The sequence below is a fragment of the Amphiura filiformis genome, chromosome 2, assembly GCF_039555335.1.
Source record: "Amphiura filiformis chromosome 2, Afil_fr2py, whole genome shotgun sequence".
Taxonomy (NCBI): Eukaryota; Metazoa; Echinodermata; class Ophiuroidea; order Amphilepidida; family Amphiuridae; genus Amphiura; species Amphiura filiformis.
Genome location: NC_092629.1, coordinates 80,833,678 through 80,977,856, shown reverse-complemented (window position 1 = coordinate 80,977,856; position 144,179 = coordinate 80,833,678). Strand labels below are relative to the sequence as shown.

General features: G+C 37.9%; 5 protein-coding genes across 6 annotated transcripts; 1 reads left to right on the top strand and 4 right to left on the bottom strand.

The window, feature by feature from the left end:
- Positions 1–19,707: 19,707 nt before the first annotated feature.
- LOC140146679 (uncharacterized) lies at positions 19,708–38,433 on the bottom strand. Its single transcript, XM_072168549.1, has 3 exons — positions 38,249–38,433; positions 30,162–30,792; positions 19,708–27,637 (listed from the first exon to the last, which is right to left on the bottom strand). The coding sequence occupies exons 2-3, from the start codon at positions 30,645–30,647 to the stop codon at positions 25,229–25,231; spliced, it is 2,895 nt and encodes a 964-aa protein (XP_072024650.1). The 5' UTR covers positions 30,648–30,792; positions 38,249–38,433; the 3' UTR covers positions 19,708–25,228.
- A 10,242-nt stretch (positions 38,434–48,675) lies between these two features.
- Positions 48,676–58,586, top strand: LOC140146678 (monocarboxylate transporter 13-like). Its single transcript, XM_072168548.1, has 5 exons — positions 48,676–49,126; positions 52,022–52,165; positions 53,027–53,175; positions 53,689–54,538; positions 56,867–58,586. Exons 1-5 carry the CDS (start codon positions 48,838–48,840, stop codon positions 56,995–56,997), a joined length of 1,563 nt encoding a protein of 520 aa, XP_072024649.1. The 5' UTR covers positions 48,676–48,837; the 3' UTR covers positions 56,998–58,586.
- Positions 58,587–63,608: 5,022 nt separating this feature from the next.
- LOC140143826 (monocarboxylate transporter 13-like) lies at positions 63,609–70,239 on the bottom strand. Its single transcript, XM_072165639.1, has 5 exons — positions 69,651–70,239; positions 68,455–68,598; positions 68,026–68,174; positions 64,642–65,470; positions 63,609–64,225 (listed from the first exon to the last, which is right to left on the bottom strand). The coding sequence occupies exons 1-5, from the start codon at positions 70,237–70,239 to the stop codon at positions 64,080–64,082; spliced, it is 1,857 nt and encodes a 618-aa protein (XP_072021740.1). The 3' UTR covers positions 63,609–64,079.
- Positions 70,240–77,417: 7,178 nt separating this feature from the next.
- LOC140143815 (monocarboxylate transporter 2-like) lies at positions 77,418–78,634 on the bottom strand. Its single transcript, XM_072165628.1, has 2 exons — positions 78,331–78,634; positions 77,418–77,599 (listed from the first exon to the last, which is right to left on the bottom strand). The coding sequence occupies exons 1-2, from the start codon at positions 78,632–78,634 to the stop codon at positions 77,418–77,420; spliced, it is 486 nt and encodes a 161-aa protein (XP_072021729.1).
- A 10,718-nt stretch (positions 78,635–89,352) lies between these two features.
- LOC140146677 (monocarboxylate transporter 13-like) lies at positions 89,353–135,483 on the bottom strand. 2 transcript variants are annotated; one of them, XM_072168547.1, is made up of 5 exons: positions 134,629–135,483; positions 128,857–129,000; positions 127,016–127,164; positions 125,183–126,014; positions 89,353–89,707 (listed from the first exon to the last, which is right to left on the bottom strand). In XM_072168547.1, exons 1-5 carry the CDS (start codon positions 135,329–135,331, stop codon positions 89,526–89,528), a joined length of 2,010 nt encoding a protein of 669 aa, XP_072024648.1. In that variant the 5' UTR covers positions 135,332–135,483; the 3' UTR covers positions 89,353–89,525. The 2 variants fall into 2 exon arrangements, with proteins under 2 accessions (XP_072024648.1, XP_072024647.1); XM_072168546.1 differs by lacking the exon at positions 89,353–89,707 and adding an exon at positions 122,261–123,432.
- Between the last annotated feature and the right edge of the window lie 8,696 nt (positions 135,484–144,179).

The window sequence follows — 144,179 nt, the reverse complement described above, 5'->3', positions numbered from 1 at the left end:
AAAAAAATATAAGAATTTAGTTGTTCAATTCAGTACTGGTCCAAGTACGCTGAATATTCAAAACTTTTAATAAAACATTATTCTCTTCAAGTTTGTTTACTATAAAGTTATGCCTGACCCCAACTTACACAAAGATACCCCCATAAACTGCCAAACTTTTCTTCAACCTTCAAACATGCTCTAAAATATTTAAAGCTACTATACCTTGTTTACCACATCATTATTTGACCTATCTGTTCTGGGCAGAATACAGGTATCATTGTGAGGTCAAGCATAACTTTATACATGTATACGGTGAACAAATTATAGAATTTTTGGAATTGAATCAATTCCTGTGTGCACAAATTAATATGTTACCATGGTTACTGTAAATTCAGTACAAAGGGGGTTGTTTTTAAAGGGTATTATTTTAACCTACATGTACAGTAGGTACAAATTGTATACAAATATAATTATTACAACTCCTTTTGCAACCAGCTGCTTTTTCATCACTCAATAAAATACTAAATATATATAAATATTCAAGTGGCCTTTCGGCCAGACCTCTCAACACCTCAAGTGGCCTTTTGGCCAGGCCCAACAACATGATCTTTCCATTAGGAACAAGTTTGAAAATAAACTAAACCAAAATCTTAACATATACTGTGTGTAATCATCAAAAATAAAGTTTTTACGATTGATTTCGGCTAGTAGTATAATCATGGACCTCAGTCTAAAAAATGATACCGCATTTGTAATTAATGCCACCTCTCTAAATTAATGCCACCCTTCCACACTACAACTGTTTTAAGTCCCTCTTTCAGACCACTTTAAAACATGATACTGAGTAGATAATTCACATATCACAGATAAAACACAAGATCACACTGTGAATTTTGTTTTTTAGTTTATCTTACTCAAAATATCAAAAAATAACATGGTTTTATATGGAACCACATAGGGCCTACATGTACCAACACAACAATTGTATTGATATAGAATTGGGCACAGCATTTACACTAGTTGCGCATTGGGTATAAATGCATGACTGACTGGCACAAGCTTATGTGAATTTACACGAGCGTGAGTAGGGACTTAATTAGCACACACAATAACAAAAATCAAATAATTTTCGCCTATTATATGCCAAACAAACTTTAGTTCAAGCCACTTTCATCCAGTTTGTGCTCACTTACACAAACTTTGGTGTTTGAACATATGAGCTAGTTCTAACAACAGCTTGGGCAATAAATTTAATATTGTTTTCTCATTTATATAGTAGTTTTAATATTATTTTTGCTTTTTACTTGTGAAAATAATTAACATTCATACAGAAAATTACACAAATAATGCGTTCAACACTGAAATAATTTACAACAAAAATCATCAAACATATAAAATCGTCAATTTAAAATAAAATACATTTTACATTTATTGCACAAATGCCACCACTATAAGAAAAAAATAATAGTATGTTTCTCCATAGACCAATTTGGAGAACAGGGTGTGCCAGTTGGTCAAAATTTTACCAGTCGGTCAAAATTTTAAGCACATTCTAAGCATGTACTTACAAGGGATTTAACCCTTTGAAATTAATGAGCGAAAAATTGAACTGGTCATGTGAACAAACAACCAATATTTTTTTAACAGCCTTGTAACTTTGATAATCAGCAACAGAAAATACAGCATACTCATAAATGAAACATACGGTACATTCAGTAAAGTTAACCTGTGCATGATCAGACTATAAATAACATTCAAAATAACATTGTTTGTGTTTTTTTAAGTATATGGACATGTTTTACAATAGTGTTGCCATTGTTTAAATCTTGATTTTCTGTCAATGGGCTGTTCCGTTTAAAATCTACACTACCCCTGTGGAAGATTTAACTAAAGTCTTCCACAGATCGAGTAAGAGTTTCGAATAGAATATTATTACTAAGGTAGCTCATTTGAAATACTCAATCCAGTTGTGGAAGATATAGGTAACGCCATAATACAGCGGAGTAAGGGTTTCAAAATGACCAATTACATTTGAAAAACATACTCCCCCTGTGGAAGATATTTCCAAAATCTTCCACAGGGGTAGTGTGGATTTCAACTGGAAAAGCCCAATATTCCCTTGGTTGGTAGCCTGTACAGGTTGTCACCCTTTCCCAATCTTGAGGGTACAAATCCATTTGTGTATGGATTGGACACTACACTGCAACTGTTATCAATTGCGGTGGTACGATCTGCTTGTATATGCATGAAGGATCAAATGTTGCAGGCACCCCTAAAAAACGCCTGTGCCCACAAGATGGCAGACATGTGACATCATATCATTTACCTCTATTCTTGCTTACAAAATTTGGAAGATGACAAACTGTAATTTTAAAGAGAATTACCTTTTCATATTAATTTTAGGCACTAAAAGTTTTTAAAACATTGTTTAGTGAATACAAATGGGCATAGATACTATGGTGAATGTACTATATGTGCATTTTATATTGTGAACAAATTTCCAGCAAGTTTAACATGGATGAGTTGGAGGGATGGGGGAGTTAAAAAGGGAGTCAACATATTAAATGAACCATCTACTTAAACCTCTGCCCGAACACCAGGGTCAGGTAACTTTGCTGTCGAACATGTGAACATTAAAATTTCTTGAACCAATGTAGGTATGTAGGTATTTCCATAGTCAGGATGTAGGTATCATTATGCCTCAAATCACTATTGTCAAATCAGTGCAGAGTAGGTTATGATATGAAAATTGAAAAGTTGAACAAATACACCTGATCCATGAACTTTGTCTTTTTAAAGACAATTCTTGTTTGTGTAAATTGTGCTTTTATAATAGTACTCCCGACTCTGGCAAATATCAGACTGGCAACATATTTGTCGGCCTGATAATTTTATGAGTTAACTGCCCGACTGGTTATTGGCCATAAAAGTTCGAGTATACACTCTTGGGTGGGGGGAGAGAGCCACAACTTACCCATGCCCCCCTTTGGTGCTAGGTACATTGCTTTTGTAATAAAAAGTTCAATATTGGAGGAATGGAGGCAAATTATGTATCAACCTCTTGATAAAGACTACACATGAACTCAGAACTGAGGTAAATCATATTTTCACCCTACAACCTTACAAGTGGTGTTTCAAGAAACTTTACTCCTTGGCTATAAAGAACAAAGAAAACAGTGAAATTTTCTCCCTGAATTGCATGCAAATGTTTACAAATTGTACAGCTTCAAGCTTCTGCCCTCACCAGTCCAATGCAGGAGTCCAATGCATCTGCTTTGTATTTGAAAGCAGGCTGATTTAGCAACTCACATTATACCTGATTCCCATGTAGTAAAACAGTATTGTTTTCCTAATAATTACTTCTTTTCCTAATAATTACTTCTGATTCAAAGATCTACCACCTAAGTTAAAAAGCAATATTTGCTTTATATTCTATATGGACACTGCATTTTTGCATGTGAGAGTAGAGCTTTTTAAGTACACAAATTCCTATAGTACAAGTGTACAATGTATTGTGGAAGTCAAAATTGAATAATTTAATAAGGCCAAAGAAAAGAAATTAATGATATTAACTTTGCTTCAGGTAAAAACGGATGCCAACTTGTACAGTTTTGAAGTTTTGGGGTATACGGGAAATGGAAATTCCTTGTTGACCTTTCACCTCAAAGTGAAGTGATGTTTACATGTAACAACTTTAAATCTGTCCTTTCATGTTGTGAACAATTCATGGTCTACCATCCCAGCCATTCCCAGGGAAAGGAAATATCAAATTATTTTCCTCCACCTACAAATGTAGATATATACCAAAGTTGTTACCAGAAACAAAATATTCTTTTGTTTGGCCAAAGATGTCTTATCAATTGAAAGAACGTCTTATAATATATTTCACATTGTAATCCTCTACACATATGTAAAATGATGTTACAAGAAACAAGTTATTATTTTGGCCAAAGATTCATACGTATTATCAATAGACAAGAATGTTATTTCAAATTCAAAGTAATCATACAATGAATAGTAAACATAATGTTCATGATTCTGAACTATATCTTGTACACAATTAAACCTCTTTACCAATGTCTTAAACGATGTTACAAGAAACTAAGTTACTATTGATTCATATGTATTATCATTTAGAAAGAACGTTATTTCAAAGTAATCATACAATGAATAGTAAATACATGTATAATGCTCATGATTCTGAACAATATCTTGTAAATTTCACAATCTTCTACCAATATGTCTTTTATGATGTTACAAGAAACACATTATTATTTTGGCCAAAGATGGAAATCAATAGACACAACATAATTTCAAAGTAATCATACTTAGTGAAAATTACATGATTCTGACAATCTTGTAAATTTTAAGGTACAATAATATAGAATGCTTTTTAAGACACAGGTAATTTCTTTAAAAAATTCTATAATTAAAACTAAAATCATTGAAAGTGAAAAGTGCTAAATCTATAATTTCAACAACAAAAGTTTGTTCCTGTATTTTTAACAAATAGTGGAAATCTGAATTTGAACCAGCTGCATCTTTAAGAGGTAAAATATAATATACACACTGACAAAAATCTTTTACATCCCCCACTTCGAATTTGGTTAAGTAATCATCGCAAAACAAAACAAAAATCTAAAAGTGTTTTATCGGTTAACTTCTGAAATAGCATATATTTTTAATCCACTTGTACATGTACAAGTTCAAATTTCCCCTTTCTTAGTTAGATATGAAAGGCAAGATGTAACATGGGCCTTTCTTACAGAGCCTCTGATTGGTTTTTATACATGATATACCATCTGAATAGTCCAATCACAATAGAGCTTTTAGAACTCTATCAACCTGGACTATTCATACCACATCACTGATTGGCTCAATACATAATTTAGCTCTCATTGTAACCAATCAAAATAGTTCTTAGTTAGAAAGGAAAGCTGTAACATATCCCAATAGGCCTTTCTTACAAAGCCTCTGATTGGTTAAAAATACATGATTGATATACCATCGGAGTAACCAATCAAAATAGAGCTTTAAGAATTCTCAGCAATATCAACACTGACTATTCCCTAGGAAAAGTGGAACGGCGTCATTTTCCTATTTTTGGCATCAAATTGCTTCAAATGGCATCAAATGGCTTCAAATGGCATCAAATGGAATCAGTGATGCCAATTTGGAATCAGTGATGCCAATTTGGAATCACTGATGCTAATTTGGAATCACTGATGCCAATTTGGAATCAGTGATGCTAATTTGGAATCACTGATGCTAAAATGGAATCAGTGATGCTAAAACGGAATCAGTGATTCCAAATTGGCATCAGTGATGCTATCTTATCATTAGTTTGGGTGTCAAGTACTTTTTAAGCTGTCAATCAATCTCATCTTTTGTTTAAGTATAATAATAATAATAATAATTTTATTTGAACAACGCTTGTGAAACAGCGGCACTCGTCTACATGACGGTGCGTTCATGTACAATTTTACAAAGGTATTACAAAATATAGAAAAACATAAAGATGTAAAAGGAACAAGAGAAAATTAAACAACTAAAACAGTATTTAAAACAGTGAAAGCCCAAAATCGAACTCTAGACACCCGGCCGGGCGGGATGCTGCGGATGCCCAGGCGCAACAGCGCTACGTTAAAGTCACTGGGTTGAGTGAGGGCGTATACGCATAGTGAACGATTTACGATCGAGTAGGTATCGCAGCGGGTGTCCGACAGCTCGAGTGGGACTGTACACAGAAAACAAACTATAATATACGTGAAATTACAGAATGAAGAGCCGAGTATTAAACATGTAAAGGATAAAATAAGAGATCGTAAAGTAAAGTGTCTATTTGTTAAGTGTGAGTGGACTATTCATACCACATCACTGATTGGCTCAATACATAATTTAGCTCTCATTGTAACCAATCAAAATAGTTCTTAGTTAGAAAGGAAAGCTGTAACATATCCCAATAGGCCTTTCTTACAAAGTGTCTATTTGTTAAGCATGAGTGTTGTGCTCTTAAAGGTCAGTAGCTTTGTGTGTAAGTTTTATAGCACAACAAATCATTGGTCAGGGCCCAGACTCAGGGTATTATATTCTTTAATATTTGTTTGTGCTTTTTTTATTCAGGATTTAAAATACTTCAGTGACAAAAATTACATAGCAGTAGAACTGATTTCCAAAGAGGTCATCATACAAAAATATTAACATTAGCAATTTTGAAGCTATTTTTTTTTGTCTTAATTTAAATGAAATTATATGGCAAAAGGCTGGTGTGAACAAAATTAGATGGTCATATAGTTCGAAATAAGAGCTACAATGTGGGGTGGTGTTTTGTTAGTTTCAAAAGGTATTCAGTGGCGGCGCTTTTATTGGGGGGTATTGGGGAAAAGTGAATTTCAGGGGGCAAATCAACAAATTTTATGTAAAATTACCGCACAAAAGCCCCCCCCATTGAAGGTATTATATCTTTACTTAAAAGGGCATTTCTTGATCCACAGCCTCATTCCCCACTTTTCTCAAAAACAATTTAGATTTTTATACCACTGGGAACCTCTGGCTACATAATGTTTATGTACCAACAATTTCTTGCAGATTAATTCGTTGAGCGAAAATATCGTCAAATTTGAATTTCGTTCTGGTATAACAGAACGAAATTACAACAGTGTCCTATGGAGCAGTGTAATACACATAATCATGCATAACTCCCAAATGCAAAATCGGAATCAACTGAAATTTTGGGAATAAGCTTTTTTCGTGGATATCTACTGAAAATTTTTACAAAAAGAGGATGCTAGGATCACAAAATCCTCCTTTAATACATTAAGTATAAAATGATTCTCAAGTTAAGTCGATTAAGCTTATAGTGTTGTTGTTTCAGCTTTCTTTACAACATAACTCAAGAACCACAGAACCTACAAAAGTATAGCTGTGATATTTGAATTCTTCTACACGCTCACTATGAAATGATCAAAGCAATTTTGTCAAAGCTCACTACCATTCGCAAGATGTAAGTTAAGGCCCCTAATGAAAACTGAATTATATTATATATGTACAATAAATCACTTCCAGTAGGATTTAATGGTAAGTGAAAAAAATAATTGAGTGCACTTGAATTAAACAAGTATTATAATAAAAAATTAAAAGGAAAAAAAATGCTGTTTAAAATTTTTTTATTAAGGGCCTATTTATCATTCACATTGACAGAGATGATCAATTGATAACTATTGATTAACGACAAGTCAAGTGGTGACAATCTACATTATGATGCCATCCAGGAATTATAATCCCACTTGAAATTACCATCATCCAGCATTGAGTCTGGTTTGATTTATTTTGAACATTACATTAGGTTTAGTCTTCCATATGATTTACCATGATCAACATCAAGACTGCTAGTGCTCCAACTTCAGAGATTTAGTGAGACCTGGTTCAGTTATGGTTAATTCGTTTAGAATAAATATTGTGTAGTTTGAATTTCATTCTGGTACACTAGAACAAAATTACAACACATTGTCTATGGAGCAGTGTAATACACATAATCATGCATAACTTCTAAATGCAAAATCGGAATCTCTACTGAAATTTTTGGGAAAAGGTTTTTTTGTGGATATCTACTGAAAACGTCATAAAAAGAGGATTCTAGGATCACAAAATACTTTTACTTGATTACTATACAAGCCATGAGAAATAGACAAACTAAGAAAATAAATATAACAATTGGCTAAATTTGTAAGTCTCATTGTAAAAAAACAAATATACTTTTATTTTGCTGGAATGGGTCATAAATTTTAATATTATTTTGTTCATGTCATTTTATTCTGAGGGTCATTTGGTGTGTGAAAATGAAATTGAAGCCAATTGCACCCACCCATCACACCCATCCACAATGCTTTATAACAGTGCTCCCTAAAAAACAGGAAACTCCTAGCAAATTCCTAATCTTTATGGTGGATGATTGTGGGATTATGTAAAGGATGACAGCTCTACCATCACTTTACATTTTAGGTTTATCAACTTTATCAGTACTTCTACTCAGAATTAATATAAAAAACTTGTAAGAATTTGTCAGAAAACAGACAAAAGGATGATGAAAACTCATGAAGCTCTAGGTGAAATTTCCTCTTTTAAACTTGACTCAAGCTAGATATTTAGCATATTTGACTATTGGCTGATAACAATGTTTTTAAATCATTTTAATTTGATCACCCATATATAAAAGATTATGATAAATAGACAAACTAAGATAGCAAATAGGAAAGAAACCATTTTTTAAGGGCATTGAAGGTTTATTTTGCTGGAATGGGTCACAAAGTTTAATATTTGTTCATGTCATTTTATTCTAAGGGTCATTTGGTGTGAGGAAACAAAATTGAAACACCCATAACACCTGAGACGAATACCTATAGGTATATTCGTCTCAGCATGACACACATGGACAATGCTTTATAACAGTGCTCCCTAAAAAAGAGGAAACTCAGATCAAATTCCTAATCTTTATGGTGGATGATTAAGGGATTATGGGTACAGACCGCAAAATAGCTTTCCATAGACTTTACGTGCCAAAAAAGGGTTGTGTTTCAGGCCATAAGTCGAGTTACCTCCAACTTTGAAACATATATTTGATATCATCTTAATCAAAACAAAATTCTGCTTAATATCTGAAAATTATACAACATTTTAGGTCTACTCTTTGAGAAAATTAGCGCCATATAAAAAGGCCAGATGCCAGATTTTCCTGTGTATTCATCAGACTGCTAACCGCGTTTTGACCTTGTGTGTTCATGCGCACATAATCATATACATCACTCAAATTTTTTGCATTTTCTTTTCAAATTTGTAGAGATCACATTCACAAGTTCTAGTAAAACACAATTTTCAACACTAAAATTGTTAATATTGTACCGATTTTCTACAATTTTTATGCAAAGTTGAGACTATAGTCATGATAAACTTTTGCAGGAAACCGCTTCACAGGCCGATTTAGTGGTATGAACCCTTATGTAAAGGATGCCATCTCTACCATCACTATTATTTGGATTTTCTGCAAGCTCGGGAGTGAAAAACACGGGAAAACAACCAGACTTTCGGGCCTTAATGCTACCCCTGTTTATCAGTATACTTCTACTCAGAATTTATAAAGAACTTGTAAGAATTTGTCAGAAATGATACAAAAAGGATGTCATACACATAACATAAGCCCCATGGTTGTACACATAACATAAGCCCCATTTGTGATACCATGGATTCCTGGAGTCAAAAGTGAGAATTTGTCAGAAAACACAAAAGAATGATGAAAACTCCCAGGATGTACAGCTGAAATTTCCTCTTTTAATCTTGACTCATCAGATCAAGTTAGTGTGTTTGGCTGATAACAATGTTTAAATTTGATACTTATATATGAGAAATAGACAAACTATAAGCTAGAAAAAGGAGGGAAAATGTTTCTTTAATGCACTGAAGGTTTATTTTGCAGGAATGGGTCATAAATTCTAATATTTGTTCATGTCATTTTATTTTAAGGGTCATTTGGTGTGAGGAAACAAAAGTGAAACCAATTGCACACACCCATGACACACATGGACAGTGCTTTATAACAGTGCTCCCTAAAAAAGAGGAAACTCCTAGCAAATTCATAATCTTTATGGTGGATGATTGTGGGATTATGTAAAGGATGACAGCTCTACCGTCACTTAACATTTTAGGTTCATCAACTTTATCAGTACTTCTACTTAGAATTTATAAAGAACTTGTAAGAATTTGTCAGAAATTATACAAAAAGGATGTCATACACATAACATAAGCCCCATGGTGGCAATACAATGTACCCATGTTTGTGAGTCAAAAGTGAGTAATGTAATGTTTCGAATGTTTAAGGACACGGATAGCAACGTTTGCACAGTATTTGTTGTGGGACCTGAGAGGACATCAGACATATAGAATTGCATTCTCCTCCCGATATCAAATAATTCTGTTTTTTTTTTTAATTTGCGATATAATACAAATTTAAATTAATGACAAATTATTAACATTTGATATATTTTTTAATTTCTGATATTTAAAGCCTATATACGATCTTTTTTCAGAATATACCTTTTATTTTTTTCAAAACCGATTTTTTGTAATATTTGTAATACTTACACATGATCCAACTTAAATCAACAATCAAATTGGCACTATTTGTAGTAAAACGGAATGATTTTCTGTTGGTCCGACGTCTTATCATGATTTTTCAGAGTATGATGATATGTATGAACGATCGGAAATCATCGGCTCCTACGACTCCAATTTGGTTAGGCTCCTCCACAATGCACCCAAAATGTGAAATGATTCGCCTTGGCGGAAATTTTAAACTGCATTCCATCACCCGTTTTACACCTTCCGCGAAAACACAGGTAGACAATGAATGATTAAAAACACAATACAGTTCCCTTCGACAAAACACACAGCTTCTATGTGGTCTATTCGCTGTTGAAGTGACATAATAATCGGGATTAAACTACACACGGTATCTATGCATTGATGTACTTGCGAACAAAAGGACTGTATGTATGAATAGATGCGACGGGATTAGTCTCCTCCGCAGCCAGTTTGGTTACGCTCCCTCCACACAAACAGTCTGCCAATGGCCACTTATAACGCCGTTTCTGATTGGCTACACATTTGTAGCCGTAGAGCTGTACATACGGGAACTTGATTGACCTCAGTCTAGCTGGCGAGATGGCGGGTCAAACTTGCTCATGAATAATAAAGTAGCCGCCTAGCCGATCGACCAATTGAAAGCTTTGTTTGACGTCAAGCTGGATGACGTCGGCAGAAAACCGTTAGCGAATCAAAGAGGACCAGTTCGTGACCATTGGCAGACTGTTTGTGTGGAGGGAGCGGAAACCAAACTGGCTGCTGTGGAGACTACGACGGGATTACCTGCGGAATTATCTCCATTTTATATATTATTAGCTATTATTCTATTAACCCTCCTCGTCCTTGCATCTTCTCTTGGTGTTAGGCGGCTTTTATTTGCACAATTGGACGCCAAAACACCAGGTTGGTGCTAGCGGCTACCCAAAGATGTCCGACCAGATCCTGACCGTTGGATTCGTCTATACTTAACCAATACCATTTTGAATTAACATATAATTTAAATAAATATTGTTGATACTACACATGCTAATAGTATAACTATTTTAAGTTACACCCGGCGTAAACTTGCGCTAACATTGATAAAAATTCACAAATATTTTCCCTACTCCTACCACGTGTCTACACCTAACCTACTCCTAGTACTACACCCGACCAGTTCCACCAAGCATTAACTTCTGGTTGGCGATATCGGCTACCACTTCCGGTGTTTCTGTGACCTTTTGCAACCATGTGAAATGTCATTCCAATCAAAAAAGGTCAAACTTACACGGGTGCCAGGCATATAGCAGCGTTCACATTGCAACATATGCCTTGCGGATATTACAGCTAGCTCGCTACATACGCCCAGACGTACGCCTGGCAGAACTTACGCTGACCATCTTTCACACTGCCACTACTCCTGGCAGCGCCTACCACTACATGATGTACATGTAGGGCCTATATCTCATTCAGCTCCATACCAATGAAAGCTTCCACTTAGTTGCTTTGTCATCAATGCAAATCAATAAGTTAATACAGAAGTTCATTGGATGTGAATTTTAACTGTTAAAATATAAATACTTTAAAGTGCAATCAAGTATATATTTTTGCTTTGAACCAAATTTAAGACTGGTGTGGACCAATAATGGAACAAAATCAGATAGATTTAAAAATTGGTTGTATTATTGTAAAGCTTAAAAATAACTGAACAAGAATTTAAAAAATAAATAAATTAAGAAAAAATAACGAAACCTTAAAATAAACATGAGTCTGTTGTGCTACATGTATTATTTTCTTTAAAACAATATATATGCTATTTGGAAATCATATTAAAACTAATGAAGTTGAAGACAAATTTAAACCTTCACTTGATAACACAGAAATAAATCATGTGATAAATTTAAATTCTTGGGTGTTACTGTTGATCAAAATCTGACTAGGAAAATCATATTGATGAACTTGCGAATAAAATATTCAAATAGCATTAGAATTTTGTATATTAAAGGTCAAAATATATCTTCCTATAACAGCACTTTTATAATAAAAACATATTATTACTGTAATTATGGCATACTACCTGGAGTAGTGCAGCACATATGATTGACTGAGTGCAGGCATTAAAAATAAGCTTCACATGTTACAAAAACTTGCTTTCCGGGCAATCAGTAAATAGTGAGTGCAGAAGTCATTCAAATCCACTGTTTATCAAATATAATGTAAACTGAATATTGGCACATTCATGTAAAAATACTGCAAGAATGTGTTACCCCCCAGCATTTAACGATATGTTTTCAACTAATGCAGCAAATCATAATTATAACACTAAATTTGCTTCTGACTTTGAATAATTTGGCAATACAAGGGTGTAAAGATTAGGAACAATATCCCAAATCTTGTTAAAAACTCCAGAAATATGAACTTTTAAAAGCTCCTTAGTCTTATAAATATATGCAGACTCTCTCATTTTAGATACAAAAAGTTCAGAGTAACAATAATGGAGTCTGTGACATACTTGACAAGTCTCTGGCTTATTTCTCAGTTCTACTCCACTTTATTTTTCAGTAATACTATTAATAGATTTCCTGTGGTTTTTAAAAAATGTACTTGTCTTTACATTATGTGGAAAAAATCAATATACCAGACCTCTACATGTAGGATAAATAGGCTTGCATGACCCTGAGCCATAAAAAACTCAAACATGAAGCTGCTGCTTGTTTATATTCACAGCCCATTGGTTTCAGCACAACACTGGTGCTAAACAAACAGACATAAACTAACAAGAAAAGATGAGATTGATTGACAGCTTAAAAAGTACTTGACACCCAAACTGATGATAAGATAGCATCACTGATGCCAATTTGGAATCACTGATTCCATTTTGGCATCACTGATTCCATTTTGGCATCAGTGATTCCAAATTAGCATCACTGATTCCAAATTGGCATCAGTGATTCCAAATTAGCATCAGTGATTCCAAATTGGCATCACTGATTCCAAATTGGCATCACTGATTCCGTCTTGATGCCATTTGAAGCCATTTGATGCCATTTGAAGCTATTTGATGCCATTTGAAGCCATTTGATGCCAAAAATAGGAAAATGACGCCGTTCCACTTTTCCTAGTGATCTCTGATTGGCTCAATACACATTTAGCTCTCTTTGTAACCAATCAAATTAGTTCTTAGAGGCCAATAATCTGGCCGGTAGTGCTAATGGGAATATAATAGCAGTTACTTGCCTGAATGTTATTGTTGAAAACTGTAGATGACAAATTAATTATCAAAATAAAACAAAGACTGAGAAATATGGTTAATTACATGTATACCGGTACTTACATTATCAATCAATTATTTTATTTTATTATACTGTTAATGTCTTATTGTCACCAAAACAGTCCAATGGTGACAAAGGTTTTTGCATATTTTCTGTTTTTCAAAATGTGCTATCATGACCAATGATAGCCCCATTTTTGTTTCTTGAATCCAAATCGCTGGAACAATTTAACTCAGAACTTGGAATAAGTAGGTTTGGGTGATGGGTCTCAATGTGACATAGAAACACAATGAGTTACAATCGGACCACTATGATATGGTTATATAAAATGGCATATTCCAGTTCAAGTTCATACGCCACCTATGAAAGACACAACCATAATCTTACATACAGGGAGCGAGATTTTCAAATGGGTTACCAAAAAGGTTGACTCCATTTAAAATATACATTCTCTGTGTGGGAGATTAAGGTCATGTCTTCTGCGGCTGCAACAAAATGTGATGTATATTTATCAATATCAAAAAGTACACACAATGGCTAGGGCTACTTCATTTGTATAACGTGTTCAAAGTAGCCCTCGTAATTAAAAAAATGTGTTTCAAACCCTACGTGTAGCCCTACATCACCCCCCCCCCCTTAAACAGGGGTGTGAGAGGCCACAGACCAAAAAAAGAGGGAAATTACTAAAAATGCTGAAAAACAGCGTAAAATCAGGGTAAAATTGCCAAATATGGGCTGAAAATAAAAGAAAATGCATAAATTTTGGCAACAAAAAAAGAGGAAATCAGCTGAAAAGAGGAACTCTCACATCCCTGCTTAAATCACTCCACCAGAAATATTGTTAAGGAGTTTTCTGGTGATTATACACACAATCATCTGGACAACTGTAAGACCAATCCTAAATATTCCAGACACACCAAGTGACAAAAAACAAGAACCTGTAACCTGTTTCATAAGCCTGCTCTGCATTTTGGCATCTTTTGAAATATTTTTTCGCTGTATGCAATTAAAAACAGCAGTTCTCCAGTCAATGTGGATAGATTTTGACAGAAATTTCCTGAAAAATATTCAGATGTTCCAATGTTTCAACATTTTTTTCCCAGATTTTTCACGCTTTCAGTTACTTTTTAACGGTCATTTAGGAATTTATTTAATTCTTTAAAAATCCTGACTGACCTAACTTCAAGTTCATCCACCCCTAAAACAGGTTTGTTTGTGTTTCATCACCTAATTTACATTTTACACATTTTGTTTTCAATCTTGTTTACATGTTCTCTCTCAGCAGCAACTTTGAGTCATTGTTACTTTGCAAACTTGTTCCATCTTTTACCCTTCTGACACCAACCAATTTTTCATAGCCGGTCTCAAATTTCAAAAGCAGTTCTCAAATTCCAAAATTAAAAACAACCCTCTTAAATTTAGTATCTTTTCTTCAATTACAAGTAACATCACAAGTATTTTCTTTGCATGTATATCATACTTAGCAATTGCTGCATGCGATCAAGTTGCCTTTAAGAGAACTGGCTTGCAACTTGATGCTTATCGATTAGATATCTGCAGTCGATTTTGGCGATCACTACCGATCAGCAATGCTTGCGACTTGACACTCGGGCATGATAGCGACTTATTGATTAGATATATGCAGTCGCTCTGTCGATCAGTGATGGAAGTGACGTCAAAAAACCGTATGCTCCTAGCAATTGCTTACCATGATTTATAATGCCCTTCATATTTCATTCAACGGGCACACAGTAACGTTACAATCTTTCAAATTCCATCTAAAATTTCCTTTTTTTCTAAAAATTGTAACAATTCAAAAGTTTTATTATATTTTTTTCACAAAGAAAAACATTTTCTTGCAAAAATTGCAATGAAGTATGTCTACTTCAAGTACTAAATCACAAAAATAACTTCTGTGTGGATTTGAGTCAAGGACCAGCCTCGTACCACGTAATAACTGTACAAAACAATTCTCAAATGTTTCAATAGTTCAAAACAAGATTTCAAACAAACAACAATATAAATATATACACTTTATATATATTATGTATACCAGTATAAATATATAGACCTCTGGAATTTTAGCTTCCAAGAAGTTGTACAAAATCAAATTTTTTTATGTGAGTGGAAAAAGATGAATATTTTGGAAGCTTCAATATGAATAATGTGATCAGTTTGGTCAGTTTTAAAACAAAGACCACTTGCAAAAACAATAAAAAGTAAGGAAGATTATGCAATACTGGCAATAAAATTGAAAATTTATGACGCTGAGATTTTGACACCTTGAAAAATTATTTCTGTTTCAATGCGAAATTATATGCGAGAAGCTGATTTTAACACTAAATATAGAAACCTTTACAACTGCAATTTGCTGAATTATCCCAAGGATGTGTGTTAAATGATACACAGCATCTCTCTTGTATGCCATATTGAAGAAAAAAAAAATCATGTCTGGTCATTGTAAACAGATAATCTCACAGTAGTTTTTATACATGTTATAAGCAGGCCATGCTTGTAACAAATTAGGCCTATGTTACAGCATGGATCTAGTGGTCAGAAAATAAATCGGCAAACAAATTATAATTATCAATATTTAAAACCGTTAATTTGATATAAAAGTTCTTACTGCCAAATATTAGCTTAATCTTCCTTTATTTTACATTCCAATACTCCACCAGTTACTTTACTCCTCTACTCCACCAGTTACTTTACTCCTCTACTCCACCAGTTACATGTACTTTACTCCTCTGGACTGTGTATAAAAAGTACACACTATACTACTTGATCATAGACATTAACTAGTCTGATCAAAAAACATCACCCCCACTGACTGACACCCCCTGAGCTGCACTATAACCAGCTATAGAGTCAACATGGTCAATGATGGTGAGCTTTTTCAATTCTGCCGATTTATCAACACAATTTTGGGCAAAATTTCAGAAAGATTTTTTTTAAATGTTCAAATGAGTACTTATCTCATACCTTCAACTTCAGGGATAGTAGGCCCAGCCTATGCCACGCCTGTTGCCCGCCAATCAAGAAATATTTATTGCAAGCGATTTATTGAACGCTTTGTACTAATAATCAGACATGGATAAATTTTGTTATACACAATTTTGCTGAACAATACTTTTACTTGTCACTGAAAGAGGCTCAAAATTTGTTAGAACTGTGGTTTTTGATGGAAAAGTTAAGTGGTTTACCTAAACATGACAAATTTTAGACAATTTTTTAAATATTTTTTTTTAAGTTTATGAACATCAAAGATGACTTCTGCTGTTAACTTGTATTTCCATATACATATTTGCTAAATTTAGTTTTTTTATAACACAAATATTCTAAAGCAATTGTCTTAAAATAAGACAGCTAGTAACTCTTCACTTCAGTTCCTGGAACTGTCATGAAACTCTTAATTTTTCTCCTTGTCCTTTTAATTTTGTGTATCTGATCAATATGGCCACTTCAGGACAAATTTTTGAATAAATGCTAAATTTTGATGCTGTCCTTTATTCTTCTATAATGTTATCTTATTTGTCTCCCTTACTTTAGTATCAAAATTATGCATTCTTAAATATTATTAGGAATAATTAAGAATAACGAAACAACAAGAATAATCACACACACATGGTTCAGATTTAAGAAAGTGAAATTATTCTAATCTTATGAAGCCATTGTGTGCAGGTCCTTGTATCTCTTTATAATCTTAAAACAAAGTAATTTTAAAATCAGGAAAACCATTAAAAATACCTATATTTGAACATTTATAATGAGCATACATCATCAGGTTTCTCCAGTTGTATCTTTTTTATAATGAGCACATGCAAGATTTCTGAAGTTGGAGCAATTCTGAAGAAAATAATCATGAAAAGGAAAGCCTACTATCTCTTATTACTGATAGGCATGTCTGAAATTTCATGCTAGTCATGACAAATGGCAATTTTTTAGAAATAATTCACAACAATTTATTGCAAATAAGTTATAACATGGTTTTGCTCCTGATCATGAATTTTACATAAAAATATTATGGTTATTTTATAAGGGTGTACATTTTGAAATTTGTCATAAAAAAAAAGCTAATTCCAATATAAAAACACACAGTTTTGCTCTATTCCTATAGACAAAAGTTTGTTTACCCTTTTAATTATTAATACCTTAGAACCATATTCAAAATAAGTATCCCTCTATGGCCATCCCACATGGCCCAGCCATAACTTGAAACATATTTGTTAAAACATATTTATATTATTTATTCATTATTAAGGATGATGTTAAGGATCCTGACGAGTGAAAAGTTTATTTGTTTTGTACCCTGGACCATATTTTGAGGGAAATTTGATATAGCCCAGCCATCACTAAAACATTACATAAACTTCCATTTCATAGATTTATTTTAAATATTTTTGTAAACTTTATGATTTTAATTTATACAATATCAAGGATGACGTTAACGGTCCTGGCCAGTGACGATTACTTTATCTTTGCTTCGTCATCATGATCATTGTGCTTATTACACCACCCACATTATTAATAATGCATTTTAAGGATTCCTTCCGGATACTATAACTAACGCGTGGTACACAATTATGTATTTTGTCATGTTTTTTCACAAAGTTCGGAAGTACTTGACGTCAAGTCCACAAATATGTCCTCCCACATCAATACTGTATCCACTTTGTTAATTACTATCAATTATACACTTTAACTCTGGGGAGTAAGTAAACTCATTCAAAAGCAGTCAAATGGGCTGATCCATTTAGAGTCCACACTCCCTGTGCAGGGATGAAAGTCCATTTTTGACAAAAAGACTGAAAAACAGCGTGAAAATGACTAGAATGGTCCTAAAATGTGAAAATAAAAGAAATTGCGTAAATCTGGACTACAATAAAGCCTGAATTCAGGCAAAAGCCTGAAAACTTACATCCCTGTCTGTGGAAGATTTGTTGAAAATAGAGGGAGTATGAATTACAAATGTAATTAGCACATTAACCAAATCTATTTGAAACTCACACTCCCTCTGAGTAAGATTCAGGTTGAATCTTTTACTTTCAGATGCATGACATTCAAATGGAGCTGGCTTATGTGTTCATTCCACTCATGTGGGATATATCCAAAATCTTCCACAGGGGTAGTGTGGATTTTAAACAGAATAGCCACATATACCCGCCACCCAGTATTAAGATTCACTATCTGCAATGTCATTATATACAAATACTGATTTTTTTTAGGTACCATAGGATAAATCAATACACCCACACGGTGTGTGTGGTTGTATTTAAAGAAGACACAATACTCAACCTACCCACACACCTTGCATATTAAATACAAGGTAATGGTAAGAAGGTATCATACTGTAAATCTTACAGTTGTAAGATTACAAAATATTCTCTTAGATAATATTTTACATCACCAGAAAAAATATTAGGGATGGGGGTATTGAGTTGAACTTTTTTTCAATGGTATAAAAAACGTTTAATGCTTCTAGCAACATTTTAAGCATATTTAAATCCATGTAAAAATACACTTATTTCCACAATGACCTTTAGAGATTTTTCATGATATACTTGTGTATAATGTATTTGTTTACATTAAATGTGCTGTAAAGTCATTAGTTACTATTTCTAGTAAATACTCTCTGCGTGCTAGCCATAGGCTTCAGCATAAAAAGTCTGAAGTTAAGAGATATGTTCTCAAATATCAAGAGATATTTTAAGTACCACTGAAGCAATACTAGGCTTGTTTGTACTCATTTTAATGCATTTCACATGCCGATTCCAAATATGGTCATGAAAATGTACAATTCTGACATTTTTTTTTGAAAAAAAAATTGCAAACTTGTCGTCTGCAGTTGACACCCGGGTGGACAGCGTTAAGTTATTGTATTCTAAGAATTTGTAAAGCGCCCCTTGTTCAAATCATTGGTAAATCGCTATGATGTAAGTACCAGTACCTGTTATGTTTGTAAGTTTATAATGTTGTTATGAAAATGTACCTAAAATTTAGCCCCAAATAGTAGAATTTTAACAATTTTTCAGTGATATTCGTCTAAGGGGGAGCCCATTTTTTTGGAGAGAGGAGGTGATATAGTTCACTCATGCTGCTGCCATTAAGATGTTGCTATACATTTAGGAAAAGAGGCGATTCTAATGAGACGTTCACTCAGCGGTGGCATAGCCAAGGGGGAAAGGGGGCAGCTGTCCCCTGTGAGAAGTCTTGCCCCCTCCCCACCCTCTGTGGGATGCAGTGGCCGCCCTGATATTTAGGATATTTAGACCTTTCTTGTATTTTTTATCCCATTTTTGACCATTTGCCTCAAAGTTTCTCCCCTTAAAAGTTGTCTTCCCCCGTTTGCCCCCCCCCCCCCCTCTGAAAAAGTGCTGGCTACACCACTATCACTCAGTTGTATTTTTCTTTATAAATAAACATTCTTGTTTTGATATATATTTGTCTCATTTTACTGTTTGCCACTGTTCCGCTTTGTATGTAAACTGCCCTCACAATTATGGATCCTATTGCCTGCTTACAAACTACAAGATTATTGTTTGTTTGAATGGCAAAATTTACATAGCAGATGGGTTATTCCAGTTGAAATTCCTACACCCCTATGGAAGACATGACCTTAATCTCCCACACAAGGGTGTAGATTTCAAATGGAGTCACCCATTTAGGTAACCCTATTTGAAATTCACACTCCCGGTGTGGAAGATTAAGGTCATGTCTTCCATAGGGGGTGTATGGGTTTCAACTGGAATCGCCCAGTGATGGCTAAAATAAAGATCTCAATCCTGAGAAGTCCATGAACTTGCCAACGGTGGTATCACTATCAGATTTTTTGTGGGCGAGGGTAGCATGGGAGGGTCAAAGTGAATTTTTTGGGGGGAGACGGTAGAAGTCATCATTCAAGCTTAATCTGTCCCCCTGTACATATTAAAATACTTTTTGTACCAAATTGTGGTGTTTTGCTTTTGTGTTTTTTAAATTTTGGATTTTTAGAAAATCAGAGTTGCCAAGTCAGCCATTCTTTAAACCTACTGTAAAAGTTTGAAACAGTTTGTCGAAAAAATAAAAAATATAAATTCTTCCTTCCCTTTTTGACAAATTACAAATCGGTGGAGTAAAAATACCCCCCCCCCCCAAAAAAAGAAAAGTGTGTTGACATGTATTTTGTATCAGTTGTGGAATTACAGCAAACCCCAACAAAAAACACTTTTGAATGAAAATTTTAGCGCTATATTTATTTTCGCTGTTCACATTCCAAGTAACAGGTGTGAAAATAACAATGCGCAAAAATATTCCTTTCGTGTAAGAATGTAAGAAAGCTCAGAATTGCAAATTTAATTTAAAAAAAGGGAAGAAATTTAGAATCGGCAACACATGAAAAATTAATCGTGTGAAAAATATTCACTTTTACAGTTCTAGATTTTGGGAACAGGAATATATAAAACTAAGTTAGTACCAAGTTCATTTTTAGCATTTGAGCATGTATTAGACACAAACCTGAGTATTTGGGGATGAGATAATAACCAACACATTTGCAAAGTTCACTGGCTTGTGCACTGTTGCATGGTGCAACCACATCTTCAGGGATGAGAAGCTATTCCAGTTGAAATCCATACACCACCTACAGTAGACACAACCTTAATCTCCCAACACAGGGAGTGTAGATTTCAAATGTAGTCACCCATTCAGGTAATCCAATTTGAAATTCACACTCCCTGTGTGGAACATTAACACCATGTCTTCCACAGGGGGTATATGGGTTTCAACTGGAATCTATAGTCCAATGCTGGGTGTCTGTCTGAGTGGAAGGCAAGGCAAACGTAGCATGGCAAATCTTGGCACAAATTCTACTGATGTCTGTCAATTGGGCTATTCCAGTTAAAATCCATACACCCCCTGTGGAAGACATGACCTTAATCTTCCACACAGGGAGTGTGAATTTCAAATGGGGTTACCTGAATGGTTGACTCCATTTGAAATCTACACCCCCTGTGTGGGAGATTAAGGTTCATGTCTTCCATAGGGGGTATAATGTATGTAATTTAACTGGAATGGCCCATTTCTCTCAACTAATTGTGGCATCCAGGAAGTTCAAACTTCTATTTCTAGGTTTCTCCTTCACCCTCAACTGACCTTTTATACTCCGTTCAACATAATCTGAAACCAAACTTGACTCTTTGACTGGTGTTCTTACTCATAGGAGCAGCTCCAAGGGGTTTACAGTCATCCAATGTTGAACACAGTACAATCATTCTTATTACATTATGAATCAGTCTTAAACACAACAAAACCCATTTTGACTTTTCCAATTTCCTTGTTTTAAGGTACACTTTCTTAAATACAAATCTATCATGCTAGCGTCCCTAAAATGTGTTGGGTACAGGCGTTTAATAAATTCAAGGCAACCGCACCTTGACTCCAATATCGAGGAGATTAGAGCTCAGAGTTTTATGGGGAAGGGGAAGGGAGGAAGTGTGACTTCCCTCTGGACTGGCACTCATCCATGATGTTTATAACTGATTGTACGTCCATCTGCGATTGTGTTTGCCAAAACTCATACAATAATTTATATTTTTGAATTTTTGAAGCAAATTTATAAATATGAAAGCAAACCAAAAAGTTAATTGGTTAAATTTGAAAATCACAATTACAATGTTTTTTCTAGTCACTTTTATTCCCCCTCTGCCACAAGAAAACCAAAATGCTATCTTCCCTGTCCTCTACATATATGTAAATCAAATTTAACTCAGTGCTCAGTATCAATTAAATTGAATGCTTCACCCAGGTACACATTAAATAATTTCCATCAAGCTGTAACCTCCTCTTCCAAAATGACCTATTCCAGTTGAAATCCATCACCCCCTATGGAAGACATGACCTTTAAACCTCCCACATAGGGGGAGTAGATTTCAAATGGAATCCCCCATTCAGGTAACTCCATTTGAAATTCACACTCCCTGTGTGGGAGATTATGGTAATGACTTCCATAGTGGGTGTATGGATTTCGCACATGAATAACCAATGTGACTTCTTTGGAGTGGACAGATGCCTTACAATAAAAATACCTACAGATCTTATGTACTTTCCTGATAAAAATGCATGTATGTGCAAAGCTTAAATCTATAAAATATGATTTGTTTTTTTCAAAATTTGGAAGAATTACAAACAATTTCAATTACAAAATCTAGTGAAGTTGTTCCTCTGTACACAATAGTACATAAAAGTATGGGCAACTTTCACACACACAATTACGGCATCAATATGGCATGATGTTTTAATGCTTTGTTGAGCGGCATACCTCGGGGATCAGGGATGCACCCACAATACACCATTAAAGGTGACAACCTCATCATCAGTGTCTAAGCTTGAAATCAAGAAGTCCATTACAGGGATCGAGTTTTAAAGGGTGTGAGGGGCCGAGTGCGATCGCACACCATCGAACACCTAAATTCCCTGTCTGAGTGCGATTTATAGCATACTTCAATTCTTAAACTTCCTACTGGGTGCAATTTAATATAGCACACCGGACAGCTGGTATTTTCAAAACTCAACCCCTTGCCATCATTTAAATAAAATTGCCTGTCCTTTCATCTGTCCAAATGTAAAATCGGACTTCAGCAGTTTAGTGCAATTTCGTGTTTACACACATTGCTATGTACCATCTTGATTTATGAATTTGAATATTTGATCAAAAACTTCTTGGTTTAAAATCCTTTTCAACAGCTGTAATTATGATTTTATTAATCTGTCCATTTTGCACATCCGAGGAGAAAGAACAACAGTGGCTAGCTTCAACACCACATGTATGCACACAAACACGATTTCTACACTTGTGGCATTCAGTCCTGTCAAGGAAAGGAGTCTAAATGCAGCCCAGAATACCCCCTGAGGTATGCCCATTGCAGTCAATCACAAAGCATGGAAGAAAGATATATGAATGAAGTTTTGGCCTATCAAAATTGTTTGAATGTGATCGGACCTGTATGAGATGAGATCCCAGGATGAGATCCCTTTCCCATGCCATTGGACAAATCAATTTTTACATGATTTTCACTCAACAATAGTTTAAATAGTATTATTACATAATTAAAACTTTTTTTCAACAGGAAACACCGAAATTTTGGATACACCCCCCGGATAAAAAATGTCACAAGCTAAATGATCAATCAATTATCACGTATTGAAAGCCTCTGACTATGACCTTTGTGTCTCTTAAACAAATTACTGGCCTAATTTTGACTAAAACGTAGCACACAATGTTGAGGCCCTGAATTTGTCCAAATCGAAAATTGCTACCTGACAATGTCATTTGCCTAGGTTTTAAATATTCATGTAGTTTTTAAATATTCACATAGTTTCAAATATTCACATAGTTTGTACATACATACCAAATTGTACATGAATTAATTATACATGTCACATTGTACAACATGTACCTTCAAATTCAAATTGATATACAATAACAAATATCATTTTTTTGTTTTGTTTACGATGTCCCGCATCTTCACGTACAAAGTCTTTACAAACAACAATAATAAAACTTGTAATCAAGCTTAAAAAAAAAAATGTCCAAAATCGACATGTTCTTCACTCTATCCAAACAGTATTACAATGGTACAAAATTTAAGCAACTTTTTTTTGTTTGCTTGTAACGTACAAGAAAAATATGACGATTACAGCAAGGCCAAAAAATGCCCGCTAGCACAATTTTTGTTAGTTTTTTTTACACAAATACAAATCCATTCAAAGTTTTTGTTGTTTTTCTTAAACAAAATAAGGTTCAACTTTCAATCAAATATGTATAAACATTGACAACTAAAATGTGTCGTAATAAGAATTCAATACAGAATGTACAGCGATATTGCACCAAAAACATGTATACCTGTACCATATCAACTTGTAGAAAACTGAGATCACAAGTGAATCATGTCACTGATTGCACTTGTTTCTCAAACCAAGGCACCTGTACAGCACACAGATCACTGCATAATAGTGAGCTTCTGACAATTTTACACAAATACCCCTTTCTTGTTTTTCGCTGTGTTCTTTTACTGGTTGATATATAAAATGAAAATTACAACTTGCTTGCTGATACAATACTTATATAACAGCAATTCTGTGTTTTTGTTGATCATGGGAGTACTACAATGTATCATTTATACTAAATTGTATTTAAAAAAAACCTCAAGTACACACTTATGCTTACTTTTTTGTTTTCGTCTTTTCTACAAGTTGTACAAAATGTTGTTTACAGAAACCTACAAAACTACACAAATTACACTACCGTAAATTCCTGATTTTAAGCCACGACTCAAACATGTACTTTGTTTTCCAACTCGCCACAGGACAGTGTGGTAATTTGTACAGGTTTTGTGTGTAGGTCATCACTAGAATAAGATTTTACATCAAAATGTTACTATTTTAGTACCCACGTCACAATTGTCACAATTCTGTAAGCATGTATAACAAATTGTCAATTCAATTACAATAAGTGTACCATATTAATTACTTTTAAAAAGTTACACAATATACATCACAGGTTTTCATGGTGTGACCAATTAGAAAATCACTTCATTCATACATGATATTTTGTGCTCAATTAAGGTACAGGTATCAAAAAAAATAAAAGCCACGTCTGTGTAGAGAAAAATACAAATAAACATGGCCTCACACAAACAATGGTTTCCTGACTAGTGACCACCAATGTCCACCATTGATGTGGATCACAAGATGCATATCTTCAATCGAACACTTGACCACCTTATCTTACCCCCTCTGACAGACGTCGCTATGGCCACCGACTCCTCCTAGCCCCATCATGCCATCTTTATTTTAAACCTCAAAATCATAATTTATCAGTCTCTTCAACCTGAACCGGTGGACTCCTCTTGCGATTTGTTAAAACTGCATGACTCCAATGCGGTGAGGACAGATACTGCGGTTGGTGCCGCCGTTGTTAAGCTTGTTGTGGATGTGGTTGGAGTTACGGTGGCGACAGACAAACCTGGAGACGGTGATGATGCGGCAGTGCTGGTGTTGCCAACAGGTGTCTGGGCTGTCGTGCTGGATGAATTGTTTGAAGGAGCTGATGGTGGTAGCGGAGAGCCAGCTGAAGAGGAGCTGGCATCAATACTCCCATGCTTGCGTCGTTTGTGATCGTCCAGTTCCGACGCCGTCTTGAATCGTCGTTTCTTGCACAGATCGCACTTGTACGCCTTCCAACCTGTCAACGTGAAGTAATCAAAGCTCCCATCAGGATTGTAGCTGTGCTTGATTTTTTCCTCTTCATCCCGATCAAGTTTACGTTTGCGTTCTGGGATTTCACGATATATATTGAAAGTAGATTTGCGACTTCTCCTGCGCAGTTCTGCGTCTTTCTCGTTTGGATCCACCTGTCCACCTTGCGGGCTATGCTGTTCTTCTGTCCACATCTGTGCGGATTTATCACGAGAGGAATACAGGGTGTTTGTGCCTTCCATGACCTGCTGTACTTGTCGTGTGATATCGTCGGCTTGAGCCAAATCTTGACTGGATTCGGAACTGATACCTTGGCCACCGCCTTTACGGTGAGGGTTGGCGGTAGAGTTGTTACCTTCCGAGGCCGACCGCTCCATACTTCGGAATCGCTTATGATGGAATACTTCTTGCGAATCTGTTGACCTCTGACTTGATGGTGGCAAACTTTCAACGCTATTTTCTCTTTGACTTTGACCTAACATTGGAAATGGAGAAGAACCGTGAGACCAGGGCATCCTTTGGGATATATCTGGCATTCCCCTACGTGGTGCCCAGCTGTGTTGCCATGGTGGACTCGGTCTAGCGCCCTCCACTCCTTGAGCATTTCGGACATTCACAGAGTTCCGTCTGCGCTGCCCCTTTGAGCTACCGTTCCCTTCATTATTTTGTAAAGCCTGGTATAACACAGAGCCTTCCATGGGACCACCTTCAGACCTGTCTTCTTGAGACGGCGGTTGACTAGGAGGCTCATCTTGTGGAATCAATGATCTTTGCCCTCCACTTGGATATCGCCAATACTTTGACGCACCAGCATCCACAGATAGCGACTGATAGACAAGCCCAGGGTAGGGATGCCATCCAGGCTGAATGTGTGATCCGTATGGAGGGCGCTCTCTCTCCGAAGCAGCACCCGGAACTCTGACAGCAGGTATTGTGGGGTACTCTGAATTCAAGCCACTGTATAGTGCCCTGGTGTCCCCTTCACTGATGCTAAAGCTCCGTGGTCTACCAGCTCTCTGCAATGCGGTCACCCCTGGGAAAGCTCCATGGCCACTTCCAAGATCAAGTGAAAGAGGTGTTGATGGATCCAAGTTTCGTTTCTCGGTACTCTCCAACATCTGATTCGCCATCTCCTTAAAAGTGAGTCTGTGTGAGCGGTTCCTCGTCACTTCAACTTGAGTAACAGGTGGCACCTCAGCTGTGGGCCGACTTGTAGCTATGGTTGTTGCTGGTTCTTCTACTGAGGACTCCCTTCCATCGAGTTGTCCGTAACGGCCTTCTTCGATACTTTCTTGTCTGTGTATCGTCATCAGCCTACCACTCAATCCTTGTCTTGGTTTATAAACAGGGGAGTTTTGACCTACCATTCTAGGATCAATCGGTGCAGCAGCTGCAGTGGATTCCTGCTGTTGTTGTTGTTGTTGTTGCTGCTGCTGCTGCTGCTGCTGTCTTGCCCGGTCGCTGTGATCAGGCGGAGTCCCAGCTGACATGCTAGAGTCTTCACCTGTGTCAAAACTACTCTGCCTAATAATATAAGAAGTAAAACTAGGCTGCACTGGCCTGGCTAATGTCAACTCATTTTCACTGTCACCTTTTCCTGTGGGACTAAGGGCAATAGTAGTGGACCTATTTAACATTCTAGCGGCTCTACTTACGACCGGCTCGTTACTACCCGGCGACACCTGCGCCTGTGCATCAACATTTCCGGCTTGTCTCTGCGCCGCTTCGATCTGTGGTTGGTCGGGTGATTCAATGCTGATTCTTGGTGGGAAGTAGCGTCGTACTGGACTTACTGGTTCAGCCTTGATGTAATCTTCATTCTCCTGCCGCTGGATAGGTGTTTCGCCTGGTGCGAGGTCTTTAGCTGGCTGGGTGCCCACAATCTCACAGTCTTCTTGTGAACTGCTACTGGGATGACAGGAACCATTACCTAGGTACTTGTTGTAGGGGCTCCCTCCTTCCGCTATCTGCTGTTGTTGCTCTTGCTGTTCTCCAGGTGCAGGAGCATTTACTGATGAATTGCTCCCACTGTGTTCCTACAGAAGAGAGAACAAAAGCAATCCAAAAACACTACATTATCTAGAGGTATGAAGCTGTAAATGATTATGATATTCACCCTTATCAAAAGTGTTCCAACTAATTAAGCGGGCGACAGGCATTGTTCCGACCCCTTTGCTTTCACTAATGCAGCCCGTTGTGGATAATCATGAAGCCAGGCAGTTTGTCCCTGACTCCCAAACCATTACTCGCCATGTTGTACGAAAGATACACAGAAAATACTGGTAGCTATGAAAATCAAGCTAATTTTCACTCAAAATATTGGCTATATTTTCAATAATATAATGTTCTTTTGACCAAAATACAGCACCAACTCTGATCTTTTAGTAATATTTTGCCAGCTATTCTTGTTATTTATTTGCCATCAAGGGTCATATTTACCAGTATTTTGCCTTAAAACTGAAATCCCAAAAACTTTTTGCTGAAAAATGAAACTTACCATTGAGGTCTTTAATTTCAAACTTGTTCCGACTTGGGATCTTGATGGCGCAGCCCGTTATGATGCTTTGAAGTTTGCACGAGGGCGCTTTTCATCCAATCATTGGATTTGCTGATTTTGTGCACCATCAAGATCCCAATTTTCTTTCTTGGTTTTTGTAATGTAACCATTTGGTACGGTAGGCCTACTTTAAAAAAATGCAAAATGCAGGTTGGGATGATGATGGCGCAAGATGTTATGCACCTCCAAAGTTTACCATTTGCAAGTAAGGCTCAGAGATGCTGAAATTTCAAGAATTTTTTAAGCTGAACGAGGGCGCTGTGCACGCTCATATTTTACATGGGAGTTGTTGGTGCTAATATGTACCAAAATTATTTTTAGAGACAATTCTATTTTTTTTGTATCACAACCCCCCTTATTCATGTACATAATTAGGGAGACTGGCTCTTAAAATAGTTTGCATTGGTCTGGGAACACTTTTTATAAAAAAAACCTTGACTTGCCGTTTATTGTGTTTTCTGTCACATGTCAGTAATGAAATTAATTTGAAAGGAGTGAACCAAATCTATTAAGTTGGTTTTTATCTTATGTGTTGCACATCTAGAGACAATACTGTAAACGTTCGCCTAATGGCGCACCTGGGCTCCTTTGCCTTAGGGTTAATTTTATGTTCAAATAGAGAGCTCCCTCCTCTAAAAATCCAAAACAAGAATTAAGGGTATGTGCTCTTATTTGCTGGTGGGATTTTTATGAGAGGGCACTTTTAGATTGTGTCTAAAATTCCAGCTATGTCAAGGGAGCCAATGGCGCCATTAGGCAAACGTTACGGTAGATATTGTAGAGCTAACAACTTGTAATTTTGTCCACTAGCAAGGTTTACAAAATGGAGTCAGCAATATAGAAAATGAGAATGCACACCATATTTACCAGAAATTCACATTCATTTAAAAGCGTATATTCTAAAATGTTCTTACAATGTCCTGTTATTGGCCTCACTTTCCGTTAACATTTTGACTTGTAACATCTGGAACAAACTTGACATGTTAACGGTTTGCACACTCAAAGAACAAACCCAGGTATGGTAAAAAATATTTCTACTATGGCCTTCCTATGATTTCCAATCCATTTGACCCTTTCATTTCTCCTCTAATTAAATTTCTTCAATAAAATGTCACTCATTGTGTCTCGGATGTTACATTTGATTCGGATGTTACCATTGTTAACGGAAATGTTGTGTGGCCAACATTTTACATAAAGTCAAGAGGAAGTAAAATCATTTTTCATTTAGATACTTGTTGTCATGTCTACTTCAACTTAATAATGAAAATTCAAAGCTGGTATTGTTCTTCACATAATTATAAGACAATTTGTATTCTTTCGGATGTTACAAAACTGTTTTAAAACGGAAAATGAGATCCATTTAAGTATTAATGCTTCACCATAATTTAAAAACATTCAACCAATACAAAATGTGCACTTGCAATTATTTAGATTGCCCTGAGGCATACATTAAAAGTATTTGTGCATGTTTTACTTGATAAAAAATCACTTAGATCATGTTGAAAACAGAGCAAGATTGTTATCAGAAAATGTAACGTCCGAAACATAATTTTCAAGTGCTCAAATTTTTTTCATGTTAGAAATTATTTAGGTAAATCTTGGATTTCTTGGATCTTGTACTAACATGTGTTCATAAAATATTGAACAGAATACTCAGAGCTGATCTGGTTTTATTTTGCAAACAAAATAAATTAGTTACTTTTGTTAGGTTGACAAATTTCCGTTAACAATTGGACATTTGGTCTTGTCTCAAGTAAAGAAAGAAAACTGGGACAAATTAAGCTATGGGAGATTAGCCTAGGTCTACACTACATAAAAATATAAAAAGTTATCCTGAAATATGCCATGTATGTTAAAAAAAACCAGAGCCACATGGAATTGCCCGCATGTTTTGAGACTAGGAACAAGAAATTTGCTTTTAATAACAGGAGGGGTGAATGATGCACCCTAGCCGGCACCAACTCATCATCTGGCTGATATCGATAAAGAAGAAGTGTACTTACCATTCTCTCAGTTTGGTTTGGGCTGTCCTGAACATCGTCCCTCAAGTTTGCCAAGTTCCCAGTGCTAGATGTAACCCGTCCATTTCTTCCCTCATCCAAGCTTCGTTCATCACCAACAGCCAATCTGGACATCCCATCATCCTCAGATCTTGAGGTGCTGCGCCACGATGGCGGCGGAGACGCATAATTGGGCGTGTCTCCAAAACAGACGTTGATACTTTTAGTACCATGCGCTGACTCGAGGTGATTCGTCAACTGGTCGCGATCTTCAAACACAAACAAGCACTGTTTGCAAAGGTAGTTCCGTCGAGGAAAATGAACCTCTGACATGTGGCTTGCGATGACATGTTCTAGCGGGCTGCAGAACGTGCACAATCGACATTTGAAGACACGGATGATATCGATGTAGCTGCTGAAATGCTGGAACTGCGAGTCGATGACCGTCACTTCGGCAATGCTTTCTTGTTCACAGTTAGGGTTTGCCATAATTGTGTTGTAAGGAGAATTGGAGAGAATTGTTTATCGTCAACTCTGCTGGCAGTTTATGATCTGAACAGTGTCTAAGTTGAGCACTAATTACACTGTTGTTGCAAAAGGCGAAACACGTTTGAGACGCAGGTAGAGGCCTCACCTGTAGAAAGCAAGAGAAGTTGAAATACAATGATTAAATATTTTGTTCATTCATTTGTACAAGATTTGTAAAAACTGTCTTTTGAAATTGTACAAAAACTTCAAACAAACTTCAAATCACAATATGTAAGCGGTTACACGGATCAGCACTATCTGTTTAGGAAAATCACTAGCCGTTTAAATGAAAAAAAATGATTGACGTTAAAAAAAATCAGGCATGAGACTGCACTTTCCTAAAAAAAACTGAAAAAACTGAAAATGCGCGTGAAATTGGGCAAAAAGTACCAAAAACAGGCTGAAATTAAATAAAGTTGCGGAAATTTTAACTGTAAAAAAAACTGAATTCAGTTTTTAAACTGAAAATTCTCATGCCTGAAAAAATAGAAAAGGAAAAGAAAAATAGGCCCAAGTGTTTTTAATATGGTCATTTTCACAGTAAAGGTGTAACTTTTGATTTTTAGGGTCAAAATTTCAAACCACTTAAATATGTTTCTGTTTACTGAAATCATGCATAGAAGCAACTTAAATTCCAGTAAAATAATGTTTCAAGGCTTAAACCTTTTGATTTCTAATAAAAAATTTGACATTTCCATAACATTTTGGTTAAAATCTAAGAAAAAATGTATTTTACATACCGTCAGAAAACTATGACATGAAAGCTGTAATACATGTGAAATCCCATTCCAAAGTAAGTCAACAGATATAAGTTAAATTTTATACCATGTTTTGCTATGTTTGTAATTGCAGTTTTGAAAATTTTTAACATCAAGTGTCATTTACAATGGAAATTTCCAAACCTGAAACACATTTTTAAGTTTTAATTGGGTTCCTAAAATAATTTGAATGTCTAACTTCATGTACAAATACTACTTGATGAAAGGAACCTCCCAGCCAAGTTTCACAGAAATTGGAGTTATTTTTAGAATTGGCAATTCAAGCGATTTGTGTTTCGGAGGCTTCAGTTAACAACACAGGTGATCATAAAAGTAAAATATTTGGCTAACTACTACAAGTTGACATAAAAAATAGGTAAAAAATATCACAATTACCCATTTTCATGCTTTGCTTCTAAGTATTGAATTTCAGTTGTGACAAAAATTAAATTATCACAGCAAGTCATTTTTTTTTTTTGTTTCGGAGGCTTCATGTTAACAATTGTTAAACATTGCAGAAGTAGTTTTTTTGAAAACAGCAGTGTTGGGATCATCTAAGCTGTTATTTTCTTGTGTGTATTGATTCAATGATTCTATGCGGCAGATATTGTAGATTTATCACATGTTAATTTTTTCACCCATTTGTTAAGTGTGGTGTTTTTTGCATGTGAAGCCTCCGAAACAGGCTTTTTGGGTATCAGTATATTTTTCAAACATTAACCATAATGTCAATTTTTTTTAAATTTATGACATTCTGCACATATCAAGTAATAATTACAATGCAGATATCAGTATGAAACACACCAATTTAGATATGCATAGATGATAATTAATCTTATTGTTGTTTCGGAGGCTTCATTTGTTTCGGAGGCTTCAATTGTTAACGGAAAGTTTGTATTGAGTCCCATTTTCAAACGGTGATATATATCTCCACGATTTAAAAACATGTGACTTGAGGATCTACTTTGCTACATTTTGATAAATAGATTGGATGAGCTCTTTTATTTATATTTGCACAAGCTTGCTGAACAGTTTGTTTCGGAGGCTTCAAAAAGTTAACGGAAAACGGCTCTTTGAAGTCAAGATTTTATAAAAATTTTAAAAGCTTGCAAATCGACTAATTTTTGTTACCCATTTCAAGTTAAGATAACAACTATTATGAATCAAGAAGAAGTGAAGAAATAACCAAGAATTATGAACCAAAGCTACACCCACAAAGTTTGTTAACAATTGTTAACGGAAAATGAAGCCTCCGAAACGACAAATATCGAAGTCCGGTTCTCAAAAATACAGGGCTGTTCACAATTAAATCTAATGTGGCAGTGTTTACTGAACATATGACTGTACTTTCAGGATAAGATAAATTATCCATGAACTATTTGAAGAAAACACAGGGTTTTACAAAAATGTTACTGTTTTTTATAGTTTTTCAAAATGGCAATATTAGGTACATTTAAGCCTGCTAAAACTGAACGCAGTAACTCCCAAAGCTGATTATGCTACCCAAGGTAGCTGCTAACTAGATGACTTATGTGGCCAAAAATCATGGAATTCTGTGGCTTTATTAGAATACTACGGATTAAAATGTTAAAAATCCAAAGTTACACCCTTTACCGTGAAAATGACCATATGCAAAGTTATAATTTGTTTTCATGTCATACTCTTTTAATGATTTCAAAATGGATACAAATTCAATGCATTTAGAAATCAGTTATAGAGTATGACATGAACACAAATTATAACTTTGCATAAAAACACCAGGGTCTACTTTTCTTTCTTTTTTTTAAATGGCAACCATGAATGATCCCAGCATTTTAAATCAGCTCTAGGTCCAAAGATGCTCAATACGTAAGTTTACACAGTTAACCGCCTGGATTGTAATACGGTTACACGTTCAGCAAAATTTTTGTGAGGTCATACCCTTCATTACAAATTTTATCACCATTTTTACTGCAGTTGTTTTATTTTTTGAATTGTAATCATTGGAATTTAACAAGTTAGGAAAATAAATATGGTATCAAAAAGCTTTTAAATGATTACCGTACCATATTGTTTGTATTATATTGCCTGGGGGTGTTGCATTTTTCCAAACGGTAAGCATTCATTACTTGAACAAGTGAATTATCAGTGAAAAAACTTGTGTTTACCTCTTCATCTATCACATATTATAAATGCATGGAAAACCACTGCATCTAAAATGCACAGTCACTTGTATGACGCACTATACATTGTACAACCCCTGGGAAAGGTGCGTCATGGGTGGGTCATTTACCATCAAATTGTACGTATACAGTCAAGGAAGCCACCGGTCAGTCACAACATAAAGAAAATTAGTTGAATCATGCCAAGCAAGCACTTTACCTGAGTGCATCATCAAATGTCCATCATCAGGGGTTTCACTAGCTTTCAAAAGCAACATTTCAAAACTCGAAAGTACGACTTGAAGCCATACATAAATAATTATGTTTATCAATCACTAGTCAAAATAAAGTTTCAACTTTACAATTGAGTACTATCAATGCGCCAAATCTGAGGTTTGTATTGAAAATTTTGCTATTTTAAATGTCAGCAAAAAAGTCATTTTTCAAGCAATCCATATATACATGTACCACTGATCATTGTGGGATAAAAAATAAAATGGCACCCTGGTTCGTAAACCTGGTTGTATTGATGGTAAATAATGCACTTAGTTAGTAAGTGGCAATTTTCATTCAGAGATGCATGCACCATTTAAGGAGAAGAAGGGCAAAGGACACCTCCCCAATTAGATTAATGGGGATTTTCTGCATAAAATGTATTTAGACAGAGACTATAAATTTAAAAGCACATCTAAAACAAATGATCAAGCTGATTTCATAACCACATCATTTTATCAAATATTTAAAGCCCTGAAAGCCAAAACTGAAAACCGTTATGTCATAGCAGTTTAGCACTTAGCTTTCAATAACAAAGTTACATCTTGTCAAAGATTGACTTTCATCCAAAACATTCAGCCAACATTTGATGATTCAATTAAAAACCAAACAGCATACATTTGTAGTCTCATGATAGAGCAGATTTTCTATGGAACTGAATTTAAAATCCCACTAAAATTCCATGTGCGATTATCTCATCACAAAAATAAATATATTTGGGTCCATGGGTCAAGTGAAGTATAGGGTGCTTGCACGGTCGGAATATCATAAGTTCAAATCATCCTCCAGACACGGCTGACATGCTCCAGAAGACATGGAAATGCATGGAGTACAATAATTACCAATTACCTGTTTAACTGGTATTGATCAAAGTAATTCTTTGATTGTAGGCCCCTACTCCATGTATTAGCATATCTTATGGAGCGTGTCTGGAGGATGATTTGAACTAAATGACCTTTTGTGCAAGCAACATAAATGCATTATGCAGGTTTCCTTGAAAAATCTTTCCTTTTAATTTTCTATGTAAAATTTGTATTGTATTTTTGGACCAATTTCTTTACTTCAGGGGTTTTTATTCTTACATGTTATAGCTGCCTTGTGGAAGTACAGTGTTATAACCCTAACCCTAACCTGCCCAGAAGGCAGCTATTATGTAAAAATAAAAACCCAGTTGTGCGTTTATATTCTCGACCAAATGAGAGCTGCACAGTATTGGAAGGAAAGAAGGAAGTAAAGGAATGCCGCTGACTGTGTTTAGGTTTGCCTGTTATCAAGGATTCTCGAGTACTGGTATACTATAGGATAAGCCACACGTTTGCGCAAATGAAATCAGTCACACGCTTGAATGCGCGTTCATGCATGTGATAGCTTGCGCTGTGTTAGAGGTTGACCTGTGGAAGAGGTGATGCATGTTTACGTCATCGTTTCAACAAAAAAAAATTGCGAAAAACAATAAACATTTGGTCGTTTCTTTCAATTACTATCATATTGTGAAAAACCAAGTAGCTGAGTAGTCCGAATAATCAGACCCAGAACAAATTATTAATTTCTGAAATGATCGTGTTCTGGGTCTGAACTGTTTCCATTCGAAATCTTGATGCCAAATTGGACAAAAGAAGCACATGGTCCTACTTGACAGTTTTTTAATCCCCTATTCATGTTGCGTGAATCACTCTATTGTGAACCATCCTTTTGATACTTGAGTATTTGGACAAGCGGAACAGTTTTGACAGGCCCTTTTGTCTACCTCTCTGTTTGTAAACAAACGAGGTGGTCGAAATTGTCCTCCTCGGCGAAATACGAAAGGCAGCGTAATAGTACGGCACTAGTAGCTGAGTAGTTAGCTCAATATGCTAGGGAAACATTATCTGCGATGACCCTATGTCGACTTTGGCTAAATAAGCTGTATTTTTGCCGGAAAGGGTCCGAATATTTGGCAGTCGATGTTCGCCATCGGTTGGTTGGTTGACGTAGATCCCTCCTTTGAATTAGGAGCACCAGATTTCTTAGAAATCTGTAAAAGTCACAGTTTAGTGAATTTTTCAAATTGTCTTGCTGACACGTCGCAGCTAATTTGAACTCTCCAACTCCTCTTCTTATCTCACAGCATATAAAACAATAAATACATAAAAGTTCAGTACATGAATACTCCCGTACAGTTATTTCACAGAAACGAAAATTTAATACTCGGTGCAGTCCATCAAAACATCAAATACTCGGTGCAGAAAAAAGTAAAAAAAGTCCACTATTCTCGCTATGCTGAAATCTTGCCTGCTGCAGTGGAATTGGGCAGGCAAAATATTCTATGCAGTTTCCAATGCTTAGCTTGACATTCTCTACCACAGTACAATGCAAATGAACATCGAGTACACTTTTTCAGGCCTCCAGGAGCAAGATATGCGGAACCTTACAGTCGGGATTAAAGCACTGGTTTAAATCCAGTTCATCATCAGACTCTGAGTCCTCTTCCAAAACCACTTTCGGTTGGGGGGCCGGGTGTGGATATCCACTACGGCTGGGATTAGACTGGGGCACAGAAATATAAGAATTCACAGGAACAGGAGTATCCAATCCTTCAGCCTGATTACCAAGTTCAACAGCAGGTTGTGAATTCACGGGCTCTGCTGGTGTAAAAGATTGGCGAGGCGATGAATGTGATACTGTAGAGCCGATTGCCGAGCTCTTTTTAGCATTTATCCAATTCAACAGTCTCTGCTTGTCCCGTCTCTGGGTAGATGGTGATTTCTTCTTTCTCTTAATAGTTTTACTTTCTTTTGGTGATGGTTTGTTCTTGACCGGATAAACCGGTGTATTTGATTTAGGCTGCTGCACAGGAGCTGGAAACTCAACATCCAAACCTCGCTGCTGCTGTCTGAAGCCGTCGTCGCTACACTCGGGTGGTTTTCGCTCATTGGCTGTAGATGTAATGGCCGCCGTGGCGGGAAATTTGAACCAACAAATGTCCAGGTAGATTTTCTCCCTATTTTGCTTCAACGTCCACACTGGGGGCTCGAGACTGTTGACATCAAGTGCCTGGAGTACCCTTTGTAGTTGTAGTCCCAATCCGGAGAAATTTGGAAAGTCCATTTTCTCGGAAGAAGAAGAAAAATAATACCACGGTCAGAGCAAAACTATCACACGTCCGCCATCACCAAATCATCATGGCATGGAAAAATTTAGGGTACCAAACTCCCCAGTGTGCACTGTCCATCAAAATTACAGAATAAGTCTGCTTCACTATTTAAGTAGTACGCACGTTGTTGTCCTGCACACGTACGTAAATTTTAGGCTAAAACGTTACTACGGTACCAAACTCCCTAACTACGATCACTCAAACTGCCGATGTGTCAATCAAACTGCCGTAAAGTGACTTCACTTTTTATACAGGGTTTGAATATGAGATTCACGGCCCAGCTGTTATCTACAAAAGTGCAATCAATTGTCAATTGACAGTCAATGAATGTCATGACTATAACTGAGATAGATTTCTTGTAGGTATGCTAGGTGAATTCAAATTTGCCATCAAACTGCATCATTTTCATGATTTTATATCAAATTAAAGCCCCTTGAGTAAAGAAAGCCAAAACTGAAAACCTTTCTTTCATAGCACTTTCCGTAGCAAAGTTACATCTTGTCAATGATTGACTTTCATCAAAAAGATTCAGCTACAATGTAGCAAAATTCCCCAAAACAGCATTTTGGTGGTGTTTCTAGATCCAAGACTTAGTCTCATGATGAACTGCTATCAAAATCCCTCTAAAATTCCATGTGCGATTGTCTTATCACCATAAAAAATCATATATTTGGGTCAAGTGAAGTATAGAAAACATATTTATGTAGGTTTCCTTGACCGGCCAGTTCTTTTTAAATTGCTATGTAAATATGCATTGACATTTTGTCGGCGAATTTGGCTGACTAGCAAATGTGTTAACCGAGGTTTGCCTGGCATACCTATTTCTTGATCAAGTATGTTCAATTATTCCATTATTGCAACTTGCAAGGCCAGTTTGGCAAGGCTGTACTGTTGGTCATCATCATGGTGGTCTAAATAAGCATAACACAACTTCTTTGCAAGTTGTTGATGAACTTGCAACACATACATGACATACTGCATTGACTGGTCTCAGTCTCAGTAAAATGAAAATTATAAAATTTACAACTCTGTTACAAATTAATGGTTGAAATTACCAACTAAAAAGAAAAGCTTATTCTTTTAAAAAAAGCTTATTTTAAGTACCATACCTTTCTTTCCCCACTCCTGTTCATAAAAGAGCGAAAGAGCTTAAAATGTGTAGGATGAGAATCACATTTTGACGCCCACTCTTGTACTCAATTCTCTTGATCTTGTACTAAACACTGAATACAACAACAAATGTGAATGAATTATTACCGGTATGTCGTCGGAAAAAGCCTCGATGCGTCATCTTTAACGAGCTGTTTTTCCATGCAAATAGTTTCACACTTTAGCCGATATTGTCAAAATACAAACTGCGAAGAAACAAAGTGCAAAGTGTTGATTTTACCGTGGAAATCGTGCTGCAAACCCGTAATTTATATTCTCCTTCGCAGCATTTTCTCTCCATTTTGCGTGCATAATAAATTTACTAATTTACATTATATACCGTGCAGTTTTTGTATAGAGTATTTTGGAAATGTTAAATAGTTTATACTCAATAATACAGCATTTTTTCGTATTTTCTCTGTGATACTTTTTTAAATTTATTTTTAAAAAGAGATGGTAATATTTTAAACTATAGATTATTGCAAATTGAATAAAAAAAGGAACTGTCACCTTGCTTTATTGAACGACTGTACATCAACTATACGATATAAATGAAAATTGCTGTGAATCTATTTTTAAACATTACATCATTTGACGGCTCGATAGTTGTTGCGTATCAGAGGGATCCTGTCAGCGTTCATTTGAGAGGAACATTGTTTTCTTTTCTTTAAGTTAGGCGGGCAGCCTAACTTATTTCTTTCTTGCCATTTCTTTCTTCTTTAAGTTAGGCGGGCAGCCTAACTTATTTCTTTCTTGCCATTTCTTCTTTCTCACAATTTGCTACTACTACCACATCCTTGATCGGATTTCGACCAAATTCAGTCACAAGCAGTATTGGGTAGCTGGCAACAAAAGTTATGGGTTGTTTAACGTCAGAGGTCATCCAAGGGGTCACAGGGGTCAAAAAAAAGGTCATTTTAACCGAAAATACTCCAATTGAGCTGAAATTTATATGCAATAATCCTTATGACATTCTAAACATGCTTAAAATATTTTAAAATTCATTTAAGGTCATTAAGGGGTCAAAGGTCAAGATTTTCAAAATGCTCCAATTGAGCTGAAATTTAAACGCAATGATCCTTATGACATTCTAAACATTTTAAAATATTAATTCATTTAAGGTCATAAAGGGGTCAAAGGTCAAGTTTTTCAAAATGCTCCAATTGAGGTGAAATTAAAATGCTATGATCCTTATGGCATTCTAAACATGTTAAAAATATTTTTAAATTCATTTAAGGTCATTAAGGGGCCATAAAGGGGTCAAAGGTCAAGTTTTCAAAATGCTTCAATTGAGCTGAAATTTAAATGCAATGATCCTTATGACATTCTTAACATGTTTTAAATATTTTAAAATTCATTTAAGGTCATTAGGGGCCATACAAAGGTCAAAGGTCAAGTTTTCAAAATGCCAGCTTTTCACGATCAATATAGGCCTATATTAAAATTTAAACGCAATGATCCTTATGACATTCTAAACATTTTAAAATATTAATTCATTTAAGGTCATAAAGGGGTCAAAGGTCAAGTTTTTCAATGCTATCAATATAGGTCTATATTAAAATTTAAACGCAATGATCCTTATGACATTCTAAACATTTTAAAATTTTAATTCATTTAAGGTCATAAAGGGGTCAAAGGTCAAGTTTTTCAAAATGCTCCAATTGAGGTGAAATTAAAATGCTATGATCCTTATGGCATTCTAAACATGTTAAAAATATTTTTAAATTCATTTAAGGTCATTAAGGGGCCATAAAGGGGTCAAAGGTCAAGTTTTCAAAATGCTTCAATTGAGCTGAACTTTAAATGCAATGATCCTTATGACATTCTTAACATGTTTTAAATATTTTAAAATTCATTTAAGGTCATTAGGGTAAAGTTTTCAAAATGCCAGCTTTTCACGATCAATAGGCCTATAGGCCTATATTAAAATGGCAATTAATGAAAGTCTTATTAAAATTAATCTTATCCAGCACAGTATTGCTGCTTGATCAGATCGTCACAATCATCCGTCTAACTGACCTCGTGCCCTTGTAAAGGGCACAGTTGCTCTAGTTCTTCTTTCTTTCTTTCTTTCTTCTCACAATTTGCTACTACTTCCACATCCTTGATCGGATTTCGACTAAACTCAGTCACAAGCAGTATTGGGTAGCTGGCTACAAAAGTTATGGGTTGTTTAATGTCGGAGGTCATCCAAGGGGTCACAGGGGTCAAAAAGGTCATGTTAACCGAAAATACTCCAATTGAGCTGAAATTTATATGCAATGATCCTTATGACATTCTAAACATGCTTAAAATATTTTAATATTCATTTAATGTCATTAAGGGTCATAAAGGTGTCAAAGGTCAAGTTTTTGAAAATGCTCCAATTGAGCTGGAATTTAAATGCTATGATCCTTATGACATTCTAAACAATTTAAACATATTTTTAATTCATTTAAGGTCATTAAGGGGACAAAGGGGTCAAAGGTCAAGATTTTCAAAATGCTCCAATTGAGCTGAAATTTAAATGCAATGATCCTTATGACATTCTAAACATGTTTAAAATATTTTAAGATTCATTTAAGGTCATTAGGGGGCAATAAAGGGGTCAAAGGTCAAGTTTTCAAAATGCTTCAATTGAGCTGAAATTTAAATGCAATGATCCTTATCTTATCCAGCACAGTATTGCTGCTTCATCAGATCATCACAATCATCCGCCTAACTTACCTCGTGCCCTTGCAAAGGGCACAGTTGCTCTAGTTATTTGTTTGTTTGTTTGTTTGTTTAAACGGAGGCTCCATGTGGAGACAACCTTGGGTCATGATGGGACCAGGCTAAAAAAAAAGTCAAGCCAACCAGGCTAAAAAGCCTAATACTAAAATCATGGTGGAAAGAGGGGGGGGTTCCCGGGGGCGCCGGGTAGGGCCTACTGTGCGCAGCTGTATTTATAAACTGGTGTAGCAGCCCCCAGATTTGTGGGGCCCAAAAAATTGCCCTGTGCATCTTCCATTAGCCGAAAAACACCATGTTTTGGGCCCCAAAATAGGGCTACAAAATTGCAAAATTTTGCGCGCTTCGCGCGCACTGGCCTCATGAGTGTTAGGCCTAGGATACGTAGCAAAATTCAGCTTTAATTTTGGCTAAAATAGTCTAAAATTGAAAAATAGTCTAAAATTGAAATTCGCGCACAAAAAAGTCCACTAAAATGCTTGTCTCAATGACCGCCGTCGATTTAGGGAGTGTTCATAAATACTTTGGTAGGGGGTTGGAAAATATGGGGTGGGGGGATCAAACAAATTTTGGGTCCTAAAAAGGGGATCAAAAAAAGTCAGTCCTTAATAGGGGGGGGCAAAAAAATTTGAGGGTAAAGTTCCGGGGTAAAATGTACGGGCATGTACATTCCAAAATTTTAGCGCTCCGCGCGCATGAATGTTAAGTATTCAATTTTGTAATCTCAAGCAATAAATCAACCAAATGTGCGCACTTAACAATTTGGGTGTAACACTATGACTCCGACTCCAATGAGTAATATAATAACTCCAAACGGTAATTTTTAGCTAATGAGTTAATGACCATAGGGGTAGATCCCGGGGGGATGGGGGATAAATCCCCCCCAATATATTGTTAGGGGATGGTCCATACAATCATCCAATGTTGACGCCTGTGTATGGGTTTCCAACCAAAAATTAACCCCATATTTGGTGATTTTAAAATAAAAAGTGCCAATTTTTTTTTGCGATTCGCGCAAATTAATTCCAGTTTTGTACTATATTTCACCAGTTTAGCTTCAATATGGCAAAAAAAATTTGCGCGCGAAGCGTGGATTTGTACCATAAACTTATCAGTAAAAGGTGCTGGATTCACTGGACTTCAAGTAATTTTCTCCAACCCCTATGCCAAAAAGAAATCTAGGCCCTATGCCACTGTTAATGATGTATATTTTTGGCTTCTTTTTTTAGGACATGAAGGGGATCAAAAATTGTAGACCATAAAAAGGGGGGAATAAAAAAATCCACCCTTTTTAGGGGGATCAAAAAAAATTTTGACGTCCGAGGTTGAACTTTTCCACCCCCCCACCCCCACCCCCCACCCCCCCACCCCTCACCAAAGTATTTATGAACACTCCTTTATATCTTATATCTGAATCAACTTGGCCGCGCCGTGCATTCCTCACGGTAGGTTTGGGGGCCTTCAAATTTTGGCCTGGTCGACCCAGGGCCCCTAAATCCGGCCCTCTTCTGCCCTTTCCTGTCAACATTGCTCCGCTCAGCCATCATGCTTTGACCGAATTTGACTAAACTTTTATTGACCATGGCAGTGCACATGATGTCCCCGAGGGGGGTGCGGGTCACAAGGTCGAAGACCCGGGGTCGAAGATGTGTCTTTTGCGGAAAATGATAGGATGTTGGCACTTGTATATATATGCATCGGCCATACCATTGAAGTACCTCACAGAATTAGGGTCGAAGTTCATTAAGGGGGTATTTCCGGTAAATAACCAAATAGGCCTAGGCCTACCTTCAAAATCATGCTTCTTCTGCTACATAATCATGATAATGACATAGCACAATATTAGCTAATATTCATTATGACTGTACCCATAGCCTGTTCACATAATTGGGGTCAAAGTTCATTGAGGGGGTAAAATCTTGCAATTGCATTATTTGGACATGTGCTCTATTTTGTGAAAATGTATTTCTGAAATCAGATACATCACCGTTTTGGTTTAACATGTTTAAAGGAATACTGGCTTAAGGTCTTGACCGTAGGCTTGACTATACCACATTAACTGTGTTTCTGTACCTACTCACACTCCATGCACACACACCCTACTCCCCATTCCAGAAAAATACAGCCCTAATTTTTGGGGATTAATTTTTTTTAAAAATATTATCAGTTAAGTTCTGCCAAATAAAACATAGCTCAATCCTAACCATTTATTGTAGTCCTAACTGAGTTAACTGTGATGGAGATAAAAGAAAAAGTTCACTATTTTGCTAATTTCTTGAGGAGAGCCAAAAATATGCATTTTCGGCATGTTTTCTGACAATCGAGTCACACAATCACAGACTTGGAATAAGTCTAAGCATTCAAAATTTTGAGTATATGCCGAAATTGTGGTCTTACTTTCAAATTAAATGGTTGGTTAAGAATGAAACATGTCTTTAACAAAAATTAGAATGCATAAACTACAATTAGTCTTATAGTACAAGCCTTTGGGCTTGATTGTCACAGCATACGAAAAATTTTGGGCCCTTATTTCCAAAAGTTTGCCAAATATTAAAATTTGACTTTTATTGCTAGTTAGGATTAACTAAGGATTAGGATTTAGCTATGTTTCATTTGGCAAAACATGATAATATTTTTTAATCCCATGCAGGAGTCTTATTACACAAGAAGCACTGACCCAAGCTTACAAACCGTAAAGGTCATCTGAGGTCAAAGATCAGGTCACATTTAAAGATGCGCCGATTGAGCTGCAATTCGGCGCAAACTCAGTGACAACAAACTTCGTGATCAGTGACAACAAACCTCATGACCAGGGGAACATTTTGCATGGTCTGGTTAAAGGTCATGCAGAGGTCAAATCTTAGAAATGCATTTTATGGACATCTGTAAGGGGTATAGGCCTAGGCCTATGGGGCTCAAACTCGGTGACAACAAACCTCATGACCAGGGGAACATTTTTAGAACATTTTGCAGGGGTCAGCTTCCACAACACCAACACGCCCCAGCCCAGCTAGGTTTGTGGTCCGATGACCACCATTTGCCACTATTTTTTTTTTTTTTTTTGGCGTCGATGGGACACCGTACAATATACATCATGGCATCTTCCTTGGCTTTCGTGTTTGCCGGTTTTTGTTTGTTTTTGTTTATTTCTCCAGTGGCCCACGCCCAGCCTCTACAACTACATTGTACAAACTGTGAAGGAAATGTTATACTTTAATTGCCTCAGGGTTGTCAGCATTTCGTCACCACCCCTATTAACAGCTTTTAACATTTTTGACCCTCCTTGCATCGGTGCGTCATGTAATCAAACCATGTTTGAATACCTTTGATTTTTAACTATTTTTGCCCTGACACAATATTGTAAAATATCTGGCAGTTAAAAATTAAAAATTATTCAGATATTTAGAAAATGGTCAATGGTGTTAATTATTATAAAGAAACAAACGAAACACTTTAGGATCTATAATCAAGTAGGCCTATGCATATTGCTCATCTCATCTCAGTGTCTATACGATTAGGCCCCTATTACAAAGTTCTATGAATATAATTTAATAAAAGTTGGTTTTTCAGAAACCCTTTTACCAAAATTTACCAAAATGATGTACGAACAAAAGTATCTCGCCCGGTGGTATCTTCAAGTCGCAGATGCAGATTTGGAGTGGATTTTCAGCCATTTATTTTAATCTCCAGTTCATTTTCAGCCATTTTGGTTTATTGATGGCTCTCAATTCCATGCCAATTTGTGGAGCTTTGTGGGAGTCTTTTATTTTTCGGGTAGTCGGGTAGTTTTTCGGAGTCCTAAACCAAAGTTGAGACCCCCGAGAAGATGCCTCAATTTAAATGGTTTCTGACTTATTCAACATATTTATAGGCCTACACTATAGGCCTAGTTTATTAAACTAGGAGTATTTTCTATCACATCCTCTTTTATGGTATATAAATATAATAGGGTGGTGCAATAATTATGTGCATACCCCGGGGTGGTGAATTATAGGGGGGCAAAGATTTTTAGCAGGCCAAAAAAAAGGGGGGGCAAGCATTTTTGGCAGGTCGAAAGGGGGAGGGTCAAGCGATTTTTGGCAGGTCGAAGGGGGGGGCAAGCGATTTTTGGCACAGATATTTTGGGCACCGTTTCTATATTACGCCCTAAAAGTGTAGAAAAACGTTAGGAACACGTTCAAATATGCAAAATTTCTTGCTCCTGCGCTCGCAAATATAATGATAGTTTCTAACGATAAAACAATTTAAGCTAGGTTTAAATCCAGGTTCTCAAAAATCTTGCATGTGTAAGGGGGGGGTCCAAAGATTTTTTGGGACATCGAAAGGGGGGGCAAAGGTTTTTGGCACGTCGAAATGGGGGGCAAAGATTGTTTGGCACGGCCAAAGGGAGGGGGGGGGCAAGTGATTTTTGGCAGACCATTTTGAGAATTCACCACCCCGAGGTGCACATAATTATTGCACCACCCCTAAGGCGCCCCATAAATGTGTGCCAAAAATCGCTTGCCCTCCACCCTCTTTATTGGTCAAAAATTGTTCCTCCTCCTCTTTCGGCTCACCAAAATTTCTTGCCCCCCCCGCCCAATTTTACCCTCCCCCGGGCTCATAATTATTGCACAGCCCCTAGTAAGCAAAATAGGCCTACCGTAAGCCTTAATACAAATTTGCCAAGCGAATGAATCTCCAAGAATAACACACATTTATGTCAAGATGAGCTTCCCGATGGTGTAAACATCTCAACCTTTTTATTTTATTTTATATATTTTTTGGGTTGAAGTGATTTAATAATGCCCCCATAATGCCCCTTTAAGCACACATGTACATGTACGTCTTCGCAACGATTGGCACCCTTAATACCATAGGCCTACAGCCCTTTATGATCAAATCTCAAGAAATTACTTTATAGTATACGCCTACCTGCGCTGCAAGGGATTCGTGGTAGCCTGCTATATATGGCTGCTTTGTGGCAAACGGTCTATGGCAAGCCAAGTGTCCGGTAATTCGATAAAGTTAGTTTTTCAAACACAAACTTTACTTCCTATCACAACTGAGAAGTAATAATGACACGGGGCTTAGGCTATGTTTGAAAAACTCATCTCGTGTAAACTAAATAAAGTTTATCAAGTGATAAACTTCTTCAAGAAACTATTTACCAAGTTGAAAAACTGGCAGTTTGAGATCGGTGCACTGACCATGCAGTTAAGGCTTTTGATAAAATAAGTTTTTCACTTAGAAAAACTTAGAAAAACTATATCACAGAAAATCTAAATATTTATCACTGACAAACCAAGTTAATCTGAGATTTTCATTTTGAAACTCCTAAAGTTAATATCAGGGGCGTAGCCAACCCTCTCAGGGTGCAGTGGGCAAGGCTCCAAAAATTTTCCCTGAAGTTGACTAAGCAATAGATCGTGGGGTCCAGGGGCCAGCAGTAGGGCCCGGATGGGGTCCAGAGGGCGAAGACCCCGGAAGCTCATGGGTTTTGGTCATTTTTATACCATGAGGAGAAGCCTCCTTGCATACATAAAAAAACCCGTTTTATAGGAAAATTGTATCATGTAAAAAAAATGTAAGGTTTTTTCCCCCTTTCTCTCATTCCTTCCCCTTCAAGTTCCATTAAATTACTTCCCCCTAAATTACTTCCCCTTCTTTTCCTTAAGTTTCCCTTCCTTCTCTTCTCCGTCTTTTTCTTATTCTTATAATACGTTCTTCCCCTTTCTCTAATTCCTTCCACCTTCCATTACACTCACTTAAATTACTTCCCCCTCAAACCACTTTCAGTTTCCTTCCTTAAAATTCATTTCCTTCTTCATACTCTTCAATTTCTTTCTCTTTCTCACACTCCTTCCCCTTGTGCATGATTGCTTCCCCACAAATAAACATGCAAATTGTTTTCTTAACCCCTTTTTCCCTCTTTCATTTCCCTCTCCCTATCCCTCCCCCCATTCCTCTTAGGCTTCCCTTTTGTTTTTTCATTTCCCTCTTTTATATTTATTCTCGTTTCCTGTTGTTGCTTGACCCTTTCTTATCCCCATTCCCTCTTCCTTTGCTTGAACAACTAGGTTGATCGAACTCGAACTGAAAACGCGCCTCAAAGTTCCTTATCATCATAGAGGCATGGTTAACATGTTTTAGGCCGAAAAAAAAAAAATGTTGATTCTCTCTCCCGTCCCCTCCCGCCTCGATTGGTCATATAAAATGTTATAGATTTTGACTTTCAGTTTAGAATGCTTTTTTATAGAAAACTTTATACAAATAAATACGTTTATAAAAGAACTAGGGTCACTATCAAGTCTATTCTGTAAATCTAAGGGGTTTATCTTCGTTGAAAAATACAGAAAACTACTAACAGTACTAAACTTCCTTCACCCAATGGAATTTGGGGAGCTGTACAGATAATTGGTGGATGTTACAATCTAAATGCGGATAGGTGTGCGCCGTTCGGCAGCAACCTAGTTGATGCGATCTGATTGTGATGATTCACAGCGCTTTGAGTCCTCTAAGATCTGGAGAAAGGCGCTGTATAAATCCAAAATTTATTTATTTATTATTAATTTTACATTGGAAAAGAAGAAGAAAACCTCCCTCCCTCAGCCTTATTAATGTGCATTATGTGTACCCAGGAGAGCTGTAGGCCCAAAATAGCTCCAAATGTGGTGGTATGCCAAATCATCGTTTACTCCCCCACGTCCTTTTCCGTGCCAATACTAACTTCTTCCCATGCATTTTTCCTGATTTAAATGTGACAGTGCCCCCCCCCCCAGCATCATTATTGCCCCCCCCCCTTTCCCTCTCCCCGCCCATGATGCTGGCCACCGAAATGTTTTAGATTTTCAGAGCTTATTTGACAATTATAGCAATTTCGTCACATTTTGTTCCTCTGAAAGTCACCTTGCGCCTCCCCCTCCCTCCACACCCCCTCCTTGCCGGCCTCTCGGTAAAAAAATCCTTGTTGCGCCACTGTCGTAATATCAACAATATTTAGTGTTTCCGCTTGGGGGTGGTGCAATAATTATTGGTACCCCCGGGGTGGTGAATTCTCAAAATGGTCTGCCAAAATCGCTTGCCCCCCCCCTTTGGCCGTGCCAAAAACCTTTGCCCCCCCTTTTGGCGTGCCAAAAAATCGTTGCCCCCCCCTTTACACATGCAAGATTTTTGGGAACCTGAATTTAAAACCTTAAATTGTCTTATCATATATAAATGCGAGCGCAGCGAGCAGGAAATTTTGCATATTTGAACGTGCTCTTAATGTTTTCCTACGCCTTTTTAGGGCGTAATATAGAAACGGTGCCCAAAATATCTGTGCCAAAAATTGCTTGCCCCTCCCTTTCGACCTGCCAAAAATCGCTTGACCCCCCCTTTCGACCTGCCAAAAAATGCTTGCCCCCCCTTTTGGCCTGCCAAAAATCTTTGCCCCACCCCCCTATAATTCACCACCCCGGGGGTACACATAATTATTGCACCACCCCTTTACTTGTATACAAACATTTCATTCGAACAAATTTGTTTGTACGGTGTTCCATGAGGACAATTATTTTTCCCAGAAAAAATTATCGAAGAAAAAATAACTTAAGAAAAACTAGTTATCCCAGAGTGTAGCATGTTTATCAGTTATCACACACATTCTAGTTGCAAAAATCTGCATTTTGATGATATTTTTTTTTTAATTTTACGATTTGCAAATCAACTTAGGCCTTAAACACAAGGCAGCAATAATGGGTTTTGTCACATCTTGCGCGGAAACGAAAATAATAGAAACCCCATGTGAATTTGGCGGGTCAGAAGTCAAGCTGGGCATAACCAGCTTTGAACCCAGCCATTTACAATGTTTTCAGAGATTTTCTGGCTAGACACAGAGCTTTGACTCTGTCCCAGATTTGTCAGCTCAATTATTACTTTATACTCTTTCAATGTGCTTTCCTTGGTGCTTTTCTTTGCTTCAACTTGATTATATCTTCTCGCTTTAATTAAAAGCGGTTTTAAATTATAAAATGACTTCAAAAATGAACATCACCAATGACAAAAGATCATCCACGACAAGGCGCGGAAAGACAAACTGCAGCAAAACTAATCAGGCGATTGGTGGTTCGGAGCCTTCGGAGCAACAGGTACCAGAAGGAGGATGGGGTTGGGTGGTTGTCGGTAGTGTCTTCTTCATTGCTGTAATAATTGCAAGAGGTTTACCTGTGTTCTTTGTGGAATGGATGCAATATTTCGATGCTAGTGCAACAGAAGTTAGTTGGGCTGTGTCTTTACCTGCTGCCATAACGGGGATTTTTAGTAAGTATCTGAAGAAGGTCTATCCGGCGCGGCACGAGAGGAAACACGACAAAGATCTGCGTAGGCCCCTATCTGTGGTCGAGTCAACATGGTCAAGGGAAGCCAAATTTGTTGAAAATGGGCAAAAAGGCAAGGCAAAAAAATCTTGTAAACGGGGAAGGGGCGGGCGAGATGCCCCACATGCAGTGCCGCCGAGACTGAGCCATTACCATGATTACGGGTCTGGGGTTAAAGTAACTATGTTTTCTTTATTTTGTACGGGCAACTATAGGACCCCCGGGCCATAGGCGGCGGAACCGGGGGGGCAGGGGACCAGTGGCCCCTTTTTTGACCCATAATGTGCTGTGTGTAACATGTCTGGGTGAACATAAATAATCAAATCTCTATTCTAGAAGACCATTAACATGCTTAATAAGTGTAAAAATGAGCACGACATGGCTTCAATTGGACCTTCATTTTGCAAAATTGTCCAACTCCCCTGTGTTAATACACAGAGTGTAGGCCTATGGATAAACAAATTCCCCTTTTCGCTTCTGCTTTGGACACCCAACACTAAAAGCAATAAATTATACAATAATATATAGTGAAAACTTATCCACGAATGGCTTCAATTTGGGCCTTCATTTGATCCATTTTCGGATTTTTTCAAACTAAAATTGTTCACAATATTTTTAGTGCCAGAATAGTCCACCAAATGGCTTCAATTGGGCCTTCAGTTGCAAACGTTTCTCACTTCGAGACACCCCCTTGCTTTCGCCCTTTTTTCTGCTTTGGACACCCGACACTTAGGCCTAATATTTACAGTAATAATTTATAGGCCTACAGTTAATAATAGTGAGAACTTGTCCACGAATGGCTTTAATAGCTTCATTTCACCAATTTTCGGCTTTTCAAACTCAAATTGTACACAATAATAGTACCAAAATAGTTCATAAAATGGTTTCAATTGGGCCTTCAGTTTGCAAAAGTTTCTCACTTCTGAGAGGGGGCATATCCCCCTCAGACACCCCCCTGCTGCGTCGCGCAAGCGCGACATGATGGCCGGTTCGCGGCCATTATTTCGATTTTTTACATCACCCTCACTGCCCCCCCACTTTCAAAAACGTTCCGCCGCCCCTGCCCCTGGCCCGGGGGTAACACCCCCCTTAACCCCCCCTTGTCGGCGGTACTGACCACATGGTGAGCCTAAATCATAGGCCATAGGCATGTTATTTCGTGTGTTGTTTATTTGGCCGTATATATATATATAAATGCATGTAGGCCTAAATAGTATAGGCATATGGCCTGTCATAGGCATGAACGTTTCCAGGCAGTGGGGTTTTATTAGAAAAACCCGAAAACAAATTAATGCAAATGTCGATTGAACTGGGGCAAATAAGAACCCACGGATGGCTATATCATAAACATGCTATATTGAAAATGATTAATTTAATAGTAACCATGACAATGACCGTCTCAATGAACCTTTCACCTTCAGTGTAGCGAGTCCTTTAAGGGACCAACCAAACAATAGGACTTATTTTTATACGCCGTGGGAGGGACGGAAAGTTCTGGGGAAATTCAAAACATTTTGACTTTTTAGGCCCTGACAGCTTTATCAGTGGTCCCTGAGCGAAAAATAAAAAGATGCACGGATCCAGGATTTGAACATAGACTCTGATTTGAAGCAACTTATTTTAAAATTATTTAACATTTTAAACATCATATTTTGGGTTTGGGGAAACCGTTTTATATATGGATCGGGGAGCAATGTGTAGGCCTACAGTATTTTTTGTGGGACATGAGAGCACATCAGACATATAATTACATTCTGAATAGGGTCTACGAAGAATATCCTATATAGGATATCAAATAATTTTGATTTTTTTAAATTCGAGATATAAGGCCTATAGGCCTATAATATAGGCTAATACTAATTATGGCAAATTATTAAAATCGAAATTTTAGACATTTAAACCGTCCTCGAACTTCGAAGTAGACTTTTTAAATCTAATGATATGTCTGTGATGAAAAGCCGTCCATCATTTGAAAAAATTGACCTTTCGTATTGAAGATTTAGGGTGGCCTACATTTTTCCCCAAATGCCTAACATTTCGAGGTCTTTTTAGGGCTGGTATTAAATGTAGCCACCTTTTAACTGCATCCCTGGAGCACTAATCCTAATCCTATAAACCTCGGCCCTAAACCTAACCCAAGAACTCAAACCCAACTCAATTTTGCTAAAAGTAATTTAGTATGTTTATTTTTTTTGTGGTGTGGTGTGGCGGGTAACAAGTTACGTACGCTTTGTAGGGCCCTACGTAAGTGAAAATGGCGAAAGTTATGGACGACCCCTTAGTACACTGGGAAAATATATGTTGGGTTAGTATTAAGCCGGTCCCGACGATGTAAAGCATATTGAGAGTCATACCTATCTATCGTAGTCAGTTTCTAAAAGCGTAGAGTTCCCCACTTCCCACAATGCATTTCTTCCATATCGATTTTCTGTACTGATTTGCCGATCTACTAATTAATGGTCGATAGTGACGACAAAATGTAGGCCTACCTCACTGAACAGAGCACATCTAGATCTTGCAAAATAGGCCCCTATATTTATTTCTGACTATCGACCCATGTTTAGGCAGTCTATTAACATGAAAACAAAGGAAACCTCCGGGAGAAACCTGTACAAGCAATAGGAGTGTCATTTGGTGTAATGAGGTGATGCATCATGTTGCAAAGGATTCTGGGAAGGGTAAGATATCAGTCTTCTCTGAGAGCCCCCTGAGTGTCAGGGATATTACAGCCTTCTATACACCCAAATGGGCACACGGAAAGAAATGTACTTGTAAATGGTGATGTCATGTAAGGACATAACATTTTTATATATTAGTACTTTTTCATCATTCTATGTAGGTCCAGTGGGAGGAGCCCTCTGCCAGAAATTTGGTTCAAGGAAAATTGTCCTCCTCGGTTCGGTTCTCAATACGACGGGATACCTGCTTGCCTGCTTTTCCCAGAGAGTGGTGCATCTTTACCTAACTATTGGATTATTAGCCCGTAAGTTGTCACCTGAAATGTTGCTATGGATCTCCGTGAGGGGGGGGGGGGCTCGACATTGGAAGTGTCAGGGATGTGCGGATAGGAGTTCGAAACTAGGGGTCTTTCGGTGAGAGCATAGACACCAAAAAGGGGGTCTTTTGTTGAGACGGTGGGGAAAATCTTACCAAAAAGGGGGTCTTTCCGTGACTCTGGGAGAAATTTTGTCTCAAAATATAAAAGTGAGGGAGTTCAGTAAAATAAAAAAGGGGGTCATTGGGTGAGAGGGAGTTTAAAAAAATGGGGGTTAATGTGGTCGCACCGTCACCCATTTCTAGTGAGTGCCCCCCCCCCCGGATAAACCCGAGTTTCAACTGAATGAAACTATCTAAATTCTAAAACGATACACAGAATTAATATCAATGGATAAAAGGCTATTGTTTTTTGCAGGATGGCCACATAATTTGACAATAAACGTTTTTATCTACTGATTGTTATGAAAATCAAACGGTATGTTTTATTTTGTCAACATTAGTAATTTTTGATTAGTCACGCGTATTATATTATGCCTATTTACCGAGAAGTTACCGTAAAGCTCCGAATGTAAGCCGCAACTGATAAGCGTGATAGTTGTACAAACTTGAGGCTGGGAGCAAAACGAGGGATAAAAATATCTTGTTTTGCATTGACCATATCATTTCGGTAATTCCCAACACCTTTGCTAAAGAAACCCAAACTACGTCGTCACATAGTCAATATGCCCGCCCGAACGTGCGCAATGATGATGTGCGCATCGACTATGACGTAGACTCGGTGTCTTTGTAAAGTTTTCGGGAAATAGTCTAATCATTTGTTTAACTTTTTTCTCGCGCATCTTTTCAGCATTTGGTACGGCACTACAATTCGCTCCAGCTTTAGTAATGCTTGGACACTACTTCAAGAAACGTTATGTACTTGCAAACAGCATCGCACTCAGTGGATTTAGCGTCAATCAAATGCTCGTTCCACGACTGGCTCAATATCTGATAGAGGTAACACAATGTTATGATCACACAAAATATTAATATTCTTACACTCGAGTTTTGTAAATACCTGCGGGTTCCCCGTGCAAGCGTCATTTAAAATGGACCAGAAAACTTATGTTAGGCCTAAATTTAGATCCAAATCAAGATTCGCAAATATTTAACCACTTCTTCACCAAATAACAGTTTAATATTATAAGGCAAAAATGTGGGGTGTCCCAGAAGACCCGCGCTCGTAATTTAAATGCCAGCACATGAGGGGTTGTTCGCATGTTTCGAGATGGGCCAAAAAAAAAGAAAAAAAGAAACAACAATCAGCGATTTTTTTTTTTCATTTTCTTCAGGGGCAAACATGATTTTTATTTACTGATTTGGCCCTAAACCTCAGTCGAGAACAAATTAGGTCAAAATGTAGGCCTATATAACATAATTATAGACGTTTAGGATGTCAAATTGTTATCAAGACGTTTCCAACAGATGGCACTTAGAATATTCCGTATTTGTTTAAAATTCTATATTCAGGTGTATGGATGGCGTGGGGCCATGCTCATCCTCACAGCTCTTGGAGCTCATGCATTTCCTTGTGCTGTGTTACTTCGACCCAGAAGTAAACCACGAACAAGCAACAGGAAGAACGTGATCAAAGTTGTCTCAGGAGAGACAAAGATACGACATGAAGACACCTATGATAACGTTGAAGTCTGTGTAGATGACGTCATTTTACAAACTCGTGACATAACGACAAGCACGACGAGTTTGAACCAGTTTGATCCGCCCGCCAAAAGAAACAAAAGTGGAGCAGACTATTCGTATGCAACGAAAGGTACAAATGGTTCTGCAACGAAATACACCGATGGTTCTGTTTGTAATAACAATGTGACGTTTGGAAGGAAGTTATCCAACTCCCCTTTCTTTTCGCTTTTTAAATCACTCTCTTTTATAACACTTCTCTGTGGATGTATGTGCGGAGGTGTCGCCTTTTTCGTTACGGTTGCTCATCTTGTAGCTCGCGCTTGGCATGCTGGGATTGCGAAAAATGACGCCGCAGTTTTAATGACTGGACTTGGAGTAGGTAGCCTCGCAGGGCGCACAGGACACGGCATTCTCATCGATAAGAATCTAATTCAACGTGACATCATGTTCATCGGAGCCTTCGTAATCAGCGCTGTTATTAATTTTCTGAATCCATTATTAGATACCTTTTCAACTTTGTGTGTTTTTGCTGTTATTTTTGGAGTGAGCAATGGCACCGTTTCGTCATTGATGTTCGCCATGATTCGACTGCAGGTTACAGATGAACAAGCGCCTTTGGCCCTTGCATTCGGAACATTGGTTTTTGCTGTATCTGGAATGGCAGGCGGTGTCTTGGCAGGTATGAAGAATAGCAAATCATTATACAGGGTGTCTCTGAAAGAACTGTATCGTCGAGAACTGAATTTTTTGAGCATTTTAACGAACAAACCAAACATAATTGAATATCGATGTTGTTGAGGAATATAATCAGCTATCACATACTTTTTGAATTTTGACAACTGACCGCTCCGGTTTTTTTTAAATAAAGAATTTTACGAAACTACCTTATTTTCAATCTGTTCCACGGAGTCCAAATATCTATCAATGACAATAGACGCCTAGAGCTGATGCACTCATGATGATGCGCACGACTCATTAGCACTCCGAATTCGCTGTCGTAGTGCACGTTACAATATGACCGTTGCTAGGCCAACTGGATCACGCTTTCTTTGTTATGAACCACTGATCGAAATGATCACAACACAAAGCCTATGGCATATCAAAATTCGGAACAGGTGTATGAGCCCAGGCTTGGAGCAGTAACCAATGGTTACTAACGTGCACTACGACAGCGAATACAGATCATCGATTGATATTTGAATCCGTGGAAAGGTTTGTAAATGAGAGAGTTTCGCAAAATTCTTATATTTCAAGAACGGTGTGTTCAATTGTCAAAATTCAGTATGTGGTAGCTGATTAATTCCTCAACCACAACCATTTATTTAGTTGTATGTTTAGTTGTGGCGTTAAATACCCAAACAATTAAGTTTCCGTCGATACAGTTCTTTCAGGGACACCCTGTATGTTAATTTTGATGGATGTGGGACACACAGTTAGTAGTTCATAAAGGGTTCTCAAGCTCTAAGTTTCCACTAAAGACTTTATAAAATAACTCAAAAAGTTTGTTAAAAAAATTAAAAATGGTTGGTAGCCTATTTTGTTTTACAGTCTTGGTCCAATTTACTATATATGTCATAGAGTTGCATTCGGGGACAAATTATTGCTCATTATGTAAGGGCCTTCGGGTTCGGGGTAGGCCTGTAGCCAGTACCACGGAAAAATAGTATCACCTATTTCCCGTTAAACCATGTAATATTTTGTATACTGCATACTTTGGGTGAGGGTTGAATGCAACTTTCTCCCAAAACTGCATTGTTTTCTTACATAATGAACATTATTGTTGTGATCGAAAGCAGCAATTATATCTAATAAATAGTTATTCTAAAAAAGTCTTTTGAGGGGAATTTAGAACTTGTTTTACCCAGCGACTTTTTTACACACAATAGTATAATCATGTTTTTTACTTATACAAATTGTTAAATTTGTAAAAAAACTTTGCGAGTTATTCTAAAAAAATCTTTGAAGCGAATTTAGAACTTGTTTTACCCAGCGATTTTTACACAGTGTTTCAATACTAGTATAATCATGTTTTTTACTTATTTTGTAAATACTTTGCGAGTTATTCTAAAAAAAGTCTTTGAGGGGAATTTAGAACTTGTTTTACCCAGCGATTTTTACACAGTGTTTCAATACTAGTATAATCATGTTTTTTACTTATTTTGTAAATACTTTTGCGAGTTATTCTAAAAAAAGTCTTTGAAGCGAATTTAGACACGAATTTTAGAAGCGAATTTTACACAGTGTTTCAATAGCTTATTGTCATGTTTTTGACTCCCACTCCTCTTTATAGCTTCATCTCAGATGAAAAAAAAAGACTGGGGAGTCACCGGGGGGAGTCAATACTCATCTACATTCTCTCCAGCCGCCTCTTCCTTCATTCTCCTTCTCTTCTTCTCTTTCCTCTCCTCCTCCTTCCTCCTCTTTCTTCATATTATTATTAATTCCCCTTATCATCTTATACTCCTCCATTTCTTCTCATTCTCCTTCCTTTCCTTTAATCTTCTTAGTCAACACCCGGGATCAACAACACACAAAAACACGATGGTCCACAATGGTCTCAATCCAATGTCATAATTCTATAATCTCAATTAAGGTCATGTTATTTAATGAATGTACAAATGTTTTGGGGTTAAAGAACTGTGCCCCTGATATAGATGAGCATGTTGTGGATCCTAGTGAAACAAATAAAACTTGAACTTTGAAATAGATTAGCCTATCAATACTCACAACAATACACTAGGATCCACAACATGCTCATCTATTCGGGCACAATTCTTTAACCCCAATACATCTGTACATTCATTGAACGACCGGCGACCTGTGAAAAAATGGGTACAAAAACTCATACTCCGTAACTTGAGGTCATTTTTTTCACTGTGATTATTTAATTGAGTTTATTGAACTATGCCATTGGAATGAAGCCATTGTGGTCCATAGTGATATCTGACTTTCCACTCCTAAAAGGTTAAAAGTTCATTTTCTTTTTATGTTTTTTTTATTTTTTCAGGTTTATTGTTTGACAAAACTGGCAACTATGATATATCTTTCTGTTTTGCTGGTGCCATGTTAACAGCTGGTTCCGTTCTGATTCTGGTCCACATACTACTCACTCGTCGAAGAACAGAGGACAGAATATAAAACTGCTGTAAAATTGCGATGTCCAGTGTCTTGAAATCAAGTAGATGAATAAACTATCGTTTTAGGGTATCTTCAAACTGTCTGTTTTTAGTTGGGTCTATAGTTATACTGTCCTGTCTTGTACTGTACTGTATTTCCATACCCATAGGCCCTATACTGTATTTATTTGACACAATATATTTGAATTATATCATACCGTAAAACCTCGTCTACAAGCATATATAGCTTTTTTGATGAAAGCTCAATACAAGCGTGAATATGCCAATACAATAGATTGGTCTTACAATAATACTTGTTTGTATATGCTTGGATCTGTAATTTATTTGCTCAAACACCATAATATGGCGCCTGGATTAATTTAGCTTTCATCAGAAGCACTCTATATGCTTGTAGACGAGGTTTTACGGTAATGGACTTCAGCGAGGGATTTGATGTAGTAGTACCACATCAGAGGCTTTTGCTGAAATTGCCCATAATGGTGTGGAAGGACCGACGCTAACATGTATTTCTAACTTCCTGATGCAAAGAAAGCAAAAGGTTGTTATAGGAGGTGATGCATCGACTGGGTATACGTGTCCAATCAGGCGTTCCGCAGGGCACTGTACTCGGTCGTTTGGTTTTCTTATTATACATCAATGACCTCCCCGACCAGATCACCTCCACTGTCCGACTTTTTGCTGATGATTGTGTTCTTTACAGAACAATCAGCAATGACGCAGACGCCGACAAACTCCAAAAGGACCTTGACAGACTCTGTAACTGGGAGCAAACATGGTGCATGAAATTTAACAAAGACAAAATTAATGTTTCGCCTTGAAAGTCACCCACCCCAAAGAATCTAAACAACATACATACTCACTAAATGGTTCCGTTCTTAGTCAAACAAATTCACACACATATCTTGGTGTAGATAACTGAAACCACATGAAATGGAAAAATCACATCAGTCACGTAGCTGTGCAAAAGCTAACAGATCACTGGGTTTTATTAGAAGGAACTTACGGGGATGACCTGAAGATATCAAGAACATAGCCTATAGATCACTGGTTCGATCTTCAATGGAGTACTGCGCTGCAGTCTGGGACCTTACACCAAATAGGTATCTTTACTTGAAGCTGTTCATCTCTATCATGGAAAGTTTGCTATATCTTTCTAAATATATGATTGTTTGTTCTAGATTTGGGTTTTAGCGTTTCATATTTGAAAGAACTAATGTTTAATTGCAACATTGCGAAACCACAAACCAAAACTGGGTGCTATGATGTACAAGATTGGGCTACGAGTATGCATTTTACCAAGTTAGCAATAGGTAATTGCTTCATTTTGCATATGCATGACTTTCTTTATTATACTCAAAATCGGATTTTATACATGTTATAAGTAGGGTTGTAAAGGGGTGGAAAGTTTCCGGGAATTTTGGAAAGTTTCCCGGAAAGTTTCTGGGAATTTTGAAGGGCCGGGAATATTGGGAATTTTCAATTATTGACTTTTATTATGTTTTTAACTTGTATTTTAATATTTAATCATTCAGAAAGCAAATTGAAAGCAAATTTAATCTTTTCACAACATATATATGATGTTTACAATCAGATAAGATGAAGAATAGGCCTTGTTTATATGTTCTTTTACCACAGATTTTCAGTATTAAAAAAAATGACAAAGATTTATTCATGTGGGATTTTCCAAGTCCAGCATCTTGCATATTTTCATCCTAAAATGTTGCATATTTTGGGAATTCTAAATTACCATTATAATAGCTAATTGCTATTTCTTAACCAAAAATGTGTGCAGTTGGGATTTTTCAATAGCTTTGAGTCAGTGTCAGTGAGACAAACATTCCTCTTTATTTTGCCTTTAGAATATGGGAGTCATTTGGATTGACGATGTAACTTGCCATGTCATATAATTGACGTCCTCAATCTAGCTATGAAAATGGATTTTTTTAAAATCATTTTCAGCAATCATTTGTTAAATACTTTAAGGGGGTACTACACCCCTGCACAATTTTGTGCTTATTTTTGCATTTTTCTCAAAAAATATAGCGCATTGGGGACAAGTAAGATATGTATATTATAGGGGCAAGGACTACAACTACTGCACTGAACATTTTATTTCAGAACAGACAATAGTTACAGTCAAAAATTAGGGAAAACCAGTTTTTGATCAATAAATCAATAACTACTTGCTTTGAGTTGCTGAATTTTCAGTACAGTAGTTGTAGTCCTTGCCCCTATAATATACATATCTTACTTGTCACCACTGTGCTATCATTTTTGAGAAAAATGCAAAAATAAGCGCAAGTGATACTATACTTCTTGAATAATCAGGGTTGGCGATTTAAAAAAGAAATCGATTTATTTGATCTTTTTAAATTCCAAGAACTGCTACAATGTATACCCCATGATAAAGCCAAAAGAGTTCAGTGGAATGCTAGACATATGTACAATCCTATCAGGTATTTACAAAAAATCAAAACATGTTTTAACATTTGAAAAAATTTGGTAAAATCATGGGAAAAAACCTATCATGGGAATTCTGCACCTTGAAGATGAATTTTTTAGCAATAGATAAGCTGACATCATAGAGGTATTTAATTGCATCCAAAAGTTGACAAAGCATTAGGAATGAAGTAAAACAGTCAATTTAACTTACATTTATCAAAAATGGTAAAATACAAAATACTTGATTTAAGCAATTTTGTGCCTATTTTTGCATTTTTCTCAAAAATCATAGCGCATTGGTGACAAGTAAGATATGTATATTATAGGGGCAAGGACTACAACTACGGCAATGGAAATTTTTATTTCAGCACAGACAACAGTTGTGGAGTTACAGTCAAAAATGAGGGAAAACCAGTTTTTGATCAATAAATCAATAACTACTTGCTTTGAGTTGCTGAATTTTCAGTGCAGTGGTTGTAGTCCTTGCCCCTATAATATACATATCTTACTTCTCATCAATGCGCTATAATTTTTGAGAAAAATGCAAAAATAGGCACAAAATTGGCCAGGGGTGTAGTACCCCCTTAAATCAGTGATTAAAAAAAAATCATTTGATTTAAATCGCAATTTAAGATTTAAATCGCGCCAACCCTGTTAAATATGAATGCTGTAAAATTTATGTTTTGGCATCATCGAAACCAAGCGCAAAAAAGTGCATATGTAGGCCTACATCATGGTAGGCCTACATGTGTATTTTGGTACTGAACAGACGACATTAACCCCTGTGCATTAACTCATGCAAGATCTTTGTATAGTTCACATCTTATGAGCAACATCCTACATGTAGCACAGAATGAGAGTTTAAATTTATTATTCAAGATCACTTTAACAAAATGTTGATAGTGCTAAAGTATTATATTACTAAAATAATAGAAGTCTTTATGTAATAAGATTTAAGATAATGATTATCCCTTCAGAGTTTGTGGTTATTGTTTCAAAACTCATTGTACTACATGTAGCTAGTGTAAGATGTTTTACAGAACAAAACAACACAGTAAGATCTGGTCATGCCTGTTGTTTTCTTTGATAAAAATGGTTATTGATCATTCTTGAAGTTCTTTGTTATGATTGTATGCTCTTATAAATTACCCCAATACCCTAATCTACACAGTGATTCCCCTGTTTAAACTTTGATTTATATATTTGAATGAAAATTCCCGAAAATTCCTGAAAATTCCCAAAATTCCCGTTAATTCCCAAAATTGCCGGTGGAAACTTTCCACTCCGAAAATTCCCGGGAATTTTACAACCCTAGTTATAAGGAAGTTGTTTACGTGCATTAGGCTCCTTCACAGCCGGTTTCTGTCGTGTATGTTTGCGAGTTAGCCACAAGCAGACTGGGTTGCCAGGGACTACAGGACAAAATACCTGTTTCTGACTAGCAAGGCCCTACCAGCTATACTGATAATGGTTAATTGGAAATCTGAAAATAAACACTTATTTTGTAAACAGATGATACTCTGTGATTATTTATGGATGGAAACTTAGGAAATTGCTGTTAATGGAATAATTGATATATTAAACATACATTTTGTTTTGTCAACAATAAAAATCCATTCACAAATAAGGTTTTTAGGAACCATTTGACATTAAATATTTTGAACAATTGCTCTATGAAAAATGATATAAATGCACCCCTGCTGATCCAGGCTACTGATAAGCTGTCAATAAGTGACCACTAATTCAACAATTATCTGACGAGACAGGAACCAAGCTGGGTATAAGGTGCCCAGGCACCTGCACTGTTAACTAGGGTTAGTTTATACCATCACTAATTGATGTTGGGAGTGACACTAGTGGGGGGGTTAAATACCAGTAATTGGGGTAGATAGTTGCTTTGGTTTTATACATTTTGGTAGAGCAACTGGGCAGTTAGTAGTAACAATTATAATCAACACATTCAGAAAATAAAGATTGAATTGAGCCAGGGAACCCCTGGGATCGAGTAGTCAGTCTTTTGATTATAAATGTTAAAGGTCATCTGAGCCTGAGGTGGAATAAGTATATATTGTTGGATTGTCAGAATGTTCAAAGTCATGTCATAAAACGTAATCACAAAGTCGTCTGAATATAGATTGTTGGATTGATGCGAAACTCGGTGGATGTGATTTCCATTGATCCCTTTGTTTGTACAAGTATAAATTAAGTATAAATTAAATGTAGACCTATTTAACACACATTTTTCAATTTAGCTTAAATATTATGTCATTGGTGGTATTCGTGGTAACAACATTTCCAACCCGGTTAGTTGTGCATGTGCTACACACAAAAATTACTAGCATTCCAAGTACTTGTCAATGTAAAATTATGAAACATGAATTTCATCCATGGTGTTGTCTTTTTAAAGACATTTCTTGTTATTTCTACCAAGGCCCTTGGCAAGGGCTGTCACCGAGTGGAATGCACTGCCAGGATCAACAATAGCAATAACTGACCATACAGCCTTCTAAGAACACCTGCAAGAAACCTACAATAAGTGAAAAAAAGCACACGCACCAAATCCGGTTTATTTTCCCCCACCTGGGGTGTTTAACCGTAACGAACTTGAAACCGAACTTGTCAAAATTATCTGTTATTAGTAATGGAATTATACGCTACTCATTTCAGTCCACCTTTGTATCAAAACATGCCATTTATTTCATATTTGAAGAGCTTGTTTCCAAACCATGTTAAGTCCACACACACACGTGTTTCTGATTTACATGTGCGATATTAAAATGGTATTTATGAATATTATCAATCATCCAGGTAGATCAAATAGTTGACTAAATTATAATTCTATTCAACTGGACTTACTATTTATGATGGCTACGGTATCACGTCATATCCATGACGCATCATCAGGCCGAGTGATCTTGAATTGGCTCTGTATTCTTGACCTGTGACGTCACGATGGTAGAAGTGACGTCACACGAGAGTCGTCGAGGGATCTTCCTGATGGTCGGTTCGTAACTCTTGGACAAGTTGTGGCGTAGTCCCCCTCCGCGATTCAAGGTGATTCAAGACCATCCCGTCAACGGACGAAGCTAAAGCTGGTGAATGCGAACATCTGAGGTCGGCCTTAGGTACCTGTGGGTACAAGGACTGGACGTTCCAAAAAGCTTTGAAACCGCAAAAGGACCAAACATCGTCCAAACAATCTTCCACCACCGCTTCGAGCACCCGCAAGTTCGGGATTACTATCCCTTATGTCTCAGATGTTTCTGAGAAGTTAAAGAGGATCTTCGGACAGCACCAGATCCCGGTCTCATTAAAACCCTGTAACACTCTGAGACAAAAGTTAGTCCATCCGAAGGAAAAGATCCCGCAACGCAAACAAAGCAATATTGTTTATGCGATTAACTGCCAGGATTCGGACTGTGAGAACTACTACATAGGGGAGACAAAACAACCTCTCCACAAGCGCATGTATCAACATCGTCGCCCTAGTTCAACAGGACTTAACGACTCTGCGGTATACACGCACCTCAAAGCAGCCAAACACAACTTTGAGGACAAGGACGTTATTGTGCTTGATAAAGAACACAGGTGGTATGAAAGAGGGGTGAAAGAAGCGATATATGTTCGCAGGGAGGAGCCAACCTTGAATCGCGGAGGGGGACTACGCCACAACTTGTCCAAGAGTTACGAACCGACCATCATGAAGATCCCTCGACGACTCTCGTGTGACGTCACTTCTACCATCGTGACGTCACAGGTCAAGAATACAGAGCCAATTCAAGATCACTCGGCCTGATGATGCGTCATGGATATGACGTGATACCGTAGCCATCATAAATAGTAAGTCCAGTTGAATAGAATTATAATTTAGTCAACGATATTAAAATGGGTTGAGATGCAATAGGTAAGTTCAGTTGGATCACTGTGGTTGGATACACCATTGCAAAGCAAACAGTGGATGGATGCACAGTATAAACAATACTAGGCAGCAAACTTGTCAAAGTAATTGTGATTGTATCACACGAGTAAATGAGAAAAATAACAAACTTTTGCACTTTTTTTTTTTATTACTGTTATTTCGTGAAAAACCATTATAGCTGTGGTGTTAGTCCAATTATGTTATAGGAAAATATTCAAACCCATGACATCATTAAAGACACTGCATGGCTAAATAAGCTGTATTATCCCACGCAAGGGTGACAGTCACTGACAGTTCTTGTCGCAATTTCGCCATTGTAATTTTTACAGACGACTTGACCTTTTGAGGTTACTTAGTAGATTTTGTACCAGTCATTTTGTTTTCGTAACAACAGTTCGCCCTATGAAAAGTGAACTTCGACGTACGTGGTGCGAAGCTTTTTGCCACCAGCCGCCAAGTTGTTTTAATATTTTTTACGGCGCTTCCCGTTTCTTCTAATCGTGTACGTGGTTCGGCGGTGCCTGAATACCGGAGGGATCAGGACATGCAGCACTAGCTTATCTGCCTTGCTAAAACGCTGGTAAAATGTAACAAACTGTTTAAGGGGTGTGTAATGTATTGGCGATATTTAAGAACATTAAAACACGTACTCAGAAATTCCATTCTTGTTTTCTCGAGTCTTATTGCGCGTATAATTGTGACAGTAGAACCAAGCCGCTCCTTCACCTGGTCTGTACCTTCTTGAGTTTATCTTTCCTCCAGTGGTTTATGGTAAACACGATAGATAATAGCAAAGTTCCGCTTAAGATAACAACACCAGCAAAATAGAACGGAATATCATAACCTCCGGTGGTGTCAAACAAAACTCCTGAGAGGAAAACAAAGAAAGTCGGTATTAAGAATTAAAAGTTGTTATGATAGTCCTGACATTGACAATTCCTACCCTAAACGGCTCTTAAAAATGGGTATTTTACACTATTTTGGCCCATGATCGGAGGAGCTTTATTGGGAAAATATTACACTTTTCACTATTTTGGCCATGATGGGGTGGATTTTGGCGGAAAACGTGCTTCTTTCCCCTTTTTTCCTTTCCCGATTTTCTCTTTCATTTTTTGTCAGGCGAGCACTGCCCCCTGCCCCCCCCCCCCCCCCACACACACACACACACATACGGCCCTTGGCTACACTACTGGTGACAGCAGAGACAGAGCGAAGTGCATTAGAAGTTTTGTGTCACTTCCAGGTTTGATATTCTTTGATCATAATGGGTCATAATTATCTTACCTGCTAAAACACCTCCAATCGTGTTTGATAGAGTAAATACCAATGTCCCGAATGACAATGCCGCAGCTGCTTCGTTGTTGGACACCTGTAACTTCATCAAAGCAAACACAAGCGAATTTGCTATGCCATTATTGAAGCCATACAACACCGAGTACATGCACAATAGCCGGAATGTATCCATAAGTGGATTCATGAGGGTCAGAACTCCAGTGACTCCGATACTAACTGTAAGCATTGTCTGTCGGCCCACCCATTTCCTATCTATCACAAAGCCATGTCCTGCACGTCCAACAAAACTCCCTGTACCAACGAGTGTGATCAAAAAAGCCGCGTCATTTTGTGAGATACCGGCGTTCACTGCTCTAGGCACCAGATGGATCGTGGTAACGAACCATCCAATACCACCAGCAAATGTAGCGGCTACTGTGGCCAGGTACAAAGGGGTTTTGAATAGAGCAGCTAGACCATAAGTTACCTTCACGAATGAAACAAATCTACTGATATAAGATCTGATAATCGACAAAAGGTTCCATTTTGTGTTCACAGGTTTATCGGTGGATTCCTCATGGAATAAAACCGTTGTGCTCTTAGATGAAGCCAAATTGTTGTCAAACATATGAAGGCTTGCGGAACTAGTCCATATTTCTTTAGTATCTGGGTTTAGTTCGTTTACGTTGGTTTTAGGTTCTACGTGATAGTGTGCGACAGTTGGCTTCTGCAAAGTTTCTGCTCTTTTAGGGGATATTCGTGGTTTTAGAAGCGCTGCGGTGACGAACAAGTGTGAAATCATTGCAGATTGGATTAGCAAGGCTCCACGCCAGCCATATTCCTAGTGTGGAAAGAAAAATGTTGATGAGATTCATCAGGATCGTTGAAAATTAAATGAGATTCTGGTAACAGATCCAAAAGGAATCAAGTACTCATTCGAAATATTTCAGTTCCTATCAGGAACGTTGTTCACTCTGCAATGACTGTATTGATGTTTCTAGATGTCGGCAGACCTAGGTGTATGTGATGACGTCGCCAATTTCGTAGGTTGCCGTCGTAGATTCTCAGGATTCTGTTCAATTTGTATGCCCCCTCGTCCTATGGGACGATTGATCCTACTGGCAACATCAAGTTTACGTATGAGGAGGAGAGCGATGGTAGTATTCCGTTTCTAGACACTCAAATCACCAGAAAACCAGGTGACACTAGAAAGGTGTCTATCTACAGTACAGGAAGCCCACACATACAAATCAATACTTGCAATTCCAGTTCCACCACCCTTTACACTAGCAATTAGGAGTGGTAAGGACTCTCCTCGACAGAAAGGATGCTATCGTCACAGAGGAGACTGATAAAGTAGATGAAGAAAGTAAGATCAAGGAAGCTCTCACACAATGTGGTTACCCCAGTTGGGCCATCGACAAGGTTAAGGAACAAAAACAACATCCCGAAACCAAGAACATGGTGAAAAAAGGACGACAAGAACAAAACAAAGGGTTCTTCAAGAAACATGGCTTTTCAACCGCATTGAAGCCGCATTGCACCTTACGCAACATCCTCGTACATACCAAAGATAAACGGGACCCTCTCCAAACGGCAGAATCCATCTATGAAATTTCATGCAATAGCTGCCCTAAGACTTACAAAGGAGAAACGGGCCGTTTGTTCAAAACAAGACTATCAGAACACAAAACTGAAGCAGAAATTTTAAGTTTCATTTCATTAGATCTCAAAGAAAATCCTTCACATCTCAAATCCATAATTCGGCAATAACTGAGCATGTCGCAGCTAGCAACCACGTAATCAACTGGGACGAGAACAAAATCACAGATCAAGAGGCAGACAAGACCACGCGCTGGTTAAAAGAGGCAATTTGGATCAGGAACAGGGGAAAAACACTATGAACAAGGACGGGGGGTATAGAAATTGGACAGAATCTACGACCAGATCATCTCAAAACGGCAACCTACAAAAGTGGCGACGTCATCACAGCCACCTAGGACTGCCGACATTTAGAAACATCACTTACAGTCATTGCAGAGTGAACAAGGTTCCTGATTGGAACTGAAAGTACTTCATTTCTTTTGGATCTGTTACCAGAATCTCATTTAATTAATTGGAAAGAAAAGTTACAAACAAAATAAATGGATTGCACTTTAGCCAAAGTTGGTCTGCTCATGAAGGTAGTAGAAGTGAAATCCTCCTCCTCCTGCTCATCCTCCTCCTCATCTTCTTCTTCCTCTTCGTCGTCGTCGTCGTCGACGTCATCATTATCATCATCATCATCATCATCATCATCATCATCATCATCATCATCATCATCATCATCATCATCATCATTATCATGATTTTTATTTGCAAGGGGTAGGTGATTAATACTGCCATTAAAACAGCTGGAATAGGTGATACAAGCAACAAGGAAATTTTATAAACATATTTTATCAAACATTAAAAGGAGTTGTTTGTATTAAAAGCTTGAAAGAGTAATTTCCAGTAACTAAATAGCGCCACCAATTTTGTCATTAATAGATACATTTTATATCCGAAAAGCTATAAAAAAAAAGGAAAATTAAACATGTTAAAGTTGATAATGACTCAAAAGCGTCTGTATACATAAGCATGATATCACATTTAGGTGTTCAGGCCTAAGATTTGGTTTTACATGATGTTTTGTTTGAAAAACTAATAAATGATCCCATCAAACAACCGTGCATCATCATCATCCTACATGAAGTGTCAACAACAACGACAATTAACATGATTAACCAAACAGCAACAGCAGTAAAAAATTGAGCTACAGCAACAGTAATAACGTAATTATAAATAATTATATTATTGGTGATCATCCACCACAAATTATGGGCTGTAATGTCGGCACAGCATTATGAAATATGGTCCGATGAACCTGTCAGAAAACAATAAAAAACAAAGGATTTCACAACTTTTTTACTGAATTTTACTACCTTGCTAACAAGCAACAGGGACATTATATTTCACTGTAAAGCTTATTTTTATGAAAACTAGCCTGTCCAATCTCAAAAAGTCAAAATGACGACATTACAGCCCATTTGTGCAGGCCCGTAGCCATCATTGTCTGTCCATAGGGGGGGGGGGCAAACGTCAGTATCGTCCCTATTTATCTCCTCCGTTTCCCTTTTCCCTCCCCTTCTCCCCTTTCCCTTCTATTTCATTGTATTTCCCCACTCCTTCGCCATTTTCCCTCTCCTCCCCCTTTCTCTTCTCTTTCTCCCTCTCCTTCCCCTTCTTTCTCTCTTTTCTCCCCTTGTTTTCGTCCCCATTTTCCCGCTTCTCCATCACCATTTTAGGTGTCGGGGGGGGTGGCTACGCTACTGCATTGACGGTCGCATTATATTCTCGACATTTCATACATTGTACCTCTATCAGCAGTTGGGTTAATCGTGGGACGACTATTTTAGCACAACTATACCCACAGAATGCAATGCTGTTTGCCAACACATATCGCCTTTGGAAATACTGCCCCAACATCACCAGGCTTGGACTCCATACAAGTGAACTTCCAATGCCTGTAACAAAGAGAGTGAATAATGATGACGTTTATCCATGAAGTTGACATAATTTTTATTCACTCTTAAGAAAAATAATAATGGTTCAACCCAGAACTTTTGTCCTCTTGGCCTATAGAACCCTTGGCCTAATTGAGTATATTATAATAATGAAACCATGTAAAGAACCAAAAAATATGTAAGCTTTAACCCTTCTTGTCAAAAGTTGTTTCTGTGAAGAACCATTTCGAACTATAGTTAAGTTTAAATAGTTAAGAACTTTTTCGTTAAGTCTTCTTACCTAACATGACACCAAGTGTAATGTAGAGATGAGTAATGGTTTGTGAGAACGCTGCCAATATTACCCCAGTAAATGTTATAGCACTCCCAAGCAGGGCGACTTTTCGGGATCCGAACCGCATACACAACGCTCCGGCAACAGGACCTTGAATAAAAAAGTTTTCATTATAAAGTACAGAAAAGAATCCAATGAGTCATCAAAATGGGGAGTACACGCTAGTCCGAAGCATGGGCGTCAATCCGGGGAGGGGGGGACATGGGGACATGTCCCTTCCACATTTTGGATGGGGACACATATCACCCCCCCCACACACACACACACACACACACACCCCCACACACTCGGCAAATACTTCCCTCATCCAAGTAGGCTTAAGCCTATATATACAGTCAATATTAATTCGGTATTAAACCTATTGATTTTTGGCTAAAATATGGGGGACCATTTGGGGGTACTCAAGTTTGGTTTTGGTAGGGTGTGTCGCTGCGAATATACCTTAATTCGCTACTTGACAGTTCCGCCATTATGCACTATGTGCGGGGAGAGCCTCGAACTGGCAGCATACATGAATGGGAATTGAACTAGTCATAACGTTCTGTGTAAGGTTACATAATTCTTCCTTTCATGTATGCTGCCAGTTCGAGGCTCTCCCGCACATAGTGCATAATGGCGGAACCGTGCAAGTAGCGAATACGACTTGAATCACCCGATCGAAGGCAACAACCTATGGAAAAGGGTAAATATGAAGGCTATATCGGTTTTGTGCAAAAGACACGATACCGTACCCAGTAAAACTGTACTATCTGCAAGCATTTAGATGTTGATTAAATTATTAATTGAACAAAAATAAATCTGTGATGATGCATGGGTAACCTTTTGATCAAAATTAGCCCTCTTTTCTTTTCATGTATCAGCATGATCGGAGAAGACCGAAATATCTTCTCTCCTTTCAAGCTTGTCACTATTAATTCCTTTCCTAGAATTTCTTTTATTGAAAAGTAAAATTATTCAAGAACTTATCTATTTAACATCTTAACATTCAAAACAGATGAAGCGGATCGGCTCAAACTAATTCTTTTATGTATTAAATTACTGATTTTCATCAAACATGACATTCCAAGGTCAGAGTATTCAAAGATGTTTGAATTTTCTCTAATACCGTTATCTAAATCTATGGCTGTATGAGGACTACTTACTTGCCAATCCATTCAGCGCAGGAGTCAACGATATCGCCCAACTTACTTCTGTAGCAGTGGCGTCAAAGTACGTGATCCATTCCACAAAAAACACAGACAATGAAAATATACAGCCAAATAAAAAAAACATCATAATGAATAAGCCGACCACTATCATCCAGCCCCATCCCCCCTCAGGGAAATCGGATTCCTCCTCATCTTTATCCGTTACGGTTGCTGCAAAAGTTGTTGCTTCTGCCGCAACTTTTATCGCTAATGCTGTATCTTTTGGTGATAGCGATGGGTCCCTATCATCATTGTCGTCAAGGGTTTCAGGTCTTAAATCCCCGCTACTTTCAACGTTTTTGTCTTCATTTTTCACCGTCGGTGAAAATTTTAGATCTTTTGTTGGAGATTCTACCTGTTGATGACAGTCCATTGAATCATCTGATACAGGTGAAGTAGCTTTATCATCACCACTACCACCACCATCATCAGCATCATCATCTTCATCTTTCAGTGTTGCTCCATCTCCTGCCGCTACCATAGTAGCATCCATTTTTGGAAGTGATGAACAGCCTTCTTCAGGTTCTGTAACTTGACTTGCCATTATTATCTGCTTTTGGTCTTATATTAAACACCTCAAAGGTGTAGGTGTACGAGTAGGCACACAGACCAATCCTATAATGTAGGCCCAGATTCAACTCACGGTAATCATAAAACAAAACTCCCCGTTCGAGTCTGATGACCTAAAATAATTGTACTCCTTGTTTTATTTCCAAAATTATTTCCAGACATGTGACAGGTTGAACAAACTTAACAATATTAGTCGAACAACAAAACAATTATTGCATCACCAGCTACTATTATCAGGAGGGTGAAAGTGCATAGGAACAATGCCGGAAACTACGTCACGCTATTGTTCGACCTAGGCTACATCATTTTTAACGCATGCGTGTTCGTCAATACAGCTTTAGTCTCCTCCACCTTCGCAACACGGTACGTGGAGTGACTGGAATCACACTGACGGCGGAGGAGAATACTAGCTGGTCAGAGAGTTTAATTCTATCAAGCATATAATACCTGAACAATCACCGTCATTTCATCGATTTACTACAAAATATATTGTATACTCAAAATATATTTTTAAATTGTAAACCTGTTAACTTATATATTTGTGTACTAAAGTATATTGACACGTAAATAAAATCATGTTGAAGACAAAATGGCCGCTAATCCGCCTATTGTCTAGACCTAGGCTACATCTTCCGGTTTGGTTATGTAACCTAGGATGCTTATCCCTTCGTATCACTGCTATTATCAGTTCCAAATCCAGTGACCTCATGCATCATTTTCCGGGTCGAATTAGGCCTCTGTCCACTCATAGATTATCTAAATGTTATTGATAATCTCATTCACTGGAGGCATGAAAAATACAGCCTTGTATTGATTTTTCTAAGAAAATGTTAATTCCTATAAACAGTCTCTACGCAGGACAACCAATTCTTTTGTTATGCAAGGCTCACTCAGTCATTTAATGAGGCAATACAAACGATCGAATTTGGTACGTGTTGAAATGAGCAAAATTTTGAGTTACACCTTTTCAATGTAAAATTAATTTTCTCGGCCAAATGAAAAGCAATAATTTTCATTTTTTCAGTAAATGTCAGGAAAAACTGTAATGCTTGCTTGATACTGTATTTTTTTCAAATCCTAGTGTTAAACTTAGGCGTGAAATTCAGTCATTTAGTGTAAGATTTTCGATTTTGATAGGCTTCAACTCTGCCCGCGAGCCTTTTTTTGATCAACCTTTTAGCTTTTCAAAGTAATATAGTTCGCTAAATAAAGGATTTTTCCCAACTTTCTAACGCACATCACCGTGAGCGATATATCATAGTTTTGTCAGAATTTCCGTTTTGATTCCATAATTTTTACTACCAGCTGAAATTTTTCAAATCCACGCGTGAAATCTTAGGCTAATACTAGCATTGTGGATCGATATCTCTGGGTGCCCGGCCTGGCTACAGTATTGCCAGAACTTCAATATAGCAAAGAAATTACCTAGTGTTTCAATTGTCATGAAGGTGACTGGGTATAGTACCTTTTGTTTGTGTTTGTTTGAAATTGCTTAAACCCACCGAAAGTCATAATGAAGCAGCCAAAACAATACAAGGTTAAATATGGAAGTTTATAACAACCTATTATAATGACCTAAAGGAAAAATCATTTATGGCAACAATGAGCCTTGCATTGTAAGTCATGGTTAAAATGTGTTGAGTACCACCCCTACCATCCCTACATACACCCCACTACCCACCTCACACACCTCTGCACCCACCCCACCCCCATAGGCCTACATAATATTACATACCGCGTACCTAATAATATTGATATAGCACGGCTATAGCTATACATTTAGAAAGTAGGTCCTATAACGCTAAATTATGACAAATAGGCCTACACAAACCCGAACGTAAGTCTGAAGGGTGTAATGAGAATGCCAACCCGCGATGGGGGGGGGGGGCGGGACATTCAAAATTCACCTGGAGATAGGAGGGACAGAAAATTAAAATCCCCTATAATAACACGCGAATTTTAATAGGTTTGGACAGTGGATTTTCCCATGGACCTCATCCTAGGTAAATAAACAAACAAACAAACAGACAAAATGGTTTTCATACTCATGGAATCCATAGCCCCTTTAAATTGAAATTGCAGGCTATCACGGGAGCAAATTTCCAAAATTCACCTCATTTACCAGAACATCCAATTGGGGATTTGGGCTACCAAATCGCTGGTCAGGCAATCCTGGTTTTCAATGGAAAAGGGACCTGGTTGACAACAATTGAAATATCGATTATTTCTGCTGGGTGCTCTCGAGATAAAGTACTGAGTTTGACATTTTCGGAGCATGAAGGGAAAAAGGGTAAAATAAAAACGGAAATTCTGACAAAACTATAATATATAGACCCACACGATGTGCCTTACAGAGGTGGGAAATATCTTTCTTAGCAAACTATATTAGTTTGAGACGCTAAAAAATGAATTCCGTAAAAAGCTCGCGGGCGAACTAAAGGAATCTATCACACTAAAAGACAAAATATGATGCTTGAATTTTAACACCAGGATTTAAAAAAAAATGTATATCCAAGCACCAAGTTTTTTAACTGACATTACTGAAGAAAAAAAAAATATTGCTTTATATTTGACCGAGAAAATAAATTTTATAGCAAAAGGTGTATCTCTGAATTGTGCTGATTTTAACATGTATCGATCGACTTTTAGCGCGACTATGCATTTCTAAAGAATTGGTTGTCCAGCGTATAGACTGTAAAGACAATGCATCCAGGGAAAAGATGAGGTGTCCTTGGAGCTGGAATAGATAATAGTAAGCCTACTGACCTTGTAGGCCACTTACACTATCTCATTTGCATGGCAGAATGACCCGTCCATTTATCCTCCTCCGCAGCCAATTTTGTTCTGCTCATATGTACTGAAGAGCCCAATTTGGAGTCCGAAAAACTTAGGCTGCGCTCTCAGCTAGAGTTCGACGTCGCATTGTGCTAGAAATAATTTTAAAAGCATTACATTTATAGTGCACTGGAAAACCAGAATTTGTTTCATAAATGATAGCAAAGTACAAAAAACAAACAAACAAACAAACAAAAAACACACCAAAAAACAGATCCACATGTGTACATATAAATGGAAAGAGAAATTGGTTTCAAATGTTAGCTTTTACTGTCAGATATGTTCCCCTTTTAATTTTGAGCCGAACAAGTGAGGTAAAGCATAGAAAATTGGAATTTACTACTAGCGCCCATGCATGTTACTCCCGCACACCGACATCGCCTGGCTAATAATTATTTGGTGCAGCAGAGACACTAAAATGAACGGGATCGATACACGTGAATTGCTATGCACGATTTTGATCAGACGAAAATCTTCGGATACCGGGTTAGAAAATGATGAATATCTCCCGTAAATGATTTTGTCTCAAGAAACCAGATCTGGTCTCATGCACTTGAAAATACGTGTTGAACAGATATGATAGTCGTTAGTTTGCGCTTTGAGAAAAGGCCGTGAGTCTTGAACTCAAAATCTGACCAAAATTGTAATTCCCGGGTTGTAATTTTATATTGCGTTGGTCCTGTAGGCCTATGGACTACAGCACGCAGGCTATAATCTGCACTCACTACTCCAGTGACCATTGACCGCAATGTCGTATACAAGCTTACTCACACAGCGAGAAATCAATTACCCCGGCTATTGTCAGTAGCCTTAGTCAGGTCACTTGGCTAATTATATGCGTCTCATAAGGTCGGAATAAAATGACCTTTCGTGGCTGTGGATTCAACCTACCATGGCGATTCCTACCATGGAGATATCGGGGCGATGACACTGTGTCCCGCGGTTGTAATACGGTACGATCCCCGGGGTGTGTGTGTGTATGTGTATCCCGCACGACGGTACGTACTGTGCATATACGTGTTCGACTAATATTTCCATCGATCGTAATAATAAACGCCGGTTCCATCGTTTTATTCAAAATCTCAGATTTTGACAAATCTACAGCACCTAAAGTCTTGATTTTTGCAGAGTGTCTTTATTGACTAAAGTACATTGCAATCGTGCAAAAACCAGAATTAAAATTTTTTGAGGGCTTTAATAGATTTAAAGAAACATACGGATCTAATGAACCATTGGTGCCATAATAGCAGGCTTTATTAGTTGTATATACTGTATTGTCATAATACCAATATTTGTGATAATATATAGGCCTAATGAGTAATATTTAGCACATCTTTTAAACTGTACAGTCCATATGCACAAACGAATACTGATCTTTATGATATTCAGGTTTTTGTATTACTCATATCGACCAGCAGGCCTGCTACGTTGCCAAGTCATTTTTTTGTAATTTTGAGAACAAAGAACAAAATGTGGTTCAATCATGCATCAGTCACGTAATCACTCTGCTGATTATTTCTGATTATTCCCTTGTATCATTATCATTTGTTCTTGTGCAAAGATTGGTGAATAATGTGTTTAAATGCATGCTTGAACCACATTTTGTATTTTGTTCTCAAAATAAAAAATGACTTAGGCAAAAAGCGTAGCAGGCTGACCGTCGGCGATATGTCACCGAGCAGGTCATATGTCTTGACCTTCTCCTACTGTATTTGTTCATCTGTGTATGGAGAACAGAACATTGTAACTCAGAATACAATACGGAATAAATGCTATTCCTCATCGTGACATCATCCAAGCAGCAAAGTTCATTTCCCATTGAAAAAGCGTTATCCGACGGATATGCAGTCGATCATTCTGCTTCATTAATTGTATTTTATTTAAGCGGGTACAATTCACTTTTTCGGTAAATCCAATAACGTCACTGGGCGGGAAAAAACCTCATGTACTTTTTGCCCTTGAACATGGATTATTAAGCAAACCATTCAATATAAAGTCTACACCTACAATGCTTTTAATGGCTAAAAGTCAATATGAGGTGTTACTTGCATGTACTTTTGGCCCTTAGGTCTATGGATGAAGCAACCTCTTCAATATAAAGTCTACACCTACAATGCTTTATCCATGTTCAAGAGCCAAAAGTATATATATAATGGGGTTTTCCGCCCAGCGACGATAAGCCTTTATGTTTTGACACCTGATCACGGCCTTGCATGATGGCATTGAAATGCGATGTAACGATGTGCACATCGGTGTGACGTCAAATGATGACATCACGCAAAGGCTTATGGGATTTACCGAAACGGTGAAGCCGAGGTGTTAGTTCAATATTAAAAAAATATACGATTTCTTCTAACAAAACCAAAATTTACTCACTAGTTTGACGGTTTCGCTTTTCATGGTCGAAAAGCATCATCAGAATAATGATTGATGATCACTTCTTCCGGTTGGACGATTCCTGACCACAGAGGGTGTAGAACTGTCACTCAGTAGAGGATCATATACGTGACTTAGATAGTGTGCCCCCTCGTCCCTGTTCATGACGTTGGGTCCTCTTCTACGAATCCATATTGATTCCTTGATGCGTCTTATATTTGCATTACACTCCTTGCTAAGGATTTTTGAATTGTCCCAATCTATTACGTGGTTCTGTTGCACTGCATGGTCTGCAATAGCCGATTTTGATTGTTCAGTTTCTGACTGTTTGCGTGCTTGACGCGTGTAGTTTTGATTTGTCTTTTCCACCCTCATAGTTTCTTTTTGATGTTCTTTGAGTCGCGTTGCAAACTTCCTTCCGGTCTCACCCACATAGGTGTGGTTACAATTGGTACAAGGTATCTCGTAGACGCAATCCGTGCTGTTATTGGGGTCAACCTTGTCCTTGGGGTGGACTAAAAGTTTGCGGAGGTTAGTGTTTGGCTTCATGGCTGTGGCTGCCATGCTTTCTGAATATCCTATTGGCTTTTTCCGCAAGCCCTTCCACGTAAGGAATGACAACTAGTCCTTTAGTTTGGATGTCAGTGTCCACACTATCTAAGTCACGTATATGATCCTCTACTGAGTGACAGTTCTACACCCTCTGTGGTCGAGAATCGTCCAACCGGAAGAAGTGATCATCAATCATCAATATTCTGATGATGCTTTTTGACCATGAAAAGCGAAACCGTCAAACTAGTGAGTAAATTTTGGTTTTGTTTAGAAGAAATCGTATATTTATTTATCTTCAAACCTGATGAATCTATTCAGTTAGTTCAATATTGTTATAAAAATATTTCTACTGATGATCCATGTTAACATTGGCTATAATAAGCTATATTTATTTAAGCGGATACAAATTAGTAAAATTTCTTTTTTTATACGTATGACGAATTTCGAGATAAAATCAAGATGCATTATGGGCATTGTATAAATAAATATTGTTAATATTGTCAAAATATCGGAAGTCTTCCCGAGAAAAAACACCGTGTTAAAAAATATTATTCCAAACTTTGTCCTTGACTGTAGGCCTAATCATGCAGGTGCGTAGCAAGAGCCTCGGGGCACATGGACAAGAGCTGTTTGGGGCCCTTTTAACATGTATCCTTTCAGCCCTATCCCTAAACCACGGTTTTGCTCGGGGCCCCTGGACCCATTGGGCCCCTAGACCTCATCTACCCTGTCCACCCGTTTGCTACGCCTCTGCATGACCCAAAAGGCTATTTACACAACTTTGTTCTGCCCAGCTTTCCAGAAAATGACCTTCGCCTGAGGTAATTAGTTGTCAAATAATGACATTTGGTAATGGGTGCCATGCGGAGTGCATGGAAGCATTTTATGGACACAATTATAATGGTTGGATGATGCCCCTGTCATACTTCCATGCCTTGCCGCTGCGGCAAGCGGAATGACGTATTAGCCAATTGACCTTTTTGGGAAATCCCATAATTCATTTAGACCCGAAATGTCCTCATTTCACATCACGCCGACTTGCAATGCGCAGTAACCATGGTAACGATGTTTGATAAACGATGTGCGCATCGGCGTGACGTCAAATGACGACATCTCTGGTCTATCCGCAAATGCTTATGGGATTTACCGAAAAGGTCAATGACAAGCCTTGATAGTGCCCGTTTGTCTGCAATGCGTGGCCGGCGCCACTCAACGGCAAGCGGCATGGCAGTATGCAACAAGCATTATCCTCCTTTCTTTTGTAGCTGAACGTTGGTAAAATGTCACAAACTGTTTAAGGGGTGTAGCGTATTGTCAATATTTAAGAACACTAAACACATAACGAGAATTTTCCCATCATTTCCGTTTTCGTTCTTGTTTTCTCGAGTCTTACTGCGCGAATAACCGAGACCGTAGAAATAAGCTCCTTCTCCTGGTTTGCACATAGAGTCTATCTTTCCTCCAGTGATTTATGGTAAACACGACAGATAATATTAAAGTTCCGCTTAAGATAGCAGCACCAGCAAAATTGAATGGAATATCATAACCTCCTGTGGCGTCAAACAAAACTCCTGAGAGGAAAACAAAGAAAGTTTGTATTAAGAATCAAAAGTTGTCACGATAGTCCTGTCATTGAAACTCCTACCTTAAACAGAGACTCGCAGGTCGATTGTGACATTCCTATTCTTTTTAAGAAAAGGAGTCTAGCTTAATTATTGTGCATAAATTGAAGCGCCCCAAACGAGCTCAACACACTAACAATTATTACTGGTACGTTAAAGTATGCCCGCTTGGGCTTTGGTAAAAAGAATCCTCAATATTATAAGGGGAACATGTCAAAAATTCAAGAGGGTCTTCAGGATTCAAACAGTATCGCTGTTAAGCTGCTGGTTCTCTCACAGCTACGGTGCTCCCGGGGTGGAGGCACTTAACACAAATGACCATATGGGTATGCTCCTCCAGAAAGACATCTCTTTTTGGATTTTCGATAGCCCCCTAAATTTGACCAAAATATAGCTCCGAGAGACCTTTAATTTTCAAAGTTCCAGCTCTAACCCCTAAATCACTCATTTCCTTTTTCAGGTGATTTTGTTCAAAAAGCCATGAAAGACCCTTGATTTTGACTGTTCGCAGCTCCAAAAGATCCCCCTTTACCGGTACAACGACAGCTCCAAAAGACAAAACTTCATGATGTGCCCTCTGGGCGGGTGTCCTAGTTAGAATAACAACAGGGCAGTGTCGCTTCCAAGCTCTTTCAGATTTTATATTCCTTTCACTCGTATTCATTTCAAGTTGATCTTACCTGCTGATACACCTCCAATCGTGTTGGCTACATAAAATACCAATGTCCCGAATGACAATGCCGCAGCAGCTTCATTGTTGGACACCTGTAACTTCATCATAGCAAACATAAGCGAATTTGCGATGCCATGGTTGAAGCCAAATAACACCGAGTACGCGCACAACAGCCGGAATGTATCCATAGGTGGATTCATGAAGCTTAGAACTCCTGTGACTCCGAAACTAATTGTAAACATTGTCTGCCGACCGACCCATTTCCTGTCTATCACAAACCCATGTCCTGCACGTCCCACGAAACTCGCCATACCGACGAGTGTGAGCAATAAAGCCGCGTCATTTTGTGAAACTCCGGCGTTCACTGCTCTAGCCACCAGATGGATAGAGGTAACGAACCACCCAAACCCCCCAGCAAATGTAGCGGCTACTGTGCATAGGTATAAAGAGTTTGTGAATAGAGTAGACAAACCATAAGTAACCTTCACGAATGAAGCAAATCTAATGATATAAGATCTGATATTCGACAAAAGGTTCCATTTTGAGGTTACAGGTTTATCGGTAGATTCGTCACGGAATAAAACTGTCGTGATCTTAGATGAAACCAAAATGCTGTCAAACATGTGAAGACTTGTGGTACTAGTCCATATTTCTTTAGTATCTGGGTTTAGTTCTTTAAAAATGGTTTTAGGTTCTTCGTGATAGTGAGTGAAACTCGGTCTTGCGAAACTTGGTCTTGTCTGTAAAGTTTCTGCTCTTTTAGGAGATATTCGTGGTTTTAGAAGAGCTGCGGTGACGAACATGTGAGAAATCATTGCAGATTGGATTAGCATGGCACCACGCCAGCCATATTCCTATGGAAAGAAAATATATAATAAACAAGATAATTATGAAGAGTTTGTTTCCAAAAGGAATTAACTGCAATAGCTGCCTTGTGTCACATTTTCTGGTATATTTTAACATTTTAAAGTTTAAATGACATAACGATTGGAATGGATATGTTTGTAACTCTAACTTATTTTCTAACTATTTGCAATATCATTTTGTCGGACACTCCCCGGTCTCACCTATAATATCATTAACATGGTGAATGGTTCAATGCACATTATTTTGACTCGTGATTGTGGAATTGATTGATCATCATCATTATCATCATCATCATCATCATCATCATCATCATCATCGTCATCATCATCATCATCATCATCATCATCATCATCATCATCATCGTCATCATCATCATCATCATCGTCGTCGTCGTCGTCGTCGGTGTCACCAACATTCATCATCGTTGTCATCATCAATAACCGTCGTTGTCATCGTCGGTGTCACCAACTTTCATCATCGTTGTCATCATCATTATCATCATCATCATCATCATCATCATCATCATCATCATCATCATCATCAATATTATCATCATCATCATCATCATCATCATCATCATCATCAATGACCACAACAGCAACCAAATAACGACAGTCACAAGAACAGCAACAACAGCTACAGTTACAGCAATAGCAAAAACGTTAATTCTTATTCAACATTCTTAATTTCATCATACCTCTATAAGCATTTGTGTTAATCGTGGGACGACTATTTGCGCACAACTAAACCCACAGAATGCAATGCTGTTTGCCAACACATATCTCCTGTGGAAATACTGTCCCAACATCACCAGGCTTGGACTCCATACAAGTGAACTTCCCATACCTGTAAAAAAAGGGCTAAAGTCACTATGGAACACAATGGCCTCATCCAAATGGCATAGTTCAATAACCTCAATTAAACAATCATAGTGCAAAATTTGACGTCAATTTGAAGAGTAATGAGTTTTGTACCCAAATTTTCAAAGGTCATTCAATGAATATGCAAATGTATTGGGGTTAACGAACTGTGCCTTGATATTTGAGCATGTTGTGGATTCTAGTGAGTGACTGGGTATATCTTGTTGGTGACCGTAACTACCCTTACCCAACTTTTGCCTACGTTTTTAGCGGGTTCGCCGAACAAGCTTGGAACTGTCAAGCTTGAATCGTCAGGAGAAGCTCTGACCTCTTCAAGACAATGTGACTAAGAATGAGACATGTAGGCCGCCCCTTGCCTATCATGGCTCTGAAAAGAGCCGTTCACTATATACTGCCCCTTGTCAACAGAGAAAAAGTAGACCTCGCCTCTCTCACCTACCCTTACCCAGTTGACATTTACTCTAAGACAAATAATAAAGGTCCATAGAATTTTTTTGTCCTCTTATCCTATAACACCTTTCTAAAATGATTCTATATACCTAATTGATTATAATGAAACCAAATAAAGAACCAAGAAAGTTATGTAAGCTTTAACCCCTCTTGTCCTCGTTTCTTTAAAGAACCATTTTTGAACTCTAGTTAAGTCAACAGTTTAGAACTATTTCGTTGAGGGATCAAAAATGAGAAAAAAAAATGGTTCGTTTGGAACCAATACCCTACTGGATGTGGCACTGCATGAATTCGAACCCTTAACTTATGCTGTGTTAGATTGGGCATTACAAAGCCCTTTGATCTGTCATACGACTACTAGAGATACATTATGTTCACAAGGTACAAACGAACGATAAATTTTAAACAAACAAATAAACAAACAAACAATGTTTATCAAGCACACAAACAAATCTTCTTACCTAGCATGACACCGAGTGTAATGTAGAGATGGGTAACAGTTTGTGAGAACGCTGCCAATATTACCCCAGTAAATGTTATAGCACTCCCAAGCAGGGCAACTCTTCGGGATCCGAACCGCGTACACAACGCTCCGGCAACAGGACCTTGAAAAGAAAAAGATTTCAATAAAGTTATTTACCGAAAGGAATCCAACCGAGTCATCAGAATTTCGGGAAAATGCCCGATTTTGAGTGAATCACCCAAAAAATTGGATTTAACACCAAAAGGTTTTGAACCACGCTGATCTTTTGAACAATGTCCAAACACATTAGTAGAGTTCCAAAATGGATTTTTTTTGCCTAAGTTTGTCAATTTTGGGGTGCTGATTTCAAAAAAGTAAGGTACCATTTTTTTCAATGGCGTCTTTGGTCGCCATTTTGATTTTCAAAATGGCCGCTATTTTTTTATTATATTTTGTCCTATAGGTGCTTTGCCGAAATCACGGGATGCCGAACAGACGGTTCTGCCGAAATCCCGGGATTTAGGCAAGCGAGATGAGGAGAGAAAAATAACGTGCATGTGCTGACACTGCCAGAGAACATATCGTGTGATGGCGTGATTGCGTGCTCTGTATCTACAGGATGTACTGTACAACTTTAGGAAAAGGAATGAGTATAATAGGGGCCTATTTGAGACGATTGATTCTTTGAGCCAAATTTGGGAAAAAATAGCCTATTAGTTTTGGTGAAAAAAATAAAATAACGTGTTTTCCCCAATTTTTTTGGGGTGGGAACAGAATAAATATTCAGTATTTTTTTACTAATTTTTGAAAACTAGACATAAATATCTATGACTATCACACGTGTTGTTGAAAAATTTTCACCAAAAACTGGTTGAAAAATGCACAATTTAACCAAAAAATATCATTAAAAAGCATGATTTTCACCCAAAGTTCAACCATTTTTGTTGGAAGTTGATCGAAATTCAAGAAAATAATTATAAAAAAGTCCTAGATATTTATATTTCGTTTAATAAATAAATAAAATTACCCCAATTCAGAAGTTACATTGTAAATCTTGGAAATCCCATTTGACGAACCCCAACAACGTATAGGCCTACCTTGACACCCCAACATTTATAAATGCAACATGTATCCTTAAACCCCAACAATACCCTTAAACGTACTCCAACAGATACACTCTTAATGTAGTTTATCGCAACACCCCACCTGCACCCGAATGCACCATTTAATAAATTCCAATAGGCCTACAGCAACAGTACGGCAGATATTATGGCAAACCTGCCGAAATCCCGGGCACTCCCGTGATTTCGGCAGCTGCCGAAATCCCGGGGTTTCGGCAACAAATTTCAAATCCGTGATTTCGGCAGGTTTTTGCTGGAATCCGGGATTTCGGCAATCCCGTGATTTCGGCGCAACTTATCTCAGCTTCTGAGCAACATAGAAGAATAAAATGGTGGCAATACCCATGTTTGTGATACCAGAGATTCCATTAAAACCATTGTCTTACTTGTAGCTAAATTTGGTTAGGCCGCCATCTTGGATTTCAAAATGACCGCCATTTTTCATTATAGTTTGTCCTATATCTCAGCTTCTGAGCAACATAGAAAAATACAAATGGTTGCAAGTCTTGGTTTATCCTATATTTCCTGAATTGGTAATATCTATTCCCTATATTCATGACAATATGCTTATTATCAAAATAATTACTAACAATTAAAACATGATTTGACTCAAAAGTTTATAATGCTTTGAACAAGATAATTTCATTCATAAAAAGTTCCCCAGTTCATACTTGGTATTTAACTAAAGCCTGCTACAGTAAAACTTAACGATACACAAAATAATGGCATTTGGAATAAATCTCAACTCAGCTATAAACAGGAAATCCCCTGATGCTATTCCCATTTCCACCACCTATGCTCAGTTTAAAGGGTGTAGTATGACCGAGATGTGGACATGAGATTCTCAAGCTATAAAGTTCAAGATCAAGGCATAACTGAAGATTGATGTCCAATTTAATATCTCTCCTACTTCTGCCAGGCCTAATGTCAAAAGGTCGGTCCGGTATGCCCATAGACCCCTATACTGAACCGAGAGCAGTATATTTATAACATTGTACATTCCTGAAATTGCACAGAAGTGGGGGGGGTACTTACTCGAAAGAAAATATAATCATCAACAGTCAATTATGCTACAAATTAGCCCCATTACCACTCTCAAATTAGGTAAGATTATGGAGGGTGGGTTAGCTATACTACCCTATTCAAAAGACAGTTAAGATGTTGTCTGCACAGGTATTAAACTTGAGTCTTCGTAAAACTAATTTTGGTAAAAGAAAAGCATGTTACATTAGCTCGATACTTTATGTTATTTTTGATAATTGTTATGAAAAAGATTAGCAAATATATTTTTCAAAAATTAGAATGCTTGACTTTTAATTAGTATTTGTACAAGGCTTGAGCTTGAATGTTACAGCACATTTTTTTGGCCCTTTATTTCCACTTGACCAACTATTAAAAGTTGACTTTCATTGCCAGTTATAACTAACTGAAGGATTAGGATTGAGTTATGTTTCATTTAGCAAAACCAAGATAATATATATTTTCAGCGCTGTATTTTCTGAACTCGGGACTACTTACTTGCCAATCCAGCCAACGCAGGAGTCAATGATATCGCCCAGCTTACTTCTGTAGCAGTGGCGTCAAAATACGTCATCCATTCCACAAAAACACAGACAATGAAAATATACATCCAAATAAAACAAACATCAAAATGAATAAGCCGACCACTATCATCCAGCCCCATCCACCCTCTGGGAAATCGGATATCCCCTCCTTCTTATCCGTTAAGGTTGCCGCAAAAGTTGTTGCTTCTGCCGCAAATTTTATCGCTAATGCTGTATCTTTTGGTGATAGCGATGGTTCCCTATCATCATCGTCGTCAAGCGTTTCAGAATCCCAACTGCTTTCTGCGTTTTCCTCTTTATCTTTCACCGTCGGAGCAAATTTTAAATCTTTTGTTGGAGATTCTATCTGTTGATGACAGTTCATTGTATCATCTGATGCAGGTGAAGTAGTTTTATCACCACCATCACCACTACCACCACCACCATCATCTTCATCTTTCAGACTGAGTGTGGTTCCATCTTCTGCCGCTACCGTAAGATCAGTCATTGGTAGTGATGCACAGCCTTCTTCAGGTTCTATCAAATCTAACTTGCCTTGATTCTGGACTTCCATTATTATCTGTTTTACAAGGTCTTATTTTTCTAAAAGTTGCAGGTGTAACGTGTAAGCCCACCTAGATTTCAGAGGCAAATCCTATGATGTAGGTGATTCACTACATGTACTCCCCGCGTAAATTGTACTCCAGTCCTTTCCAAAATATTTTGTTTTATGAAACACGTGAAAGATGCCTCACGTCGTCGGAAGCGATAAAGCAATTCAATAACCTCGCTGATTGCAGTATTTGATACTACAAATGTTTATACTTCATTGGATGATATGATATGTCTTGCCGAAATAAAGTTACAAGCTTTTAAAAAATGATAAATTGTCGGATTCCAAAAGTTCCAGTACCATGGTACCCTTATAAAAGAATGCAAAGTCATGCCTAAAGCTGAATTTATACTCCATCGTTGAGCGACGAGCGATTGGTATTTGACCAAAGGTCGAGCGCTTTTCGCCAGGCAACAAAAATCACTATAATTGGTTAAAAACGAATCGCCAATGCTCAGCGATATAGTATAACTTTAGCTTTACTGGGGAATATCGCTTCTCGGTTTATAGAAAGCGGTTCTCGAAAGAAATGGCGCAGCGCTAATTAGGGAGTATAATAGCGCTAATTAGCGTAGTATTTATCGTCCGATAATACCGGGTCCAAATTTTGCAACCGGGAAAATTTGTTCGCTTCATATGAATAACTTTGCCTAATTACTAGTTTACACACATATGGCAATTCAGCTGTTGATTTCCCACCTGTTAGTCTTGTTTCCCCACATGAAGTTGGTGTACCTTGCTCTTTTTCTTTCCTTCGGTTGAGCGTTATTCAAAAATGAGTTAAGGGACGCACCATTAGATTAGATATGATCGGGGGAGGGGCTATAGGGAGTTAGGGCCAGGCAGAATCTTTTTTCGTCTGACTAGTGGGTGAATTTTTTTTTTTTTTAAACCCCATAGCCCCTCCTACTGATAATATCTAATGGTACGTCCCTAAGTTACTATCGAGCAGGACTAAACCACCAGTGCCCAATTGAGTACCTGCTGTGCCTGCAAGCGTGAGGGGTCAATTATTATTAGGGGCTGTGCAATAATTATGTGTACCCCCGGGGTGGTGAATTCTCAAACACGGATGGGATCATTTATTAGTTTTTCAAACAAAACATCATGTACAACCAAATTTTAGGCTTAAACAGCTAAATGTGATATCATCCTAATGTATGCAGATGCTTTTGAGTCATTCTCAACTTTAATTTCCCCCTTTTACAAAATTATTCACTTTCGACGTGCCAAAAAACCTTTTCCCCCTCTTTCGACGTGCCAAAATATCTTTGCCCCCCCTTTGCACACTAAGATTTTGGGGAACCCTAATTTATAACCTTAAATTGTCTTATCATTATAATGCGAGCGTAGCGATAAGGTAATTTTGCATATTTGAACGTGTTCCTAATGTTTTTTTCTATACCTTTTTAGGGCATAATATAGAAACGATGCCCAAAATATCTGTGCCAAAAATTGCTTCCCCCCTTCGACCTGCCATAAATTGCTTGACACCCCCCCCCCCTTTTGACCATTTTTGCACCACCCCTTACGCAGCACGTGGAGCGTACGTTTTAATGTACGTTTTCGTGTCTGGCCTCAAGGGACCAGAGGCATATAGTGTTGGAATTAAATCCCCAGGGAGTTCCAGTGCAGCATTTCTAGAAGTTATCAGTTATAACACAGCTGAAGATAATACATACAGCTTCAAAATTATATGAATATAGTCATGTGTTGCCATAATATTAATGTACTACATTATATTGCTGTATTTCTTTTAATAATGTTCCTCAGAACTTGACGCGATGATGATATGAAATAATTTGAAACTATTGTTTTCTCTCTAAAACTCAACGCTAATTGTATTGCACGAATTGTGAAGCACGCTGGTAAAATAATGCACTTCATTTCACAAAGTGATCATTGACATACTGAGACAGAGACGGCAGAGGTGGGATTTGACCAGCCTGGATTTAGTATATAAGACATGACTCTTTAGGGTAAGGCGGTTATGGTGTCATAAATTTAGTAGGAAGAATTGTGGCCATAATAGGTTCATAGGTCAAAGCTAGAAAGTACAATATAATAAATCAGAATTTATTACATATTATTAACCGCATGTGCACGGGGGACACACTGAATTTTGGTCAAGTGGGTGTAAGGGGTTTTGCTTTGCAACAAAGCTCATAATTATTATGTAGATTTTAGTTCTCCCCGTTTATACAATATGCATTTATGGCCATGTGTTTTGAACTCGCCACCCTTAGCGTTACATCACAAATATTATGAATTTTTACACCAATCAAGTTTCAAATTAGAATATCTCCACAACTATCAACCCTAAACTAGCAAAAGTATACATTTTTTGGAAAGCTGAAGGCAAAAGCAATTTAAATATACACATTTCAACTCATTGTACAGGGTGACCTTGAAGTTATACAGGGTGGAATAAAAAAAATCCAAATAAAAAATGGGTCACTTAATGCATTGCTTATTACTAACTTGCAGTTCTAAACTGAAAGTAAAGAACATTGATTTGGTTAGAGGTTAGGGGGAGCCTACTGACTTTGGAAGAAAAAAAATCACAGCTGTTTGGTAATCTCGGAATACAGGGTGTCCCAAAATATGTTCAAATTTTTTACAATTCAACATATTTTGAACTGAAACATTTTACCCTAACCCATACAAAAAAGTAAGTCCATATTTAGATTCCTCATCAAATTTCCTCTCAGAAAATGTAAACTTTGATTATGATAGGATAAGTAATTAAAAAATTAGGGCAACTTTTAGATTTTGAAGACATCCGCATTGCTTACTACAGTGTTTATATGAAAACAGGTAGTTTTGCACATAAAAGTTTGCATTTCATAGACTAAACCAATCATAAAGAATTCAAAATGATTAAAAACAATTAGCAGAATAAATAATCTTTCAAAAGAGCTCTTAACCATGTCTGTAGCCCATATGGATGCAAAGATATGATCAGTTGATTCAACGCGCACACGCAAAATCTTCATTTCCCATAGACTTTGCACATACCGCCACCGCCTCATCCGCCACCGCCTCATCCCCCACCTCGGCCATTCTGAACTCAAACAACTCTAACTCCACTATCTTAGCTGATAAACAATTCTCCTTTGAGGTCTGTTAGGGCACACATTTAGCTACAACATGACACCAAACACACTTCAATACCTTTTGTTTAAGCAGAGATATAACAATTTGAACGAGTCTCGATTTGGAAAAGCGTAACAAAACCACCATTTTTGTGTGGCGAGTTCAAAACGCGTGGCCTTATATGTTCTGTCGCTGCTACACCATCAGGTTACATACCACTAATAGGCCTGGGCGATACATGGAAATACGTCGAGTAACTATTTGTTTGCATGGCATCTGAAAAGACTGCATTAAAATCGCTGAAATTGATCAAGTTATATAGCCAAAAAGGTACTTTTTAGGGTTTGATGCTTCAAAATGGTATATTTTCTCTCATTATATGACATTTTTGTTGGATAGTACCAAAATTCATACGCATGGCTTCGGTTTTTAGTAAATATTCGCCCTACCATATTGTAACTTTCAGCTTCGAGGGCGCACTGCCATTTTAAGGTGTTTACGGTTCAGTGCGTTAAAACAAGAAAAGTCTCAGGTCAACCTATGTTGAATTTTTGATCATTTGGCATCTAAATCATATAGTTTCACCTGATATTAGTGGCATTTAACTGTGAGAGTTCTGAATATGAGAAAATTCCACCCGAAATTAGTCATTTTCATTCCCATTGAAACCCGTGTAATACATAATTAGTGGTATTTAACCTATAGGAACACTGAATTCTATGGATCTGATCGTCATGAAGGCTTTTCTAGCTATTTTTGCTTACATTTCTCAATATTTAACTGTATTTGCCCTGGCAAAAAAACGTACATCTTCTTCGGCTACTAAGGTATGTTTTTAGAACCCGTTGAGGTAGTAACGGGTTTGGCATTAGTATTGAGTTTACGGCTGGTTTCTGTGATTTCAGGGCTTCTAAATTCAACAACCTTCCCTTGCCTGCGTTGCCTGCGTATACATATAGAAAGCTTAATGATGATGAAAAATCAATGTTGATCTCAAAAAAAATTGTGCAAGTAAAAAGCACCCTCTTTGGCAATTAGAAAATACCGTTGTGACATGATGCTTACATCAACGTCAAGGGCGCTGTCTTAGCTCTCAAATGTCGTTTGTTCTGTTCAATTTGCTTATCTTAATCTCGAGATATGTTTAGTTAACAATGACAGGGTAAAATCACAATTGTGCCACTTATAGCGAATTAGAGATAACGGGCCCTATTTTAAATTAGATAGGCCTTATAGCGGGCCTTATTTTTAATTAGAGATAGCGGGCTTTATTTAAATTTAGAGATAGCGAACCTTATTTGAAATTAGAGATAGCGAACCTTATTTGAAATTAGAGATAGCGAACCTTATTTGAAATTAGAGATAGCGGGCCTTATTTGAAATTAGAGATAGCGGGCCTATTTTGAAATTAGAGATACCGAACCTTATTTGAAATTAGAGATAGCGGGCCTTATTTGAAATTAGAGATAGCGGGCCTTATTTGAAATTATTGCCCCATCTTTTCTGATGTCATTCTTTAGTTCTCATACTGCAGTTACTGTCCGTTTTCCTATATACACAATACACAGTGCTCTTACCATTGACGCGTGACCTCTACAAATAGCGTGTGTTAGAAGTATGGGGATATAGTTAACGTCGCTGTGTGAAAAATAACCGGCCAATATTAAAAGTATTCTTCTAAAATTCTAGAAAATATAGTTTTGTAACATGTCCTAAATTATTAGCTAATTTAGATGTTTGAAAATATTCGTACTTTGGTGTTTTAGGAAGGATATGTAAACGACAGATAACACTAAAAATATGAAGAAATTATTTCCAAACCGTGTTAAGTCTGCAAACCACCATGCTTCTCATTTTCAAGAACACTGGTTAACAATAAGCATGCAGAGTTTTGTCTCATTTCGTAAACAAAAGCTCACACAGAATTGTTCTCTAGCGTTCGCTTTATAATCGTTCACCCAACTGAAACTATAATACCAGCTTATTGCTCCATTGTACATGTAAATCAGAAACATATGTTGTGTGTATTTAACCAGAGAAGATATGATTTAATCAGTTGAGCTGTTTTCAATGAGTGTTATCTTGGTTTAATAGCTTTTAATGGGGTTTAAGTCCTGCAAAGGTCGTGGTGAATTCTACTGTAGACATGACTGCATCATGTCGAGTCTTATTGCGCGTATAATTGAGAGCGTAGAAACAAGCTCCTTCTTCTAGTTTGCACGTTGAGTTTATCTTTCCTCCAGTGGTTTATGGTAAACACAATAGATAATATCAAAGTTCCGATTGAGATAGCAGCACCAGCAAAATAGAAAGGAATATCATAACCTCCGGTAGCGTCAAACAAAACTCCTGAGAGGAAAAAAAAGTTTGTACTAAGGTTAGCAACTAAATGTATTTTAAACTGTAGCGATTAGGTAGTTCACAGCATCTTGCAAATGGTAGTGAGCTTTGGCAAAAATTGCATTGAACATTTCATAGCGAACGAACGTGTAGAAGAATCAAATATCAGATATATTTAAGTAGTTCCTGTGGTTCTTAATTGAGTTATGTTCATAGGCCTGAAACAATAACACTTTTGTAAAACGTACATAACTTATTAACAACAATAAACCAAGCAAGTTTTCAAAGTATATGATTTGTAGAATGAACTTTGCAAAACATCAACGTGTTATTTTTAAATAATATATTGATTTAGATAATGAAAATCGAATTTGCTTCAACCAACAATACTTAGTCTACCTAAAGAATCAAAAGTTGTCACAGTCCTGTCATTGATATTCCTACCCAAAACGGTGACTCGCAGGTCGCTTGTGGCATTCCTACCCTTTTTCAAAGGAGCCTAGCTTAACATGTGCATCAAACGCCTCAAACGAGCTCAGCACAACAGCTGAATAATAATACGTCATTTTGATAACAATAAACTGGCCTCAAAAAGAAACTTATAATTTTTCACAAGGTCATATCTTAAAATCCTCTCCATAAAAATGACCAAACATTGCACACAGGATTACTTCAATACTCTACTCTAAACACTGGTCAGTAACCAAACAGTTGTCCAACTGACACAACAGCAAAATACACTGACATGGAACACCTTCCTGGACCACATTCACAGCCCAACAGATTTCTTTTGCTTGGTTCCAATTATTCGCCTTTACATGAACAAATAATAAACACAGGATTACTTCAATACTCTACTCTAAACACATGTCAGTAACCAAGCAGTTGTCCAACTGACACAACAGTAAAATGCACTGACACGGAACAGCTTCCGGGACCACATTCACAGGCGCGTAATTAGAACCCAGCAAAAGAAATCTGTTGGGATGTGAATGTGGTCCAGGAAGGTGTTCCATGTCAGTGCATTTTGCTGTTGTGTCAGTTGGATATATGCTTGGTTACTGACATGTGTTTAGAGTAGAGTATTGAAGTAATCATGTGTGTAATTTTTGTTCATTTTTATAGACATGATTTTAAGATATGACCTTGTGGAAAATTATACGTTTCTTTTTGAGGCCAGTTTAGGATATGTTAATTTAAGTTAGTGCCGCTTCCAGTTTTGATCCTTGATCAGGATCTTACCTGCTAATACACCTCCAATCGTGTTCGCTACAGCTAGTACCAATGTCCCAAATGACAATGCCGCAGCTGCTTTGTTGTTCGACACCTGTAACTTCATCATAGCAAACACAAGCGAATTTGCTATGCCATGATTAAGGTTATACTAAACTTTGCAATGATCGATCCAGAATGAGACTGCATGTAGCCCCCTTTAAAATTATCTATTTCTGGAAATAAATATCGTAGAGAGAAAACGCAAACTACGTCTAAAAGCTGAAAGTGTAAGGGTTATTATTATGCTTGAATTTTCCACTTGGCTCAAAAAGAAATGTACTTTTCAAACATTTCAATTTTTTTTCAATATCCGGAGCATCAAGATTTTTGGGAACACGGCCATAATTTCTCAGTGGAAGTGGCGATTTTGTTGGGAACTACGACGCACATTACAAACAAGTCAATAAAAGAATGTGCATATTCATTCTTGATATTGCTTGTCTCGATTTGTTTTAGTAAGCTTACATGTTTGCCGAATTTGAAGTAAAATGGCCTCCACTTGTATGTCGTTTTGTAACCAGTAATAACAATTCCGTGCACGATTTCATAGACAAAATTCTGACCTACATTATTTCTATAAACCCTCTTCTATATGCAGGTGCTATTTAAATTTTTATTTCGACAGCAGAAAATTGAGATATTTGCTATTTTTCCGACTCGCTGCTGTCAAATTGTCTAGTTTCGCGATAAAAAGATACAGCGAAATCAATTTTTTTTTAGAACCATTTCACCTCGTTTCGGCTTGTGCTTTGAAGTACAAACTTCAAAATTGATATAGTGATTCTATATTTCAAGCTGCGTCATACTGTGTTTTTCTTACCTCTGATTGTCGCTGCTCAAGGCCAAAATTCGAAATTTTTGGACAAAAGTGACACTCTCATTTTTTTTAAGCACGCTGTTTACGTATACGACGGGCTCTATTTGCCCGATAAAGTGGTGTTGCCGAGTTTGGATTTTAAAATATTTAGGTATTTTCTAGCTTAAAATCTAGCGCCAATGAACCTGGTGCATGGGAGGGAAAATGTTGGGGGGGGTAGTTAGGGCGCGAAAAAAATGTGCACATTTTCATGCTTGCTGCGCTTGCAACAGGTAGATATTTAGAAATCCATTTAAGGTATGGGTATGAAAATTGGGGATCCCAAAAAATTGGCATATAGGCCTAGGCCTAGGCCTATGCAAAGGGGTGGGGCATTTTGGCAGTCCAGGGGGTGCGGACAAGTGATTTTTGGCTGGCCGAGACGGGAGGCAAGCGATTTTTAGCGAGTCGCTTGGAAATTTTGGCTTATAATTAGTAGGCTAATACCGGTACTGATTGCACAGCCTTTCGATTTCGAGAACGCAATTTTTGGCAAGCCGGGGCCGGGGAGGGAATAAATTTTGGCATGTCGAAAGGGAGGAAGAATGACTTTACCTAGCACACATTAAAGGGCATTTCGTGATCCACAACCTCATACAACCCCATAGGCCTACGTCCTTTCTCACAAGTTAAGATTTTTATACCACTCATCCCGCTCTGGCCACATGTTTAGGAATTTTCACGCAGATCAATTCGTTAAGCAATGGAAAATATTGCCAAATTTGAATTTCGTTTTAAAAGCCTACTCCCCATTAAAAAAAACCCACTAATTTTGGGGGATTAAAAAAAAGTTCTGTAAAATGAAACAAAAGGCTGCCTCAATCTTAATTATTCATTTAAGGCCAGGCCTTCATTTCTGAAAATAGCGGGAGCTCAGTTAGTCCCTGTACTCAGGAGCTTGACAAGGAGCTCAATCATATAATATCAATATTAAACCATAGGAGCAGCTCAATAAATGCCATTGGTAAAATTATTAGGCCTACGATATTTTATTTGACTGTGATCCGTTTTAATAGGCTATATATACACTGTATATACCTTTAAAATTTCTAAAAATTGAACAAGCTCTAAATTTCTCATACGTCCAGCATAACCAAGGGCAACTGGGGGTGGGTGGGAAAGCCCCCTAGCTATGGCCATACCCGTAGTGGCGGAACCAGAATTTTTTTTCGCGGGGCATGGTGGGGGAAGTGAATTTGAGACGGGGGCACTTGGAAATCATTGCACTAAATTGCCGCAAAAAGTGGAAAATTACATAATTGTGGGGATCATTACCTAAAAACTGGGTGGGAAAGAAAAAATATTGGGGGAAATCCTGCCCCCCCCCCCCTAGCGGCGCCACTGCATATCCATCCATGATGCTAGAATGACGGAAGTTCTGGCGCTGAAATTCAATTTCAATATCACGAGTTTTTATCAGGGATTTTACCAAGGGAAGGCGATAGGTGTAGGATTTTGCTGATATACCAGGCAACCGAGAAAGGAACTGAGGTGTGGCTAAATAAGGGAGTGTTCATTATAAATATTTGCCATTATCATACTTTCGACGCCGAGAGCATAATTATTTGAAGCGTACATCGTGTCAGTCACATGGTCACATATTTTCTGTTGAAAGAGAAATGCACATGTCTCTGATTAGTTCGGGGATTTAGCTACTGCGCGCTGCGTGCTGGCCTGTTGTTGTCCCGGGTTGTTGTCGAGTGGAAATGGAAAATTTATGAATGAACTTCCGCAACTTTGCAACATCATCACGCAGCGGCGTAGCTGGGATTTTTTCCAGGAGGGGCAAGATTGTAGGCCCTATGGGGCGGGGCCCAAATCCACCAAATTTCCCACTGGGGGCGGGGGCCAAAATAGACAATTTTTGCCAGGCTTATTGATAATAATCGTATATGGTAGGCCTATTGAGCTGTATTGCATATCGTTTGGATTCCCCATCTCTCTGCCCCTCCTCTCACCCTCTCTTTTTTTCCTCTTCCCCCCCTCTTTCCCTCTTTTTTTCCTTGCATTAGGGGGCGGGGGCCCAAATAGGCAATTTTTGCAATTGCCCCCCCCGGCAGCTACGCTACTGTCATCACGGTAGACATACGCGGTAGCCTACAACTACAAGAAAGGTTTACAGACAAATATAGGTCTAGTAGGCCTATCAAAATGTTATATTTTTATATTTTCTGGTGGACTCGCGGAGAATATCATGTCATGGAGGTCCCGGCGCGGGGGTTGGGGGTCTCAAGGCATTTTGGTATGCCTACCCATGCTTGATTCCGGAAGGTTTTAGCAGGCCCGACCATAAAAACACCTCGGGCGGGTCTCTTCAAAACATTTGTACCGCGGGGATCAAAGTCACCCACATTTGGCCTAATTTGACGCTTTTTTATTGGGCACTTTTGCCAAAATGCGCCCAAAAGTTGGTCTTCGCTGTAAACCCACCCATCATAGTCGTTGAAAAGGTAGGCCTACCCCAAAACTGTGGCACATCCACGAACCCGAGGAGAGACCTCCGCGGGTAAAAACACACCTCTAGCGGGACCAGATTTATAATTTAAAATAGGCCTACATTTTGGAAGCCAGTCATCACGACAAAACGGGCCATGGTAGTGTTAATGGTATTAACACTTTGATTTTAGGCTTAAATGATGAGTGTAGGCCTATAAATTGCAAATTTGCACACACCCCGGGGGAACCTTCTCAAGTTGGTTTGGGTAAGGATGTGAGGCTGTGACTCCGAAAAACTACGGTACGATTTTAAACCAAATTTGAATAAAACAGACCCAAAATTGTATCAACTTTTGGACTGAAAGTTTTCGCAAATTTTACTTTTCGAGAAAATCATTGAAAAATACCCTTCTTAAACCTAATTTTCAAGACACTGAGGGTCAATAAAATCATGGCTAAAAATACAACAGAGTCTAAACTAAATGGCTGAAAATGCACCCCAAATCTGCCGCACATCCCCACGACACCGTATTTCACCTTATAGATTTTGAAAATTGTCGCAATAAAATAGGCCCGAACTTATCCCAAATTATCCCCCGAAAAAATATTTTTTTGCAGGTGAGGTTGGAGTCTTATTATTTTTATTCTCAGAGAGGATAGGGGTTGATATTTTTAGCAGGGTACAGTTTGTCTTGTTTTTGTTTTGTTTTTTGACGTTGAAGTTCCAGATTCTTTTTTTCATATATTATTATTCATTTATTAGGCCGTATAAAATTAATGTTTTGGTTCTCGTCCAGAGGATTTTCATGAATTGATGAGGGAGGGAGGTGTTTTTTTTTTTTTTTTTTTTTTTTCAATGTAAAATTAGCATTGTCAGTAGTTTTCGGTCTTCTCCAACGGTGCTCGAGGAAACGATTTTTTTTTTTTTTTTTTTTTTTTTCAAATGTGAGATTCTGAGGATAAACCCCTAGAGTACCACAAAAAGACTTGGAAGTGATGCTTGTTCTCTAATAAACTTATTTATATGTATGAAGATTTCATAAATCATTCCAAAGTCTAAAAAATTGAAAAATCTAAAAATAAAAAAAATCTGACAAATCCCAGCAATCGAGGAGGGAGGCGACGAGAACCAAAATATTAATTTTACACGGCCTTATTTATACCCTGTACGTGGGGAAAAAGACACACGACAGCTATAGAGAAGCCACGAAAAAACTCCTGTGAAGTGCATGAAAATGACCCGAAAATGTGCCAACCGAAACACCCGAACAGGAAGATAAAATAAAAAAACAAAACCAAAAACCCAGGAAATTTCCCGAAATAAGTTTCAAATTCTTTGTCCCCCACTAAAATATATTATGAACACTCCCTTATGAAGTCTGCCCTCTTCCGGCTATTCTGGTAGTAGGCGTTGACAATTACCTTACGCGATTACCATATTTTTGAAGCATGTTTGAACCCGATTTGTTCTCTATTCACATTTTTAACGTTGCAAGTAACATTTCAAGACCTCTGTTTGTGACAGGTATTTAATTATCTTGCTAGAGATGTGCCTAAAGTTGAAATTCAATATTTCGGATCGCAAAGATCGAGAGATATAAAGTTGCTGAATATCAGTTTAACACCATGGATCATATGGGCGTATATGAACGATTATGATAGCTAAGCAAAATGGCTGGGATACAGGTTGTATAAATACTACATGAATATTCATGAACTATACAGATTCCATTCTTCTCTAATAATAAAGATGTCAATCACTCTCCTAGACGACAGTTGCTTGGCGCTTGTAAACAAATCGAATAATAGTGCTTGACAAGAGCTAAAAAATAGGCTAAAAACACATTTTCACACATTTTTTCCGGATTTTTTTATTTCACATGATAAGTAGACATATTTTCTTACGTATAAGGTAATAATATATTTTTTCTGGAGGTAAAGCCCTTCAACACTTTGTTTAACCTTAAAGCCATACAACACCGAGTACACGCACAACAACCGGAATGTATCCATAAGTGGATTCATGAGGCTCAGGACTCCAGTGACTCCGAAACTAACTGTAAACATTGTCTGTCGTTCCATCCATTTCCTGTCTATCACAAAGCCATGTCCTGCACGTCCAATAAAACTCCCTATACCAACGAGTGCTATTAATAAAGCGGCGTCAGTTTGTGAGATACCGGTATTCACTGCTCTAGCCACCAGATGGATAGAGGTAACAAACCATCCAAGTCCACCAGCAAATGTAGCGGCTACTGTACCCAGATACAAAGGGGATTTGAATAGAGCAGACAAACCATAAGTAACTTTCAGGAAAGAAACAAATCTATCGATATAAGATCTGATAATCGACAAAATGCTCCATTTTGTGTTTACAGGTTTATCGTTGGATTCCTCACGGAATAAAACTGTCGTGCTCTTAGATGAAGTCAGAATGTTGTCAAACATATGAAGGCTTGCGGAACTAGTCCATATTTCTTTAGTATCTGGGTTTAGTTCGTTAATGTTGGTTTTAGTTTCTTCGTGATAGTGAGTGAAACTCGGTCTTGTCTGTAAAGTTTCTGCTCTTTTAGGAGATATACGTGGTTTTAGAAGAGCTGCGGTGACGAACAAGTGTGAAATCATTGCAGATTGGATAAGCATGGCACCACGCCAGCCATATTCCTATGCAAAGAAAATATATATAAACAAAATAGATTTTAAACACTGAGCATTATGTTAAACAGATTTATTATATAGGCAACATCTCAAAGTTGAATTTGTTAGCGTTATGCCGTTATCGCCATTGGCCAGGAAAAAGATCATAAAAGCCGCAGATGGTCTGCAAATGTGACATCCACCTCTACCTGCTCCTCCTCATCTTCGTCGTTATTGATATTCTCCTACTCCTCCTCCTCTTCCCCCGGCCTCTTCCTCCTCCTCTTCCTCCTCCTCCTCCTCCTCCTCCTCCTCCTCCTCATCATCATCATCATCATCATCATCATCATCATCATCATCATCATCATCATTTTTATACTTGTGTTTTAAAAAACACTCGATTTCTTCATAATTATACCTCTTTCAGCATGTGGGTTAATCGCGGGACGACTATTTGAGCACAGCTATAACCACAGAATGCAATGCTGTTTGCCAACACATATCGCCTGTGGAAATACTGCCCCAACATCACCAGACTTGGACTCCATACAAGTGAACTGCCCATACCTGTAAAAAAACTAAAGTGAGTGTTTTCTTGTTTGGATAAGCTGCAGTAACTGAACACTTTTGCCTTTGTCAACTCTTGATGAGGAATGACTGCATCTACTGACAACCGACGCTAGAGGGATTTCCAGCGTGATTTTTTTGGGTTGCCAGTTGGTTTTCCTTCTATGGAATTTTTGGGCTCGCTGCAGAAACTGTGAGAGCTGGTACTTCCCCTACGCCAGTACCAGCTTTCTAGTGGATAGGCATTTAAGCAAGCAAGTGAGCAAGAAAGCAAGCAAACAAACAAACAAATACTCTTACCTAACATGACACCGAGTGTAATATAGAGATGGGTAACGGTTTGTGAGAACGTTGCCAATATTACCCCAGTAAATGTTATAACACTCCCAAGAAGGGCGACTTTTCGTGATCCGAACCGCGTACACAACGCTCCGGCAACAGGACCTTGAAAAGAAAAGTTTTCATACGAAGTTTTTTCACCGAGGAACCCTACAGTGGCGTAGCAGGGATTTTTCCAGGGGAGAGGTCAAGCCTGTATGGGGCTGGGGCCCAAATCCACCAAACAAAAATTTTGCAGCCCCTTCCTCAAAAGGTTGACCCAATTTTTTTTCGGAAGTGAAGAGCAAAAAAAAAAAAAAAAGAAGGAATACATAAAGGGATAGCGACTTCATTTTGATATATTAATATAGTTCCATTTTTAACAAAATTTTCAAATTGTTCAAATTCTATCCGCACCTTATATCGTTGGCCTATGGATTCTCTCTTTCTCTGTCTTTTCCCCTTTTTTCCATCTCTCTCACTCCTTTATTATTTAGGGGGGACGGGGCCCAAATAGGCATTGCCGGGGGGAAATTGCCCCCCCCTCCTGTCCCCCGGCATCTACGCCACTGTCTACTGATTTATTAGAATTTGGGAACAGGCGCCCGATTTTGAGAGAATCCCAAAATTTGGATTTTAACACCGAAAGGTTTTGAACCACACTAATCATTTTAAAAAATGATGTTACTCATTGCAAAGAACCTTTGCAGGTCCAGCACCTGCACATCCCCTTTTAAAGGGATTTTTATTCACCGAATACCAACTATATTCACTTTGGGTAGTAAGGCCTTGATTCAAGGCTTTTCTGCCTTTTTTCTTCTTCTTAATCTTCCTGTTTAAAAATCACTTTCACCCAGGGAAGTGAGAGTAGACTTTTGCTTGTTGATGTTGAACTTAAAAACTCACTTAACTATAAATGCTGTGCATGGTGTAAAAGCCTATATTGCTTGATATCAATGTTTTGTCTGAAGTATATAAAACCATTAACAGTATTTCTCTTTTCCATGTCATTCCTGAATGTCATTTTATCTATATGCATTAAGCATGCTGGGTTTGCATCAGAGGGTATCCGAAGGTGGTCTGACCCGGGACCGGGCCTGGGACACCGCTGCTGCATGGCTGCTTACAATATAGTATGAACTTGCCATGAAGCACATTGTATACAAGAGGGTATTTTGGAGCTGCGAACAGTCATATTCAAGGGTCTTTCTTTGCTTTCTGCACTGTAAAAATGGTGTCTTGGCAAAAGACACTTTATATGTCATCAATTGGGAGACATGTATGGCAAGTATATTGCACAATAGAACAGAAAAACCTGGTTTTTCGTCGATAAACCTGGTTTTTCAATCGAAAAACCTGGTTTTCGATCGAAAAACCAGGTTTTTCAAATCGAAAACCAGGTTTATCAATTCGATTGTCAGAGTTTTTGATAAACTTGGTTTTCGGCTGATAAACCAGGTTTATCAAAACTATGACAATCCAATCGATAAACTTGGTTTTTCGATTTGATAAACCTGGTTTTTCATTCGAAAAACCAGGTTTTTCGAATTTGATTGTCATAGTTTTTGAGAAACCAGGTTTATCGGCCGAGAAACCTGGTTTTCACTGATAAACTTGGTTTTTCAATTCGATTGTCATAGTTTTGATTGACAAACCTGGTTTTTCAATCAAAAAACCAGGTTTTTCGAATTCGATTGTCATAGTTTTTGAAAAACCAGGTTTATCGACCGAGAAACCTGGTTTTCGCCGATAAACTTGGTTTTTCAATTCGATTGTCATAGTTTTTTTGATAAACCTGGTTTTTCAATCGAAAACCAGGTTTTCGAATTTGATTGTCATAGTTTTTGATAAACCAAGTTTATCGACCGAGAAACCTGGTTTTTCCCTGATAAACTTGGTTTTTCAATTCGATTGTCATAGTTTTTTTTTTATAAACCTTTTTTTTCAATCGAAAAACCAGGTTTTTCAAATTCGATTGTCATAGTTTTTGAAAAACCAGGTTTATCGACCGAGAAACCTGGTTTTTCGCCGATAAACTTGGTTTTTCAATTCGATTGTCATAGTTTTTTGATAAACCTTTTTTCAATCGAAAAACCAGGTTTTTCGAATTCGATTGTCATAGTTTTTGATTAACCTGGTTTATCAAAAAAAACTATGACAATCGAATACTATACGCTTGCACTCCCCGATTGCACTTAGGATAGACGCACGGCCGCTTCACTGTGTTGTATTGAGGACTGGAGCAGGGCCTGGACTGGAGCAAACAACGTTCGAAAATATGAATATTGAGTAGATTTTGATTACGTCATTGATTTCAGAGACGGGGAATATAAAAACAACAGACGCTTATGAAGCCGAATGGATTTGCTGATTTATTGTGGTTTGTACGCTACATAGGCCTACAAGGAGCTTGAAAACAAACTGTCGAGTACCACAACTTCGTACACGCATCGATTCCCCCTGGTACTGTACACTCCATGCCAGCAAATTTTCAGCAATTTTCCGTCCGCCATTTAGTGATAAATCATGATGTGCTTACAGGTTTTAACATGATATTGGTAGGATGGATGTGGAATCTTCAAGGGGTATATGTAAGAGCACCTTTACCAAATCGGCAGGAGCGATGAAATACCAGATTCAGGCGTGCTTGCCTTTATAAAATGGGGACGGAAAAAGAAGAGAAAAGAGAAAAGAAGGGAAGGAGAAGGAGAAAGAGAAGGGAAGGAGAAGGAGAGGGAAGAAAAGGGAAGGAAAAAGGAAAGAGAAGGGAAAGGAGAGGAAGAGGAGGAAAGGGAAAGAAAGAAAGAGGGAGGAGAAGAAAGGGGGGGAGAAGGAGATTTAACCCAAAAATTTCGGGTCACGCGCTACGCGCGCTCGTTATTTACCAAAACAAATAGACTCGCGTGCTACGCACACGCGATATTGCCATAAAAAAGAATAGGGACGATAACGACGTTTTAGGGACGATAAAGACGTTTGCCCCCTCGGACTGACAATGATGGCTACGCGCCTGTTTGTGTAACTATACAGCACCGGCTTCACAGATTCGGCGAGCAGGGCGCTCTATCCTTTCTACCTCGTTGATCACACCATGCCCGCGCGCCATGAAGTGTGTCGCCATTACTAATGGTTTGGAAATTCCGGTTTTTCGAGGAGCATTCGATTGTCATACAATGTAATTTTTTGATAAACCTGGTTTTCGAATTCGATTGTCATAGTTTTGAAAAACCAGGTTTATCGACCGAGAAACCTGGTTTTCGAATTCAATTGTCGTAGTTTTTGAAAACCAGGTTTATCGACCGAGAAACCTGGTTTTCGTCGATAAACTTGGTTTTTCAAATCGATTGTCATAGTTTTTTGATAAACCTGGTTTTTCAATCGAAAACCAGGTTTTCGAATTCGATTGTCATAGTTTTTGAAAAACCAGGTTTATCGACCGAGAAACCTGGTTTTCGCCGATAAACTTGGTTTTCAAATCGATTGTCATAGTTTTTTTGATAAACCTGGTTTTTCAATCTAAAAACCAGGTTTATCGAATTCGATTGTCATAGTTTTTGAAAAACCAGGTTTATCGACCGAGAAACCTGGTTTTTCGCCGATAAACTTGGTTTTTCAAATCGATTGTCATAGTTTTTTTGATAAACCTGGTTTTTCAATCGAAAAACCAGGTTTTTCAAATTCGATTGTCATAGTTTTTGATAAACCAGGTTTATCGACCGAGAAACCAGGTTTTCGAAAAACTATGACAATCGAATTCAAAAACCTGGTTTTCGTTTGAAAAACCAGGTTTATCAGTGAAAAACCAAGTTTATCGGCGAAAAACCAGGTTTCTCGGCCGAAAAACCCTAAACCAGGTTTCTCGAAAAACCATCGATCGAAAAACCTGGTTTCTCTACGAAAAACCAGGTTTTTCTGTTCTATTGTGCAATATACTTGCCATAGACATGTATCTATTTAAACATGTATCTGTACAAGATAGGTCCTACGAGGGCCGGTCAAAAAGTTCGTAGAACTCGGTATGCTACTTTGTCGCACGGTATTGAATTTGGTCTCATTTGAAAGCTTGTTCCTTCAAAACATTACTGCAAAGATATTATATTTTTGCATCACTGTATATGGGCAGGACACTCTTCAGAGGAAGCCTACCTCCACGAATTCACAGGTACTACCAAAAGTGAATACAGGGTCATCATGGAAATTTCTCCCGACGGTGGTGAAAACTCAAATAAACTTTAATAATGTACAGTTGTTGTAAATGGTAATGAAGTCCTTGGTATTCAACAGCAACGAAATGGTTCTTAGAGTTCAAGAATGGAATGAGCGTCCTTGAAGATCATCCAAGGTCCAAAAGACTTGCTGACATCACCACTAATGATTTACGCACTGGTACAGTGGCATCGATAATGAATAATGAGCCAAATAAGAAAGATGAGATAGTTTTCAATATTAATCCATTAACATTTGGGTATTCCAGGGTGTCTTCTAGATAGGGTCCCGGAATCTTCATGTTCAAAATTGATACCAGTTGACATATTCAGGTCCACACCTTCTATACACTTAGAATGAGGACCAAGGCAAGTTTAATCTATATGTGGCTAAAGGTGATAAGGCATGCATTAATCACTGGAATTATAAGTGAATTTAGTGGAAGCACCTGGATCTCACATACCTAAGAAGATCATCACTCGGTCACCGTAGTGCAAGGTCTTCATCGCTGTTTCTGAGATCCAGGGATAGTCTTGATGACAGATCATTTGCCAAATGAAAGTACAATCATTGGCATATGTCATACAATTTTGATAGCAAAATTGAGGCAAGCCATATCATGTGAAGAAGGTTGATGGTAGGAATATGGCTGTTCTAGGATTGTATCCTGTACGCTATTCTTAGTTTGTCAAGCTGCCATTCACGACAGAGGGGTCAGTTAACTAAAGTAACCACATTGTGGTTCAGGCATGGCCTCCAGTTAGTGAAACCTATTTTAGAATTTTATGTCCTACCTTCATAATATCAGGTTTGCTGGTGATCAATGCTGGTGAGCCTTCACTGAAGAGTGGCTCAAGGAGCTATCGGAAGACTTCCATTTTGTTGACATAGAAGGTTTCAAGAAAAATTGCGACGGGTGCATTCAGGTTTGTAATGACCATGCTCAAGAGTGAGATAGAAAGCATTTGGCTAGTACTCTTTCAAGTACCTTGTTCTACGAACTTATTGACCGCCCCTCGTATGTTCAAATGTAACGTCTCTTTACTTATTCACAAGTCATGTTTTTATGCAAGACACTTCGGGTTTCCAAGACGTGTCTTTTGTCATCAATTGGGAGACATGTCTGGCTGAAAGACGTGTCTTTGTGTCTTAGATTATTTTATTGGTTCTATTTTCTTATATTTCTATTGTCCAAGACACGTCTATTGCATAGACATGTCTTACATATGAAATTAAAGGATGGTCACGCGATTAAGAATAAAGAACACGATGAAGACATGTTAACCAAACGGCTTGTTAGCAACCATTATTCTCATTATTTTGGGGTATATTTTTTTCTGCCATAATGAAATAACTACCTATGTTGTCTTTTTGATTTCAGCTCGATGTAAGTACACAGCTTTTTCATTGATTTCAGGTTATATGTTAATTAACTGTTAAAAATAGAAAGAATATTATTTGACGGGTAGGTTTTCATTTATAATGTAAATCCATTTAATTAAATGATGTGTGAAAGTAGACAGCTGACTCACTGATGTAGGTATAGAGTAATGATTATGAGCCAACAAACGGGTCGCCAAAAATCGCTTGCCCCCTATCAATTTGTAAGCGCTCTTTAACAAAGTCATAGTTCGTTGAATTTACAACCGTATGACAAAACAGGCGAAAATAGTAACTTTTTGCACAAGATTTGCAATTTTAAAGAGAATTGGCCATTGCGCATTAAAATGAGGCTAGTACATGGACAATATAAGTGTGCTCTTTCGTTTAATGACATAAAATTTGAAAAAATATTGTGAGGAACACTTGAGGATTTGACTTTTAAAAACTATATTTTGGTCAAAAAATGTGCCTGGGTAGGTAGTTATCAACAGATTTACCACATTCGCCTTGTGCAACATTGAATTGCGTTATCTGTTGACCTAATGAGGAAAAGTGTATTTGGGGGGAAGTGTTAGCTTTCGTTTGATATAAAAAAAATCTGATTGGTTGAGAGGAACCCCGGGAAAGGAACACTTGAGGTTTTAACAAAAACCAATTACAGAATCCTATTTCCCACTAGATCTCACACAGCTCTTATGATACTATGCACTCAACCGTGTAGTATATATAACACCGACTGCGTATTAGGCTAGACTCGCTGTGCTGGAAATAGCTGTGTGCTCGGGTGTATCGAGGTGGAAACTGTGCGTAGATGTATTTATAAGAGAGTCGTTTTTGTAGTCAGACGTTTTCATATGACCATCGCTTGCCCATGCCTCCTCTCGACCTGCCAAAAAATTTTTGCCCCTCCCCACTTAGCACATGCCATATTTTCGAGATCCCAATTTGCAATCTTTAAATGGTTTAGATACATGATGCGAGCGCAGCGATCAGGAAAAATTTGCATGCATATTTAAGCGTGGGATGCATGGCCAAATTTTCTAGCAAATGTGTCATTGTTTTGCAACTTTGTAGTATTATTGTAAGAGTTTCCGTCGATAACTTTTTTCCGTCGGTAAAAACTTCCAAAATTTAGTTCTTGAAAACATACTAAAAAAACCCCAGAATCCCCCAATGTGTACTTATTTTGCCTCATACATTTTCAGCTATTTTGATGATATTTGTCTGTAAAATTTCTATCTCTTAGCATTGTAGCACATCTACTGATCACTTGGTGGTCTTGGTATGGCGGCTCACATGGGTCACGTGGGCATTAAATTTCACAGTACTGCATTTTATTAAATAGCCTATGCACACTGTTTAAAAGACGCCCCGTGAATGATGTGCCAAACATCGCTTCCCCCTTGTAACTCAGTGTAATATGAGCCGGGGGGTTTTTTTGACAAGCTAAACAGAAGCAAATTTTGGCATGCCAAGAGGGGAGGGGCAACCAATTTTACCCTCTGAGAGGCTCATAATTATTATTGCACAGTCCCTAAATTCTACAGTATATAAGTCAGCTTATTATTTACATCTTTTATACACAATGCAGTGACAATAATGTAAATTTTCATGATATACCGTAAAACCTCGTCTACAAGCATATAGAATGCTCTTGATGAAAGTTACCTATCCAGGCGCTATCAAGCGACAAAATGTATAACATTATTGATTTTGAGCAAATAAGTTACCTAAACAATCATACACAAACAAGTACGATTGTAAGACCAATCTATTGTATTGTCATATTTACGACTGTTTCGTTTTAATTTAGCTTTCATCAAAAACGATATATGCTTGTAGACGAGATTTTACGGCATTTCAGAAAACATATTATATCATGGTCCATGACTATAAGAATTTATAGCTATTCAGAAAACCCTTTCATTTGCCTGCTAACTGTTTTGTGCATTGTTGTTGTTGAGGACTACCCTATTCCAGAAAAAGACAGCACTATTTTTTTTTAATTGAAAATATTATCTTGTTCTGACAAATGAAACATAGCTAATCCTTTTATGCCATAATGTACGATTTGTAATTTGGGGTTTTTACGGTGCTGTCATGTTGTTTTTGATAATTGGTTTTTAAAAAGATTAGCAAAATTAATATGTTTTCCAAATATTGGAACGCGCATGCCTAGTCTACCAGACTTCAGCTCGATTGTCATAGCATATGAAAAAAACACCCTAAAACAAATGTTTTTGGCCCTTTATTTCCATAAATTGACCAAACTTAAAGGAGAATTTCGTGATCCTAGCATCCTCGTTTTATGACATTTTTCAGTAGATAGGCCTATCCACGAAAAAAGTTTACTCCCAAAATTTCAGTTGATTCCGATTTTGCGTTTGCGAGTTATGTATGATTATGTATGAATTCATCTGCAAGACATTTTTTTTATATAAACATTATGTAGCCAGAGGTTTCCAGTGGTATAAAAATCTCAACTTTTCTTGAGAAAAGTGTGGGGGGGGGGGGGATGAGGCTGCGGATCACGAAATGCCCTTTCAACTTGACTTTCATTGTCAGTTTAGAAGTAAAGATTAGGATTATGTTTCATTTTGAAGGATTTGGATTTAGCTTTTTTTTAAAAATTAGTGCTGTATTTTTCTGGAATCAGCTACTTACTTGTCAATCCAGCCAGCGCAGGAGTCAATGATATCGCCCAACTTACTTCTGTAGCAGTGGCGTCAAAGTACGTGATCCACTCCACAAAAAACACAGAAAATGAGAATACACAGCCAGTTAAAAAACATCATAATGAATAAGCCGACTACTATCATCCAGCCCCATCCCCCCTCGGGTAAATCGGATTCCTCCTCCTCCTCCTCCTCCTTATCCGTTACGGTTGCTGCAAAAGTTTTTGCTTCTGCCGCAAATTTTATCGCCAATGCTGTATCTTTTGGTGATAATGATTGATCCCCAACATCATCGTCGTCAAGGGTTACAGGTCTTAAATCCCAGCTACGTCTTACGTTTTCCGCTTTATCTTTCACCGTCGGTGCTAATTTTACATCTTTTGTTAGGGATTCTATCTGTTGATGGCAGTCCATTGGATCATCTGATACAGGTACATTATTATCATCATCATCTTTAAGTGTGGCTCCATCTTCTGCCGCTACCGTAGCATCCGTCGTTGGTATTGATGCATCATCATCATCATCTTTAAGTGTGGCTCCATCTTCTGTCGCTACCGTAGCATCCGTCGTTGGTAGTGATGCATCATCATCATCTTTAAGTGTGGCTCCATCATCTGCCGCTACCGTAGCATCCGTCGTTGGTAGCGATGCATCATCATCATCATCATTATCTTTAAGTGTGGCTCCATCTTCTGCCGCTACCGTAGCATCCGTCGTTGGTAGCGATGCATCATCATCATCATCATCATCATCATCATCATCTTTAAGTGTGGCTCCATCATCTGCCGCTACTGTAGCATCCGTCGTTGGTAGCGATGCACCATTATCATCATCATCTTTAAGTGTGGCTCCATCATCTGCCGCTACCGTAGCGTCCGTCGTTGGTAGCGATACATCATCATCATCATCATCATCATTATCTTTAAGTGTGGCTCCATCTTCTGCCGCTACCGTAGCATCCGTCGTTGGTAGCGATGCATCATCATCATCATCATCATCATCATCATCTTTAAGTGTGGCTCCATCATCTGCCGCTACCGTAGAATCCGTCGTTGGTAGCGATGCATCATCATCATCATCATCATCATCATCATCTTTAAGTGTGGCTCCATCATCTGCCGCTACCGTAGCATTCGTCGTTGGTAGCGATGCACCATTATCATCATCATCTTTAAGTGTGGCTCCATCATCTGCCGCTACCGTAGCATCCATCGTTGGTAGTGATGCATCATCACCATCACCTTTAAGTGTGGCTCCATCTTCTGCCGATGCCGCTACCGTAGCATCCATCGTTGGTATTGATGCATCATCATCATCATCTTTAAGTGTGGCTCCATCTTCTGCCGATGTCGCTTCCATAGCATTCGTCGTTGGTATTGATGCATCATCATCATCATCATCATCATCATCATCATCATCATCATCATCATCATCATCATCATTATCATCATCTTTAAGTGTGGCTCCATCCTCTGCCGCTACCGTAGCACTCGTCGTTGGTAGTGATGCATTATTATCATTATCATCTTTAAGTGTCGTTCCATCTTCTGCCGATGCCGCTACCGTAGCATCCATCGTTGGTAGTGATGCATCATCATCATCTTTAAGTGTGGCCCCATCTTCTGCCGATGCCGCTACCGTACCATCGATCGTTTGTAGTGATTCACAGCCTTCTTCGGGTTCAAAGTCTAACTTATCTTGATTCTGGAGCTCCATTATTCTTAGGTCTTACAGGTGTAGCATACCGTAGAAACCCGTCTACAAGGAATAGTAGCGACTGTGATGATAGCATATTTCACGCTAGCGCCCTCCACAATATTATATCATTATGGAATTTGAGCAAATCATTTACCGACACAAGCAGGTATACAATGTATTATTTTATCTTTATTTCGCATCTCACGAGCATAGCTCACTTGGCAAGGCATAAGACTTTGGTTCTTTAGATCGGAAGATGGTGAGTTCGAGCCTCATCACGGTCACACAAACTTTTATAAACAAAATATTGTTCAAACTTTTCATTTATATTTTCTTGCATTTTCTAAAGACTCCTTTCGTGATCATTTTTTTTCATATTTAGTTTAATTTTTTCTATTGTTTTTCTTTTATTGTTTCTTTTCTTTGTCTTTTTTCTTGTTTAATTTAATTTTTCTTTATTTTTCTTTGATTCATATAATATTGGCAGGATAAGGAGAGGAGGAACTAAAGACCCATTCAGTGATTTGCTCATCCGGACGATCGTAAAAATCATCAAAATTCACCTTTGTCATTGTCATAGATGTGGTAACATAGCCTGCTAGTGGTTCAGCAGAAAACCGTGTGACACATAATATACATTTGGCTACATTTTATTATACGATAAATACGAATTTATTAAACATGGTAACAAATATTCTCTAGCAGATCGGTTATACGATGGAACTGGTAGGCATAGGCCTATTATAAATTCGGGATATTAAATATCTTCCTGACGAGACAGATCTGTGCATGTGGTCAAAGACGATTCCTTACTAGCCACAGACCGTCCGCTGGAATTAGTTGAACATGAACCATTCGCTATGGCTGTTGGTCGGACCTCTCATCTCTCCACATCGATTGTGACCTATAATCCCCGACATTGCCCTTATGAACTCACATCCTCCTGTTTTATTCCAATACGCTGGCGAAGTTACGTAATAATCGGATTAACTACCATAGCAATAGGTGAAAACAATTTTTGAATATACCGCGTTATACCATGGAGGTATGGAGAATGATCGCCAGAATTCTAATCTCCTAAGTGGAGATTATCCCGTTACCTCTATTCAATGAGTCACCAAACTTGAATTGACCAGCCACTTCAGCCAAGCTATTGATCTCCACGATGGTTATGAGCCTCTACCATGGTTCATTGATTGTCACTCCCAAAATTTCCTCATAGGAATTGACCCTACATTGACCCGTACCGGAAGCCTTGTAAAAGAGACTGTATAATGACGTCAGCTAGTCATTATGATGTTCAAAGTCACCAGTTGTGATAGCTTATAGTTTCAATGTATGATTGTGCGAAAACCCGAAGAAATTTGGATGTTCTGTTCTCAAGTTATGAAACTGTTTTCTACACTAGTTGTGCCGTAACTTGACAAATATACTTAGTTTTCATGTTCATATATTAAGCTTTTAAGGGGGTCTGAGGGAGTTTAAATATAGTACAAATGAAAGCAAAACGTTTTTACCTTCCGATTGTGAAAAGATTATGTTGGGCCAATTTGGGCCATTTGAGTTACGAGCGAGCAAAATTTACCGGAAGTACTTCGGAATTCATGCAAAAGTGATGATCAGACAATCTTTTCTAGAGAGAAATTGATAGGCCCTATACGGAATGTATAGGCCCTACATACTTTGTTTAAACAGTTTCTCATAGTTTAGTGTATGATAACCGTGAGTTTGGTTGAAGCTTCGGGTCAAATTGATTGAGTGCCATGACGGCGATGTCATGTTATTGTTTTTAAACTTTAAAATCTGTATTGTCATGAAATCGTATAGGCCGCCTAAATCATCATCATTAAACTTCTCATTTTATAATAAATAATTATCAGTATTTAGGCCTAAATGATTATATTAATATTATTAGGGGCTATCATTTTCTTTGGAGGAGGGGTTCCAAATATACGGGGGTCATATCTTTTTGGGGAAAAAAAGTCATAATTCAATTTTTCATGACCAAAATGTAGGAAGTCACAAGATGACAACAGATAAGGTGTTTCTTTTATCAAAAAGACTGATTTCTTGATGCAATTTAGCTGAGACTAGTATACCTAAACCTAGGTATAGGCCTACTAGTCTCAGAATTTAAGCACTCAATTTTTGGCGAAAATGAGATTTTGATATCAAAATTTTATGAAACATGACCACTTTCCAATAAGTATAAACTTCATTTTACCCCATTGAAATCAATGGCCAGTGAAACAGACTTCACAATGTAATCAGCTTAGCATAATCAATATAAACCTGAAAATGCCCATTCAACAATAATGGGTCATAACCAACGTAGTACAAAAGAGGCTTGGCTGGATCATTCTCCATTTATTTATATACCTCCATGGTTATACACTGATACGTTCAGGCGGTACCTCTTCATTGAACCATATCATGCTGCACCTGTAAGATTAGTATCTTTGAAAAGACCAGTATTGTATTCAATCTATGAGCGTGTTTATAGTGGTGTACGGTATTTATACGGTATCCTTATACGCATATGGGATTAGGATAGAATGTGACTTATCCGTTATCTCGGCTGTTTATAGTGGCAATCAATAGCGCTATTCTGAATCCGAGGTGATTGAACTCTGCGTGTTCGAGGTCACCGCAATGCAATGTGGGAGACACAAATATGGAGCCAGTTTCAAATAGTTTACCGTCGACACCATACCGGCCATTTTTTAAAACATTGCAACAGTACCGTACTATATTTATAGGTGATATGTTATTACAGTGACAAATTTGAGCTCGAAGAGTTAAATTACCCTGCTCCACTTCCTTGAATAACGGCATCGTTAATCCCTGTCTGTTTATAGTGGCCGTATACGGAATGAATATACTGCAATATCCATCGATATCGAAGGATATCAGTTCCGTATACTGTGCGGCAAATAGCGCTACGGTCTGTTTATAGTGGCGACCAATACCGTATAAGATGTACTTATACCCTAAATACCGGATAATCTGGCTCACTATAAACAGGCTTTATGATTGCAGACATACACAGGGTCTTTTTATCTTTTCAGTTTCCGTAAGTCTATTGTTCAGATACGAAAACGCAAGTGATTCAGTAAGTTTACTGTAAACTGACTTCACTGCCTCATTTCAAATATATAGTTTTAGTTTTGGTTTTGGTTTTGGTCACGTGGTTTCCTATTGTCCTGCCTAACCACTTGAATCATAAGATATCGAACTCATTGTTTCTACCTTTTGTTTAAAACCGAACATTTGTGTCAGTCAGTTTCGGTTTTGGTTTCAGTTTCTTATAAGTGGTGTGGATCGTAAAATTATTTGATTTGAAGTTACCTACTCTAAGTATACAAAAGAAATGTTTAAATTTCGCAGTGCAATATTCACGAGCAGAGAAGTCGAACAAAGCAGTCTACATTTGAAAGCATTGATTTAGTTTGAAAGCATTGACTTGAGACTACGAATTAGCCTAAGCTGATTTCACTGTGAAAATATATAGACCATCGAAATATTTCCACAGACATTACAATAGGCACTTGACAGATTATGACTTCAGTGATATAAACACTTTTATACACAATTCTATTTATGTGCATGTCGCATGACGGAAGATCAATATCATAGAAAGCTGGTTTAAACTAACTTTTATTCAATTTATTTATTAGAGAATAGAGAGAGAGAGAGAGATAGAAGAGATCGCCAGGGAAAGAGGGTATGTGTGTGTGAGGGGGAGGGGGTAAGGGAAAGGGAGAAAGAGAAACAGAGGGGAGAGAGCATTGGAAGTGGGAAGGGAAGGAGGGGAGAGGGGGCTCAAGAGTGGAGTGGAATAATAGGGAAGAGTCGATATCGAGTGTGGGGAGGGGGAGGGAGGAGGTTATAGGTGGCGGAGGGAACATAGGTAAGAGGTATGGGTTGTGCTTTCCGGGGAATAATCTAATTCATAATCAAATCATCTACATCATCATGCATCGTTTATATTTCAGACAAATAAACAAAACACCCCACCCCACCCCTCAATATATGCACATGATGTCTATGCATAACTTATCAAACTCGGGTGTAATTTTATGGTGTCATGGAAGTGTGCCAGCTACGGCAGAGAACATCAAAAGTCGTCCGCGTTGATAGATATCGATAATGAAAATGTTAGCACAATAGGCTATTATATACGTATGGTTATATGCATTATACTTTTGATTATATATACCCTCTTGTGTCCTCTCAGCACAATAGTGTTATGATTGCATACCAGTTCATCTCCACATTTTAATCCCTTGATTTTTGGTTTCTGAACAATAGAGAAACCAAAACTATATATTTGAAATGAGGGACTGTTAACTTTGAAGTACCAATCAGCTTATTTCAATATAGGCAGATGCCTATGTAAATAAAAGCGGTAGAAACAAGACCGATGTTTTTAATGGTCTAGCGCCCTCTCGTCTTTGCATTGCTAAATTGATCTATATTATTTGAGAAAACGCATGCCAATCCGAATGATAATGTCCACCTTTTTCTGTAAAAACGTTGAAAATAAGCCCTTAAATCACAAAAGGTCCGCTTATGAGCCTGTCGCGCCCCAATGCACTTGTGCAGGGCCACAGTGTCGCCCTTCCCTCGTATCAATGTCTATCTCCCTATTTTGCTTCCTCTGCCCCCCCCCATGATCAGGCTCCCCACTCCTCCCGGTCCCTACTGTCTCCTCTCGAGCTTTCTCTTTCTAGTCTTTCCGTCTCTCCCTCTCCTCTCTTTCTTCCTCACCCACTCTCACTTGTTCAGTCTCAAGTATCTCCTCCCTCCCTCCCCCTCCCTTGCGAAATTTATCAGTATGATCCATGACTAAAAATAAGCTCTGCAAAAATAAACATTTAAAATAAACCCGAGCCCAACCAATTATCAGATTAGCTTGCCATTGGTACGAATGAATGGAATACGTTATCTTTGCTCCAATGTAATTCTTTTGTATTGCATTTCAATATAAAACATGATTACCAAATCACCACTTGTACGCGCCTCATTGGGAGATATTTGACTATTTCAGACGCTTGTTTCATCGCCAATATGAAAGACTTTTGCTTATAACTTGGCAACATGGTTAGTATATATTTCAATGCAAGATTATTTTTACGAGCCACTTACGTCTAGGCGTAAGTGCATATACACCAAACACAAGTCAATTGAAGCCGTACAATTTACCGCGAATCTAGGACCGTAAAATTTAGACTCTTCTTTTGTCTAAATTAGCACCCAACCGCACATCTCAAGGTTTTATGTAAAAAATCAATATAACTTACCAAAACGAAAACTGAAATTCACGAGCTTCAAATTTTCAGTAACTAACAAAAGGCTAGAATAAAAGATTGGTCACACCTGGGAGACTACCACTTCAGAATAACAATGACTTACAAAAACGGATACGGATACGGAAACAGAAACTGAAAAGATAAAACGACGGACAGTACAGGTGATGAGTGTAACCTGCTTGTAGCGCAGCGCGATATGTTCAAAATTGTTTTCACCTATTGCTATGGTAATTAATCCGATTAATTACGTAACTTCACCAGCGTATAATGGCCGAATAAATTCTGACCATCACTTGGCTTGTTGGATTCGTCTATACTACAATTCGCTGTCGAAGTGACGTAATAATCGCAATAACTACCATCAAGCAGATTGCACTAATCACCCGCGTATGTCACCAAACATAGATTGAATACCACTCTTTTCATTAATACTAATCTTACATGGCGAGTGATTAGCATTTCTTTGACAACTATGGTTCAATGCATAGGTGCCACGTGAACGATGAAGTGCAGGGCTATATATTCGAAATTGTATTCATCAATTGCTATGGTAGTTAATCCGATTAATTACGTCACTTCGACAGCGAATAGCCTATAGTATGGGTTCAAGTGGAACAAAAAATAGTGTATGTCCATTGCTAGCTATGGTAATTAATCATGTTAGTGTTTACATCACTACTTCGGTGAAGACAAGAGAAGTGTGCCTTCTCTACCAACGCCTGTGATATAACAGGTGCAACGAAACAAAATTGAATGACCAGAATAGTTTCCTTTGTCAGATGAATTGATTGAAGTTTTTGAAGACACTCTATTCTTGATGGGACAATAGATTCAAATATGGAATAATTATTATTCCTCATCTATTTTTTTTATTGAAAAACTGCAATTGTGGCAACAGAACAATATTTATTTTGATTTCATTTCAAGTAGAAACAAAATGGTGCTTAAGCCAAAAACGCACCCTACCTACCACACAGTGTCTTCGACCCTATATCTTCATGGCAGGAATCGCCATGGTAGGTTAAATCCACAGCCACGATTAGCCATTTGGTTCAAACCTTTAAAGCTCTTTTAAACTAATGATTAGTCGAGGGACATAACTAAGGCTACTCACAATAGCCGGGTAATCGATCTTGGTTGTGCGTGATTAAGCTTGTATACCCCATTGAGGTCAATGGTCATCGACTTTTATACTGCCTACAGTGAGTGCAGCTGTACTACACGCTGCACGCTGTAGTCCATAACAGGACCAACGCAATATAAAATGGTCAAATTTTGAGTTCAAAGCGCACGGCCAATTTTCAAAGCGCATTCTAGCGACTATCATATCTGTTCAACACGTATTTCCAAGTTTATGAGACCAAATCTGGTTTCTTGAGAAAAAAATCATGACGGGAGATATTCATCATTTTCTAACCCGGTATCAGAAGATTTTCGTCTGATATCAAAATCGTGCATAGCAATTCACGTGTATCGATCCCGTGTATTCATTTTAGTGTCCCTTCTGCACCAAATAATTATTAGCCAGGCGGTGTCGGTGTGTACCATTCCTCAAGAATTGGGATGGCACAAAGGTGCAACATAGGTTTTATTGCAAAGACGAGGACAGACAAGTAGTTACAACACATCTGTCTAACCGTGGGTTTCGCTATTTTTTAGAATAAATGCTTTTACTAGTTTCTATAAAACCACAAAATTACAAAAAACCAACAAAAAAAAACCAAACAAACAAAAAAAAAAAAAAAAAAAAAAAAAAACACACCTAAAATTAAAAGTAGAAAGGTAGATTTGAAGAAAGATAAAAGAACATGTCAAAAGTTAAAATTAAACGAGAATGAAAAAATGGAACCGGTGCCTGGACCATGCTCTCTTCAGCATGTCTTCAGTTCCAAAGTCTGACGCTCTATCAATTGAGCTATACGATCCTGATATACGAAACAGTCGTTATTATGTCAATACAATTATTGATTGGTGTTACAACATACTTAGATGGAATGCATAGCCACCCAGTGCCCGTATATATTTGCTCAAACTCCAAATACAAAAAGCAACCAATTTTATTGAGGGCGTTTCTTAGGTATATCCTTGTAGACAGGGTTTTACGGTATATAGCCACACTTAGATTCCAGAGACAAATCCTATGAAGTAGGTGGTTCTCACGGTACAGATTCCACAAAAGTGATGTTCTACTCCCCGTTTCTAGTCTGATGATCGCAAATTGTATACTCCTTGTTTTATTTCCAAAATCTTTGTTTTATGAAGCATGTGAAAGGTCGAACGAACTTGACAGTCTGAGTCTAGCAACAAAACAATTGCATCACCAGTACTTTTGTCGGAAGCGATAAGCCTACTGACATGATAACATGAGCATGTTTATAACCATGATAACTATGTTCTCGCAAGCCTTTGTCAGTGCGTGACTAAACTACCGTGTCACTGTCAGATAAAAATTTCGTCAGGCAATATCTCTCAATTGTAAAAAACTGCCTCGAACACGATTAAAGCCCTAATGTACGATTTAATTCAAATTTTAAATCTGCTATTCTAGACTCAAAATGCTGAAATAATACTAGCAATTGTCGGGAAAGGATTCTATCCATTTTGAGCTGAAAATACAAGGTAAAGTGAAAGAAACCCTACTGGATTATTTTGGCCGTTTAACATGTAGTTCTACAGGAGGACATAATGACTAGGCCTATATGTCGAACTTTGCTCTGTTGACCTACAAACACAACACATTTGGCTAATTCCATTCAATGTGCAAATTGGGACATGTGAAAATGTTACAAATATGCCAAAAAAGTAACCAATTTCATATTATATGCACATAGTGATGCAACTGCCGGGTGGTGAATTATAGGGGGAGGGATGGAGGAAAGATTTTTTTTCCTTTTTGCAGGCCAAGGGGGAGGGGAAGCATTTTCGGCAGGTCGAATGGGGGTGGGGACAAGCGATTTTTGGCAGGTCATTTGCGCACCGTTTCTATATACGCCCTAACGTATAGGAAAAGGTTAGGAACACGTTTAAATATTCAAAATTGCTATCATTCGTTATGAACACGGCAGAGTGCCGAATACGCAAAATTGTTGTTCTGAGTAAACGGCGTTTGAAAATCTTGGTACCATTCCATTGGACCTTCTAAAAATTTAGAACACTCGTGAGCACTCATTTGAAATGTATATTATAGAAGTGAATGTACACGAATTATTTGCAATACTTGCATGTTCTGAAATAATCGATATATCCTTCAAAACGCATTTTAACAGCTATTCGGCTTTATGCTGTATCAAAAATGTCTCTACCACTGCGCAGAGATAGGTCGAATACACATTCAGCTACGTGTAAACCAAAGCACGCATTTTTGACTTGGGGCATTTGTGTATAAATTACTGGTCGTCCTAAGGCTTTGTAGACTTAACTTGCTATATAAGTTATAAAAGCTTATAAATAGTCATCCCTGTAATATTTAGCAAAAACTCGAGGATTTTAAGCAAAAATAACAACATTGGCCTATATTTTGCGTATGATTTTCCGGGATTTTTCTAATTTCACGGGCGCGCACTCACATTATTAAACCACAGCAATATCATGTGGGGAATGTTTGTACTTATTTTGGTATCACTGGATAGAAGATACCTACATCTGTACGTTGGTATCAAATATATTAGTATAGGACATGTAATATAGAAAATTCGGGGTTTCCCACTGTATAATACTATAGATCAACATGATTTGTACAGCTAAGTATACGATTCGTCTCTCTGCCGAATTCATTTATCGCACTCAGGCGCGATTCGTCCAAATTAAAATTTCAATAACTACGTCGGTGAGTAAGATTTAACATTAGTTTTTGGTGGAAATAAAAGATAACCTGAAACATATTCATAAGCATACAAAAACTCAATTTGCTCAAAATTCTCGATTCGTCACTCTGCCGAATTCATAACGATATATAATAAGAGAATTTAAGGTTTTAAATTGTGTGTTCCCAAAAATCTTGCATGTGTAAAGGGGGGAGGGGGACAATGTTTGGCACAGCTTCTACGGTTTCTATATTACGCCCTCAAACGTTGTAGGATAACGTTTAAGGAAGACGTTCAAATATGCAAAATGCCCGCTGTTGGCACATCAGAAGGGGGTGGGGCAAAGGGTTTTTTTCGCATCCGAAAGGAGGGGGAGGGGAGAGATATTTTCCCACGGCAGGGGGGTCGCACGGCAGGGGGGAACCAACTTTTGGCAGACCATTTTTAGAATTAACCACTCCGGACCGGAAAGCATATATTTTGCATAGCCTTTTGCTCATCTAGCTTCGCGACCCACCCAAACGATAGCGGGATGCTGATCTACCCTTTTGCTGGAGCCCACAAATACAGACCTCATGTTGATATTGGCTACAAATAAGCTGTATAAGCGGGTATCTTGTCCGCCATATTTATATGTGTGACGTATTTAGAGATTAAATCAAGATGCATTATGGGTAATGTGTAAATAAATATTGTTAGTATTACGTTACATGCCCCTTGAAGGTTTAACCAATTCATCTTTTCAATATATCCTCTGATGTTGTCACAACCGATGCGCACAACGTTACTGGAGAAGGAAGGGGGTATTCGCATGATATGGATTGTGATAATGAGTGCTACAAGATTATCGTGTTTTTGTACCTTTTATAAAAATGTCATTTTGACGACGTTTTTGTGAATCCTAGTAACTATTTTGTCTAGTAAAGGCGTCATGTCACCCAAAGGGACACCTCTTAGTACATGTATGACACCCTTTTAAGCAGTGTCTCGATTTCTCTCATGTCACATGTCAGTGCATTTATGTCACACTAAGGACACGGAGTGTCTTCACAAGGACAAAAACATGGATGTTTAACAAAAGAAGGTATTGGAAACTTTTTGCCCATGACTGTATAACCTAGATGGGGAATTAGTTCTCTGGTTACAGGCCATTACATAACCTTTTCCTGTACAGGTTTCCAGAAAATGCCCTTCCCTGAAAAAATTAGCATTACAACAAGTAAGTTACCATAGACCGAGTGACAAACTAACTATAATGAGCTGTGACATCATCACCCAATTTACATCTCGCCGTCCACAGCCAATACAATTGTAGCACCATTGGCCTGTTTGCCAAATATGGGCATTATATTCATGAGAACCGCATGCAGTGGTCACGCGGTGACCTAAATCGACCTCTCAATACACTGCCACGAGAGGATGATCATATGTATATGAGAATGTACACAATGACCTGCGCATGTACGGCTATAGAGGTTGTGCATACTGTCGTATCATACCGTAAATATGGCGGACTATTAAAATGCGTTCAACAAAAGTACGATTGCAATCTACCGCGACTGTTCATCTCACACACATAAGGCCCCTAACAGTCAATTTTGAATTTCCCGTCACATAATTTCTGAAAACAAGTGAGGTAACTTTTTCATTATTTATTACCTAGCTGGGGGGTTTACACCCCCCAGCTAGGTATTGTAATCGTTCGGGTTCTTCCGCTGGCAACAAACCACTGTAATCTTCACGTTTTCTTCCGCTGGCAACTAAGTGAAATTGCACATGTTTTTTTACCTAGCTGGGGGTTTACACCCCAGCTAGGTATTGTAATCGTTCGGGTTCTTCCGCTGGAAACAAACCACTGTAATCTTCCCGTTTTTTTGTTACCCTTTGAGTATGAAACCCTGACTTGATGCTATGTAAGAATTATTTGACTTGTGAAGATATGGTTTGGCCTTTTTGAATCATTGTTTTTAGCTGCGGGTGTTAGCTGCGGGTAGCAGCTCTATTAATAAGTCACCATGTCTCTCCGTCTGTTAGTCCGTCCGTCCGTCCGTTAGTGCGTTAGTAACAAACGCTAAAAAATGCTGTTACGTCTACATTGTTTGTCGCATGGCTATGATACTTGGTGAGGGGGAGGGCCTATACCGGCCCCATAGTGGAAAAGAGTTTCGTCCCGAAATTTGGAAAAATGAGGGGAAATTGAGGGAAGTTAAGGGAAATTGAAGAGAATTAAGGGAAATTGGGATTTGTTTGAAGAGAATGAAGGGAAATAGCAATTTTTTGTTCTTTTTTTTCCGAAATTTTGTTTTTGAAATTGTTTTTTTCGAAATTATTTTTTCCGGAATTTTTTTTTTCCGAAATTTTTTTTTGAAATTTTTTTTCCGAAATTTTTTTTTTTTTTGAAATTTGTTTTTTCCGAAATTTTTTTTTTTTTAATTTTTTTTTTTCCGAAATTTTTTTTTTTGAAATTTTTTTTGTCCGAATTTTTTTTTTTTCCGAAATTTTTTTTTTTCCGAAATTTTTTTTTCCGAAATTTTTTTTTTTTCCGAAATTTTTTTTTTTTCGAAAATTTTTTTTTTTTTCCTAATTTTTTTTTTCCGAAATTTTTTTTTCAAATTTTTTTTTTCCGAAATTTTTTTTTTCCGAATTTTTTTTCCGAATTTGTTTTTTCCCGAATTTTTTTATCAAACTCAGTGACAATAAACTTCATGAGAAGAGTAACATTTTGGAATATTTTGCATGGATCAGGTCAAAGGTCAGCTGGGGTCAAATCTTCGAATTTCAATATCTGGACATCTGTAAGGGTACGGGGCTCAATCTCGGCGACAACCTCATGACCAGGGGAACATGTTGGAACATTTTGCAGGGGGCAGGTCAAAGGTCAGCTGGGGTCAAATCTTCGAATTTCAATATCTGGACATCTGTAAGGGGTACGGGGCTCAATCTCGGTGACAACCTCATGACCTGTGGAACATATCGGAACATTTTGCACGGGTCAGCTCAAAAGACATCATTCTGGGGCCAAATCTTAGAATTGCGTTATCTGGACATCTGTAAGAGGTACAGGGCTCAAACTCAGTGACAACTCATGACCAGGGGTGAATTATGGAACATCTTGCAGGGGTCTGGTCAAAGGTCATCTGGGTCAAATCTTAGAATTGCATTTTCTGGACATCTGTGAGGAGTACCGGACTCAAAACTCGGTGACAACAAGCCTCATGACAGGGGAACATTTTTGGAACATTTTGCAGGGGTCAGATACCTCCACAACACCAACATGCCCCAGCTAGGTTTGTGGTCTATGACCACCATTTGCCTCTAGTTATTTTTCTGCCTTTCATTATATGACCAACACGCATGTAAAATGTGTTGTTATTTGCCACTCACTCACTTGAAGATGGATGTTTAGCCCAAATGAGATTCAAAAGTATATAAAAAAGAGTCTGCAAGGTTGACAGCAAAATGTATGTTTTGATTTTGATTTTTCCACACAAAATAAAAGGATATTCATAATTGTTTTTGCAAATATAACCAGTTTTTATCGGTATTTTTTGGAAAATCACAATAATGAATTCAAGTGAGGGTCAGAAAATGAAGTGAGGGCGGGTGACGGGAAACTCAAAATCGACTTCCTTGGCCCGATACATTATCGGGCTTGATTCACTATGAAACAGTGAAATTCTTGGTTGAAATTACACCAGGTACACCAGACACATTTAAAGATTTTTATAAGAATGTTCCGGCTGACTCCTTTGAACTTCAAGAGGTTTGCGAGGAGTTTGTTTTTGAGGAATTAAACAGTCTTAATACAAGCAAGAGCACTGGACTTGACAACCTTCCAGCCCGTTTTATCAAAGATGCGGCAGAGGCTATTAAAGGGCCAATCACTTTCATTATCAACCTTTCTCTTCGGTCTGGCATTGTTCCAACTCAAATGAAATTGGCAAAAGTCGTCCCTCTCTACAAAAAGAAGAGTAGGCTGGATGCAGGTAATTATAGACCTGTTAGCATTCTCCCAGTTGTCTCCAAAATTTTAGAAAAGGCTGTCTTTTTCCAATTGAACAAATTCCTGGTTGAAAATAAACTTCTTTATGAACTCCAATCTGGCTTCAGAGGATCATACTCAACTGACACTTGCCTCATTCACCTTCAAGATCATATCAGAAAGAAAACTGCTGCTGGCTTCTATACTGGGATGATTTTATTAGATATCCAGAAGGCTTTTGACAGTGTTGACCATAAAATCTTGTGTAACAAACTGTCTGCCATGGGTGTTAAGTCCACAGCCTGGTTTGAATCTTATCTTTGTGATCGTAAACAAATTGTTCAAATTGGTGGGGTTGAGTCGGATCCTCTTGTCATAACATGCGGAGTTCCCCAAGGCAGTATTTTAGGTCCTCTTTTATTCCTATGCTATGTTAATGACATGTCCACTTCTATTAATTGTATTATGTTGCAGTATGCTGATGACAGTGCTTTGATATATTCCGACAAAGATCCAGAGAGAATCAGTCATGTTCTTCGTGATAACTTGGAGAGCTGCAATAAATGGCTTATAGAAAATAATCTCTCTCTGCACACAGGTAAAACTGAACTGATTCTCTTTGGATCGAAGCGTAAGGTCAATAATGTTTCTGATTTTTCTATCATTCTTAACAATGGTCAAATAATTAAGTCTAAGCATACTGTTGTTTATCTTGGTCTAGAACTTAATCAGTTTCTTGATGGTGAGGAAATTGCAACCAAAATTGTGAAACAAGTTAATTCTCGTTTGAAATTCCTCTACAGACAAGCAAATTTTTTAATCAAAAAGTGAAAAAATGGTCTGCTCAGCTCTTGTTTTGTGCCTGTTTGATTATTCTATTTCCTCCTGGTATTGTGCCATTTCTAAATATCATTCAATCAGATTGCAGCGAGCTCAGAACAAAGTTATCAGATTTATCCTGGGAAAAGATCACATGTATCATATTGACCAAGCTGACTTTCAGGATTTAGGCATTTCGAATATCAGAACAAGGGCTGAGCAGCTCCGTTTGAACCATGTTTTAATATTTTTCATGATGTTTGCCCAAGCTATATGAAAGAAAACTTTGTCAAATTATCTCATCTTCATCGTTATAACACTAGGGGTAGCAATTTTAACTTCCAAGTTCCAAAAATCAAAACAGCAGATTCTGCTTCCTTTTTTACAATGCAATCCATGATTGGAACAAACTTCCCGAAAATGTCAAATTGTGCAATATAAAATCAAGGTTTAAAAAGATGCTAAAATTATCCTCTTAGACCACATGGTTATATAGTTTTTAATATTGTAATTTAGGTGTTTCATGTTTTAAATAGTTGTAATATATATATATTTTCATTGTTATTTATAAGGACCCTTTGGAAATAAGTCTCTGACTTTAAGGGATATCCTTGGCGTATTATCGTGTCAATTTTTATGTTTTAATTTGTATTTTATAATAACTATGTTCTTGTATTTATGTTCTGTGCAATATGTTATTTGACTCTTACGATGATATGCTTAATAAACTCAAATCAAATCAAATCAAATCAGGTACCTCGGGTTTTAAAGGGTGTTTTATATAATTTTTTGCATGTAGTTATGAAGATAACATATGTGACCCCTCGGCACAACTGAGCCCGGATGTCGCCAGTGCCACTATTGAGATATGCTCCATCGAACTTAACAATAAACAATAGGAAACAAAGGATTTATTGACTGTTTTATTGATTTTTCACTACTTAAATTTCAAGTACTATAGACATAATATACATCATTTTAAAGCTAATTTCAAGCAGAATATTTTGGTTGAATATCTCAAAAATGATGATTGGCGACTTCAGGGCTCAGTTGTGCCGAGGGGTCACATATTCAAATCAATATTAAATGTGATATTTTAGCCTAAATACATTTGTTTGGCAAGACGGCTTTCGAGAGGAGTAGATACGTGCAGTTAGCTGTGTGTCTGATTTTTACGAAGTCAATTCACCACACACGGGTGAATGGGAGATGTCCTCGAACTTTTTCTAATGGTTGTCTTTATGTTGACATTTGGTAATGGGTGCTATGCAGGCTGGAAGTATATGACCACGATATGGTTGGTGAGGTGTTATAATCTAACACCGTATTAAAAAGACTAGTTTGCGTGCTACGCCATGCCAAACAGACCGGAAATGCCGTACTGCGCAGGTCAGCATCCAATCACGCCGCACATTTGCCCTGACGTCAGACGCAAACGAGTTTTTTTTAAATGATGTCTTAGATTATAGCCTCCTTTCTTTTGTCGCTAAAACGTTGGTACAATGTGACAAATTGTTTAAGGAAGGTGTGGCGTATTGGCACAAGAATGTTTCCATCATTTCCGTTATTCTTTAGTTCTCGAGTCTCATTGCGCGTATAATTGAGACCGTAGAAACAAGCTCCTTCTCCTAGTTTGCACGTTGAGTTTATCTTTCCTCCAGTGATTTATGGTAAACACGATAGATAATATCAAAGTTCCGCTTAAGATTGCAGCACCAGCAAAGTAGAATGGAATATCATAACCTCCGGTGGCGTCAAACAAAACTCCTGAGAGGAAAACAAAGAAAGTTTGTACCAAGGTTAGCAACTAAATTTATTTTAAACTGTTGCGATTAGGTAGTTCACAGCATCTTGCAAATTGTAATAATCTTTGGCAAAAAATGCATTGATCATTTCATAGCGAGCGTGTAGAAGAATTCAAATATCACAGATATACTTTAGTAGGTCCTGTGGCTCTTGAGTTATGTTGTAAATGGGCCTGAAACAATAACACCTTTGTAAAATGTACATAACTCATCAACAACAAAAACCAAGCAAGTTTTCAAAGTATATGATTTGTAGAATGAACTTTTGCAAAACATCAACATGTTATTTTTAAATAGATTTAGATAATGAAAATCGATTGTTTTTGGTTGCTTCGACCAACAATACCTAGTCTACCCTAAGGAATCAAAAGTTGTCATGGTCAGGTCATTGAAATTCCTACACAAAACGGTGACTCGCATGTTGCTTGTCGCATTCCTACCCTTTTACAAAGGAGGTGTATAAAGCGCCTCAAACGAGCTTAGCACAACATCAACAACACGTCATTTTGATAATAGGACATGTTAATTTAAGTTAGTGCTGCTTCCAGTTTTTATCCTTGATCATGATCTTACCCAAAGAGCTTTAAATAAATATAGAGTGGCAATAGATTACGTAACGCATTGTTCCTTTGTGCCGATTTGATTTACCGACACGCTATGCATCGAGAGGTACCTTTTGTACGGGACAAAGAGCTTCCGCCATTAAATCGGCAACTGACCTGACAGCGTATTAACGGTATAATAGGCAGGCTACTGTCAATAAGTGATCAAACGAAAGTCACGTGAAAGCGCCTACACGATCGAGAGGTACCTTTTGTTCCCATACAACCCAAGGGTGTGATTGAGTAGCCGTAAGCACAAAAGGCACACATTAGGCGTCGATGTACAGTTCGTTATCACCCACTGACTTTAAGTGCTTCATTTAAATCAATTGAATGCGCTTGCTGATCGATTGCACATCAGAATGTATTAAGACTGCCATGTCCACATGTCTATAGTACTGTATAATGGTAATAGCTACGTATACATGTAACATATAAGTACCGGTATAGGCCTATATAAAAGTTGTTTCACAAATTGATATTTAATTTAATTTTAAGAAGGAGATTGGCATAAACAGTGGCGTACCCAGGGGGGGGGGCAGCTCTTCTGTGAGAGGTCTTGGGAGGGGATGAGGGAGGAAGAGGCGGAGGAGTGGATAAGGAGAATGAGAGGAGGACTGGAGGAAGAGAGAAAGAGAAAGAAATGAAGAGAAATAAATAAATAGAAGTAAATAAATAGAAAGATAAGGAAAATGATAGGAATGAGAGGGGACAAAAAGTAAAAGGGGATGGAGAAGGGAAGGGAGAAAAGGAGAGGGAGTGATACTTTAGCAAGGAAAGAGTAAGTACAGAGAAAGGAAAAGAAAGGAATGATAAATAAATGTAGGCCTAATAATAATTATTATAGAAACTAAACATAGCCCCCCCCCCCACACACACACACATAGGCCTAACACTAACAGCACTATCAGCCATTCGATGATGTCAATGCCTTTATGCGTTACGTAATTAAAACGCCCAGTCAGATGTACTTCACAACTGCCAAGCACAAGTCACCCAATTTCGAAAATTGGACGGTGAATGTACACTATCATGAATATTGATTGGCAACATTTTCCAATAATCATCACTCAAATCGGACACAATAGAACTGCAGTGTGTTGATCTTACCTGCTAATACACCTCCAATCGTGTTCGCTACAGCAAATACCAATGTCCCGAATGACAATGCCGCAGCTGCTTCGTTGTTGGACACCTGTAACTTCATCATAGCAAACACAAGCGAATTTGCTATGCCATGATTGAAGCCAAATAACACCGAGTACACGCACAGCAGCTGGAATGTATCCATAAGTGGATTCATGAAGCTTAGAACTCCAGTGACTCCGAAACTAACCGTAAACATTGTTTGTCGACCTACCCATTTTCTATCTATCACAAACCCATGTCCTGCACGTCCCACAAAACTTCCCATACCGATGAGTGTTATCAATAAAGCGGCGTCATTTTGCGAAATTCCGGCGTTCACTGCTCTAGCCACCAGATGGATAGAGGTGACGAACCACCCAATCCCACCAGCAAGTGTAGCGGTTACTGTACCCATATACAAAGGGGATTTGAATAGAGCAGACAGACCGTAGGTAACTTTAACGAATGAAACAAATCTACTGATATAAGATCTGATATTCGACAAAAGGTTCCATCTTGTATTGACAGGTTTGTCGGTGGATTCCTCACGGAATAAAACTGTCGTGCTCTTAGATGAAATCAAAATGTTGTCAAACATATGAAGACTTGTGGTACTAGTCCATATTTCTTTGGTATCTGGATTTAGTTCGTTGATGTTGGTTTTTGTTTCTTCGTGATAGTGGACGAAACTTGGTCTTGTCTGTAAAGTTTCTGCTCTTTTAGGAGATATTCGTGGTTTTAGAAGCGATGCGGTGACGAACATGTGAGAAATCATTGCAGATTGGATTAGCATGGCTCCACGCCAACCATATTCCTATACAAAGAAAAGATATAATTCGGGGATATAATAAACAAAATAAATTTAAACACTGAGCATTTAACATGTTAAACAGATTTATTATACATGTATCTCAAAGTTGAATTTATTAGCGTTATCGCCATTGGCCATACCAGGAGAAAATTTCACTTTAGCCGCAGATGGTCTGCAAATGTGACATTCACCTATACCTGCTCCTCATCTTCGTTGTTATTGACAATCTCCTCCTCCTCCTCCTCCTCCTCCTCCTCCTCCTCCTCCTCCTCCTCCTCATCATCATCATCATCATCATCATCGTCATCCATCATCGTCATCGTCATCATTATCATCGTCATCATCATAATCGTCTTCATCGTCATCATCGTCATTATCATAATCATCATCACCATCGTCATCCATCATCGTCATCATCATCGTCGTCATCTTCGTCATCATCGTAATCGTCATCATCGTCATCGTCGTCATCATCATCGTCATCTTCGTCATCATCATCGTCGTCATCTTCGTCGTCATCTTCGTCATCATCATCGTCATCTTCGTCATCATCATCGTCATCGTCGTCATCGTCATCGTCGTCATCATCATCATAATCATCATCACCATCGTCATCATCATCGTCATCATCATCATCGTCATTGTCGTCATCGTCGTCTCCGTCATCAATATTATCATCATTGTCGTCGGTGTCAATCATCATCAACAGCATTATCGTCATTGTCGCCGTCCTCTCCATGACAATTATAGTACACGTCAGTCCGGCAAATGAAAAGCTTATATTGGTTATCTATCAGCAATCTGAGAATTTCAGTCATGATGGCTGGTAACATCATCATCATCATCATCATCATTATTATCATCACCACCATCATCACCACCATAAGTATCATCAATCATCATCATCATCATCATCATCATCATCATCATCATCATCATCATCATCATCATCATCATCATCATCATCATCCTTATACAAATTAAAACGCTCGATTTCTTCGTACCTCTATCAGCATTTGGGTTAATCGCGGGACGACAATTTGAGCACAACTATACCCACAGAATGCAATGCTGTTTGCCAACACATATCGCCTGTGGAAATACTGCCCCAACATCACCAGGCTTGGACTCCATACAAGTGAACTTCCCATACCTGTAACAAAAAGCTTAAGTGAGTATTATCTTGCTTTGACAGAACTTGCTTGTGAGTGTAAAGTCGGGCATGACCAACATGTTTTGCTTTAATATTGGCATCTGAAGTGTATGAATGAGCATTTCGAGAAATTCAACGTTTACACAGGTGTCTATAAACTCAAAAGTAATCCCATTTGGTTAAAAGTAATCCAATTCCAAAATATTCCTCAGGAAACAATGATGCGGAAAATATATAGTTTGACCTACCTACGACTAATCAGTTTGGAGTTATTGACAAAAAAGATAAAAGGTCGAAATTTGAGCTACATTGCAATTGGGGTCAAACACAGAAAAGTGACCCAATTGTGCTGAAAATGGTCTCAAAATGCTTGTCCTGCTAACAAAATTCATAAGAAATAGTTTGCACTACCTACGATGTTTCGTTACCATGGTAACACAGAAAAGAGAGTTACTGCTCATTAACTTCAATCGATGTTGACGTATTTTCCCGCATAAAGCTAGGCAACGAAATGTCGCACATCATATTGAAAACTGTTCTTTTCTGAGTTATTAGAGCAAGACAAACATTCGGAGACTATTTTGATTAAAATCGGATTAAAATTAGAGTCAACCAACTACCAATAGATACATGAAATAACAAATAAACACACAAACAGCAATCAGGCCTAGCACATAAATATTAAAGGCACATTCTGTGATCCCAGCGAAAGTGTAAACAATTATTAAAATTGTGTATAAATTGCTTAAAAATTGTCATTAGGAATTTTTGAAATTAAAAACAGCATCACTGATAAAGTTGAAGCCCAGTGCAAATGCTAATTTTTCTACTTTTAAAACAGATGTTTAATACAATTTCGTGTAAAATGTCCTTAGTCTTTAAAGGTGGGTAACCTGATTGACAGCCTCATCACCCACTTAACCCCATCAAAATGCCGATTTTGGTGTCAGGCGAAAGATCATATTTTTCTCATTGACATATTGAAATTAGGCGTTCCAAATGAGAATATTTCCGAAGAAATCATCAAAAAACTGTCTAACTAGTCTCGAGTGTATACCGCATTTGAGATTAATTAGACAAGTTTTTGATGATACCTTCGGAAATACTCCGAGTTGGAACTTCTATATGGTACTGAGAAAAATAGAGTATTTCATTTGATCATGATCATGAGGATTATCATTAATAAAAACACTGTAAATTTTCATGCTGTATGAATGTCAGTAATTCCATAAGGAAGGAATTAGTCACATTTACAAAAACATAAATTTACATGTTCTTTTTCCATGAATGCTTGAAAGGAATGACATTTTATGTTATACTAAGTTTTTTTCGAATTCAATTTTTCAAATATATCAGGTCACCTTCCTTTAATACGTGGCTTTACCATTAGCAGGCTATGTTAGTACATCACCCATGCTACTAACAAAGGTATATAGCAAAAACTAAATTTGGATGATTGTTAGATTTTCCAATATTGGGCAAATCCCTGAATAGGACTTTAAGCAAGCAAGCAAGCAAGCACGCACGCACGCAAGCAAGCAAGCAAGCAAGCAAGCAAGCAAGCAAGCAAGCAAGCAAGCACGCACGCAAGCAAGCAAGCAAACAAGCAAGCAAAGAAAGAAAGAAAGAAAGAAAGAAAGAAAGAAAGAAAGAAAGAAAGAAAGAAAGAAAGAAAGAAACAAATCTTCTTACCTAACATGACACCGAGTGTAATGTAGAGATGAGTAATGGTTTGTGAGAACGCTGCCAATATTACCCCAGTAAATGTTATAGCACTCCCAAGAAGGGCAACTCTTCGGGATCCGAACCGCGTACACAACGCTCCGGCAACAGGACCTTGAAAAGAAAAAGATTTCATAATAGTTTTTTTTTTACCGAAAGGAACCCCACTGATTCATTAGAATTTGGGAAAAGGCGCCCGATTTCGAGAGAATTCCAAAAATAGGATTTTAGCACCAAAAGGTTTTGAACCACGCTATTAAATCAGTAAAAAAATATGATGTTACTCATCATGTAAAGAACCTTGTCCAGCACCTGCACATCCCCTTTTAATTTAAAGGGATTTTTATTCACCAAATAACTACTATATCCACTATCTCTATGCCCCCGGCCCCTTTTGACGTGCTAAAAAAACCTTTGGCCCCAACTCCCCTTTTGACGTGCCAAAAAATCTCCCCCCCCCTTTACACACTAAGATTTTGAGGAACCTGAATTTAAAACCTTAAAATAATTGTCTTATCATATATGCGAGTGCAACGAGCAGGAAATTTTGCATGTTTGAACGTGTTCCTAATGTTTTCGAACACCCTTTTAGGGCGTAATATAGAAACGGTGTCCAAAATATCTGTACCAAATATCGCTTGCTCCCCCTTTCGACATGCCAAAAAATGCTTGACCCCCCCCCCTTTTGGCCTGCCAAAAATTCTTTGCCCCCCTATAATTCACCACCCCGGGGTACACATAATTGCACATACACATATTGCACCACCACAGACTCCATTACCTACTTTTTTACCAAATTTCATTGGGTAAAAAATACATTGCTAAAGTTTCTATTTTGTAACACTGACACGAGTTTGTTGGAACATTTTACAGAATTGGTAACGCGATTTAAGAATAAAGAACACGATTAAGACATGTTAACCAAACGACTTGTTAGTCAATATTTTGGCTCAATATTTTGGGGTATGTTTTTTTCTGCCATAATGAAACAACTACCTATGTTGTCTTTTAAGTACACAGCTTTTTCATTGATGTCAGGTTATATGTTATGTTAAAAATAGAATATTATTTACACGGGTAGGCTTTCATTTAAAATGTAAATCCATTTAATTAAAGCCATATTATAACATTTGCTGAGGAGGACGCCCTCACTGAATTTTTTAAATTCACTTTTTTTACACGATTAAATTGTACTTTATTAAACCAATATAGCCTGCAAAAATCAAGACTCTAGGTGCTGTAGTTTTGTCAAAATCCGAGATTTTGAATAAAACGTCGGATTCGGCGCTTTATTATTGCGATGGAATTATTAGTCGAACGCATACATGATGTTCATACCACACAGTACGTACACGGTGCGGGACGGTGATATACACAACAAAAGGTCGTACTATAACATGACCGAAGGAGTGGTACGTATAATTGGCGACATGTGCGCTGGTAGTAAATTCCAATTTTCTTTGCTTTGCCGTAGTTGTTCAGCTCAAAAATAACAGGGGATATATCTGACAGTAAAAGCTAACATTTTACGGCAAAAAAATGCTAATCTGTTTTGTTTGAAAATGTTATAATATTGCTTTAAATAATGTGTGAAAGTAGACAGCTGGCTCACTGATATAGGTTAGTTTAAGGGTAGACGAGGTATTGTTGGTCGAAGCAACCTAAAAATCGATTTTCATTATATAGATCAATATATTATTGAAAATTAACACCTTGATATTTTGCAAAAGTTCATTCTACAAATCGTATACTTTGCAAACTTGCTTAATTTATTGTTGTTAATGAGTTATGTACGTTTTACAAAAGTGTTGTTGTTTCAGCCCTCTTTACAACGTAACTCAAGAACCGCAGCACCTATAAAAGTATATCTGTGATATTTTAATTCTTCTACACGCTCGCTATGAATTGAGCAATGCAGTTTTTGCCAAAGCTATACCATTCATAAGATGTTGTGAACTACCAAATCACAACAGTTTAAAATAATTAATAACCTTAATAAGAGATGTCCGAAGGTTTGTGCGTCTGACCCGGGACCCCCTCTGCTGGCTGTTTCTTATAACAGCCACAGAGGAGTAAGAAACTGAAATGTGCGAGCTGCACGCCCAGTAGGCCTATATCCCAGCAAAATAGTGCTCTCTGGGTAATAATTTTTGTTTTCTTTGCTCGCCTTCCTCAACAAAAAGTCCAGGCAGGCCACTAGAAATAAACTGCAAACTGCTTCAATTGGGCCTTCACAGTGAACATATTTCATTTTTTCCCAACTAAACATTTCACACAATATTATAATAGTGTATAAAGTGTCCACCAAATGCGTTCATTTGGCACGGTTACCCATTTTTGTAAAGGGGCTGAGGGGGAATATCCCCATTCAGACACCCACAGCGTCGCGCAAGCGCGAGAGGCCTGATTCGCGGTTATCATGGTTATATTTAATAACAAAACTTGTGTCCCTCACGATCAACTTTAACCTTTTTGACTTTTTTAATACTTATTTTTACAAATAAATAAAAAATATTTAAAATAAAAAGGAAACAAATAATTAAATTTAAAAAAAAGAAATGAAAAAGATCTATGGCTTTTATCAAATGCAATTTACAGCTTTAAAAGTTGCATTGATACCTTTGGTAACTTTTTACCACCAAGAATGTCATTGAATATACTAAAGAATTATTTAAAAATCCCTACCCATACCTGCCCTATTTTTTTTAATGTTACGCCAATCAAACAATTTTTTTAGGCCTAAGTACAATGCTTTTTCATTGATGTCACGTTATATGTTAAATGTTAAAAATAGAAAGAATATTATTTAGACGGGTAGGTTTTAATTTCAAATGTAAATCCATTTAATTAAATGATGTGTGAAAGTAGACAGCTGGCTCACTGATATAGGTTAGAGGGGCTGTGTAATAATTATGAGCCAAACGGGTTGCCAACAATCGTTTGCCCCTCCCCGCCCTGCCAAAATAATCTTTGCCCCCCCCCCCCCCACCTTTGCAGATGCCAAATTTTCGGGATCCCAATTTGCAAACCTTAAATGGTCTATAGATATATTGCGAGCGCAGCGAGCAGGAAAATGTACATATTTATTGCGTTTCCTTACTATTTTCCCAAGCCATTTTAGAAGGTTTTGTTTAAAAGGGGCCCATGAATGTGTATATGGCCTCTATCCCATTATTCGATTCGCCAAAAATTCTTACCCCCCCCCCAATTTTACCCTCCCACCAAGGCTCATAATTATTGCACAGCTCCCTAAAAAGGCCATTCCTCCTTCACTTTAAGCAGAGGCATGGCTGGATGACGTTCTATGTAGGCCTATATGTTGTGTGGATGTATCATAGGTCTCTATAGTGAGTTATAGTTTATAGTAGGCCAATCAATGGATAAAAATGATCAACCGGTAGAAAAATGCATAAAAAGCCTGCGGAGTTATTTGATTTTGTTATTTGAATCTATTTATCATAACCCCCCCCCCTTCCAAAAAACCCTCCAAAACCACAAAAAGCAATATATAGGCCTAATTACTATAGTGTAGGCCTACTGCGTTTGTGTAGTATTCGCTCTTTAGGCCTATCCCGGATAAATGTTTGGAAAGAAAATTCGTTTATTAAAAAGCATGCAGGCACTATGTCAAAAATAAGTATGAAATCAAGTGCACGCCGCGCCTATACCGAATGTTAAATCTATGCTATTATGACGTAAACACACTATGGAGACAAGAAATCACGAAACTCCCAATTGATGTGATCAAATTATTATACATGCTGAGTTAAAGTTCTTTCAACGGAGGTTAGTTCGGGTCTACTGTCCTGACCTTATATTTCTCAATTACTTGAAAATCAATTTAGTTGGCAATTTAGTTTCATTATTTTGATTTATAGACTCAACACTACCTCAAGAGTTTACCAAAGGTTACTGATGGTATGGGTTTTATGCCCGGGTTTTTCCCTTTTCTTTTTAAAGGCAGATGGCAGTATGAAAATTAATATCAGAATATAGATCCACTAAAAAAAGATAAATACTATTTTTTGCAAGTTTTACTGATTCAGAAGGGCGGGCCCTCGGGCCCCAAGAAGCCTCAAATTGATTACAGAATACCGTGACATAGCCTTTTTATTCTACATGAACTTTTAATTTTGTAATAATATAAATTGGGGAATTTATCTGAAAGTTCAGCTGATCCCCAAGGCCCGAGCTTATTATCAACCCATTTGACTACTATACGTGATTTGGAATACTCTCGTCAAACATACAACCCGCCTTTATAGGCCTAATGCATAATAATAGGATAGGAGTCTCCAACATTTGAAGCAGTAGGCCTATGCAAATATAGAAAAAAAATAAAAAAGCTATCAGACCCGGTGCCTCCCAATCATGGTCGGTTCCTCCCAATGTGATGACCCACGCTACGCCACTGACTATGGGGGAGGGGAGGAATTTTTAACAAGCTAAACGTCGGAAGAAAAATTTGACATGCCAAGAGGGGAGGGCAATTATTATTGCACAGTTCCTAAATTCTACAGCAAAATCAGCTTATACTATTTACATCATTTATACACAATGCAATAGAGTGATATTAAACCGAAATGTAAATTTTCATGATATATTTCAAAATTGTCCATGACTATAAGAATTTATAGCTATATATTTCAGAAAACCCATACTGTTTTTATGCATGTATTGGTTTTATTGGTGTTGCTGAGGACTACCCTATTCCAGAAAAATGCTGCACTATATTTTTTAATTAAAAATATTATTTTGGTTATGAAAAAGATTAGCAAAATTAATGTGTTTCCAAAAATTAGAACGCATGACTATAGCCTACCAGACTAGACTTGAGCTCGATTGTTACAGCTTATGTTACAGCTTTATTTCCAAACATGGACCACATTATTAAAACTTGACATTGTCAGTTAAAAGTAACTGATGGATTATAAACATGTTTCATTTTGAAGGGTTGGGATTTAGCTAGGCTATGTCTCATTTAGCAAAACATATGACGAGGGCTTAGAGCCAGAACTAGCTATGTCCATTTGTTATCTCAATTAGGGGTGGTGCAATAATTATGTGTACCCCCGGGGTGAATTCTCAAAATGGTCTGCCAAAAATCGCTTGCCCCCCTTTCGACGTGCCAAAAACCTTTGCCCCCCCTTTGACGTGCCAAAAAAATCTTTGCCCCCCCCTTACACATGCAAAATTTTGGGGAACCCGAATTTAAAACCTTAAATTGTCTTAACATATAATGCGAGCGCAGCGAGCAGGAAATTTTGCATATTTGAACGTGTTCGTAACGTTTTCCTACGCCTTTTTAGGGCGTAATATAGAAACGGTGCCCAAAATATCTGTGTCAAAAATTGCTTCCCCCCCTTTCGACCTGCCAAAAATCGCTTGACCCCCCCTTTCGACCTGCCAAAAAATGCTTGCCCCACCCCTTCTTGCCCTGCCCAAAATCTTTGCCCCCTCTATAATTCACCCCCCCCCCGGGGTACACATAATTATTGCACCACCCCTTACATGTTACTCATTTCGGTAACAAATGGACGGTTAATTCTGCCCTACATTAGAAAATGTAAGTGACTTTGGAGTATATGCATGGTCACTTGCGTCTATCTAACTGTTCAAGTGACCATACATAGGGGTCTACCCCCAAGTCACTTTGTTATGGAGCTAGTTCTGGCTGTAAGGCCTCGTGATAATATAAATGTAAAATTGGTGCTGTATTTTTCTGGACTCAGGACTACTTACTTGCCACTCCAGCCAACGCAGGAGTCAATGATATCGCCCAACTTACTTCTGTAGCAGTGGCGTCAAAGTATGTTATCCACTCCACAAAAAACACAGACAATGAAAATACACAGCCAAATAAAACAAACATCAAAATGAATAAGCCGACCACTATCATCCAGCCCCATCCACCCTCGGGGAAATCGGAATCCTCCTCCTCCTTATGATTTTCTGCAAAAGTTGTTGCTTCTGCCGCAAATTTTATCGCTAATGCTGTTTCTTTTGGTGATAGCGATGGGTCCCTATCATCATCGTCGTCAAGGGTTTCAGGTCCTAAATCCCACCTGCTTTCTACGTTTTCCTCTTTATCTTTCACCGTCGGAGCAAATTTTAAATCTTTTGTTGGAGATTCTATTTGTTGATGACAGTCCATTGAATCATCTGGTACAGGTGAAGTAGTTTTATCATCATCACCACCGGACCCATCACCACCACCACCAAAACCACCTGCACCACCACCACCACTACCACCACCATCATCATCATCGCCGCCACCACCACCATCATCATCATCTTCCAGTGTGGCTCCATCTCCTACCGCTACCGTAGCATCCGTTGTTGGTAGTGATGCACAGCCTTCTTCAGGTTCTGAATCTAATTTGTCTTGATCATGTTGATCATCTTTAAGTGTTGTTCCATCTCCTGTCGCTACTGTAGCATCCATTTTTGGAAGTGATGTACCTTCTTCGGGTTCTAAATCTAACTTATCTATTGGACCTCAACTCACGGTACAGATTCCACAAAAGAACATGCGAAAGGTCGAACGAACTTGACAATCTGAGTCTAGCAGCAAAACAATTGCATCACTGGCATCACTAGTACTTTCATCGGAAGGTTAAAGTGATAAGCCAACTAACATGCTAACATGACCTGAGCATGCTCATACCGTGTTCTTGTTAGCCTGGGTCATTGCGTGACTCAACTACCGTGTATCAGGCAATATCTCTCAATTGTAAAAAGCTGCCTCGAACAAGATTTTAAAGGCCTAATGTACAATTTCCTTTAAATTTTAAATTTGTTATTTCAGACTGAAAATGCTGAAATAATCCCGGGAAATAATACAAGCAATACCGTAATTGTCGGAAAGGGTTTCTATCCATTTTGAGCTGAAATAACAAGGTAAAATGACAGACACCCTACTGATTTATTTTGGCCGTTTAACATGTAGCCGGAGACAGGGGGTAATTGTGGCCCCCTTTTTGTATTTTTACTATTTAATTCTTTAATTATGAACTGAAAAAGTAAAATTTCGGCATGAGTGGATAGAGGCAATTGGTACCTATAATATTTAATAAATATAATTTGCATAATAATTAACATTATGTTAATGAATTTTAGGGGCCACAATTACCCCGGCATTGGGGTAATTGTGGCCCAAACAAAATAAAGAATAAATAATTTCAGGCCATTTGATATGGTTTATTTAAAATATATAGGCAGTTGTACGGACTTTATTTCGAAGTTAAAAGGCATAAAATTAGAAATTACACCTAAATTTATGACGTTCTTTATGTTTAAAACATTTTGGAATAACACTCTATTCATTCAATACCGTATACTCAAAAGGGATAGGCCTATAACTATACTTTTAACCCATATTTTAATTTATACATAGGACGCATTTATATATGCGGACAGCATTAATTTTGAATTATTTTGTTAACTCAAGTTCATTATGTCTTTATGTTCTGTAGTCATTTTACAATTTAAAGTCTATTTCTTTTTCTTATGATAGTTGCCTATATTGTTTTAATTTTTACATTTAAGGGAAGTGTAATGAGCGTGAACCTGGTTTGGATTCCAGAGGGGGGTGTGCCTGTAACAGACACAGCCACCGCCACCAGAAAAGGACCAGCTCAGATCGCGCGCCAAATAGGTTTGCAGTTCAGAAATTGCATTTTTTCTCAGCCTTGAAAAAATAGGCAGAGGTGGGAATCGAACCCCGGACCTCACTTCTATAAAAGTCAGTGCTTTACCACTATAAAAGTAAGCCAACTGAGAAGCTGTGAGAAGTTTGATAGTAATCCTTGATATTGCTGAATAGAATAAATCGATACTGATAGGCTTATTTATCTAATGTACGATGCTATTCAAAATTAATAGACGTTCCTTATGGCCTATAAACTAGCCGTCGCGTCCATGGAGCTAATATAGAAAGGCGAGGAAATAGATTACGTAACGCCTATTGTTCCTTTGTGCCTATTTGAGTTTCCGAAACGCTATTCATCGAGAGGTACCTTTTGTTTGAGACAAAGGGCTTCCGCCATTAAATCGGTAACGTATTAACGCTATAATAGGCAGGCTACTGTCAATAAGTGATGAAACGAAAGTCACGTGAAAGCGTCTACACAAGCGAGAGGTACCCTTTGTTGTAATCCAACCCAAGGGTGTGATTGAGTTGTCGCATGCACACAAAACAGAGGTTCGCCTACAATACAAACCTATTGCAGCGCCCAAATTGGTTTGTGCGCTCATTTGATTATACTCAGTGAACACGCTTTGCTCTACCATTTCGCTACAAACAGTTCAGCAGCATAGGCAAAGCACATATATTGGAACACATATCGGTGGGCAAAGTGTGCGCTCTGTGTGGCGGATATAAGAATCTACACAATGTTTGCCAATAGGCCTACATATAAGGATTTGAAGTAATTTATGATATCGCTCCTACTGTAGTATTTTTAAGGACATTAGCCGCGGTCCACATCGTGTTTTATCATAATAGGCCTACCATAATAATTTACATAAGCAGCGCGTATATAGGACTGGCAAGCGAGTCTACCCTGCAAATGTGATATATTTTCTAATAACTCGAGAAGCATATAGCCATACTATTTCTGAATAAATCAATAAAGCAAAGCAAATAATACTTGTAGGCCTATAATACTATATTAAATATAATTGCGGACCAACCGATGCAGCTCGATACGCCCAATGTATGAATAAAAGCACCGAACAATAAAGTCGCCCAATTGAACAGCTGTAGGTGTCGATCGCACGACTTCATGAATATTGATTGGCAACATTTTCCAATATGTCAGCGCTAATATCGGACACAATAGAACAATAGACCCTTCAGTGCGTTGGTCGCGTCGTTCTATCTTTTCTGTTTCGGTTTCGATTTCCGGTTTCGGTTTCGGATCTCATTGTTATTTTGAAGTGTTAGCATGGTACGTGTGAACAATCCTTTTATTCTAGTCTTTTGTTGACTACAGAAAAGTTGAACGAAGATAACTTCTTTTCGGTTTCGGGAGTTATGTTAATTTCTGACATGAAAAACGTGAGATGAGAGGGTTGATGCTAATCTAGACAAAAGAAGTGTCTAAATTTTACGGTCGTAAATTCGCGATGAATTGTACGGCTTCAATTGACTTGCGTTGTGTGTATAGGTATTCCAGCCTAGGCGGGAGTAGCTCGTGAAAATAGCCCAGCGTAGAAATATACATTAATATACATTAATCAATAGTAATCAGTGTTGCCAAGAATTACGTATACTTGTTCGTGCAATCGCGCCAAAATAGGTCATATTATGATTATGTAGAGATTAAACGGGGAATTATTTTCGTCCCAAATACACCTTAAAACTTAGTAATATTCAACACCAGTGCGTTGAAGTGAAACTAATAGGATTTCTTTCATTGGAATTGGTAATCTGATAATTGCTTCAGGCAAAATTGCCAGACTCAAATCTATTTTAAATATATATTATTCATACTGCAGTTACTGTCCGTTTTCCTATACACATACACAGTGCTCTCACCATTGACGCGTGACCCCTACAAATGATGTATGTTGGGAGAATGGACACTTGCCTAGTTAACATCACTGTGTGAAAAATAACCAGCCAATATTTTATTTATTCTCCAAAACTTCTAGCAAATATATTTCTCTAACATGACCTAAAATTACAGCTAGGTTAGATGTTCAGAAATGGTCGCACTTTTGTAAAATATGAGTGAGGGCAAGGCATAGCTAGCCAACTCCCCGTGTTATTTGAATGGAGATTTGACCGAAAATATTGGTATCGGACCGCTCACTTCTGAAGGATGCCACAAAAAACCGGTAAAAGCTACATTTAAATTATTCTAAATAGGTTCTAGAAAATAAAGTTTTGTAACATGTCCTAAATTTTTAGCTAATTTAGGTGTTTGGAGAGGGTCGTACTTTTGTGTTTTAGGAAGGACATGTAAACGACAGATAACACCAAAAATATGAAGAAATTATTTCTAAACCGTGTTAAGTCAAAAATCATTATGTTGCTCATTTTCAAGAATGCTGGTTTACAAAAAGCACGACATTGTCTGATTTCGTGAACAAAGCCGCACATAACATTGTTTCCTTTCGTTTCCTTTGTAATCGGTTACCCAACTGAAGCTATGAATACCAGCTTTATTGCGATATCGCACATGAAAACAGTCACTTGTGCACAACCAGAGAAGATCCGATTTAATCAGTTGAGCTGTTTCAATGAGTGTTATCTTGGTTTAATAGCTTTTAATGGGGTTAAGTCCTGCAAAGGTCGAGATGAATTCTACTGTAGACATGACTGCATCATGTTGAGAGAGTGGGGATGATGAGACGAGGAGATGATCGGGTGGAGGAGAGGAGAGGAGAGGAGAGGAGAGGAGAGGAGAGGAGAGGAGAGGAGAGGAGAGAGGAGAGGAGTGGAGAGGAGATCGAGAGAAGAGAGGAGGGCGAGCAGAGCAGGGAGGAGTTTATTCCGTTTATTTTAATTTTTCCACGTTGATCATAGGCCTACTGCTAAAACAGTGAGAGGGGAAGAAGGGTAAAGGAAATACAACATCCAATATAATTCAGATATCCACATAATTCAAAAGATGGCACAGGTGAGAGTTGGGGAGGGGGAGAGACAGACAGACTAGAAAGAGAAGAAAGCGAGAGGAGAAGAGGCAGTGGTCCTTTTTTTTTTAATGTCACAGTAATATAGACCATAATGACACCAAATTTGCGTTCGGACCTGATGTAGGCCTATCCTGCCTAGTTAAATGAGGGACATGAGTAAGATTGTCCATTTGAGACGCCAGTGTTGCATATAATTGACTTATCCAACCTTTATTGACAGCTATTGACAGACACAAGTGTCACAGCACCTATTATTACCTCTTGAAATGAGAAGCATGATGCCCCAAACGTAACAATGAAGTCAACTTACACACCATCCCACTTAATCCCTTGCGTTTTCGTTTCTGAACAATAGAGCTCCCGAAACAGAAAGATAAAACGACCAATCAATCAAGTTTTAAGTTATCAACAATCAATAATAAACCGATGAGTCATGGAATATTAGTATTTCTTACTTATCTACCAAATAAATAAATAAATAAGTCAGTAAATAAATAAATAGGCATAGGCCTAAATAAATAGATGAATACATAATACATAATGCAGAATGCAGTTAGTATTTTAGTTAGAAAACTCCAAACATTCTATTATAATTTTCTGCTATGCACGCAAAGGACTTGTGCCTTTAATATCCGCGCCTAATCAATAATGGGTCTTTCACCATGCTCACACACCATGTTAAACTACTGACCATGCTGACTGTATCCATGTAGGATTATCTACAGACCAGGTGCTAAACAACTCAGTAAAGTGGAAGCTTTTACTGTACCCAATCAAGTCTACATATCAAGGTCATAGCAGGGCATTTACAAAGAATGGTCAAAGGTCAACGTATAGTATAGATGTTGACGCAAGCTTTCGTGCGGGGAACATAAAAACATACTCGCCAGTCGTGGCCTTTTTATGAGATTTGATACGGCGCTGAAGTCTATGGCTGTCCCAAAATCAGTTCCAGACCCGGTTTCCAGACGCAAATTTGTATGTTGTTACAAGGAATTCAAAGTAATTTTATCATCAAGTGACCCACATGGAGGAATAGGCCTACGACATCTATCGTGAGCCAATATGCATTCTGTTGCCTGCAAAAACCGACGATCAGGTAAGAATTCTAAAAGCAGCGTGACTACAATTATATTCGCGTTAAGGGGGTACTACACCCCTGTGGTAAATTTGTGACTATTTTTGAATTTTTCTTAAAAAATAATAACACACTGGTAACAAAAGTTATGTATATTATTGGGGCAAGGAATCCAATTACTACACTGAAATTTCAGTGACTCAAGACAAGCGGTTCAGTATATATGATCGGAAATGAGGTACATCCTAGCGGTACCTCTTTTCTTATCATAAATAACGAACCGCTTGTCTTGGGTCACTGAAATTCCAGTGTAGTAATTGGACTCCTTGCCCCTATAATATACATAATTTTTGTTACCACTGTGTTATTAGTTTTTGAGAAAAATGCAAAAATAGACACAAATTTATCGAGGGGTGTAGTACCCCCCCTTAATTTCGTGATAAGCTTAAAACGCTATATAATATTGGTAAATCATGTGCCCAAAGAGTTGTCTTTGGCATGTCGCTTTTTTGAAATATCACCAAAAATATCAAATTTTGGAAAAACGCCCCAAAATTTAAAACAAACACGAACCTTCCAAAATAAATAGATATTCGCACTCGGCGGCCCAGTGACTACCTGCCGCTGTGATTTGGGGTAACTCGTTGCTTCTCCTCTCCAGATACCTGTACTTCAAGTTCGCCCATACCCCACGCCTTAATTAGCCACAAATTAACATTTTTGGTGAGATGTTTCTGCTGAAGTATGTCGGACAAGATCATTATGCTATTTTTTGCATCCCGAAACCCAAATCAACATACTAAATATGTCTTTTTTGTTTCAACTATGACCACAAATAGCTACAAATGGCTAATTTTATCACAATAATAACAGATTAATGATCAAAATTGCTTTTAGGGGGGGGGGGGCGAGCAAATCAATGTAATTTGCATAAAACACAAACAGGGACCACATTTACACCGAGCTGGGTATTACATAATATGCAAATTTACCTCATTAAATAAACAATTTTTAATTGCTTCGACCAACAATACCTTGTCTATACCCTTTACAAGGACCCGGAACGAGGATCTATGATTTTACGCACGGCAGCTATCCTAGAAGTTGCCTGAATGGTTTGAACTTTCTTCCGAGATGCATTAAATCTATCTGTAACTCACCAGGTGCGCTATAGGGGTTCAAGTTCACAAATTACCATGGTTACACGAGGACACAAGATGCTGTATGGTAAATTCATGGTTGGGTATACAAGCTAAAAAGACTATAATAAGACAATGATATAATTAGTGCATTATTTTAGGGGTGATGCAATATTGGTAGAATGGTAGGGGTCATTCTTCGGTATTAGGTGCCTATTTGCAGTCCCGCCACTTTCAGAAGTAGTTAACTAGGCCTATAATACGAAACAGGATTTCGAATTGTGTTTTAGCAGTTGTTTATAGTATTGACGTTCCTTTTATATCTTAAAACATCAGGGTGGTGCAATAATTATGTGTACCCTGGGGTGAATTATAGGGGGGGCAAAGATTTTTGGCACGGCCAAAGGGGGGGGCAAGCGATTTTTGGCAGACCATTTTGGGAATTCACCCCGGGGGTACACATAATTATTGCACCACTCCTCAAAATATTACAAAAAGTTCTTATTTTTGAGAAACGTGTTTGTACTAGGGTGTCACAACCCCAAAAACCCTATGTCCCGATTGGGGGTCATCAAAACCTTTGATGCTGATCTTTTATACTTCAGCATCGTAAAAAACGACCGGGGGGGGGGGGGCAAGCGATTTTGGCAGACCATTTTGAAAATTCACCACCCCGGGGTACACATAATTATTGCACAGCCACTAACCATTTCTCCCGGGCCATTTCATCACTCATACAGGTGGGTACCTTATTAATCGTCATCTCCGAACGCTTCTGATCTATTCACCTCATTTATTGACCATGTTTATTTTATACTTATACGGCTAGGGTCGTCAGTTTGTTCATTTCGTAATATACCATCACGTCATATGCGTTACAAATTTGTGACGGATATGACGTTCGGAGATGATTTTACTATGACATGTATGAGAGAATAATTTCCGTCACGTGACGTGACGGAGATGATTCAGCAGTATTTCCATTCATTGACATCATCTCTGTCACTCTACAGATAAGGTGTGGTGCAATAATTATGCATGTGTACCCCCGGGGTGGTGAATTATAGGGGGGTAAGATTTTTTGGCAGGCCAAAAGGGAGGAGGCAAGCATTTTTGGCAGGTCGAAAGGGGGGGGCAAGCGATTTTTGGCAGGTCGAAAGGGTGGGGCCAGCGATTTTTGGCACAGATATTTTGGGCACCATTTCTATATTACGCCATAAAAAGGTGTAGGAAAACATCAGGAACACGTTCAAATATGCAAAATATCCTGCTCGCTGCGCTCGCACTATATGATAAGACAATTTAAGGGTTTAAATTCCCTAAAAAATCTTACATAAAAATGTAAGGGGGGGGCAAAAATTTTTTGGCACATCAAAAGGGGGCCGGGGGCAAAGGTTTTTGGCACGTCAAAAAAAAAAAAAAAAAAAAGGGGGGCAAAGATTTTTTGGCACGGTACGGCCAAAGGGGGAAGGCAAGCGATTTTTGGCAGACCATTTTGAGAATTCACCACCCCGGAGGTACACATAATTATTGGACAGCCCCTTATGCCCTGGTAAAATGTAGGCCTAATGCACAGCCCCTATAATTACATATAACATAGGGCATTCCAGGTACGCATCATGTATACAGGTTATATCAAAATGATTGGTACCGATCCGCTTTGTCCTCTAAATCATTATGAAACGCCTGCCTTTTCCAAATTCAATATTAGATCCTCTTTATGACCTTATATTTCATAAATCTACAAATAAGGTGGATGATATATACTGCGTTTTGTCTAGTCCATACTCACTGGATATTGATGGGTACCAATCATTTTGATAGACCCTGTATGCATGTCGGAAACTAGACTCGCCTTTTTCAGGCTAAACATACCGACCCCTTTTTATTTCTGTTACCCATTTTTTGTTAGGTTTAAACATCCTGCTAAGTACCCAAATACATGTCCACCCTGTTTATATTCTAAAGTTTAATCATAATTGATTCTTGTACCCAATGACCCCCTCTTTATCAGTGTGAATCCTTAAGGTAGACTAGATATTGTTGGTCGAAACAGCAAAATTTTTTCATTATCTAAATCAATATATAAAAATAACACGTTGCAAATCATATAGGCCTACTTTGAAATGTGCTTGATTGTGTGGGGATGGGTGGTGTTCCAATATCTGTGGTGTAGTGCACTACTTCTTATTATTTTTGCCGGCTAATTGCTGATGGCTATATTAATCGGCGAGTGGTTGTCAGGGGACACAGTGTCATCTTGCAATTCCTCTTGAAAGAACATTTCAAAATAAATGACAAAGGTTTTAATAGTCTCGTACTATCAGTATCATGCAAGGAGGTGAGTGTCAAAGCTCCATTTATGGAAGTTTCACTATCAACTTGCATATAATGGTGCAGATAACCTCAAACTGACACTACCACATTTTCCA

Bases quoted from the DNA above. Each gene is read 5' to 3' on its own strand.
- LOC140143826 (XM_072165639.1), bottom strand. From the start codon at position 70,239: ATGGCAAGTCAAGTTACAGAACCTGAAGAAGGCTGTTCATCACTTCCA. The intron at 68,175-68,454 runs GTAAGAAGACTT...TCTTTGTTACAG, and splicing joins TACACTTGGTGTCATGTTAG to GCATTGGAAGTTCACTTGTA. The intron at 64,226-64,641 runs GTAAGATAATTA...TTTTCCTCTCAG, and splicing joins GATTGGAGGTGTTTTAGCAG to GAGTTTTGTTTGACACCACC.
- LOC140146677 (XM_072168547.1), bottom strand. From the start codon at position 135,331: ATGGATGCTACAGTAGCGACAGGAGATGGAACAACACTTAAAGATGAT. The intron at 126,015-127,015 runs GTACGAAGAAAT...TTCTTTGTATAG, and splicing joins TAACCCAAATGCTGATAGAG to GAATATGGTTGGCGTGGAGC. The intron at 89,708-125,182 runs GTAAGATCAACA...TTTTCCTCTCAG, and splicing joins GATTGGAGGTGTATTAGCAG to GAGTTTTGTTTGACGCTACC.
- LOC140143815 (XM_072165628.1), bottom strand. From the start codon at position 78,634: ATGGCGAGTTTCGTGGGACGTGCAGGACATGGGTTTGTGATAGACAGG. The intron at 77,600-78,330 runs GTAAGATCAACT...TTTTCCTCTCAG, and splicing joins GATTGGAGGTGTATCAGCAG to GAGTTTTGTTTGACGCCACA.
- LOC140146678 (XM_072168548.1), top strand. From the start codon at position 48,838: ATGACTTCAAAAATGAACATCACCAATGACAAAAGATCATCCACGACA. The intron at 49,127-52,021 runs GTAAGTATCTGA...CATTCTATGTAG, and splicing joins TGCCATAACGGGGATTTTTA to GTCCAGTGGGAGGAGCCCTC. The intron at 54,539-56,866 runs GTATGAAGAATA...TTATTTTTTCAG, and splicing joins GGCAGGCGGTGTCTTGGCAG to GTTTATTGTTTGACAAAACT.
- LOC140146679 (XM_072168549.1), bottom strand. From the start codon at position 30,647: ATGGCAAACCCTAACTGTGAACAAGAAAGCATTGCCGAAGTGACGGTC. The intron at 27,638-30,161 runs GTAAGTACACTT...TCTCTTCTGTAG, and splicing joins CAAACCAAACTGAGAGAATG to GAACACAGTGGGAGCAATTC.